The 141,197-nt window shown below is 37.3% G+C and overlaps 12 protein-coding genes, 1 long non-coding RNA gene and 1 pseudogene across 18 annotated transcripts; 4 read left to right on the top strand and 10 right to left on the bottom strand.

Annotated features, from left to right (window-relative positions):
- Window positions 1–5,713: 5,713 nt before the first annotated feature.
- On the bottom strand, window positions 5,714–25,780 carry usf2l (upstream transcription factor 2, c-fos interacting-like). 3 transcript variants are annotated; one of them, XM_014984794.2, is made up of 11 exons: window positions 25,388–25,779; window positions 24,859–24,899; window positions 23,362–23,468; window positions 20,673–20,792; window positions 18,378–18,531; window positions 15,772–15,859; window positions 13,752–13,790; window positions 11,493–11,551; window positions 11,053–11,147; window positions 10,816–10,944; window positions 5,714–7,929 (listed from the first exon to the last, which is right to left on the bottom strand). In XM_014984794.2, exons 1-11 carry the CDS (start codon window positions 25,420–25,422, stop codon window positions 7,840–7,842), a joined length of 957 nt encoding a protein of 318 aa, XP_014840280.1. In that variant the 5' UTR covers window positions 25,423–25,779; the 3' UTR covers window positions 5,714–7,839. The 3 variants fall into 3 exon arrangements, with proteins under 3 accessions (XP_014840280.1, XP_014840287.1, XP_014840296.1); XM_014984801.2 differs by lacking the exon at window positions 13,752–13,790 and having other exon boundaries at window positions 25,388–25,780; XM_014984810.2 differs by lacking the exons at window positions 23,362–23,468; window positions 24,859–24,899; window positions 25,388–25,779 and adding an exon at window positions 20,900–23,343.
- A 655-nt stretch (window positions 25,781–26,435) lies between these two features.
- etfb (electron transfer flavoprotein subunit beta) lies at window positions 26,436–31,080 on the top strand. The gene is made up of 7 exons (XM_014984781.2): window positions 26,436–26,596; window positions 27,578–27,736; window positions 28,817–28,975; window positions 29,085–29,147; window positions 29,752–29,910; window positions 30,213–30,420; window positions 30,505–31,080. The coding sequence occupies exons 1-6, from the start codon at window positions 26,543–26,545 to the stop codon at window positions 30,381–30,383; spliced, it is 765 nt and encodes a 254-aa protein (XP_014840267.1). The 5' UTR covers window positions 26,436–26,542; the 3' UTR covers window positions 30,384–30,420; window positions 30,505–31,080.
- Window positions 31,081–31,856: 776 nt separating this feature from the next.
- On the top strand, window positions 31,857–38,481 carry vsig10l (V-set and immunoglobulin domain containing 10 like). Its single transcript, XM_014984761.2, has 12 exons — window positions 31,857–32,377; window positions 32,575–32,901; window positions 33,435–33,707; window positions 33,795–34,061; window positions 34,232–34,474; window positions 34,595–34,876; window positions 36,006–36,098; window positions 36,484–36,708; window positions 36,792–36,911; window positions 37,268–37,308; window positions 37,871–37,957; window positions 38,051–38,481. The coding sequence occupies exons 1-12, from the start codon at window positions 32,305–32,307 to the stop codon at window positions 38,123–38,125; spliced, it is 2,106 nt and encodes a 701-aa protein (XP_014840247.2). The 5' UTR covers window positions 31,857–32,304; the 3' UTR covers window positions 38,126–38,481.
- Window positions 38,482–39,435: 954 nt separating this feature from the next.
- lim2.5 (lens intrinsic membrane protein 2.5) lies at window positions 39,436–44,518 on the top strand. The gene is made up of 5 exons (XM_014984746.2): window positions 39,436–39,980; window positions 41,954–42,166; window positions 43,231–43,380; window positions 43,586–43,720; window positions 44,344–44,518. Exons 2-5 carry the CDS (start codon window positions 41,989–41,991, stop codon window positions 44,403–44,405), a joined length of 525 nt encoding a protein of 174 aa, XP_014840232.2. The 5' UTR covers window positions 39,436–39,980; window positions 41,954–41,988; the 3' UTR covers window positions 44,406–44,518.
- A 639-nt stretch (window positions 44,519–45,157) lies between these two features.
- On the bottom strand, window positions 45,158–46,929 carry LOC148154981 (free fatty acid receptor 2-like). The gene has a single exon (XM_088013941.1). It carries the CDS (start codon window positions 46,927–46,929, stop codon window positions 45,958–45,960), a length of 972 nt encoding a protein of 323 aa, XP_087870067.1. The 3' UTR covers window positions 45,158–45,957.
- Window positions 46,930–48,947: 2,018 nt separating this feature from the next.
- Window positions 48,948–50,517, bottom strand: LOC106916416 (free fatty acid receptor 2-like). The gene has a single exon (XM_014984707.2). It carries the CDS (start codon window positions 50,515–50,517, stop codon window positions 49,606–49,608), a length of 912 nt encoding a protein of 303 aa, XP_014840193.2. The 3' UTR covers window positions 48,948–49,605.
- A 1,004-nt stretch (window positions 50,518–51,521) lies between these two features.
- Window positions 51,522–56,270, bottom strand: LOC148154982 (sialic acid-binding Ig-like lectin 14). The gene is made up of 9 exons (XM_088014151.1): window positions 56,196–56,270; window positions 55,401–55,745; window positions 53,977–54,276; window positions 53,437–53,700; window positions 52,513–52,794; window positions 52,344–52,437; window positions 52,137–52,193; window positions 51,783–51,972; window positions 51,522–51,634 (listed from the first exon to the last, which is right to left on the bottom strand). Exons 1-9 carry the CDS (start codon window positions 56,239–56,241, stop codon window positions 51,542–51,544), a joined length of 1,671 nt encoding a protein of 556 aa, XP_087870277.1. The 5' UTR covers window positions 56,242–56,270; the 3' UTR covers window positions 51,522–51,541.
- A 1,494-nt stretch (window positions 56,271–57,764) lies between these two features.
- LOC148154983 (BDNF/NT-3 growth factors receptor-like) lies at window positions 57,765–60,842 on the bottom strand. Its single transcript, XM_088013629.1, has 5 exons — window positions 60,653–60,842; window positions 60,209–60,520; window positions 59,287–59,668; window positions 59,016–59,094; window positions 57,765–58,927 (listed from the first exon to the last, which is right to left on the bottom strand). The coding sequence occupies exons 1-5, from the start codon at window positions 60,750–60,752 to the stop codon at window positions 58,835–58,837; spliced, it is 966 nt and encodes a 321-aa protein (XP_087869755.1). The 5' UTR covers window positions 60,753–60,842; the 3' UTR covers window positions 57,765–58,834.
- A 1,170-nt stretch (window positions 60,843–62,012) lies between these two features.
- Window positions 62,013–73,078, bottom strand: LOC106916411 (B-cell receptor CD22-like). 2 transcript variants are annotated; one of them, XM_088013627.1, is made up of 13 exons: window positions 72,797–73,078; window positions 72,472–72,699; window positions 71,830–71,901; window positions 70,870–71,205; window positions 70,439–70,750; window positions 67,629–67,892; window positions 67,188–67,451; window positions 66,765–67,028; window positions 66,333–66,596; window positions 64,757–65,065; window positions 64,591–64,669; window positions 64,407–64,482; window positions 62,013–64,200 (listed from the first exon to the last, which is right to left on the bottom strand). In XM_088013627.1, the coding sequence occupies exons 3-13, from the start codon at window positions 71,873–71,875 to the stop codon at window positions 63,595–63,597; spliced, it is 2,820 nt and encodes a 939-aa protein (XP_087869753.1). In that variant the 5' UTR covers window positions 71,876–71,901; window positions 72,472–72,699; window positions 72,797–73,078; the 3' UTR covers window positions 62,013–63,594. The 2 variants fall into 2 exon arrangements, with proteins under 2 accessions (XP_087869753.1, XP_087869754.1); XM_088013628.1 differs by lacking the exon at window positions 67,188–67,451 and having other exon boundaries at window positions 72,797–73,076.
- Window positions 73,079–76,857: 3,779 nt separating this feature from the next.
- On the bottom strand, window positions 76,858–97,989 carry LOC106913133 (uncharacterized; annotated as a pseudogene). Its single transcript, XR_015765629.1, has 17 exons — window positions 97,802–97,989; window positions 95,933–96,050; window positions 93,691–94,020; window positions 93,260–93,571; window positions 92,148–92,411; window positions 90,504–90,809; window positions 90,330–90,408; window positions 90,029–90,110; window positions 89,626–89,939; window positions 84,780–84,847; window positions 83,837–84,172; window positions 83,416–83,717; window positions 80,428–80,691; window positions 78,197–78,502; window positions 78,022–78,100; window positions 77,727–77,808; window positions 76,858–77,644 (listed from the first exon to the last, which is right to left on the bottom strand). The product of XR_015765629.1 is annotated as an uncharacterized LOC106913133 (transcript).
- A 4,552-nt stretch (window positions 97,990–102,541) lies between these two features.
- Window positions 102,542–116,535, bottom strand: LOC106917698 (uncharacterized). The gene is made up of 18 exons (XM_088014011.1): window positions 115,500–116,535; window positions 114,919–114,988; window positions 114,267–114,599; window positions 113,836–114,141; window positions 112,552–112,881; window positions 112,083–112,388; window positions 111,151–111,480; window positions 110,676–110,981; window positions 109,539–109,868; window positions 109,062–109,367; window positions 108,246–108,575; window positions 107,847–108,158; window positions 106,953–107,258; window positions 106,073–106,375; window positions 104,756–105,058; window positions 104,096–104,174; window positions 103,769–103,826; window positions 102,542–103,686 (listed from the first exon to the last, which is right to left on the bottom strand). The coding sequence occupies exons 2-18, from the start codon at window positions 114,962–114,964 to the stop codon at window positions 103,591–103,593; spliced, it is 4,380 nt and encodes a 1,459-aa protein (XP_087870137.1). The 5' UTR covers window positions 114,965–114,988; window positions 115,500–116,535; the 3' UTR covers window positions 102,542–103,590.
- A 1,974-nt stretch (window positions 116,536–118,509) lies between these two features.
- Window positions 118,510–130,344, bottom strand: LOC148154984 (myelin-associated glycoprotein-like). Its single transcript, XM_088014047.1, has 7 exons — window positions 130,296–130,344; window positions 127,854–128,177; window positions 127,416–127,727; window positions 120,098–120,400; window positions 119,506–119,584; window positions 119,323–119,380; window positions 118,510–119,237 (listed from the first exon to the last, which is right to left on the bottom strand). The coding sequence occupies exons 1-7, from the start codon at window positions 130,339–130,341 to the stop codon at window positions 119,178–119,180; spliced, it is 1,182 nt and encodes a 393-aa protein (XP_087870173.1). The 5' UTR covers window positions 130,342–130,344; the 3' UTR covers window positions 118,510–119,177.
- On the top strand, window positions 125,957–126,449 carry LOC148154985 (uncharacterized). Of its 2 annotated transcripts, none has more exons than XR_015765652.1 (3): window positions 125,957–126,009; window positions 126,081–126,284; window positions 126,352–126,449. It is a non-coding gene; the product is annotated as an uncharacterized LOC148154985 (long non-coding RNA). The 2 variants fall into 2 exon arrangements; XR_015765653.1 differs by having other exon boundaries at window positions 125,960–126,009; window positions 126,053–126,284.
- A 4,530-nt stretch (window positions 130,345–134,874) lies between the features above and the next one.
- LOC106917697 (NLR family CARD domain-containing protein 3-like) lies at window positions 134,875–140,586 on the bottom strand. Its single transcript, XM_014986857.2, has 7 exons — window positions 140,238–140,586; window positions 139,265–139,348; window positions 138,838–138,888; window positions 136,549–138,355; window positions 136,280–136,366; window positions 135,313–135,480; window positions 134,875–135,214 (listed from the first exon to the last, which is right to left on the bottom strand). The coding sequence occupies exons 1-7, from the start codon at window positions 140,563–140,565 to the stop codon at window positions 134,905–134,907; spliced, it is 2,835 nt and encodes a 944-aa protein (XP_014842343.2). The 5' UTR covers window positions 140,566–140,586; the 3' UTR covers window positions 134,875–134,904.
- Window positions 140,587–141,197: the final 611 nt, after the last annotated feature.

Here is a 141,197-nt window from a genome sequence, read left to right on the forward strand (position 1 = left end):
CTTTTACATTTCTACATATGATTATAAAGTTTAAATCCATCAATGGTTTGATGACTAATATTAAAAAGGTATTTATATCTCTCTCTTCCTCTCTCTCTCTTTTTCTTTCTTCCTTCCTTCCTTTTTTCAAGCTTGAAAGTACATCATAATTGCAGACTGCTGCCAATAAAACTCTGAATGACGTTTTCAAGATCTTTCAGCCTCATGAACAACCACAGCATGACATTATGTTAGAGTGGCGAGACCGCTGCTATTCTACTCAGCTTCTTGATGTATGATTTAACACTAGAATCCCTCTCTAATGCACCCTTTTAGCGTGTTAAAACATAAAATGCTTTACTTATATATTTTTTATTATTCCGGTCAGCTTTCATTTTATTCAAACTAGGCAGATGAATGTTATAATTTACTCCTTATGGAAAGGCATTTTGATTATACTGGTTCATGCAGAGGGTGCTACTTAGAGTTTTAACCCCCAAGGTAAATCATAACAATATAAAAAAACATTAGAAATGCTATTTTGTATCAGTAAGTATTCTAAAATTACAAACAACTTTCAAGCACTTTACGCTAAGTAATTAAAGAAAATAAAAAAAGCTTGTCTGGTGTGTTTTTAAGGCATTTGTCTTCATTTTCTCCAATTTTCCTTGTGCTTTAGACATTATTCATTTCCACATGTGAGATTGAGAAATGTGAGAAAGCTGAAAACATAGAAGAAGAAGTAGTGAAAGGGTGACAACGTCATGCCAGGAACTCTAAACTCCGGCATTACAACATGAACAGAAACAATAGTTTGGAGAACGTGTAAACTGGAACGTAACCCAGGGATTCAAAATCAGTTCATGTTTTACTCATGAATGGTTTGACAGCACAACAGTAATGAATCTGTTGGAATATGATTCAAAAGTCACCGTTGGTCTCAGTGCTCAAACTATATATCTGTCTAGATTTCCAACAGCAGCCAGCTCAAGTTAATGCTCCACATCAGGTGTGGAAGTGAAGTAAAAATATAGAGATGCAGTCAAATGGCTTCAGCAGACAAGCAGAGTCGCTGGTGCAGCTAATAATCAAGAATAACATGAAACAGAAATACTCTTACACATGGGTTAATAGATTGATTTACGGATTGCAAAAAAAAAGAAAAACATGATAAAACAAAAATTAACAAAAAAAACCCCAAACTTTTTATTACCTGGGGAACAATAAACAACATCCTCGGTTATCTTTACAGTTTGTCTGACCTTTTTCCTATAATATGCTTTTCTGCATAGAATATATTTGGATAAGGAAGATGACTCACTTCATCTGTTTCTGTGCTTCCAGTAAGGGGCTACCATTCTTATACCATTTTACTGTTAGATAGGTTTTTTTTTTTGTCAAGAAAACAATTGCATTTCCAGATAGCACATCATCTATATATAGTAGTTCAGCTACCGTTTTGTAGCAGTGTTCTCTTTTTCTTTACTTGCTGCATAGGCCTTTATGTTGATCATTATAGACACTAAATTAAAATATTCTGGTTTGTTCAAAATCAGAATTTAAGCTGAGATTTCTGCAGCCGCTGTGGAGATCACGAATTCCGATACACTTTGGCTCCATGACATTTTCAATTTTTATCCCTTTGATATGAGATCAAAAGGGTGAGATATAAATCGTATGTTCTTAAGCTTTGAATTGGAGTCAAACATGTCTTTTAACATGTGCTAACAGTTTACTCTGCCATTTTGATCAGGGCTCAAGATCAAACACAAGTCTCTGGTGGATCAGTAAAAAAAAAAAAAAAAATTAAACAGCTCTCGATTCTATCCGCAAGTCCTAACACAGCTGGAAAAAAAAATAGCTTTGGAGAAAAGTTAGAACAACTCTTACTGTTCTGTTTGATCACCAAATATCTTAACAGCTAGTGAAAATAGATTAAAACCAATAAACAAATGATGGTAAAACTAAGCTGGCACCAAGTTCCAGAAGGTTCCATAACTATTCTTAGTAGCAACAGTTTGAAGTCGTCTGGTTGACCTTGGTTCTTTTTTAAAGTCGTTTCTCTTATATTTGATGGTGTGCTGGGATCATTGGACTATTGACCCAATTTATTCCAGGCTTCAGCTGTCAGACAGATGGCCTCACTGTCTCTAGACTCCGGAATAATTCGGGATACAGATGAGTCCAAGGTCAGTTCAATGGCGACAAGGTACATCATGTCCTGCGGCTGCAAAGAAAGCTGAACTTATTGCTTTAAACTGTTAAGTAGGACACATTTGTGTGGATTTGCTATCTTTGGTTCCTTCCTAAGTCTCGGGTCTTATACACTGAGTTGCCCCTTTATTAGGTATTGAGGCAGTTCCATCAGAATTGCCTCAATTCTTAGTGCCATAGATTAATTAAGGTGAAAAGAGATTCTTCTGAGGTTTTTGGTCCAGGCTGGCATGATGCCTTTGCACAGTCACCTGCACATCCTGGATGAGAAAATCCTTCGTTGATCATATCCCATAGCTGTTCTAATGCAGCGTTGCTCAACCCTGTTTCTCAAGCCACATCTTTTAGTTGACTGCCTGCTTTAACAAGCTTTTGCTGCTGAACTGCAGTCATCTAAATCAGGTGTGTTAAAGTCAGGAAAAATCTAAACCATCCAGAGTGAATCAGAAATGTGTCCAGATCCCAGTTTAACATTAGTTTACAATGCAACCGAAAGTGGAGCAGATATCTTAATAGAAATTCAACAAACTCTATGCAGAATAAGTATGATGGGCCTGATGATTCACTTTTTATAGGTACCAGCGTATTATGGTGTTAAAGGGAATTAAATGACAGAAAGGGCTGCAAAGAGGCCACTGGAAACACATTAGCGGATTTAGTTATCGGCTTTAGTAAAAAAGAAATAGAAATTTTAATAAAACAGAACATGAATGAGAAATAGGAAAAGTAATGGGAAAAAGAAAGAAAAGCAGGTTGTTTCCATAAAATCCCCCACATCCCCCCCCCCCCCAAAAAAAAAAAATGGAGAAGCACAGTTATTTCTGGTCTCAGATTTAGGCATACTGGGCTAAGTAGCACTCTTTTTAATTTGGTGAGACATTGCAATGGTAAGTGTGAATACTGTGGAGTTGATGAGACAATAGAGCATGTTATGTTACACTGACAAAATTACAAGGGTAAGACTGAGTGAACCAGAGTCTAAGTTTCATGTACTTAGCTGATAAAAGTGGCACCCAGTGCGGCTTTCTGCTGCTGTAGTGCAGATGTTTCAGGGGTCAATCAGTTGTGTTTTTAGTCCAGGGATGTCCTGCATACCCCGATTGTAACAAGTGGTTATTCAAGCTTTTTTTTTTTTTTTTGCCATTCCATCAATTCAAACCGGTCTGGCCGTATTCTTCCACACAACTGGGTATTTTCTCTTTTTTGGAGATGGCTGACTTGGAAAATCCCAATGGATGAGCTTTTTTCTTAAATACTCATAGCAAACCCTCCGGCACCAAAAGTCAAAGTCAGTTAAATCTGCTTTCTTCTCCATTCACAGTTTAAACTTAAGCAAGTCTTTTTCACTTATATGGATGCCTGAATGCATCGGGCTGCTGCACTGTGATTGTGAAAGTCAAGCTAGGAACAAGTATTGCAGATTACTTTTGCAGCACTTTTTGAAGCTTGTATTCGTTTAACGCTCATCGCTATAATAGAAACTAATAAATGAACTTATTGGCAATTGAAGAGATAGGTATACCTAATACAGTGGCAACTAAGTTTGTCATTTCTGCTTTGTTCCTTTGTTGTTTGGACGTCGCTTTGGAAATCCTCTGGATCTGTTTTAACACCTTCTTTAAGTTTCTTGTTTTAGAGCAATGTTCTCTCACAGCAACACACTTTTACATTTGCTGCCTTTTTTGTGAGGCTACTGTGATTATCTTTAACATTTAGCTTCAAATCAGTAAACTTAAACAAACGAACAAAAAAAAAAAACATGTTAATGTAAAGATGATTTGAAATTCTTTTGATCAAAAGAATCGGTCTAATCAAAGGCCAGATTCTTTATTCTGAAGAATTCACATGGCTTGTGCACGTTGGCACATATTTTGTAAAATGTACATTGACATTTATTTAAAACCCTCAAAAAACTGAGGAGTTTTCACTTCCCATTTGTTTTTGCTGCTGATGCTAATGATATAAATTCAAGGTGAGGTAAAAAAGAAAATAAATGTATACAAGACTTGATTGAAAAGGATTTGTAGCCTTTTCCAGAAAAAAAATACTTTGGAGAGAAAGAAATGTGAACCGGTATGAGGCAGCAGTCAGTACGCCCCTCTCGACAGCACGCTCCTGTTGCTAAGGAAGCACAAAGGTAAGAAAAAAGCCCGCAGGGCATAAAATTGTGCCTTTTACAGTAGAATATTTTGGCCAGTGTGACTTCAATAGGAATCAGTCAACCATGCACTTGGAAAGATATGCTTTTATACAAACACATATAGACCTTCACAGAGCACTCGCTGCAACAGTTTTGGTTCCTTCTCCAGGCACATTATCACCACTGACCTCCGCATTAAATCCAATTAAAATTAATTTCAGCAATAACAATTCATAGCTCAAAGCTTTCCTCTTTCAATTAATATGTCAATTAATTGTAAGTGCATTATCAGAACCGAGGGGTGAAGGTCACATTCCCTAGTACTTGCCTCATATTATATTTGGGAAATGACGCTGTTCGCATGGCGTTTAATTTAACATTCCCAACCAAGTTTATTCAAAGTCGTCTTTTTTTTTTTTTGAGTTTGCGGTGAAAGACGAGAGTGAGCGAGACGGAGCGCATACGTGTCCCAATCAGGGAAGTACATAGGATCAGAGATCAACCACTTCAAACAGACCCGGCGACACACAGACGCCGGCCTGGTTGGCTGTGTATGTTTAAAGGTGGTGGAAAAAAAAGTCAAGAGCAGAAGAAAAAAAAGATGTACATTCAACAGTGGCTAACCCTAAAAAAAAAAAAAGTTTATAAAAAGGTCAAGCCACCGCTGCTCTCAATGAGAAACTGAAATGTTTCATAACTCAGTAGAATGGAGAAATCCCAGAAATCCCAGTAATTCTTATTTGTGTTTATAAAAGGTGATAAAGTTTGGTTATGAAAACATGTGCAAGAAACTGCAACCGAGCTTTGCAGAGGGTAGACTCGGTTTTTCAGTGGATGACCAATTACTCAGTCTATAAATTCTAATAGATTTTGGAGAAGTTACAGAACTGTTACAGCTGCAGTAAATGTCCCAGAGGCCATTAAGAAATCCCTGCGGTCTTTAAATTAGGGCTTAATATGAAAGCCATTGAGATCACATTTTTAAATGATCCCATTGATGGATAAAGTTTCACCTCGTGGGGAGATGGAAGACATAAAAGTGCATGAACAATTTTTTATTTTTTTTTTAACAGCTGATTTGTCGAAACAAATCAGAATACGGCTTTAAGTTCTTTTAATTATAATTCACTTTATTCAGCACCACCCTTGAAACTAAATTTGAATAAATTAAATTTCTAAAGACTTGCAGTTGCAGAGTTGTGAGAAAATTAATTAAATTATCTCCTAACCCACCCGAAATATAACACTTTTTCATCTCTGGTGCTAATTAACAGCCTGGCAACATAAGAAAGTCAACCTCAGATTCACAACAGAAATAACACATTATAATGCATCTCTCTAAAGGCTGAGCAAGGACAATGAACCACAGCCAATCAAGGCTATCAGCAAGTGAAAGTTTTATTTTCCACCATTTTATTTAGAAAAGACGTCTCTAACCTGAGAACAGTGAGGCTGCTACACAAAGGGAGCTTGCTTTCTTTTGCTATTTTTATTTCATGTCAAAGAAAAAAAAAAAAAAAAGAACGGCAAAGAAAAATCTAAAGAAATCGCACACAAATGACCTCTCATTTGTGAAGATCCACCTTCTAAAGCAAATATTTAGCTCTTTACATTCTCCGCTCTCCTCTGACTGAGGTGTAAAAATAAAAGACGTAAAAAATTTTAAATTCCTACTGCACATCCGTCACTCAACTTTGGCTGAGAGCCCCGCTTCTTAGATGAGCCACCTGCACCGGATCTATTGGATTTGAGTATAGTAGTTGTAGCAGAACAGCACTTTTAGATCACAAGCTGTTAACTTACAGAGTCTTGGATATTTAAATGTGGTAGCCTGCATGATTTTGCCAAAGGTTTCAGTATTGGTTTTGCATTGCTGGATCCTGAGATGTTGATAAAGGGGAGAAGCGACCGAGCTTTAATGAGCCGCTCCAACTCGTAGCTTTGTTCCCCCATTTTTATTCCTACTGCCGCAAGCAAGAAAAAAAAAAAAAAAAAACATCATGTAAATTCATTTAAAAAAAAAACAAACAAAAAAAAAAACCTTGTCAACAGTGTTAATATTGACTTGAATCACTGGTACAACCAGTTAGATTTTCCTACGGTTCAGAAAATGGGAGTTTCCATCTGAATTGTTCTCGTTTTTTTCCTGGAGAACAAATCGTGCTCGGCTAAAAAAGTGCAACACGATTTCTCTGCACGCTTTCTTCGTAGTAAGCAGAGTCTTTGAGCGCTGCTCTCCAGGGTGCTTCGCTCTCTGCACGTTGAGCTCCATCTGAAGAGCTGCATCACCAAAATAGGTGCAAACATCTTGCAATAAAGCAAATGGGGAAACATTCCTGCACATTCTGAGACGCAGCTTAATCATATGTGAACAAAAAGTAAAAATAAACCCTCGGTACCTGAATATGGTTTGGCAAAGGCTTGTACTGCATTGCTCTCCAGCTAACAGTCCAAAGTGCTCAGTTGGAAATAGTCTGCTTGTTCTGCTCTTGTACATTTTTTTTTTTACTTAAATACAATTTAAACAATCGGAACTTTACAAGTGATTTGTTTTGACTTTCTTCAATCAAGCAAATGCCCAACATTTCAAGTATACCCCGCTCTTTTTTTTTTAACCTCAAATCAAGCTTCAAGATTGCACACACTTCATGGTAATAAGTATGACGGAGGGCCAGCATGGAGTTAATGAGTTATTGATTGTTGACTCCCAGAAATAATCCGCTCTAACATTCTGTAACATCTGTATTAAAACATGAGAAGTCGTATTTTACATAAATCTGCCCGGAGGCATCGGCTCGCACGGCTCCTCGTTTGTCTTTGGATGTAGGTAAAATGTGTGTGCCACATTATTCTCGTCTTTCAGAATCCTGTTTTGCAAACTTTTGATGTTTTCTCGCTTTTAAAATTCAGCCCGCTCGTCTGGGGGGAGGAGGTGTGGGGGGGGGTCGTGCATGATTTTCACCGTAACTGGTCTCCGTCAAGTCTTCTGTCAGCAAGCAGACTAATAAATTATACGAGCTAAAAACAACTTATTAATACAGAACTCGAAACCACAAACAGGGTGAAAGCAGGAACTATGACAAAATTAAGAATGGCGAGAAACGGGAACTCACAAGAAACAAACTCAGATAACAAAACCCATAGTCCATTAGTGAGGCTACATAAATACTAATCACAGGATAAGTTCAGCAGAGGTTCTGTTTCATAGCTAGTGCTGGTGCAGCACTCCGACGGAGGAGAGAGGACATGTTTTCTTGGAGTACACTTCTACTGAGGTGCATCGGGTGGTTATCTCGAGAGAACTGGAACAGTCAAGTGCAGCCACAAATGGCTGGTGAAGGGTTCGTGACCCGGAAGCTGGAGAAGGAGGCAATCACTAAAGACAAAGTGATTCTCCAACGAGTCTTTTTCCAATCGTCGCGTCTGCTTTTTTCTCTCCCTCCCCTACAGCATCGGTGACATGTTTTAAGTGGTCGGTGCTCCTCCCCCCGTTGCGTTCGTCTCCGTTATTGCGGCGGCGTCTCTCCGACCGTCTCGATGCCGTGCTGCTGGAGCTGCGCCCGGAGCAACGCGTTCTCGTTCTTCAGCTCCTCGATCTTAAAAAAACAAACAAACAAACAAAACAAACAAAAAAACGGAGAACAGAGGAATTTAGATCGTCAACAAAACAACATAACGTTGTTGCAGTTTAGGAATTTGATTCAAACTGAAACTCGACAGGAAACGGATCCATTACACTCAGCGGCAAATCTTGAGTGTTTATTTCAGCTAATTTTGGTGACTCAACTCTAAACTCAGTATCTCTGAAACAAAGAATATTAAATTGAGCACATAAAAAAATGTCATAAAGATTATATTATGGGCAATGAAACCATAGGGAAAAAATCAGCACAGTCACTGTGCTCAGAAATATCAATGGAAGTTGAGCAAAACAAAAATCTGTTGTAGAAAAAAAAATGAAATGAAGGAGAGAGCAGCTATCAAGGGTTTGATTGAACATCACAAATCATGATCTGTGCCTGAAACGCTTAAAGGCTACAAGCTTGTGAACAGCCACACCTCAATCATCGACTTTACCAGAAGTGCAGCTGAAATAATTAACTGATGATTCCATTACTGAAAGAGTCATTAGCTAATTAATTAAGAGATGAATTGTTAATGTTTATTTTCTTATTTACAAAGGGAATTGAATTATTTGCTTGCTTATATCCTTTAATATATTTCTAATCAGAATGTGCCAAGCCCCCACACCCCTACTGACACAAAAAATTCTATCGATTGTGTTTTTTTTTTTTTTTTGGGGGGGGGGGGGGGGGTCAGAAAAATCGATAGAATATTTGACAACTAAAATAATCGCTGGTTGCACTCCTAATCAGAGCGGCTCTGCAGGAATAAGGAGAACAAAGCCTCTGGGTCTTGTTTAAAAAAATTCAGTTGAAAATATTTTTTTTCTATTTCATCTGGGAATCAAAGTCTCACAGCCTGGTGAGAAAGTGTAGAGGTATAAATTTTGCAATGTGAAGTTTCTACAGTCAGCGATGAATAAGGAAATCCATGTCATCTGCTGGTGTTGGTCCAGTTCTATCAAGTCCAAAGAACCGGACATTTAGAGCACTTCATTATGCTGCTAGCAAGCTTTATGGAGATGCTGGGTTCATTTTCCACCAGGATTTGACATCTGAACAGACTCCCAAAAGTACCAACACCAGGCTTAGTGACTGTGATGTCATTGCGCTTAATTGGTCAGTGAACTTGAACTGAGCAAAACGCAGTAGAGAATCTATGGAGCATTATGAAGAGCAGGGGTGTACAACCTACGGCTGTGGAGCCACAAGTGGCTCTTTGACCCCATATGGCTTCTTAATAACACAGGATAAAAATTAAAACTAACCAGTTGATAGTTTTACATTCAGATATAACAAATGCAGTTTTTAAACAGTTTTCCAGTACATTTCTACAGTAATATGTTTTTAGATCTGATTTTCTTGTTGTTAGGTTGGTATCTATGTGCTTTTTTATTTATTTATTTTTATTTTTAACATATTTATCTGTTCCACAAAATAAAAAAGAAGAACCGTCCTTTTTGCTAAATCCTGTTTATCTTTATTTTAAATTCTAAACAGAAATAAAATTGTGGTTCTTTTAAAATGACAAATTTTCTACAGTTATCTAAAGTTTTAGGTTATGCTTTTTTTTTTTTTTTTGTAAGTCATGTGACATTTGTGGCTCTAAATAAGTTTTAATTGGTTGAGCAGAGTAGAAATGTCTCTTTAGGTTGTAAAGGTTGCGGACACCGGGTCAAGAGGAAGATGAGAAGCACCGGGACCAGATAAGCTGAAGGGCAGTGAAAGCAAGCTGAGCTTCCTCCTGACCCCAGCAGAGCCACTGGCTGATCATGTCCACACGCCGCACTGATGGGAGTAATTCATACAAAAAAAGCCCAAAATATTGAGAGCATTTACTGCACAGAACATGAATCTAGTTTTCAGTGGGTTAAAGTTCTTTTGTTTTCTGAGAAACAAAATGTTGAATCTTCATGAGCTGCAAGTTGTAATAATCAAAATGAACTGAAATAACTACCTGGTATATTACACTTATTCAATATAGAAGCTTCACTTTTTCAATTGAACTACTGATATAAACTTCTTCATGCTAATCTACGTTACTGCGGCCCATCTGCAAATGTAGCTCGCAGTTTACAGCAGCTAACATTTTTGTTTTTTTTTCTATTTGCGGAGTTAAACTGGCTTATGCTAATGGGAGCGCAGCTTTGTGGAATACCTGGGATTAGGGGAAATTCATGCAGACCTTTTCAAAGACACCCCCCTGTCCAAAACCCGCCATTCTGACTCCGCAGCTTCCTCAGCACATGACTGAGCAGAGGATATGAGGCTTTGAGCACTGGAATAAAAATATATTGCCGAGCGCCTTGCAGGCCTCGGATTCAAGGGGAGACAGGCGGCAAAAAAAAAAAAAAAAAAAAAAAAGAAGAGAGCTCCAGAATTTCAGAATACTTTCAATGCATTAGGATGCACTTAGTTTTCTCACAGCCCCTGAGTATATCATCTCTACTGCCTCTGAAAGCACTGATGTCAGGTAACACTTCTCATTATAAGAGTGCAAACTCTTTGATCCTCTTTGTCAGACCGTGATGATTAGCTACACAGCCTGGAATCCCAGGGGGTTTGTTTTGGAGAAATGAAGATGCACATGGGGCTGGGCTGGATTTCATGCTTGAGACTTTCCTGCTGAATGCAGCACCAAACCAATCTATTCAGAGCGGCGGCAATCTTCACAGCCACATATGCAGCCCACTGCCGCTGACTATTTGTGCGCAGATTTTATTTATCTGCTACACCCCACCACCTCAAAAGAAGGTTTTGAATTATCATTCATAGGTCCTTTTTCGTGTATTCTTGAGCTCATTGAGACTTCGCTTGATGCCACGTTTGCCAGCTCGAAGGGAGGCCCGATATCAGTACCTGCTGCCTGCACAACTCATTGTCCACTTGTATCCTCTCCACTTCCTTCAGACTCTCCTGCAGTCGCTGGTTGCTTTGCCGCAGGTCACGGATGTAGTCACAAGCTTTTGAGAGGATGCCTCCTTTGCTCTGAGGGGGACACAACTGCAGTCAGTCACATGGCTGAAAGGCAGAAATTTAAAATGGCTGCAGGAAAAAAAAAAAAAAAAAAAAAAAGTCAAGAGAGAAACGGCTTACCGCTCCGGTCTTGGTGCTGTCCATAGTGCAGTCGGGTATCATCTTGGAAAGCGTGACGATCCAGTTATTGATTTTGTCTCGTCGTCGTCTTTCGACTAATTAAAGGGAACAGGGAGAACACAGCAGAAAATTTAAAAAGGCATAAGCTCCACATTTATTTTCTACTGAAGGTAGTTTTTGCCTGAGGAACCAGATTTTTCTTTTTTCTTGGATCTTTTAGATTTCAAGCAAACTGACCCAGTTCAACAGCTCAGCAGTACCCTCTAGTGGCCATTTAAAAAACATAAGTATGATATCTGCTCTTGTAATAACATATTATGACAGGGTTTGGTGAAGTTCTTTCAACAGAAAATGCTCCATTAGGCCCTTCGCCACCGTCAGCTGCATTGTGCTGGACCATCAGACGAAATCAAAAGCCACAATCATCGCTAATTACCCACCTTCATTATGTTGCGCTCGTCTTCTTTCATCTCGTGGCGTTCGGGGTCCGTCCATTTTCCTGCACATAAAATGGAAATAAAAACACTTTTCAAACGCTGCCGCATCCCTCATCTCCGAGCACCACACAATCAGGTAGAAATCCAACCCCATCCCCCAAATCCAGCTATGCCTTACCCTATTATATGCAGCATTCTTCAATGTTACCTTGCAATTCAAAACTAATGTAGGAGCTATTTTTACCAGGCCTCTGAAGTTGCTTTGTGGTTGGAAAAACTTCGGGATGCACGGCCATGTGAGGCTACGTGTGCAGCTGTGACGCACCCGCCCGTAGCCTCGAGCCACTTAACTGGAAAACTGAGACTGGGCCAAACTTCTGCTGCCTGTTCTGTTCCCAGGTGAGGCCCAAAGGGAGGACACTGATCTATTAGTGTTTAAAATGACTAAATGAGCTGCTTTCTGCTGAAGTTTGGGTGTTTGAAGACCAACATAACGGCCCCGTGTCTCTGTATCCTGCCTCGGGACTCTGCTTAACGAACTCACAGAGACTGCCACAGCTTTCCAATTTGCCGTTACGCTATAAAAGGGCCAAAAACAGACACACGTTATCATACGTGTTATTTTATAGTGTCTTTTCATTTGACTTGATGTTGGCCGCAGGCGATGGTTGGCTTTGCGTGTGGTGAGATTTTTCAGGCCTTAATTATACATTTAAGATCACTATTCTGTCAAAGATTTGAGAGAAAATCAGGCCCAGAGCGTTACGTATCCTCCACCATACTTTACAGTGGGGATAAAAGGGCTTTTTCACATAGTCACGTTTTAATTTACACCAATTCCGTATGGAGTTTTTGTCTTAAACAGATCAAACTGACCAAAGCACAACCCAATAATGTTTAGCAAACTTTATTTATATTTAAATAATTTTTATATTTGTGATGACAGGTCAGAAATGGCTTTTTCTGAAATGCCTCCAAACAACTGCTTAGAGTTATTGACCCAAAATGCCCTCTTTACTTATAATTTTCTGTACCCCTTTCAGCACCCTGCTTAATGTGTGTGACGCTGAGTTAAATATGGGTCTTCCCCAGTGGCTAAAAGAAATGAGCCTCTGTGTCGCATTATATTTATGCCCCAGAGAAACAGAAAGTTGTGAATGCACTCAAATTAGGTGGGAATTTTCTTCAAATTTCATTGCGAGTTTTGACTTCTGAATTTAAAGATGGATTGTTATCGGGGATGCCAACAAAATGGTTTCTGTTCTATATTAACAGGATTCAGCTGAAAACTGGATTTATCTCAATGGTTCATTTAAAACAATGGGGGGATAACTGTGTGAATAACTAAGTGTGCAGGCCCAGAGGAATAACGATTTCCCCCTTTTTTTATTTTCTACACTACAGAGCCACACACCATCTTAATATCCCTGATGTATTGTTTCCACACAAATAAAGACAATAAGAAGAAACACAGCCTCACTGCTGAATCAGTTTATCCAGATTATTAGTTAAAACAAGTTTGCACAGCTGTGCACATTGGTCAAGGAAATTCATTTTTAATTCTCCTGCACCACTGGTCCTCTCTTAACCAAGCAACGGCCTTGACAGTAAGACAATAAATCATAAAATGAGACCCTACGGACAGCAGCATGGACTTCTAATGATTGCAAAGGATGATTTAGGGGATCAGCTTTAAGCCCTTGGCGGTCACCAGTGGTCAGTGATATGTGAGGTATTGCAGAAATGCCAAATAATATATTTTACCTAACATAATTTATGAAACTAATACAGTCGGGTCAATGAAATACACTTTTTCCAACAGTGTTGAAGAAAGAAACGTCAAATACTCTCTATGTACTTCTCCCACCAACTTCAAAAACTAGGCTAAATGAGAACAAAACTGCACTACAACAAAGGAGCACTTAGAAACGACACTAAAATAGTGTGGATCGAGCATTTGTTTCCAGATGGAAAACAATGACCCACTTTCTAGGTCCTAATGGAAAAATTTATTTGCCACAAGCACAACTAGCAACAATGGATCAGGGTCGGCATCGAACAAATTATCTGTGTCTCGTACATCAAGAGCTCGGAGAATCACCGGGGACTTATGGATGAATGAAAGGGTGGGGAGGAGGGGGGGGCAGAGACTGAGAGACCTTGAGCTGCTTATTTCCTTGTGATCTTATTTGATTAGTTCATTTGCTGTTTAAAAAGAAGAAAAAAAAAGGAGTGCGGGAGAAATGTGGAAACTGTCCTCACCAGTTTAAACCTTCATGTTGCAGCAGCTCGTTTTCATCTCTGCGAACGGCAAATAGGGTGGGAGGTTTTCATTCACTTTGTTCACATGTCAATCATACTGTTGGTTAGTTAGCACAAATATATCTGTTACACGTTAAATGGGTTACAGTTATTACTTAGGAGGGAATAAATAGGAACATACATGTCACAAACAGGAATCTAAAGACGGAAATGAAATATTCTACAGTTTATTTACATAAACTCCAGCATGGTTTGTTCTTTAGTCTCGGCAGTAAAGCAGCGTGTCGACGCAGCAGCATAAAGCAGAGCTGCTGTCAGGTTAACAAACTGCTCGGCCCTTAAAGATGCCCAACAAAACATCTTTGAAACATCTAGAGTTCTTTGAAATGACTGAAACACATAAATATTTATTTTTATTCCATTACACACATACCAACAAGATACTTCTTACAGGAAATATATTCATACCCTTTGAGCTGGATTTGAGACCTCCGTGTATGAATTTTATGCAACAGACCAACATAAAGTACTATATAGGTAGGGAAAGAACACATATTTTTTAAACTGATCTAATTTCACTCAATTAATTTAAAAAATAAAAAGGAAAGATGGCCAAAGCCACATACAGGACAACGTTTGGGGAGGCGACCCCTTCCAGGATGCAAAAGACTGGAGGTGGGTGGAAGTTCCTTCAAGTTGGTCAAAAGCTCGAAACATACCACCAGTGGTATAATGGTTTGAATCAACACTCATGTGTTAGAATGGCCAAGTCAAAGTTCAGATCTAAAATCTAAATATGTGCAAAACTTGTAGAGACATACCCAAAAAGACTTGTAACTGCAAATGTGGTTGTAGTTACTTAAGGGGTTTAAACAAGGGGAAAAAATAAAAAAAGTGTGCATCCATTTGCTTCTACTTAACAACTGTGTGTTATTTTGTGTCTGACTATCATATAAAACCCCAATAAAATGTACTGAAGTTGATGGTTGTAGTGTGACTGCATGCCAAACAGTAAAGGGGTATGGATATTGTACTAGCGAACTGCAAATATTGGCAAAAGAAATCCTACATGAAACTCCTTTGGTTCTGATCTTCAAAACAACTAACCCAAATTGTAAATGTTGAAAGGTTAAAGTCGGCTAGAACATAACAAGAATATTCATTTAGCTCAAAGCAAACCCAGTTTGATAAAGAGTCATGTGTTCAGTCTGTGACCAAGAAAGCTAATGACTGAGTTGGCTTTTACCAAACAACAGAAAAATCAAGCTACTTGAGATTCAATAATCTTTCAATTCTCAGCACTTATTAACCAGTGCCAATGTGTTTTTGGCAGGAAGTGAAGCCTCGTCTTTTAAGTAAGCATCTAAATTAAGCCAGACGCAGCCTGGTGTCACTTAATTAACACGACAGACGCCGTTTGAGTGACCCTGCTTATAATCCTAGTGACTACAAATACCAGCGTGTGTCTAGCAGTGGAGGATCTTCTGAGATTAATCTCGTTTGATGCCTGATTATTGCAAAGTGCGTCGCTTTCAGAGACAGGCAGGCAGTATGGGCCAAAACAGAGAAAAGCAGATGAGGAACTCAGACTAAATCATGGCGTTTAGCAAAAATTAGGTAACAGAAGTCATAAAAGCGATGATCTAAGATTTAAACTTCTTGATAAACTCACATGAAAAAATACCTCTCTACAATCCATTACATCTCTGATGCTGGGAAATTTCAACTGTACCTCTACAGCCTCCTCCTGCATTAGGATTTGTGTTACTTTATTTATGCCTCTTTGTTTATTTGATGTGATCACATCCTTTGATGATATGCATCTTAGACTGATGGATAGAGGCTGTTGATTTACAAAGAAGCCTGAATCAAGGCCTGCAGATTCACCGTAGGGCTTAATGAAAACAGTCAAAAACTCAGACGGTTGAAGTCAAACTGAAGACTACTTTGATCAGGGCATTTCTTTAAAGGAGGAGAAAAAGTTCCGATGTGATATTACTGAATGAGAGGAGATACTTACGCAGGGTAAGGCTGCGTGCGTGGGGCGATGGTTCGTGGTGTGCCTGTCTGAATGACATCAGGGGGCGTCATCATCACATAAAACTGACCTGCAGGAGTTATACGAGGATGTTTTTTAAATGAGTAATCAGCTTCAAGTCAACATACGCTCTAGAATTTCTTGAAACGGGAAATTTTCTGTTAAAAACAAGAAGAACAAACCCAAGTCTTTCGTGCAAATTTAGACTTGTGGCACCAAATCTCATGACACTAAAAGATCGTATTTTCTAATCCAAATGAAAGCAGTGTGACAAAGCGCTTTCTAGTTGCCAACAGCTTGTTACTTGATCTAGTGAAGCAAATTCAAGCTGATATGAGAAACGCCGGAAATGAAGATGGATGCTTTCAGTCTGACAACCTGCTTTATTTGAGTGTGATTGATTTGAAGCAAGAATGTCAGTAGTTGTCGAGTTGTGCCTGTGTGTGGACAAAGTTTACTAATAAAGACAATAAAGACTGCTCCTCAGGATGGGTGATGACACCCACACACACCGGCATTAAGAGGGCTGTCTGTGGCACCGCTTTGGCACCCAGAGGAAGAAAAACGGAGTGATGTACAAGAGATAGAATCTTCAAGGCTGTAAGAAAATATGGCCATCCACTAAATCTGGATAACGAAAGTGAACTTGACATGACTTTACATTCTTAAAGGCACAAAACTAAAAGGGCCGTTTCAGTCTTTAAAGAATCTGGGCCACATTTGAAGATCTAAAATACTTAGATCAAAACGATACTTAGATTCTTTAGAAACACAGACTGAGATTTATACAGGCTTTACTCTAATGGTTAAAACATGAAAAGGGAGAACGTTTAATGTTTGTTTTCTTTTTTGCCATTTGGACCATGATGAAATTAGGCAAACATAAAACGTATTATAATCTGGATTATTCTACACAGGCTTTTTAAAACCCAGTTTTTGATTAACATGTTTTCTACTCTGAAAAAACAAAACAAAGATTCAGTTTTCTCAAAAGTATTCCTCTTCTGTTAAACCCCTGATAATACGCCAAGCTTAGTAAAAAAATTTCAAAACAGAAGATTGTTTTTCTTTCCCCAAGCTGTCTTCAAATTCTTCTCATTCTCACTCCAGCCAAAAGGCTGAACCTCTTGTGTAATAAACAGCTGAGGAACCTCGACTTGTATGGAACCGAGGTAGTTTGAGTTCTGGCTCTGTCGAATGATGCAACACACAGACTTTTTGTAAAAATAAAATAAAATCAGTTTATGGATGTGCTGCTGCATGACTTTGACACAACACATTATCAACTGCTTATGGGTAAAATGAATCAAATATGTTTAATGACTCAGGGCAAGTTTGAATATGATGCAACCTGTTAGAAAGTCAATTTTTTCAGTACTTCTATAGTTAAAACTCCAAACAGATGCACTTTGTTAGCATTACTGCATTAAACATCAATATAAAATATTGAAATCTTTATCAAGGTTATAAGTTAATTTAGTTAGCCCTACAGCATAGTGGTGGCAAAAACGTGCAATTCACAGGCTGAATTTACCAGAACTAATTCATCTATGTACATCTTACTATTCTGCTGTAGTGAGCAAAAAACACTGTCATTTAAAATACCTCTCAACTTAACCACAGCATATATTTCTCACTATCACAAACTGAAACTGGGCAGAATGCCTGGATTTATTAGGCACAAATCTTTTTGGAGCCCCGTTTGGGCGTTTTTAGAATAAAACAATCCATAGTCCAACGCATTCTAAACAAATAAGAATTTTCTGAATAAAACCAACAGAGTTACAATCACCATAAATGGTAAAAAAAAAAAAAAAAAAAAGTCAGTCCTTCCTCAATAACAGCCCACAGGATCTAAACCTGGCCGATTTGCACGCAATAAATAGATTTGTTGCACATAACGGAGCTGAATGTTTGGTCGCTCAGTTACTAATGTTCTGAACAGCTTCTAAGCAAAGAACAGGAACCCATATCAACAGATTTCCTCTTAAGAGTCATCAGCACAAGCACATTAAAACCACACAACGAGGTAATACAGCAGGACAACAACATGTGACCGTGTGGATGAGGCCGGATGGTAGCATGTGACAAACAAGCGGTGACTAAATTGCAATCGAGGCTTGCACATCTGAGGACACCGCTTGTGGTTTGTATATTGCCTTTATGTCCCCATTTATGAAATTATCTGATTCTAAAATGATGCGCCTCCTGGAGACACATGGGATCGCATTAAAGCTGGAGGAGCCGTGGCAGGACGCCTGAGCCTGACCAAAACAGGCTTTTCAAACACTCACTGAATAATGACAGATAAAGCATCTTTTCGATTCTCACCTTCACTGCAAATAAAGCTATAGCCACAGCATGCAACAAATGTGAGAGTAGAATTTGCATCTACAGCATCCTGCTGTATTTTAAATTAGCCAGAGCTTTAGAGATAATGGCTTATTTAGATCTACTAAGAGACAAGGATGTTATTCTGGCTTTAGGGTACTCATAACGAGCGGCTTTTGTAAAAATAATGGCTTAATTAGCCATGTAACTCTGATGTGCTTCGCCCCAGTGCAGACCGAGAGTGAGAAGTGACTCACCCCCCGCCTGTGTGAGGGTTGGGTCTGCAGCGGCCTGCACTGACACGGTCCCGTCGCTCACAGCGGTTGCGGGGAAGTAAGCGAAGCGGGTCTCCCCTCCCACTGCCTCTCCTGCTGGGCTTCCTCCATTACTGAAAGGGTTTTGGATCACAGCCTGTGACAGAAAAGAGAGGAACAGAGGGAAAGGCATGAGCGAGTGGCAATGGAGCAGTCACAGCAGGTAAACGCACACCTCGTTCTCTGTCAGACTCAATACCGGTGTCCCTCCTGCGAGCCCCCAAGGAAGACACAGAGCGGTGTGACGGCAGGGATAAAGAGCAGAAAGGAAGCGGCACAGATCTCGTTAGTGGCGATAACAACAAGGTCAGAGGAGCCGCTGGTGTACTGCAACTGAGATCAAGTTAGGTATATTCTGGTTGGAAAAGCCCCAATGACTGTTAGAAATTTCGCTGGGACTGGCATCTTATTCTGATTCTAACTTAAACTTCTGTCAAATAACAAGTGAATAATGTTCCATTAATCTCTTGAATATAAGAACAAATAGAAGAAACGATTGCAGTTGAAGCAATTAATCGTCATGAATTAATTACTGTAATTTTATTATTAAATAATTAACTAATTTAATGATTGATTAATTGTTAAAAAGTGCATACAGAGTAAGAATTACTAAAACAACACACCAAGAGCAGCAGTTAAGCCGAATCTGCACACAAAACATATAATTTTTTACATTTCAGATAAAGAAAAAAAAAAAAAGAAATCTATGCCACTTGAGTTCTCCACCCAGAACTCAAGTAAAACTCAAGTTTTAGCTTCACCTGGTTCAGGTTCTGATGAAATATCTTATTAGAAATCAACCCCACATTACCAATTTTTTTTATCCGGTTAATAGTCAGAATAATAGGTTACTAAAACAATCTTTAGTTGCAGCCCTAAGTAGAAAAAAAAAAGTTCACAATGATTATTGGTTCTGAATTATTGCTCTGATTATACTTATATGACTTAAAACTACATAGAGCTTTTCATTCGGAGAATTACTTGCCGATACCGATTTCTGATTTTCTTTAAAGTCGACCTATTTCACGTGTTTGTTTAAGCAAAGGAATAAAATACAAAAACAAAAATATCTCGCAGGTTTGTTGACGGAGACAGTAGCTTATGATTCCAACAGAAGATAAATTAAACACATGAATTAATCGGTAAAATTAAAGATAACATTGCTTCCTATTTTGTCAAGTTGCCTCTGTTTGTAGTTTGCTCGAAACAATAATTATTTGGCGAAACAAGCCCTGTTGTAATGTGTGAAGTGCACCAGCTGTGGATAAGCAGCGGTCAGCGGGTTAATTGAGGAGGGAATGGAAACCCCCTCGTTCTGCTACTCTACATGCAGCTCAGTCAACAGGTAGCAGACAGTCCCTGTACTGTAATGCCCACAGGTGGAAACTGCTGAACAAAAGCAAAGCAGGAACTGCTTTGAGCGACTTGGATAAAATCTGCTTTATTAAAGAAACTGCTTTCAGGTGAGTTCGACAGTCTACAGTGATGATTTAGATTAAGGGAATTCAATGCATTTTTTTCTGTATCTTCAAATATAATAAAGTCAGCAGTAAATGTGGAAAAGATATTTAAAAAGCCCTTTTTGAGACAGTCATCTAAGGTGTGCCATTACTAAATAAAATAAAATAAAATAAAAATTACAAGTTTCACTTTTCATTAACATCTCACAGTGGAGCTCTCAGAGCAGACCCAGAACTTGCTGGAAGGACTGCATATCCCTTGTAGCCCCAGAACACCTTGTGATTCCCAACATAAACAAGAGTGAGGCTACGAAAAGGGGCGTCTTTGTTTTCTTCCTGGACTTGTTACCGTAGCAACCCTATGATGACTAGACTGCAGGATGGATTCCCAATCACTCGTTTTTAATTCTGTGATAATTTTGAATATTTGTCACTGTCTCTGAATACATGACACAAACAGGATGTGAACATTTCAGAAGAAAACTGTCCAGTCTGAATATTAATACTTCCAGTCTTGGAGGTTTATTTCGCCAACCTTTTGTCAAAGATTTCTTTTATTATTTGCCTGATTCCAACAGGTCAGAGACTCCAACAACACACCGATAGCTTATACACAGACGAAATGAAGGGGAAGGATAGTTTTGCATTAGTTTTAGTCTCTTAATGAAATGCTAAAACAGAACATTTTTTATAATGAAGACAAAGGATACAGTATTTCTTTTAAAGCCCTACATATTACCAATTTCTTCTGTTCAGGAAAAAAAAATGGTTGTGTTACCTGAGCCACAGCCTGAGGAGCCCCAGCAAAAGCAGCTGTTGAAACGACGCTCACTGCTCCTCCTGCATCCTCTCTTCCATCAACGTGCTGGTCGGTCACCTGGACAACACGATACGTCACCTTTGGCACAGAGACACAAATTAGTGAAGTCGAGCAATCAGAGCAGAAATCTATCATACTATTTTTTTTGCATTTTAGGTGTTCTGAACACAGATAAGAAACCTCACCTGGCTCGCTGCTTTATTTATCATTTCTGTCTCTTTAGGTTAGCCAAAGCCAGTATCTGAAATCGCTGCTCAAACCTCAGCAGTCCACGGATCTCACCATCCCACACAATACGCTTACGCCTCAGAATGTGCCTGATTTAATTTTAAAGGAAGCTGTGAAGAAAATGAGCTCGTTTGTCTCAAGAATTGCTATTTGTATTCCTCCATCATGTGACTGTCCTGCTGACTGACATGTGACATCTCCCCCATGCCAATCCCAGACCAGACTGGAATCACATGACTGCTCACGCTAGACCTGTTTACGCCAAATGAGCCACATGGATGACTGACTTAATTCCCTCCAGTGGAAAAAAAAATAAAATAAAATACATACATATCACCATTTAATATGAAAAAGCCCTCTTCTATGTTATGGTACGTTTTTCAAAAACATATTCACCATTTCGAGATCCATCACTAACGAGTAAAGAGATGCAGATAAGTGGATAGGAAAAAAAAAAAAAAAAGATAATAGTCACATTGGACTTCTGGGAGCCAGTGAAAGAAAAACACATTTATCTTCGTTTCAGGCAAATTAGCCTACAACCCACCTGACTCAGAAATATGGGACATGAACAGCAGGTACTGGCTGATCTGACCAGCTTGTCATGAAACATTTTCATGATATTTCCAACCGTCCAGAAATTTCTTGGCGCAGTGGATGCTGCAACCAAAATGACATCTCTAGGAGTGAAATTACGCTTGGATAACCTTTAAATAGACAGCGCCTGGTTCCTTTTTTTAAGCTTGTGTAGCGATTCTTTAGCTTAAAGGGGTCTTTTGTTCTGTTTTTACACTAAAGGATGATTTGGAGTTAGGAGTCACGAGAATCCTCAGAAACTTCTCATGGTTTGGTGTTTCAAAGTTCCAACTTTAATGTAGCCATTAGTTAAAGCTCAATCAGTGAAGATTGATTTCATGGTAAACAGATATGAAGCAAATACATTTCTATTCTGTCCATTCATGTTTTCTCAAGCTCTGTAGTCATGAGGAGGTGAAAGGTTTTATCCAACAATAGGAATTTGTCAAGAATCTAAACTTCTCAACCATTGTGTTTTTAAAACATGTCTCTCTACTGATGGGTTTGGTGTTCTTAAAATGCTCCTCCGGGTTTTATCGCAGATTCTCTAATAAATTTAAGTCTTGGCTTTAACTAGGTCATTGTAACGCATTAATAAACCATTCCGTTTGAGAAGCTGCAGTATACTTTAGACTTGCTAATATGCTAGAAACTTCTGCTTCAACAATTTTTCTTCTAAGAATACAATGTGTGTTTTTAGCTCCATCTAACTTCCCATCAATTCTGACCCTGGAGATGAAAAATGTCCCCCAAGCACAATGTTGTCACCAGGATGTTTCAAGGTGAGAAGGGTGTGTTTGAGTCGATGTGCAGTTTTAGTTTTGCCACACATAGCGTTTTGCATGTAGGTCAGACAGTTTAATTTGGCTTCATCTGACCGAAGCACCTACATCCATGTGTTTCCTGTTACCCTTTATATCTTGTGACAAACTGCAAACGCAACTTTTAATGGCTCTCTTTCAACAATGGCTTTCTTCTTGTTGCTCTTCAGCAAACCTCTTCCACCAGATCTACAGAACTCTGACCTTTTTCTCAGAATAGCACTCTCCTTACCCAGCTAGCAAGATTACATGCAGAACCATGTCTTGGTAGGACTGCATCAGGAGTCTGCAACTCCAGTCCTCTAGGACCGGCGTCCTGCAACTCTTAGATGTGTCTCTGCTCAAATAATCAGGTGATTAGCAGGACTCTGGAGAACCTGACTCCATACAAAGGAGGTAATTTGATTGAGGTGCCAGGATACTGGCCCTTGAGGGCTGGAGTTGCAGACCGCTGACCTACATGATGCAGTTTGTCCACTAATGCTCTTTTGAAAATCTCTGAGACCGACATTAAATTACACAAAGCTGGAGTCAATTATAGACTACGCAACTTATAAAGACGGTTCCAATTAAATTTATTGAAGGGGAACAGAGTAAAGCAAAAACGACAAACTCACTCCACGCTTGCAATAAACTATGCATCGCTTTCCTAAAGCTTTACAATTTTCACAACTTTATATTTGTCCATCACATGAAATCCCAATAAAACACCTCAGGGTGGTAATGTGAACATTTTCTTAGCAGGTATGAATACGTTCACATTGCACTTTGTTTAGAACACAATGCTTCTGATCAAGTCCTTTCACCCACCTTCATCAATATGCTGCAAACCGCCTGGTCACCAGAGACAGACATGTGAAATTACTGGAGTCAAACTGTGCCCCTATCTGGAACAGAGGCTTTTTCTGCTCTTAAAACCAAGATGTGTTTGCCATCAAGAGCACTTTAAGACTTTCTGTAACTGCCACCGGAAGGCAGAAGTCACCTCAGTGTCACTGATTGATCCATAAGGTACCACCTACCTGCCCCCCTTCCGTGCGAAACTGATATTGGATGTTGTGGTCTCCAAATGCTGCAGCCTGCTGAACACTGGCTATTGTGACAGCCGTCTGCTCTTCCCCTGTTGCGTCTTGCAGTGAAAAAAGAAAACGCAAACAGCCAGTGGTTATTATAAGAAGAGCAATCAGAAGTACCAAGAGGTTAATGAAGCTGTAGAAAAGGTCCTCTGTCTTTTACATAAAGCAAAGAGATATACAGTTGAAACCAAATATTAAAGAAGACGCATAAACATTTTGTTTTTCACTCTCAAAAATAATATAAACTTTATTGTTTTATCCCAGCTGGGATTACCAAAATTACATCTACTTAATGAATACCAGAAAAATGAGAGACATATATTTTTAACAATATATATATATTTTTCAATTTAAAAGTTTACACATATTAAGATCAATAAGACTTTTATCAATTTAGTGAAGCCAAGACGATTTGTATGTTTCTGATAGGTTAATTAGAGAAGACATGCATCCTCAGTGAATGTATTTTAAGGCAACACCTCCAAAAACATCTTTTCTTGTGTGAAAGTGTAAGGGGAAAAAAACAAAACAAATCTGCCAAGATGTGAGGAAAAGAACTGTGGGCCTCCACAAGTCTGAGTCATCCTTGGTACCATTTTTCAGATTCCTCGATGTGCCACATTCATCCAAACAACTATATGCAAGTATAAACAGTATTAGAATATCCAGCATACTGTTCAGAAATATTTGTTCTGTGTTCCAGAGATGAATGTGCGTTGGTATGAGCGAGTCAAGCCCTGAAAGGGAGTGTCGTTTTCTAGAGTCAAACAGGTTCAGTGAAACAAACTGGGCTCAAAGTCCAAGCCTGAGAACACCATAACAACAGTGAAGTACAGGGATGGCAGCAGCATGTTGTGTGAGTGCTTAGCAGGAAGAAGGACGAGAGCACTTCACAAAACAGATGGAAATATTCCAGCAAAACATTTAGAGAACAGCCAGGAAGGTAAAGCTTGGGTACAAATGGTTTCCCAAATGGGCAGTGACCCTAAGCATAATAAGTACATTGTGATTACAAAAAGGCTGAAGGACAACAAAGTCTATGTTTTGGAGTGGCTATCAGAAACTCTTGATCTCAGTTTTATAGAAAATTAGTGGGCAAAGGTGAAAAAAGTGACAACTTACAAACTTGCCTAAGTTACATGAGTTCTGTTTGGAGGACTGAGCCAAACTATCTATTTTGAGTTGTCTGCGGAAAGATAAAATATTTGATCTAAGGAACTTTATGTAAACTTCTGAATTTGGAGCAAATAAAAACCAAAGTATTCCACAAATAAAAACAGCTTTAGTTATGACCTTAGTGTGTTTTACACCTTGAGGGAAAAAAATACAACTGGTTTCGAATTCGTAAGTAATAGTTTGGTCTAAAATGTACCATTATTCTTTATAAAATTGCTTTCATATTTGACACACATCACTGCCTCTGCAAGCCAAATAAAAGCTCACCCTCAGATGCCTGGACAACCTCTTCTTCTTGCTTTTCTTGGCTGCAAATCGAATGCAAACATAACTCATTTTTCAGAAATTACGAAGTGGTTAAAATGTTTCAACGATCAAATAAACATAGTATACCACCCTCAACTTCTCCTAATCCAAACCCATGCAACAGTCCCGCAAACCAACAATGTAATTTTGCAGAAAAATCGAACCTTGCTGTGGTTTCTGTTTCCCTTAACGGCTGGCAACAATATTCAGCGTTTTAGTTAGCTTAGGCTATCTTTCCTCCTGAAATGTTATTACCTAGTTATTATGTTTTCTTGTAATGCACCACTTGTATCTTTGAGCACCACATGTCAAATAATCTGCTTAGAAGGTCCTCCGTCTTAGTTGCTAACTTAAGAGCAGTTCTCACATTAAACTGTTTTTGACAGCAGTTTTTTAGGGTCAGGCCTTGCTAAGCGTCCTAAACTAGCTGTGTGTAATAGCATGTGGTTGCTAGCCTGTCTCTGTTAGCCATTTTGAGTGTCCCGCTTACCTTGCAGTGTCCAGACTCTGTTCGAGCATATCCATCAGGGTGAAAATAAAAAGTGATATTCGGTGTCACAGACGGAGATGGGAGTGCTGATCACGGGAACAAACACTCGGGTCATGTGAGAGAGACAGCCCAGGACACGTGAGGCACAACTCGGTGTCGGAGTTAAAATGGAGGCCGCTGCTGCTGCTGTGGGTGAGATCGAGCAGAGGTGACTCCGCCGGGCGGATATAAGCGGCTCTCTGAGTCAAAGCGTTTTAAGCGCTGCTTTTGTTTTCATTTATTGGTATTTTTCAAATGTTGGCCTGTATTGGTAAAAATATAAAACTATTAGGAATTAAATTTTAAAAAATTCCATTTTGTTATTAAAAAACTTTATCATAGTTAATACTTATATTTTATAATTCCAATATTTTTCATCAGTTCTAATCTCTTACAATTAAAGCCAGCTTTACCAAATTTTATGTCTTAATCAGAGATTTCATAAATGTATTCATACACTCTCCCATTAAAGGAGTTACAACACAAAATTGTTTTGATTTTGTATACTTTTTATCGACTCGTTTCCTTCTCGAAAATTTCGAATGAAGCACTCAGCAGACATTTCAAAATTAAAAGACAGATACATATCTGACTCATACACAGCTATTATTCAATAAGTAATTAAGTACGAACTGTGTCTATTTAGCTTGAATTACAGTAAAGTCAAACACCACTCTAAACCGTGAACTTTGCCCCACATAAACCGGAACCTTTCTTCTTTTGGTTTTCTATGCGACATTTGATATATGAGCACCACAATAAAACGTTCTGCTTAAAATAGTTACCGTGGTTTTAAAAGGTGGGGAACTCTGAGTATTAGTTTTATTACTTCTGAGGAGATTATGATTATCCACCACCCAAAGTGAAATAACTATTCTTTACCAGCCGAACACTGAAATCGTAACACTATCCCGATGAACTCAACAACACTACTAACCGTTTCTTAGCCAATCAGCACTCAGGAAGTTGTCAGAGAGTTGCGTATGATTGGCTGAAATGGTAGGCGGTTTTGATGTACGGTGGTTTCACCGTGAAATAATTCCGGTTTGTCCTCCTTGAGTGAAGGTGCACAGCGGTGACTCTGACGGTGGCTGATTGTTAATTGTTTTTTGCACAATGTCGGGCCGTGTTCTTGTTGGAGTAAAGCGTGTCATTGACTATGCAGTTAAGGTAAACAGCATTTTACTTTTCCAGCTGATATAATTTCCCTCTTAACAGTATTTTTAAGTGCTTTAGTCATTGACTCTGAAAGCTAATGTTAGCCTACCAATATCTATTAATTTTACTGTGTGTGTTTACTATGACCTGCCTCAAAGATTATATGCTCAAATTGCAAGACTGGAGAGCAGTTTACATTGATTATAGACGCAGCCATGCCCCCTGTCATGTTCATATCTTACAGTTGTGTAATCTGTACCTGACTGCATAGTTTGTCTTCCCAGGAAGCAATTTCTGGAGTATTATTATTATATTTTCATATGTTATTCTCTGGGAGTTGGAGCACAGTTGAACCAAAAAGCATGAACAGCTACATGAAGTCTATGCAACAGCAAGAACTCTCCTGTTCCAGCTGCCCCCAGCAGGATCTCTGCTGTGCAGTTGCAGCTCCCTCAGTACTGGATCTGTGCAGAAGATCACGCAACAGAAGCAGTTTAGAAAATGTACTTTAGTTCAACTTTGTGTTTTACAAAGTAATCCAATGAACTGCTAGATTACATCACTTAAAGTCACTGATATATTGATCTTTGATCATATAATGAAACTCTCATTCATGCTGTGAACTGACAAACGGGCAGAAAACTAACTGCCTGCAGTTTTGTTTTTGTGTCTTTGAAAGATTTTTCCTGTTTCAGGTCAGTCTGTTTCCAATCCTGTTTGATAGGACAGAACTTTACAAGTGAACATGAATTTCTGATCTTAGCAACATCACCTTAACAGGCTCTTCTTGACATGAAGGATCAGCAGCCCTACTTTGAGATCTTAAGATAGAGAGATCCACATCTCAACATGTTAATCTTTTTCACAAATGTGATTTCTTTTACTCTTTTTGTCTGAGAAAATGAAATTTGTGCTTTCTCTATCAGATTTGGTGGATTACTCCTACAGTGTGGAAGCTCTTCAACGTCTCTCTCCTGTTATGTTTCTCTTCAGATTCGTGTAAAGCCAGACAACACTGGCGTTGTGACGGATGGCGTGAAGCACTCAATGAACCCCTTCTGTGAGATCGCTGTGGAGGAGGCGGTCAAACTGAAGGAGAAGAAGCTTGTTAAGGAGGTTGTGGCTGTCAGCTGTGGGCCACAGCAATCACAGGTGGGAGAGATGTGGTTAGATTTTACGCCCTTGAATTTGGTGGGGGTTTATTTACTTACATTTTGGTCAAATTCTTTGTTTTTGTTCAAAAAATGTTCAATTTTACCAAGTTTAGGCCTTGTCTGGAAAAGAACTGCCATTATCGAATGTCAAATGGTGAAGATCCCCAACTTTTCACATTTCACCACATTACAACCCCACTGTATTTCTGTATTTCATTAGGATTTTAAACGATAGACCAACAGATAGAGGCGCACATTTGGGAAATCAAAGGGAAATGATGCACGACTTTTAAAGTGTTTTAAAAATAAAAAAAGTAAAAATACCTTTTTATTAAGTTCCCTTAGTAAAAACTTTGTAGAACCACATTTTGCTGCCATGAGAGGCACATGTGTTTTAGAGTTAGTTTAGAAAATGACATTTCTCCCCTGTTCTTTTTTGGCTCAGTCAGATTAAATGAAGAGCTTTTAATAACAATTTTTTCTTGCCTCGGGTCCTCAGTCTGATTAAGATCTGAACTTTGACTCGGCCATCTTAACACATGAATATGCTTTAATGAAGAAGTTTTTTTTTTGAAGCTCTGGCTTTATATGTAGGATTGTATCATCTTTCCATCAACTCTTACCCGTTTCAGTTAATGTCTGAAAGACATTTCCACAGAATGATCCTGCCATCACCATGCTTCACAATTAACATGTCGTGTGCATTGCTTTTTGTCTAGAACTTTGTATGCAGGTAAAAAAGTTTAATTTCGTTTCATCTCACCAGAGGACAAAGCAGAGATTCTAATGGCTTTCTTTCAATAATGGCAGTGATTTTTGTCATTTTTCCATAAAAGGTGGGATTTTTGCACAGTTCTCACTAATACTAGTGCTGTAGCACATGTAGATGTACATTTTTTTAGCTTGCTGAATCTAATTACTAAATCCCTGTGTTTTTGATCAAATGTGTTTAACAGGGGTTACTTGAAACTGGCAACATAGACTTTTAAGCTTGGATAGTAATAACAAGCAAATGTTAAGTCATCTGGGAGAAATTAGCATAGGCATATTGAAAAGTAATTATGTCTCCTTGGTACAGGAAACCATTCGTACTGCTCTTGCCATGGGAGCTGACCGGGGCATTCATGTGGAAGTGAGCGGGAAAGATTATGAAACCCTTGGACCTCTGCAGGTTTCTAAAATCATGGCTGCTTTGGCCAAGAAGGAGGACGCTCAAATCATCATCCTTGGAAAGCAGGTCAAAGTCGCAAATTGATCTCCTACATATATTTTTTTTAAATCACTTTTTTTTTTTTTTTTTTACCATGAATGGTTGGTTTGTTACTTATGTTATCGTTGTTTCTTAGGCCATTGATGACGACTGTAATCAGACTGGTCAGATGACAGCCGCCTTACTGGACTGGCCTCAGGCAAGTGGCAAATGAAATACATTTTTAACAAATCCGTCTCTTATTTTTATTTGTGAGATTAAAATAAATCAAGTGTGTTGTGTCAGTGCTGAGAAGCAGGTTGGCTGCTTGTTCACAGAACCTTATCAGGTTGAGCAGAGACTGGCTCTGGTCAGTTAGTGCTACAGTGTTCCTGCTCAGATCAACACAGCTGGTCAAAGGCTGATTAGGTCCAACTTTCAGTTTGTTGTCCAATGATGATTTCTTTTTTCTTAAAGCACAACTTGCTACCAAACGACTTTTATTACCATGGTGCTTTGACAGTAAACAAATCTGATGATTGGACAAGATTATTTACAGCTATGTAGAAATCTGTGTGTGGGAGTAAATGCTTATTTATTTTGTATCACTTTATAGTTTATGCCCCAAAGAGGAGATAAGTAGGTTTGTAAAAGTAGCATTGTAGTTCCACCTATGCACCAGCAGATGGTGTATAGTAACAACCAATTGGCTTCTTCAGTTTTCACAGCACCTTTGTGTTGAAAGGCAGGTGTTTCTGTTTTTTGATGGACTCATTTGTAGCAGGGTTGTTCCAGTGAATACGTGCCGTCTTCTCCTTCTCCAGGGTACCTTCGCATCAGAGGTTACACTGGATGGAGACAAAATTAAGGTGGTCAGAGAAATCGATGGTGGGCTAGAAACAATAAAAATCAACACACCAGCAGTGTTGACTGCAGACCTTCGACTCAACACCCCCAGATATGCCACCCTGCCTAATATTATGGTAGGTAGCAGGAAGTTATGTTCACAAAGACAGAAAAAATGCAAACATTGTGTCAGCCATTTTGAGTAAAGTTAGATAATGTTGCTGAATGTTCTCAGTATTTCATTTTACAGATCAGTTAAAGTAAAATATGATTATACAAAATACTCTCTCTGGAGAACTCGCACCACACTTTTCAGATTTTTATTTGTGAAAACCCTGTGTCAAATTGAGTATATAAATAGTTTTTAGTTTAAATCTTTTAATGCTAAGCATCACTTGTTTCTTACCTGTATTACGCAACTCTTATTTCTTTCTTTCAGAAAGCGAAGAAGAAGAAGATTGCTAATGTGAAGCCTGCAGACTTGGGTGTGAACCTCACATCAAAACTGGAGGTGCTGAGGGTTGAGGACCCCCCACAGAGGCAAGCAGGCATGAAGGTGGAGACAGTGGAAGACCTGGTGGGAAAACTAAAGGAATCAGGAAAGGTATAAAGGCTTCAAGAGGACAGGAGCACACATCCCAACAGTGGTAAGTTTTAGTCAGTTTTTTCAAAGCAACAAGAATTTGGTGAAATATTAATTGCTGTTTCTGTCTTCCTTATTCTCATTGCAGGACTCTGATGATTTAGGACTGTACCACATGCACAGGAACCGAATGAGTTTCTGTATCTGTCTTGTCCTTCTTGTTTGCAACTGTTGTTCCTGAGCATGTGCAGTTGGTACTAACAGGAGAAAATGAATACTGAGACTCACTGTCCTTCAGTCATACTATCCCGAAAATATATTTTTTATCTGCATTTTAGCAAAAATAAGAGGTAAAATTCTAAGGAAACAGACTTTATGCAATAAATTAAACTAGACTAAATGTAAGAACTGTAGGATGCATCTGAAAGCGACGCAACATTAGCTTTTCATCTTGTAATGTCGCCACACATGTTCAGAGGTGTAAATGGTATTTTGTAAATATGGACCCAAACATGTAGATGTCATTTTTTTCAAGATCATTCTCACTGCTGTCACTAATCTGTACAATTAATGTATCTATAACTTGTTGTGGGACTGACTGGACAGTGTGTGTCAGCATATTCAGGCGGAGATAATAAATCTGAATTTTTACCGTAAGCGCCTCAATTCTCTGTTGATTGTACAGAATATCTCCATGACAATAAAGCAGCCAGTTTTTTCATAATCAATGTGGTGTTTTTGTGGGGGGGGTTTTGCATTCATTTTTAGTTGGAAATCTAACAATGTTCAATCTTGTAACTTAATCCAATCACCATCTCAAATTTGATGTATTTTTTCCGTTTTTTTTTTTTTTTTTTACCAATATTATATCTTTGACCATGAAGCACATCACGTAGAAAAAAAAAGAATGCCAGAAAATGTTCAAAAGTTAAAAAGGATACATTTTTTATTATTTTTTTTAAAATTTGGATCTTAAACAGTGAGGTTCATTGAATTTGTACGTCAGATTTTGTTTTTGTGTTTACCACTAGAGGGCCTCGGCGAACCACTAGAGATTATTGTACAACAATTTAATAGCCCTTAACAAGATATGTAAGACACATAACGAAGAAACGCATTACTAAATCATTTTTTATATGAAACATATTCACAGTAGGTTTTATATAGCCTATTTGTGTGTGTGTATGTTAGCACTTGATAAAGCTTTTCCACTGACGATGTACCATTTACCTTTGTTTGCCCCCCAAGTGGCAGAACAGCCCCGGCAGATAAACACTGGAACAACAAAGCTAGCAAATAAACAAGCAATCTCACTTTAATATATGTTTCATGTATTTTGGCTGTTCTTTATGCATACAATTGAGTCTTCATAAATTTAAATTGAAAAGTTGTTTATTCCAGTAATTTCATCCAAAAAGTTAAACTCCCATATTGATTCACAGAAAGTGTTTATTTATGATCATTTTGATTTTTTTTTCCCTTGGCTGAATATGAGGAATAACGTCAATATAAGTTGGTCTGACTTTTTTCCATCCAGATGAGAAGAGAAACGCCGAGGTAGCTAACAGCTGATTTATAATATCCCATTCTGGTTAACTTTATAACGATTAAATACTCATGGCATCAGTCTTGAAGAAACATTCATAGAAGGCAAATTACAAAGAAATTGTAGCACAAACATACCCCTGTTATCCTGAAATAGAGAAAATAAGGCTCCCGTTCTTTTGCATTGAAGGGGCGTGGCCTCTTAACAATCAAGGCTTTGACTCTTCACAGGTGAATACCTCACGGCGCGCAGCTCGAGTTCTCAGGAACCCTCGCGCAAGTCAGTCTGAGGCCAAGGACGTTTTTTTTTTTTTTTTTTTTTCCCCATGTTGGATTTTACAGAAACGTAATTAATTTTTCTCCACTTTCTTGATGAGCTCCTAGATTCTTCTGTTTACCTGAGATGACGTGGTTGAAAGGGATTCAGAAACTGAGGCCAGTGCTTGTCTCTGTTTTGTTTATCCTAACATCTCAAGGTGAGCCTCGGTGTTTTTCAGTTTTTACAAGAGAAAATATTACTGTATACGTTGTTCTTTTTTTTTTTTTACTGAGGGTTTGTTGAGAGGCAATATTTAAAAAAAAATAAGAATAAAAAAAAAACTTGCAGGACCATCTATTGAGTTTAGAGACTGAAAAAATGTTTAAGTTTTGAACTCATCTCTCCTCCTGGCAGGTGGTAACTGCCTGGTCGTGTCTCCTGTTGTTCCCACCCTGGTGAATGCTTTAGCTGGCACCAACGTGACTCTGGCTGTGCCCTACATTGGTGCCTCTGATCCAGTGGTTACCTGGTTTAAAGGACCTCTGCCTGTGGGGACATGGACTATAAATGCCAGTTTTCCTCCAGATATAGCCAGTAACAGCTGGAGTGTGCTCAAAATTGAAAGGAATGGATCTCTTACCTTTATAGATGTGCCACTGCGCTTTACTGGAAGCTATACTGTTGAACTAACAAAGTCCGGGCAGGGAATAGCTTCAGCGACATTCACTCTGAATATTTATGGTGAGTTAAGGGAATGTGGGAGATGTTGTGCATTAAATATACAGACGATCTGACTACATGTGTAATATTTAGTGGAACTTTTCACATTAGTCATATAAAGTCAACTATTCTGAAGTTAAGTGTGCAGAGCTTCAAAAGGTTTCATAGGACTTGCATCTGTGGGTGGTGGCTCTTAAGGTGCTGACTCCATCTACAGTTGTGCCTCTCCCTAAAATCAAATCTGTGACTCTTCTTTGTGCATGCTGCTTCTTTTTTTTTCATCCTACTTTATTTTCCAGTAATATACCTGATATGACTCTCTGTGGAAAGCCATGACCTTTTGAGCGTTATTCAATGATTGAGAATCTGAATTTTTGGTTTAATTAATAATCAAAATGGAAGGAGATGAATGCTTGAAATGTGTAATGAAGCTATCTCACATGAACAACGGTTTTGATGTACCTTATTGAGATGCACCTGTAAATGGATAAGAGTTCTGATAATATGGATCCAGTTTGCAAAGTTGCTTTTATCCGTAACATTTTTGTTTACAGAAATTATCCAGAATGTGACTCTGATCACAGAGGCTGACTTTGCCCAAGAGGGAGCTGAGCGGTTCACATTACAATATAGCATGCTTCAAGGTGTTGTTGAACAAGAAATATGGCGCTTCAATGGAAGAGACCTGAAAAACAGCACACACTATTTGATAGAGGGAGCCAGCCTTGTAATTTTTGGACCTAACCGGACAGACAAGGGATCATACTCCGTGACATTGATGAACCCCTTCAGCAGCGTGACCACACATAAGAATGTGACTGTTCTATGTGAGATGAATCCTCTTCTGCTCTGAGTGTTTCTTAAAAGCTGTGTGCGCATCCTTCTATGTTTTGTTTAAATTTGCTTTGTTGTAGACGGGCCGGATGAGCCCATTGTCGAGCCACCGCCAATTCAACCTTTCTACAAAGCAGGGGACTCTCTGATTTTCTCCTGCCAAGCTGAAGGATTCCCACTGTCAATTCCTCAGTGGATCTTTGGGGGTCAAATTCTTCCGGATTTTCACCAAGGAGTCCTAAATCTGACAAACGTGCAGACCAGTCAAGGAGGCTCTTATACATGCTCAGTGGTCAATGAGCTGACTAAGGAGAAACGCGAGAAGAATGTGACTTTAAATGTCTACGGTATGCCAAAAACACTTCTAATTTTATGTTTAATTGTTTAAATTGGCTCTCTTAGCATTGGCTTGAAAGTATCTGAACATAGAGCATTTATATGAAGTGTGTACATGAAAATTTACCCCTGTTGTCTGATTAAGACTTGTAATCATTTAGGTATTTTTTTCTGGTAACAGATGTCCCGCTGGGTAGTCCAACATGCTCTGTGGTGTCTGTGAACAACGCTGACCTGCAGTATCAGTGCAAGTGGGCAGGAGGAACGCCAGAAGCCCAGTTGTCTTTCCCAGCGCTAAGTAATACAAGCAGCGGAGCTGGAACCTTCAGCCTCACTGTTACTTCCTCGGCTAACCTCACTGACAAAACTATCACTTGCTTAGCAGAGCATCCAATTGAACAAAACACCTGCAACATTACCGCAAGTAATATTTTATTGTTATCCCTCCTATGTCTTATTGAATTTATATGAACACCTGTCTTTCAATCAAAACGGTGCTTTGGCCTCAAGAACAACCCTTACCAAGATTCCATTTGCTACACAGAAAGTCCCAGAAATTTTATTCCCACTGTGGAAACCTCTGTTGACTCGGATGGAAAAATTGCAGTAACCATCCGCTGTGTCAGTGAGGCGTCCCCTCCTGCTGTGGTTTCATGGTCCCAGGGAAATGAGTCTGTCGTCACTGGGTCGACGTACCAGATCAGCAGTGACGCCACACAGCTGAAGATTCGCAGTTACAACATCAGCACTTTCCTGCTTGCGCCAAACTACACCTGTACATGTCGCAATCCACTGGGCAGTCAGAGAAAGCTGTTTCAGCTGCAAGGTACAGCTGAATACATACTAACCCTCTGTCTATCCCCAAAGCAGTGGTGGCTAGACTACGGTCATAACGTGAAAAAGGAGGACAGCAGCTGATGCACATGGACATTTTATTTACTTTTTTATTTATTTTTTTTACAAATTAAAACTTTTTTGATACAGAAAATGTTCATTGCTATGCAGTGTGTTGCTTAATAGCAGGACCTCTAAAATTAGACATGGATTCTACCATTTATTAAATTTGGCAAAACATATCAACTATTTTAAATGAAAGGACATTTAATCTGTTCTTGTTGCTTAACTTAGAAAAAAAGATTCTAGACCAAAGATAGAAAATGGTTGACCCTTCAAAATAAGCCAAAGAATTTAAAAGATGCTTTAGTAAAACAGTATATCAAACCTCTTTGGATCTACAATAACTTGCATATGACCTCAACATTTTATTTTTGTGTTTTTTTGTTGTTTTTTTTTTTAATGTAAAGCACTTTGAACAGCTTTGTTGCTGAAATGTTCCATGCAAATGAATTCCACAAAAACCCTGAAATATGTTTATTGGACATCAAAAACTAATTTTACCATTTTTAAATGTAATTATGATGTTTTATGTTGCAATAATAACTGGTAGGTCTATAATCAGTTCAAAATGGCCTGTAAACTTTTCATAGCTATGAATCGGCCTGAGATTGTTTAAATTGCACTTTACATTTTGAGGTGAACTGTTTGCTTTATGAGCTTTGGGCAATTTTAACATTTAAAGACACATATCAGAGAAAACGCAGGCGAGTAGGTGCAGCTAAAGAGACCGTACGTAACAGTAGCAGAAAAAGATCAAAATGGAAGCATTATATCCAACTTCCTAGAGTTGATTTGAGGCAGTTTTTAAAATTCCCGCACAAGATGATTTTTATTTCATGACCTTACAAACGGCCAATGCTTATGTTGACATGCAATGGTTTGAGGGATTCTGTTCCATGTGCCTTCTTGGACTTGATTTCTAGGACGAAAGCACACAATAGGCTCTTAGTTGGGAGCTAAGTAATGCCTGAGAGTGCTTTCTCCCTTTAAACAAAGCTCTCCAGTCTTTACATGCCATCAACTCCCCGTCTCTCTGCTTGTCCAAAATCTCTTCCCAGGACCGACTATCTCAGATTCCAGTTTGTTCCCTAATCAAGATGGAACCATCATCACATTGACCTGGGAGGTCCCACCTACATCCTTGGTTACAGGTAAAGCAGAAATGACTCAAGGAAAGCAACTGACTAAGCTCTAAGCTGATTTATCGTCACAGAAAGATCTCTTTGGAAAATATGGCTTCCCACCGTTCCTGTTCTTTGTTTGTCTACCTAAGCAGAAGTGTTCTTGGAAAAATGCTGACTAAATGTTGAATATAGCAACTTCTCACAAAATATAGGGGTGTAAACACTGAGCGACGTGTGAAGCTTTCAGCTGAGCAAGACTATATTTTTGGGAAAACATTTAAGAACAGAACTTCAAAGAAAAGCATGTCAGTTTGTTTACATTGTTAAAATTATCAACTAATTTAGCCAATTTAAAAAGAGCAATGATTGAAATATGGAGTTGAACAAAATGTAACTTTTTGTCTTCTCTAAGGTTTTGACATCCAAATGAAAGGACCCGATCTTCTGAGCCACAGTGGTGGCTATTCTGTTCCCAAGAGAAGTTCAAAAGAATACCGCATCATTCAGCAGAAACCTGGGTATGCTAGGAGTACAGATGTCTTTTTGCTTGATCCTGATATGACATACAGGTTTCGAATCATTCCCAAAGCTCGGCTAACAGATGGAGAGCCCTCTAAGGTTCACAGAATTGGCCCAGGTATGGCAATCTGTTTGGTCAAATAATTCAGATTTGTTTGTATCCTGACAACTGCTGACAGCTGCCTGACTTGCTGACTTTAGGTGATGGTTTGAGTGGGTCTGCCATTGCCGGCATTGCAGCTGGAATCCCATGCAGCATTCTTGTCCTCGTCCTACTAATTGGCATTATTTTCCTAATTTTCTACCACCACAAGAAAAAAAGTAAGTGAAGTTATGAAACATTCACATTTTTGTATCAATATTCTAGTGTTATATTTTACTTCCAAATGCAATCAAAGTTTGTACTTAAGTCACAAAAAGGGGATTTTCAGCCTCCCACTCCTCCAGTTGAACCACCTTATTTGTTTGTATATAGCAAACTGGGGTGATGAATAATTTTGTTCACATCAGGAACTGTCTCGCAATATAATTTACAGAACAAAGTGCATTGATTCATTTTTAGAGTACAACTAAATATAAATGATCTTTGCATGCAATTCTCTGGGAGGATTGGAGTTTTTGATGTCTTAAATATGTTTGAAAGATATTAATATTTTTGTTTGTTTTTGTTTGTCCAGGCAACAAGACACGATATCCAGTTTCCAGAGCAGTTGAGAAGGTTTGATTCATTTATTACATGCCTACATAAACCTTTGAATCAACAGATGAGAAAATATTCACGTATGCCAACACTTGGTGGGCTGTAAAATGGGCGGCACACCAAACTTATTTTTCTGAAAGTTTATCAATTTTCAGTATTCCAGATGCTTGTTAATTCAGGCTATAGGGCCTTTTAAACATTTGTTGTTCTTTTTATTTGCTGTAGTAAACATGGGCATCCCAAACTGACAATTGTTTAACAGTGTTTGTAGACGGTACCAAGTAAAAGATTTTCCTCACTATCCATTCGCAATTCTTCCTATAAATATAGCCTAATTGGCAAAGGGGGAACTAACCCTCCACTACCCTACAAATACAGAGCACATACACTAAATCCCTAGAAATCATAACTTGAAATGGTGTTATTGATTTTAGTAATTTTAAACGACTGCCTAGTTGAAGCCTTGAATTCAATGAGGCTGCAGCTTTATGGAAATAGTTTAGCCACCATAAGATAATTTTATCTAACTGTTCCCAGAGTTAAATATGTCTCAGAAGTTTTCATTATCTCTGCTTTCTAGGTGAAAACCATCCAGCCTAAGGCAGTTTCACACAACATTTTGAACAGAGGGCTTAGGCCTCCTCCTGACTACAACAGTTTGCACCAGGTAGTTTTTCTAATACAAAGGAAGCACATATTGAAAATTGCTAATCCTATTCAAATTAACTTTTTTTTTTTTCTATTGTATTCTTTATTCCAGATGCCGTCTGAAAGATCTGGGACTCTACCCATGTTTGTCCCACCTGCCCCAGTCAGAGTTGCAACGACAGTTTAAACGAGTAAATCGACGTGTATATTTTTGTAAAACTGACCTTTTATATATAAAAATGCAAATCCAGGCTACTGTTTTTTCAAGTGCTTGAAATTGCATTTAAAGGTAAACAGAAAATTATATATTATTTTAGTAATTTGTAAGTTTTTGTGCTGAAGTTGAATAATCTGTTAATCTTTGCACAACGTATATCAATCAGGAAATTCATCTTGCTTGCTGAAACATACATTGCTGCTGGTGTTCATACATTTGGCCAGCAGATGGTGCTGTGGAGTAATGAATGACATGAATTCATCTGAATGTCCAGTTAAACAGAACTGATACCTTCAATAAACATGAAGTGGTGATACTTGCCTTCATCAATGTGCTTTATATTCTTTTTTCTCTTGTTGAAAGGTCTTAAAAATCTAAAACATACAATATCTATCGGGCGTTGTTTTAGAAACCAATGACCATTAACTCTCAGTCAGTAAAATTGGGTAAATTACATGAACTAAATTCAGTTTTAGGTAAATAAGACGAGTTAATCTCAAATCCGACCAAATGGATAGCTTTTCTTTAATTTTCTAAACATTTTTCTGCATGTTTAAAAGTTAGCTCTTTTGAAAAAATAAAGACATATTACAAAGAGCAGCATTGGCAGGGGAGGAACAGCTATGCAGAACCAGGCCTAAGAGAAGATGACATTTTCTTTAGACCGTTCAGTGTGAGAGAATAGGACAGAAACGTGTACAGAAAAGCAAAATATTTTATCATCTCCACCAGTTTAGGAGATTACTTAGTCTATCATGAGACACAAATAAGGTCGACTGCATCTTAAAATATAAATATAACTTGCTATTATATGAGACAAGTTGACTGACATGTTGCTCACTTCCTGTGGAAACTAATATTGGGTGGGCCTCACTGTCAGAGATGGCTAAGAGAAAAGTGACTACCCTCCTTTTCCCAGAAGAGAAAGTCATGTTTACGAATTTGACTTTCTTTATTTCCTTTTTTCTAATCATTTATGATCAATACTAGAAGCTTTATACCCCCACCTGTCATGCTTCTGGTGCAACATCCTTACATGCTAAATGTAAAACTGTGCTGTCAGATCAGAGCTGAAATCCTGCACTGGGCCTTTATTTTTTTTCACTAAAACTGCCAGAAAAACTTCTGCCTTTACTGTTTTTTGCTAAATGGTCACTGGGTTGTATTTTTACATACAACTCCTCATGACATTTCTGCTAAGACAGTAAAGATGGATGAATAGTCCATAATTATTCTGCCTTCTTACTGTCAGTGCACAACATGTGCAACATCATTATAAAGTGTCAACATGTTTTAACACATTTCGCATGCAGTGTGTAATTTTATCAGCGAGTTGGTCATGCGTCTGTTGTAAGCGTGCATGTGTCTCTGTGACCACACCCCAGCTACACTAAAAGAAACCGTGCACTTCAGCATATTCCATTGACCACAGCAGTACTGCAAGCATTTGCACATCCACAGTTCCAGAATGACTGATAGAACAACAGACGAGGACTGTAGAGCAGTGGCCTCGTATCCCAGAGCCTCCCCCGTATCCACACCATCACCCCTCCCCGCCCCTCGTTCCCTCACCCCTCTCCCCAAAAGACTCCCATGTAGTTCAATGTGAATGTGTCACGTGGATTGTGGCCCACCAGCTCAAGTGCATTTGTTCTGTGCTGATTGTTTTAAAGGATTTTGCCTCCATCAACAGAAAGTTGGGGTGATAACCTTTTGGAATTCAGCCTACAGCTTCCTCTTTGACGACTTGCTCACTCCTGGTTTGCACTCTCTCCCTGAGGAAGGGCTGATACTTAAGAGGGTTCATATATCCTGAGGAATTCAGGTAGGTTGATGTGGAGTGGTCTTCCTTTTTGCAATGGCTGACTCCACTCAAGCCAGCAGGAGCATGCCTTACCTGTGGGCCCTAAAGGCCTTCAGAAGCTTTTAAGAGTTTAGCTGGAAGTCTTTGCATCTCCTCTGTCAGTTTTGTATAATGTGTTATTATATAATGCAGCACATGCATAGATAATGAGTGTATAATGAAAATATACATGTGTATCTAAATATTATGAAATGATGTCAACTCGGTGTGGAGCTTTGTGTGGTGTTAGAGATGAAACTCAGAAGTCAGCCTCATGTCTTTCCACTTCTGTCACATCTCAGGTAAAGACATGCATGTCCAGAATCGAGACTAAAGTCAGAACAACCAAGACCAGAATTAAAGTCCAAGTTCTAAACGTTGCTTTTGTTCTGCCTTTGGTTTTGGTTTTACCCATGAATAAAACAACTGACTTGCAGAACTGGGACAAATCTGTTTTGGAACTGACAAGTTTTTCAAGCCTTGAGTCAAATACCAAATAAAAGCATAAATTCCCAAGTTGAGTCCAGTCAAGGCATGCAAATCCAGGGTTATGTCCCGAATCCTACACTTAGTTTTTTTTATTCTTATACAAGTAAGTTAGCAAAATTTAAAATGTGAAGACAGTCTAACAAAATTGACCAAAAATAGATTATTATGCTTTTCTTGCACAAAATTTTGCATTTGAGTAACTTTCTTAAAATGTTATTTCCTTTTTGGTTTTTGCAGCAACTGTTAACATTTGCTACATTTCATTGTATTTTATTTTATTTTTCTTTGACAATTCTGAATAACGCTAAATCTTGTACCTCAAGTTAAAGTATCATTTTATTCAAGTTTTAGGGCACAAATGGATAACTGCGAGGACTTTTTTTTTTTTACTTTTTATAGGTTGTTGGTGTTTCAAACAACTTACTTCATGTCTATAATATCACTTCCTGGCCCCCATAATTTATTTTTAACCAAGAACATTTACTTAGCTGGAAAGCTGACATATATTAAATATTATTCCCTTAAACTGTAAAAACAGAGCATTTTTCAACACATGAAATATTTTCATGTTTGCATGTTCACCAATAGAAGAGAAGTAATCACATAATTACTTCTCTTCTATTGGCAAAGACTTCCCAAGAATTCTGCACCAGAATTTCTCACAAAGTACGAAACGTAATGACCAGAATAAACTTGTTCTGAATATGCATGAGTTCTTTGAATCTTATATTTTGATCATGCTGTTCTGTGTTTAATGACAAAAGGGAAATAACTCTTATGTGTTGGTTAATAGGGAACTCCAAAACTGATACAAGGTTTTGCTAGTCGCAGTGGTAACATAGACTGCTACCTATCTTGTGTGCCACTTTGTCTTCTTTCTACTGGTTGCCCAAAATGCTGTCTTAGAGAAAATGTACATGTTTTAAAGGCTTTTGAATTTGACATTTGACAGCCAGATCAAAAATGACAGAGATACCACTCAAGAATTACAATATTTCTTGCACAACAGTGGGTTTTAATGATTTAAAACAGGATGTCAAACCTAAAACACTTGGTTTCATATTGGGTGCATCATTTTAGCTTTCAGAAGACCCATTTCACTTCAAAAAGAACAATTGTGGTGTGTCAATTTTGTCAAATCCAGTGACTCATAATATTGCCTCTCTCCTAGTTGCCATTGCAAACCAACTGATGACTAACAAAGTTAATAGTTAATTCAGGAAATGTATAAACAGCCTTTGTTCAAAATAACATACTTTGTTTAGTCTGAGATACCGCCTGGGTTCCACTTAAACGATTTTCATATTCAAGTGAAATGATGAGTCACTGTACTAAGGTCCGAATCAACTTCCAAGTCTTATGATTTTATCAAGGTCTTTAAATAAGCGACTTGCATCTGACTTGAGTTCATACATTTGCTAGGTTCACTTTTACCAATAACTTCCATACTTTTGCTCTTTTTGCAGTGCACAAAGATTTTGCCAGCACCTTAGTGTCACTCATGATGTACAGCTTCATGGGAGGGGGCCTGTTTTGTGCCATTGTGGGAAACATCTTGCTGGTGGTCTCGACAGCAACAGACTACTGGATGCAGTACCGCCTGTCGGGCAGCTTTGCCCATCAGGGCCTGTGGAGGTACTGCATGTCTGGCAAATGCTACATGCAGACTGACAGCATTGGTGAGTTGGACGTTCTAAGCACATTCCCTGAAATGCTTGTACCCAGTGTCCTTTCTTTTAACGTGTGGTGCAATAATTTCCCAGCTGTCTTATAATAAGAATAACATTCTTCATGTTGTAAGAAAAATGGAACCTCAGAAGTGCATTGAGTAAGGACAGCCACATTCTTATCCAGTATATGTGACCTCTGCTTTCCTGTTGACATGTTATTTAACAAGCAGCTTCGATGAGTCACGTCACCAAGCCGTGCTTCGTCTGAATGTTATCTGTTTTCCATCCTATGAATGCAGTTTCAGAAAGAACATTTTTTAGGTTAAAAATCCAAAACATCTGCATAATGAGCATTAGAATATGTTTTTTTTTTTATAATTGTTTATTAGTTTGCACATTATATTAAAACAAAAAATAGTAAAATTGCAAGAAATTTTCATTTAAACCACACAATAGCTTTCATGACCTGATTGTGAAAATGCATATTCTCTTCTCAGAGATAAACATTTAAAAGGTCTTGATTTTGAAAAAAAAAAAAAAAAATTCCCAAGAGAGAAAGTCTAACTTTTCAAATCTTGAAAAGTTGACGGTTTGAAATACAAACTTGCTTTTGTTTACTAATTTGATACCAGGTTGACCAAAGTGGTCATAATTTTCAAGATGTTTTTCTTACACAAACCAGCAAATTCACAAAGCTAATCATTCGGAACACTGTTTCCACGCAAAAACACATCGCAGTCATTCATCAGTAATTAACTGAGCACACGCTATTTCAAAACTAGGATCAATTGAAATGTAGATGTGTTTGAAATGAAATTATTTTTGAAAAGTTCCTTGAGATGACCTTTGTTGTGAATTTACTCTATGCATATAAACTGAGTTGAACTGAGTCAATTTTAGATTTAGCTACTCTTAAAGATCTTACAAGAATAGGATTCATTAAAAAAGAATCACAGGGACTGGAAATAAAATAATTTATTTATACTGCATGTACTGCCTAGTCAAACTAATTAAAAACCTTTTTGAGCATAGCTTGCATGGACTCATTCTTAAGCCTGTCCTCTCCTTCTTAGCTTACTGGAATGCCACTCGAGCTTTCATGATCCTGTCCGCCATGACCTGCTTTGCTGGCATCATCGCAGGAATCCTCTCCTTTGCTCACTTCTCTGCTTTTGAGAGGTTCAACCGCTCATTTGCTGCAGGCATCATGTTCTTTGTTTCAAGTAAGTCATCGATGCAACAACAAAAATGCAACCCTCATCCTTTTTATGTTTGTTTGTTGCTACATTTATCAAAGGATTGCTTAGAATGGAAATCATGGAGAACATTGACATCTGTTTATCTAATAGTCGCCAGGTAACAGTCAAATGAAGAGACTGTTCATTTTAAGGATAGACGTCTTATGATGAATCTTTGTCTTCACAATAGCTCTCTTTGTCCTGCTTGCAATGGCCATTTACACGGGAGTGACGGTGAACTTCCTGGGCAAGCGTTTTGGTGACTGGCGTTTCTCTTGGTCCTACATACTTGGCTGGGTGGCTCTGCTCATGACCTTCTTTGCAGGTTGGTTAAAGCTTTCAAGATGCAAATTTTTGTTGAAATATTGTGTTTTACTGGTGATAAGCAGGCAATATTTCAAATTAAGCATGCAAATAACCTCCACACCATGTCTGTCAAGCAAGATGGGAATGGCAAGGAGTCAGAAATAACAAAATCCAATAATAAAAAAAAAGCTAAACCAATCCAAGCCAAAGCAAGAGAAAAGAAAACATTCATAACAGGACAAGAACTGTTGCCCCCAGCTATGCCCGCTGCTTTAGAGGGCTAAAGTGGAGACGGATATAGATTGAGAATACTGTGCCCGGGTGTTTCCAACACACAACTGTTGGCCCCTTCTCTTTTGATTTTTCCCTATGCAAGTGAACTCTTGTAAAAACGAAAGTAACAACTCAAACCAAATGACATCAAACCCAGAATGCCCAGCGTCACTTACTCAGAACTATGAAGGTCTGCCACCGGATCGCTTCCGTCTCACCTGAATGTTAAATCAAAGGACATTTCTGCACATACTGTTTCACTCTTGTTGTGAATGTTTTCTTTTCTCTTATCTTGACATGCATGTTTGTTATGAAAAGTGCCCAGTGTGGTTAATAATTCTGTCTTTACAACTCATGTTTGCTTTACAGGTATATTCTACATGTGTGCCTACAGAATGCATGAGTGCAGAAGAGTGGCAGGCCCACGTTGAAACAAGCAGGAAATGACACTTCAAAGCAAAAAGCAAGAAAGGAAACCCCCATTGATGTCATTAGAAAACTTTTTGAGGACAAATAAAATCAGGATGTTTGCAGATATCAGAAATATGTTGTGTTTTGTCAGAAACAAGTCAACAACACCTTAAGGTGGAATACACCATAAACCTGAGCATGCAAATGCAAACACCTAATCTGTTCTTTAGCCAACACTGGTAACATTTTGCTTTACACTTTATTAAATTGCTCTCTTATGTAAAGAACACAAAATTAAGAAAAAGGATCTTGAACTCCTACTTTCCAGCTGTCCAGTGGAATATTGCAGACATGCTAAGAAGCCCACTAGACTCTTCATTTAGGATTCTGGCCCAATAAAAAACTCAATAAACAAAATCATAAAGTCGGGTTACAGCTGCAACTAAGAAAATGTATCTAAGACTTTCAAGGTTGTCTCTACAGATACATACGTTTCATTTGGATCAAACAACTTTAAAATTTTGATTTTCAATGTTCATTCCTTATCTAAGACTTATACTAGAACTTCTGCGAGGTGGATGTGCTTGACTTTTGCCATAAATATCTCTGTATTTATAAAAAAGCTTAATTCAGATTTTAATGAGTTGCTCTGCCTACTGTAATGAAATGAGTTCACATTTCATTTTCTGTGCCTGACATTCAAATAAATTAAAATGTGAGAGAACATATTTTATGTCTAAAAGCACGGTCCAAATGTGAGTAGCTGGAGATGGTCAGTACATGTAAATGTGCTTATATATTATTAATTACATTTCAGAAGTATGACTTGGTGAAAGAAAAAACTGTTATTTTCAGATTTGATCTCACAAAGGTTTTGTTTGAAAGCAATATGACGTCAAGCTCCATAAGCAGTATCCAACATCTACATTGTATTTCTGTATGAATTACATTGTGCTGGTCCAATGATTTTACTAATGCAAAACAGGACAACATATATGTCTTTTTCTAAGCAACATTCAAATTAGGTGACCTTTAGTTTAAAGCAAGTAACTGTCATCATTCATCACTTTGCCTCCAAAGCAGTATGAGAGTTTGCAGATTAATAATAAAATAAATAATCTTACAACCACCAATTACTCAGGAATAAGTTATTACCACAGTTATAAAAGAGTAAAGTACTTTCTTCATTCTCATAGGATATATAAAAACCCTCGCATGCAGATGGTCGTTGTTTAAAGGATTTATTTACAAAAAAACAAAAAAACAAAAAAAAAAACACATTAATGTTAACAACAAACAAGCCACCTAGCATATACGAAAAAAAAAAACACATTTCTAATTTTGTCTTTGTATATATTTCCTGACAGGTTAATCATCACAGTTAACTTTTATTGTTTTACAAGTACTATCTTCATGTGTACTCAGAAGAAGCCGCTAGTTCATGGTAGCAAACAGGAAACATGTCAAAGCTGAGGAAGCTATCATCGACTTCAAGCCTGCCAGCTTCCTGATGACTAATAAAATGCCACTGCCAAATACATCATGTGGGAGGAAACGCACATTGATCTTGAATTAATGCCCTAAATTTGTCCCTCGTCTCCATTTACTACAGTGCTTTCTGAAAATTGATTTTTCGCTTGTGAAGTGAAAGATGGAGGAGGAAAAATAGAATATAATTGGATCAATACAGGTGTTCAACGTGCTGAGCAGCAAAGTGTAGTATCTCCACACTGGGCTTTGTCCCTGGAAGTAACCCAACAAAAAAGAGAAGTTGAACGGTCCAACACAAATGACGAACACAGCAAGAGTTCCTAAAGCCATGCCAATAGCCTTCCTCTTCTGCATCCAGGATATCCTGGGACGGCTGTACAGAATCAAAATTAAGCGCAGGTAGCAGAAACTAGTAATTAAAAGAGGCACAAGGCAGAACAGAAAGAAAAACTCCAAACGCACTGGTAAAAGAACCTCCAGCTGCTTCTCTGTGAAGTTTTCATAGCACATAGAGGAGTCTGAGCTGGACAAGGAGGGGTGGTGTTGGATGATGAATGTGATGCTGCAGTGTCCCATTGAGATCAGCCAAATAACAGCACTGATGATGATCGGGTACACAGGTTTCTTGAGGTGTTGGTAGATTACAGGAAATGCTGCTCCGACGTAGCGGACCACAGCGATTGCCATCAGCAGCAAGGAGCTGGTGTGGATTGTGGAGAAAAAGGTAAAGGAGGTGATGGAGCACATGAGGTCTGACAGAGTCCACTGCATCCCCGATGCTGCCTCATGCATCTTGAGAGGAAGGATGATCAAGAAGAGCAGGTCGGACACAGTCAGATTCAGAAGCAGGATGTCTGTTGGAAGAGGACTGTGGTGGATTTTGATGCTGAAAGCATACAGAGCCACCAGATTGGCAGGAAGGCCAATCAGGAAGGAAATTATGTAAACTGTCAGAATAATCTGACTTTTCACCAATGAATTCATCTTGATCCTGAAGGTAGAAAAATAAAAACTGTCAAAATGTATATTGTAGAGACAGTATATAGAAAACATTATTCATAAATACCAACTTTGTTGCTATAGTGTAATTTCCAAAAAATAAAACAAATGTATATTTTTTTGTAATTTAGTTGCCCTAAAATAAGGAAAATACTAATTAGAAATATATACAACATTTCCCAGTTTTAATTAGAAATCTAATTTATATATTCTGTCATAACCTCGTTGTCAATATCGTTTTGTTTCTGTAACTGATAATAAATTAACTTTATGAGAGAAATGGCTCTTGTATGGCACCAATTTGCCCAAGTCTAAACTGAAAATATTGAACTATAGAAGCAAAAAACAAAAACAAAACACATTTATTGATTTTCAAGATAAAGATATGTACTTGCCTAATGCAGCAGTCAACGTCCAGCGTTTTTACTGTCTTTAAAAGTAGAAAAAGATGAGAAAATGAGGTGCCTGTTGTCTTTAATGACGACTTGGTATTGAATGAACAGGAAACATCTCTTCACACTAAAGGCTTTAGTGACTCATACCTCACTCACTCCTTAACGCCTTCAGGTTGATATTTCTTTCAATTCAAAACTGTACTACCTGTTTAGGGTAGGGCATTTAAACCGAATGTTGGGTTGCTTTTTGTTTGTTGTTTGGACTTTTAGTAGGTACTTGGTCATTTATTGATGAGCTTTAGACTGCTTTTGTCTTCAGATTTTAAGCTTACTGTTTTTTAATTTAGTATGTTTGTATGATTTATATCTCTACTCACTTTTGTGCTTACTTTGGTTTTACTTAGTTGGTGTTTTCCTGTCCCCTCGTTTCCCCCTTGTGTTCATTCAGTCATTCTCTGTACCCAGCCTCCCTCGGTTGCTTCGATCCACTTTCCTCCAAGCTGCTTCTACTCAGTTTATAAGTCTCTCCTGTTTTCAATGATCATGTAAAAATCTGTCTTGATTTTCCTCTGATCCCTCTGGTGTGTGATGCTAGGTTTTGTTTCAGCACCACAATTTCTGACTAGGAAGGTCCTACTTTCACAAACACGGATGTGGTTGTGATTTCCTTTGGCAATCACTCGTAATGGAGTCTATCCAATCAGTTTATTATTTTTTCCTGTTGGTTTTTAAACTCTTCTGTTGTTACAAGTTTTTAGTTACCACTACTTGAGACATGGAATACACAATGGTAAACAAAACAAAAAAACCTAAAGCTCATAATTGCAGAAAGCATTTATTAAAGCTGTCTTATGGCTACATCTGCACTGAAATATGTAAGTTAAATAACGAGAACATAGAATTATCCTGATATTAAGGTTGCTTAACACATAAAAGAAATGTTTTTATGATATTACATATTACTGGAGGAATTTGTGCAGTTTGCTAAAATTCACGAGAATTTTAGCAAACTGTTATAAAATTCAACTTTATAACTTTAAATATTTCCACTGAGTCAGAAAAAGCCTTGCATGAGATCCGAAACTCTACTCACGTTTCAGATCTAAGACAAACAAACAGCAGTTGTGCCTTAACTCCAAATTACAGCTAACAATATAAATTTTAATCAGAATTTTCTTTGAGAAGAGAAACAAAGCTTTCTTACCTGATATAAAATGATGCAACCAGGCAATGCAATCGTCACACTGAAACATGACAGAGCCTTATTCTCCCTGTGCTGAGCAATGAGATTTCACCTCCCTGTTAATATTAACTAACATGCAAAATTTTATTTCCTTTAAACTTTGTATATTAAAAAGGACTTGCTTTCTTTTTGAGTGAACTTTTATTAAAGCTGTCTTATGGCTATATCTGCACTGAAATATGTAAGTTAAATAACGAGAACATAGAATTATCCTGATATTGTCCTTCTAGTCTTTCCGGCTGAATCTAGAATATTACATCAGTCCATTGTGATTGCATAAACTTCAGTGAGGGTGTAATCACCTTCAGCAGCCTCCATAACAGCTTTCTGCACAACGATGGCCAAATACAGTATGACAGTGAGTTTACTGCACAACTGTTTTAGTGTGTTCTAGTCATGTTTCTCTTTGTTCTACAAGGATTGGACAGCAACAATCGTTTCCTCTTTGAAGGTTGCTTAACACATAAAAGAAAGGTTTTTATGATATTACATATTACTGGAGGAATTTGTGCAGTTTGCCATTTTCATTCTGAAAAACGTCCCACATTTGCAGCTGTTTTGAGTTGGTATTTATAATTTTATTTCTTTAAATCAATACATTTTTAAAGCTCTTAGGATATTGAAACTAATTACACAATGATCTAGCTTCAAACCCAACCACATATTAAAATACATATTTTAATTACAGTGTATTTGTTTAACCCTTTTCCAAACATGTTACATTGTTCTTGATCTCTGTACAAATGAAGACAAATAAACTTCTTTTTACTTTTCATACTTTTACTTACAGATTAATTCTAAACATACATCTACTGAATGCACTGGTGCTGAGTATCTCACCTACTCTAAAGGATTAATTTATGTCAACCATGATAAATTAATCTACCAGATTAAAGTTGACAGCTTCCTGGTGACTAATAATATTGCAAAGCCTACACAGTACGTCTTTTAGTTTTCTTCTTAAAGGGTTAACCAAGGTTTTGGGTGAATATACATCTAATAAGAAACAGCACTAGATCATTTCAACACAACTGAGTTGAAAACAACTGAAAAAGAAACTTTAAAAGCAAATGGCAGGATTAAAATTCAGATTCAGCTTGAACATGTGCCCCCTACTTCCATATTTACATCAATAGCACGACGCTTTCTGAAAATAGATCTTTTGCTGGTGCAGTGGAAGATTGAGGAGGAAAAATAAAATATGATGGGATCGATGCAGGTGTTTAATGTGCTGAGCAGCAAAGTGTAGTACCTCCATTCAGGGCTCTTTCCCTGGAAGAAACCCAATAAATGAGAGAAATTGTATGGCAGAACACAAATGAGGAACACAGCAAGAGTCCCCAAGGCCATGCCGATAGCCTTCCTTTTTTGCATCCAGGATATCCTGGGACGGCTGTACAGAATCAAAATTAAGCGCAGGTAGCAGAAAATGGAAATTATAAGAGGTATAAGGCAGACCACGAAGAAAAACTCCAAACGCACTGGGAGGAGAACCTCCAGCTGCTTCTGTGTAAAATTCTCATAGCAGATAGAAGAGTTTTTGCTGGTGAGAGATGGATGGTGCTGGATGATGAAAGTGATGCTGCAGTGTCCCATTGAGATCAGCCAAATAACAGCACTGATGACGATCGGATAAACAGGTTTTTGCAATAGCTTATAGGTAATAGGAAAGGCCACTCCTACGTAGCGGACCACGGCGACGGCCATCAGCAGCAAGGAGCTGGTGTATATTGTGGAGAAAAAGGTAAAGGAGGTGATGGAGCACATGAAGTTGGGCAGATTCCACTGCATCCCCGATGCTGCCTCGTGCATCTTGAGAGGAAGGATGATCAAGAAGAGCAGGTCGGACACAGTCAGATTCAGAAGCAGGATGTCTGTTGGGAGTGGCTTGCAGTGGATCTTGACACTGAAGGCATAAAAAGCCACCAAATTGGCTGGAAGGCCAATCAGGAAGGAAATGATGTAAAACGTCAGAATAATCTCGCTTCTCACCACTGACGCCATTATGGACCTTAAAAAAAAGGAGATTAAAAAAAAAAAAAAAAACATTGACAATGCCTGTTAGAGTCAATGGCACTGGCCAATTTTATGAATGTATAACAATTATTTTGACTCCTAATAACAACAACAGAAGAAACTGCTGAATTTCTTCATTTTCTTCAATTTTGAACACCATGTCAATTATCTTGTGATTAAATAAAAAGAAAATGCACTGCTGTGTTTACAGGCAGAAATCCGCTGTTAAATATTTCCACTGAGTCAGAAAAAGCCTTGCATGAGATCCGAAACTCTACTCACGTTTCAGATCTAAGACAAACAAACAGCAGTTGTGCCTTAACTCCAAATTACAGCTAACAATATAAATTTTAATCAGAATTTTCTTTGAGAAGAGAAACAAAGCTTTCTTACCTGAGGGCCTGTGAAATGCTAATAAATCACAAGTCTTTTGGTGCTGGCTTCAGCTAAGTAAAGCTTTGTTCTATGTGCTCTCAGCTTAAAGCTGACTTGATATAAAATGATACAACCAGGAAACACCTACAATCGTCACACTGAAACACGACAGAGCCTTATTCTCCCTGTGCTGAGCAATGAGATGACACCTCCCTGTTAATATTAACTAACATGCAAAATTTAATTTCCTTTAAACTTTGTATATTAAAAAGGACTTGCTTTCTTTTTGAGTGAACTTTGAACTAAGCAAGAAATGGAGCTTTTCTGAGGCTGAATGCTGTGCCTCAACATTCGGCTCGTGAGAACCTCAGAGCCTTGGTGACTGTTTTAGAATATTTATATACCCAGAGTGGCAGCAGAATCTTCATTGGGGTTTTCACAGCTGAGTCCTTTTGAAATGCCTCATGCTTGCGTTTCCTTTTGGCCAAATATAATGATAGCAGTCTGTAAGCTAAACAAATACCACTTGATATTTTGAACAATGGCAGCACTCTAAATATCTACACACTTACATAGTTGTTTGTTTGCAAAAATAACTGTGCACAAGACAACATTGATACAAACAACTATGGCCGGTTTAAATATGTTTTGAAAGAAGAGGAGCTGCAATGAAACCTGTGTCACAACGGGTTTTCTCAACGCAGTCATCATCTATGTTGCCATATACAATCTGCAGAAATGAACAAATGACATAAATACTTTTAAGCATTCAGAGAAAATAAAGTTTTGAATAGTGTTCAAAGTGAGAATATGATCACTTTCCAGGGATTATCTTTTAATCTGCATGAAAACCAATAAGTTGTAAATCAATGATTTACCTGTCCATAAATAAGCTTTGAGTCTGGCTCTATCTCATGCTTTTTGTCACAAAATGTTTTTTTCTGTTGCTGCTGAAGTCCCATTGAAGTCCTCACGTCTTCCAAAAAGTCATTGTCATAAACACAAGACGAAGTGTTTTCCTCAAAGTTACTTTCAGGTGTCGGTTGGTTTGTGTCTGAGTCTTCTAATCTAATAAGATACAAAAGAGGAAAGTTAACACAGAACCAGAAATCAGGGTTAGACTGATACACTTTTTTTTAACAAGTTTTTCTTTCATGTGTTTCAGTTATTGTCTTAGGTTAAATTGTGGTTCATTGTTTGATTTTGTAAAACATAAAAGTAGTTATCTCTACCTTAGTGGTATGTAGTACCGTTCTTCCAGTTGGACAATTGCGGGAGACGGCTGGGCCCTTCAGAATAAAGCGAAAGTATAATTTTGATGTTGCAAATTAAATTAAAATTCTCATAGGAAAAAAAAACAAACAAAAAACCCCCATAAAAGGTTACAATCTAAGACCTGTCAATCAGTTGTAATGTAAAAATTTTCAAAGACAACCAACCTGCTCATGTTCAATTTTCGTTTAATACAAAATGTGAATCCCAGCATCAAAATACATCCCATAATTACCAGCCATAACCATGTAAGCGATGAAGCTGCAGAAAAGAAGACATAAGTTCAGATAGGACATAGACAAAAACAAAACAGTCATCACCAAGAAATTAACTTACATGTTTCTGACGTAATGTTTAAAATCAGCTGCTTGGTGTCATTGCCAAATTCATTCCAGGCTATGCACCTTACGCTGCCCTGGTTTAGTATTGGCAAATTAATTTCCCCAGACACTACATTTGGCTTGGTTGTGTAGTTGGTGGTGACTGATGAAAGATGAGAGTAATTTCCAGCAACATCCCAGGATATGGAAGCAAAAGGGAAGGCCTCCACGTGGCAAAAGCACCTCATAAGATCTTCCATCAGGCTGCATGAGGACTCGGGAAGTATGGCTGGAGCATCTAGAAAGACGGAGTAAATCATTGACATTTAATATAAACTGAAATCTCTTGACTTATACGTTTTAAAATGGTAGCAACAAACCATTGTTTTGGAGAGATCACTACGAAGGAGTGATTTCACTATTCTAGAAAATTTGTGGATAGAGCTGAAAATGTTTCCTATGAACAAAGGCAGCCTGTAGCTATAACACAGTTACACCAATTCTGTCAGGAGAAATGGGTCAAAATTCCAACAAACTATCATGTGGAAAAAGGGATACGTTATACTAAGGAAATTTATATCTATCCATGTCTAAATTTGAGCAAAGTAAAAAAAAAAGGTTGAGCATTATCTATCATTGATTATTCTGACATTTAGGAAAGACATCATAAGACCATCATCGTGTATTAGATAAAAAACCTGTTAAGAATGATTATATCTGGTCCATACTACATTGTCAGATTTTGCTGTAAAAATCTGTGATGCTTTTATCCAGTAATAATTACATAAAAAAACAAAACAAACAAAAAAAAAAAACATATATATATATATATATATATATATATATATATATATATATATATATATATATATATATATATATATATATATATATATATATATATATATATATATATATATGTATATATTTGTTTTCGTACACTGAACAAGGAGATCCATCCAGTCTGATTGTCCCACTCCAACGTCATTGTAAGCCATGCAGGACAGAGAAGTATTTCTAGTAATGTTGTGAAAGGACATTATTCTCTGAGTTGAATTTATTTCGCTGTTAATGCCCATCTGCCTTATGATCCATGAGTATGTGTGGGGTAGAGGGTAACTATTAGCAGCGCAATTTGCAGTAATACTGCCTCCTTCTATTATCATGGCTTTTTTCAGTTCTATCTTCACGTTGGCAGGTTGACCTGTAGATACAAAAGATAAACACAAATCTTTAATGATAAAATTCATAGATAAGGGGTGATGTGGTGGCGCAGGGGCAAAGCACTACCCATGTATTGAGGCCCTAGTCCTCATGCTTTTGGTCACAGGTTCGATTCCCAGCCTGGCAACATTTACCTCATGTCTTCCCCCTCTCTCATAACCCTCCTTCCTGTCAAACTACTTTCAAATAAAGGCCACTGGAGCCAACAAAACCTTTTAAAAAAATCATTTGAACTTACAATTTAACTTTCACTTACCAAAAACATTGAGGGTTGTTTGAGGACTAGTTGTGGTCAAGGTTCTGAACTGAGCAGAACATCCAATTTGGGTTTTATGCATGTTTAGAGTAGCTGTTCCCTGCAGTGTTTCTCTGTAGAGCCATAGGTTCCCTCTTTTTGAACTGAATGTCACTGAAGTGAAGTTCTGTAGAAAATGGCTTCTGTGCCACTGAATTGAAGGAGGGGAGTACGGGCAGGAGTGCTCTATGCTGCAGTCGACCTCGAAAATACTTCCTTCCAGGATTACACTCTGGACCGATATCATGGGGTTTCTTCTCTCTAAAAACCAAAATGAGAGAATAAATCAAATTGGAAAATGCATTGTATATTTTTTAAGATTAATTTGTTTGAAGGGTGACAAGTATTTTAATCTTTTGGGTACAGTTAGAGTAAACTACAGATTGATCAACAAAACAAAAAACTTTCCTGAGCAGTTTTTAATGGGAATCCTTGATGTGAAAATATTGCTCTCTTTTTTTTTAATAAACTGTGGAGTGTGGTTTATCACATCTTTTTGGTTCAGTTTTACCAGTCAACAAAATACCAGAGTATTGACTAGTCTGTCAATTCAAGTTACTTTGTAAATAGAACTTGTTTCACAACATGAGGCAGGTCAAAAAAACAATGCATTATGCCCTGAACTACAGAAATTCAACAACAAATTATAAACAAAGTTTTAGGATAATAAAGCCATTTCTTAGGTTTCAGAACTTCAGCGAACCACTCAGAGAAGCGTTGAAAAGCATTATCCACAAAGGGAGAAAACATGGAAAGGTGGTGAACCTTCCTATTTGTGGTTGCCTTAATGACCAAACACAACACTATCTTTTTAAAGTACTTTTTGCCACATAACTATGTCAAAACAAGCCCTACAGATAGTCTTAAATTCAAGGGAAAGAATAGCATGAAGCACAAGCCTCCCCCTAGCACTTACTCATGCACTGACTGTAGCAGAAATGTTAAACAGATCAACAGCCAGACCACACAGGATGGCCCCACTTGTCAGTGGTTATAAGTAAGTGAGTGTGTCTAATCACTTCTATCTTTATCGGAAACTATCTTATGTTCAAAGTCATTTTTCTCAATTTTGGAAACAGAACTGTGAGCTACAAATCAGACAACTTTGTCAAAGGTCATAAGACAAAAAATGATGGCATATTCACATTAAGATGTGATACTCTGGTACAGACAGCAATGAGGTATTTTGTATATTTATGCATGTGCATATCAGAGCAAACAAGAACATGTAAAAATGTGTATTAAAATCAGTATTTCTGGAATTGCATGCTGCATGGGGTAACACCTTCAATTTGTTTTGCAACTCTTAAACTCGGACAGTTCTTAACGTGGAATGTCACCTCAGACTCGAAAAACAAAATATGGATTTCAAAATATATACATACCAACAAAAATAATAACTGTTTGATCATGAAATTTCTGGGTTGCTTTAGAGTCGGGGTTGATCCACACATAAACTCTCAGGTTGTTGTCAGCCATCGTCACATCTTGGATCTTCAAGGTGCAGTTTCCCTCTGCAGCTTTACCCATCACAGAGGTCCTTCCTCTGAACGGGGCTTCCACTTGATTAAATTGTTGATCGTATACCACAGGGTAATTAATATTGTGGTACTTGTACCAAATGACACGTGCATGAGGCTGCGTATGGCACGGCACCACAGCGCAGCTTCCTTCGACTGCAGTGACTGTCATCGGCACATTGATGGTCCAACATCTGACCTGGTGGAGAACTGGCATGGAAGATGGATCCAATTTAGATTTTTGTGTTTTGATGATGTTTGTGAAGTAGAATTTATTTATTTATTTATTTTTTTAGCAAAGCTGGAAGCCTATTATGAATGGTAACCAGAAAACTGTTTTTAGCGGCATGTGAAGCATTTGCAGTAAGAAAATGACATAAAAATAAAAACCCAATTATTATGTTAGATATTTTATAAAATGATGACATTAACAATGCAATATTAAAAATAGTATTTAAAAATAACATCATTTTTTAAATTTTAATTGGAGAATTGGCATATATTAATGGAAAATATGGGTGTGTAAGTAAATTTCAGTTTCAATAACTGCAAATTGATTACAAGTTCTGTCAGTATAATGCAAATGAATCCAATACTTGCAAAAGAATCAATATGTCAAACATAAAATGGTTCTTCAGTACAAGATATAGGTTACGGTACCACCACTGATGAGGCAGAGCAGTCTAAGCAGACAAGCAGGTCCCATGAAGACAGTGGTCACTTTTAAATCCTCAAGATCCTAAAAACACGATAAATATAGAAATATTTCAGCAGATCATGTTGACTGGGTTCATAATCATTTTTGCCTAGATATCATCTTCTCATGCCACTGGAAATTTGTTAATGATAAAGTTCTGCAACAGATGTTAAATATTGGTTTAGAGGAGATGGTTTGTCATGTCAGACAATCGCATTTGTAGGATAAAACTGCAGGCTTTATACTACATACATGTACGAGAGCACTTACCTTGTCAGATGAGCTGCTGTGTGAATATGTGATGAACCACTGGTGTGTTGCTGCTTTTAAGTCCACCGGTTTTGACCACAGCCTAATTGCAAGCACTTTCCCTCACTTGTAGTCTTAGATAAGAAACCAATGACTGCGTCTAAAGAAGTTAACCAGAAGAACAAGACCACTTGACAATAAGCTTTCTTGGTTTACTGTTTTCAAAGCATTAGACAAACTACTTCAAAAACCTGTCTTGACCCATTATTAAAATGCAAAGTTTCCAAACAGGAGAACAATCTTTTCTTCCAGCTATATTAATATAAAGATCAACTGCTTTTTTTGAGGGCCTAGTACATTTTTTAAATATGTGTTTGAATGGGCATTTTCTAATAATTATAAATTAAATTGCACATCTATACCTGTATTATGTTTACTATTAAATTTTTTTCTAAACAAAATAACAAACTACAATGTTTTTTTTTGCTGGAATTTGCTGTATTCTCTGAAAGCAGTAAGTTTTCATCCTATCAGAATTCATTCTGATCTGTTGCTAGGCAGATAAACCACTGTGATAGTTTGGTGATTGGAAGTCTGAGTCTGGATCAAGCCTTTCCAGTTATTCTGAGAGGTTGGTTTTGTCTGTTTTCTTGTTGGTATTCATAAGCCAAAGTATTTAATACAACATTTACAGAGTTCTCATCTTTTAATGTCAGTTTTCTCTTAACTACATATAAAAGGTGATACACAGAGGATTTTGGTCTTGATCACAGAGCCATGTTTGGCAACTGATGAACTAAACTAAAGCTGGCTCCTGAAAAACTAACAAACCCACAATTGTAAGAAACTAATCCAACTTGTAAAGTCATTTTTATGTTCTACAGCAGTCCAAAAAATGGGATGTAAGAATGTATGACAATTTTAGATTCCTCCACCATGAATTCATAAAAGATAAGATAAAACGACATTCAGGGTTAACAAGGAAATCATCGAAGAAGGAAGAAAATAAATAAATCAAAATCTGACCTGCTGATAAAAGTCTCTCTAAAAATGTTTACATAAGTTTGGGAAATATCCAGGGCACCAATACAAGGAAACAAAATACCTGAAGCACACAAATCTGTGCCCGGAAGTCTACATAAATAATTATGATTGGCTTTTCATTTTTAGCAAAGAAAAAAAAAAAGAACTTAAAGGTTCAGCACTCAGACAGAAAATGCAGAAAATACCAGTAAATGGACTCATATAGCGAGTAAATAAGAATGAACACTTGCAACTCAATATGACATGAAGGATATTGATATTTTTATTAAACCAGACAAAATGACCAACCCAGCACGGTTTTTATAGAAAGCAAACATATGAAATCAACACAGCGCTTAACTGAATGACTAAAACATACACCGCAAAGCACTGAGATACAGCATCCTTCACAACTCCTGGCACCCCTTATGGGGATGTGGACAAAAGGATTAACATAAATATTTGCTCTTGAAATTTGGTAATCTGAAAAGGCAATTCTTTCATGCAGCTCGGAATATTATTTTACCCTTCTTAATTAGGTTCCTCGTGATATGCAGAGGCAAAATACACTTGGATCCTTTTCTTGCTTTTTAGACAGAGTTCCAGGTCTTTTAAACATTTAAATTATTACTCTGCCTGAGGATCTAGGCACAGACTTTTTTACAATCGACATATAACTGAAAGATGTGTTCTCTTTGTCATTTCCAGTGTCTAAGAAAAACGGCACACAGCGCGACATTATGTACATAGTCAGGGAACCAGGATTTCTACCTAAGATTTTATAGATATGCTGATAAACCTTCAAAAAGCACATTTTGATTTGGAAAAGACTCATTAACATTAGTTTGAAAAGAAATGTCATGTCATGGGTTAATTTTGCATGTGATTTTTTTTCTCTACTTAGTAAGCTAGATTAAATTTTCTCCAAATGAAAAGTTGTATTTTTTAAAAGTTTTGTTGGTGTTTATTTTATGGCTGTCACATGAAAGTCAGGATTAAAAAGTATGTTACTGAATATTCATAAGGAAACAGTAAGACTTTAATTAATCAATGAAAACTATTAAGACTTTGTTCTCTTGAGCAGAACATTTCTAGTCTTCTGCATACAAACTTCCCATTTCCAGAGCACAACTCAGAAAATACATGACCCCCTTCTCAAACTTCTCCTTGGAGCCACAAGAGGGATTCATGTTCACATCATGGTCTTTCTCCTTTGTTTTGTTCTATTTTTGACCTATTCACACTGGCATAAATCACATTTTCACATTTACTTCCTGTGACTTTACTGGATTCATCTTGATTCTCAGTGGTCACAGGACTGGTGCACATTTCATCTGCTCCAGGTAAAGGTTGGGGCGGGGCTCCTTGACCAACGAAATTCCTCAGAGTTAGCATAAATGGCATCCTCATTTGGATTTTGTTCCTAAAATTTGAAGGGAAACATTAACACTAGATGTGTTAAAAATAAAAAAAATAAGAGAACATTTTGAACACAGTAAGAGTCAGCCTACCTCGTTTTTCTGTTGACTTACAGCAACTGCATCCGTATCAACTGTGATCCTTTTATGTTTAAGATGAGTACTCTGAAACCTGAAAAATATGCAAGACATCTGTTGTTCTTTTCTTTCATTAGTCAAGAAGGCAACTGAAAAAGCAGAACTAAGTATTTACAGAGATAAAAGAGCGTCATTCTTTTCTGCTACATAGATAAATTACTGAACCAAAAAATTCTGACTGAAAAATAAACATTTTTCAAATTATACTCTGAGGAGCTTCACCTACCCGACAATAAACAGGAGGACGCATACTAGGAATAGAAAAGCACCAACTGTGGCAATGAAGACAGGCATTCGGATTAGATTTTCTCTGGAGCTCTCAATGCAGCCGACACCAAACTGTTTACTGGTTGGTCCAAAAGAGTTGGAGCTGAAGCAAAGCAGGGTGGACAGATCTCTGTCCTGGGGTTCATTCAGAGTGATGATGCTCCTCAGATGTGAGCCATTAAGAGGCTCATTTGTAACCACAACCTGGCTAGATTGATCAACAGGTTGCCCGTTCAAGTACCAATGTGTTGTTGGTAACGGGTTTCCCACCGTTTCACAGGAGCAGTTGAGCTGATTTGAAGTTTTTATGCAGTTAGATGAGTGAAAGATTTGTGAAATGTCTAGAATTAAAAAAGAAAAAATGTTTATTTGATCATTTGTAATCTAATTTCAGAACAACTCCCATCTAAACAAGGTTAAAACTTAGTGAATGTAAAAGAGGAAATAGGTCTTCAGATATATACTGAGTTCAAGAACAGTATTAAGTGCTAGAAAAGAATGGTCTCTGTTCTCAAGTTCTCTTGAAGTGTTATATCCTCCTGACTACCAGTAGTTCATTTTTGTCCTCTGTAGAGGACATTTCTAAACTTGAATATCTCCCACTCCCTGCATTCTACTGAATTAATTCCTTTTGGTATCTGGAGAGGACATTTAGGGCTTTTCAGTGATACCACATATGAAGGGGTGGGACTTTTGTTCATATCTTTTTCTAATACATAAAAATTGTGTTCATCAGTAATAACACATTCTATGGGACGAGACAAAGTAAGTGCATAAAACCTTTTATTACCTTACGAAGAATGTGGGATTTAAAAAAAATGGTGATTGGACAATATTTTTTTTCCTGGTAGTGAGGAGGATAAGAGAACAAATAAACTTACATAAGACATCCGACATTAAACTTGTGGTAAAAGAGCCATCTGGACTTCCATCTTGTTTCTTGTAGGCAGCAGTACAGGAAATCTTCTGCCCATGATGGCGTTGAGAAGCAGTGAAGTTCAGAACAGAGGTCTTAAACTTAGTTTTGTCTTGATTCTCCTGAATTGTTTCGTGAATGTCCCCCAGTATGGGAGTCCATGTCAGAGTTGGAGTGTGAGGGAGACATGGAGCCGGAGCAGAGCAGGTCAGACTCACTGACTCTCCCTCCTTTACCGTCAGTGTGGACGGAGTCAGAGTTGGAGAGGGAAAATCGTCTGGAAGTAAAGTTCAGAGTAGATGTTTATTAAATGTTCAATAATTTTTCAGCATTGTCTTCTGAAAGGTAAAGTGAGTTGCTTTAGCACAATTTATTGATTAAAATTCTGTGTGTGGATATGTAAGCCTACCTGTGACTTTGAATATCACTTTCTTATTTGTAAACGTGTATTTCAGATCATTCTTACACTCCAGTCTGAAATTATAAGCCTTGTTGTGATGAGGCTGCATATCATTGAAAGTTGTGGTGCAATTTTTCCTTGTTAGGATTCCCGTTACTGGATTTGTCTCAGTCAGTTGTGGGGTCAAACTTGGATTGAAAACCCATCTAGCTTCACATGTATCATTTAAGTTACCGTTATATTCACTCCTTATGTCAAAGGAGCAGGGAACGGTCACACAGGATCCTTTCTTAACTTGCACAGTCTGAGGCAAATTAACCTCAAACTTGTTACAATCATTGGCTGCGAAATAAAACAGAAATTAGAGGAAGACAGCGCATCAGGTTAGTGAACACTTTCCATATTAAGAAAATAACAATAAATAATTCATATTCGCTGAGGATCCTGTACTGACATGACACTTTTCTGATCATCTATTATTTAAAATTCTGAGACACATACAGGTCCTGATTGTCATTGTTTTAATGTTTACTGGCTAGCAATTTGTTGACTAAATGAGGATGTGGCAAGTGTAAATGTTGTAAAAGTATAATTTATGTTTGAATTGAATTTGCAAATTCATGCATTTTCTTGTTTTAGTTTATATGGCCAATGAAGTTGTAAACGACATGTTAAAATAGTAACATCAGAAAGATTAGTTGAGGGTATGCAGCTTTATTTGTCAGATTAATTATGAATGAAAAACACATTTTAAATAGTCAGCTTTTTAAAAATAACTTTGTCAATTCCCTTCCACATGGACATTGCAGCCCTCAAATGAAAATGTTCTTTCACTCCATAAAAAATCTTTATGCTTTTAATCTGCCTTTCTTTTGGGATTGTTTTACAGGCAATGAGACCTGGAAACTTTCAAACATGTATGTTTACAGTTAAAAATATTTCATTACATCTCAATTATATCAGTATAAACTCACCTTGCAGTACAGAGGTAATGAGAAGTAAAATCAGAGTTCCAGGCATCTTTTTTGCTGTGAATGTTGAGCAAACTAGAAACCGTCAATAGACAAGTAATCAATTATTATTATTATTATTTTTTTAATAATGTAAGGTTCATTTTATTGTGGTAACATTCACCAGACAAAGAGATGTGTTAGTTCACAATGTATGTTTTTGTAAAGTTGTTGATTAATTTAACAAACATAAGATATTATCATGTATTATCTTGATGTTGTAATTTGGTGGGATAATCAGCAGAAATCACATTTTTACTGAGAATCAAAGTAATCTGCAGGAAGTTGATCATATGACATAACCTAATCATAATGTCATCTAACATAGAATAAAACAAACAAAAAGAACTAGTGAAATGTACGATCTCTTCAGTCTTTTATTCAGTATGTTGGAAAAAATGTGGTTAGCATAAGTAAACAAACACAAGATCTACAAACATTTCATTAAACATTTAGCTGCATTTTTTTCTTTACATTTACAAAGGTAACCTTTTTAAGCAGGTTTGTAATTCATAATCTCCAAAAACAAGCTCAAAGTTCAACATTATAAGTGAACACGACTCACCTCATAACAAAGCTCTCACAGCTCCTTTCCCTTTACCTCCTTAAATTTTAACACTTGATTAAATATCTGTGCACTAATAGTCCCAGGACTCAAATGCTCAGTAGAGAAGCCGTCTTAGTGAGCTTACCATATTTTTCAGAAAATGTCTTAACAAGGGAGGAACTAATTTAAAAACTGTCAAGTACAAAAAAAAACATGTAAATGCAAAAAGTTGTGAACAGCCCTATTCTTATTTTCTCTCTGCGATCTCGACTTAACCATCAGTTATTTGCTGACAACATGCTGACTAAGCATGACAGCATTTTGTCAGTGTTACAATGATGAACCCCATAATACCCTAATTATCAGAGGTATTTATTATGTAATGTCATATTTAGAAAATATACATTTATTAGAACACTGCCATTGGAACTTATATTTCCAGTTACTGGAGCAGGCAAAGGACTGAAATTTGAATGTATCTTGGTGGCTCCATTTTCACTGTAGAGTTATCACTTTTTAGGGGGTGGAAGGTAAAAGCTTTGTGGACTTTAAACCTTAAATTCTGGAAAGAGAATTTAAGGTTTTTACTTTATAGTCAACTTATGACACATTGAGGGTTTCTCTCAAAACTGTTCAGTTAAAGTGTGATGAAGATGACACGACTAAATTCTCCTACGCTTCAGTCTCTGCATGGTAGTTGCTGATGTGTAGGTTTAGATTCATACACGTATTCTTCTGTTTGTTTTAGACAGCCTAGAGCTGAGAGCGACAGAACATGTTCTATGGAATGTCAGTCCATCACATAACCAACACAGACTAAAAACAAAACAGAATTACATGAGCTGTCTTTAGAAATCACCTAACATGGATGTTTTCAGACTGAAGAGAGAAGGTGAGAACAGAAAAGAAGACTCTGCAAGCAGTGGACATGCAAACCTCATGCATGAACATCCCAGCTCAGGTATGTTGATGTCAAGTTGTAAATTACTGTGATAATATTAGCCTCCAAAAAAACTCACAGGGCTTCACATGCTTTTCAGTGTCCAAGTGACCAAACAACTGGAACATCTCCGACATGACAGAGCTCATACCAAGCTCACATAAAGCATACTCCATGTTAACTTTACCTGCTTTCTGTATGATGTGCCATTACATTTTTATGTTTTTGTTTTTGTTGCATACTTAGGAAACATTTTAACAGAGAGTTTTATGATCTATGCACTATTATGCACACTTTAAGTCTAGATTTGTATGCTTGGGGTACTAATGGATGAATGAAATGAATAAGTGTAAGCCACTAGGATTTTGTTCTTTTTAAACCCTCCTTGATTTTCACTGTTAAACTTTTATTTCTCTTGAGTCTAATTTCACTATTATGTTGAGAGAATGATAATTTACTGAGACTCTGGGGTTTTGGTCTGAAATTTAACCTGAGCATATACAACCTCTGATTCCTTTCTTATGTTTTTAATCTTATCTTCAGCACGCATACTTTCTATTTCCTCTTTATTGCTCACAGAATGTTCTCCCCCATTCTCACACTTTTTCTCATTCAAACAGGAGCCATCGGACAGTTCAAGGTTCACGTAAATATCTTCCTCCTTCACTTTGGTATTTTCTCTCCATTTTAATTCCTCTTTTTTGCTCACAGAATGTTCTCCCCCATTCTCACACTTTTTCTCATTCAAACAGGAGCCATCGGACAGTTCAAGGTTCACGTAAATATCTTCCTCCTTCACTTTGGTATTTTCTCTCCATTTTAATTCCTCTTTTTTGCTCACAGAATGTTCTCCCCCATTCTCACACTTTTTCTCATTCAAACAGGAGCCATCGGACAGTTCAAGGTTCACGTAAATATCTTCCTCCTTCACTTTGGTATTTTCTCTCCATTTTAAACGAGCATACACCACATCTTCACTTTTGTCTGCTGAGCTTTTACTCATTTTTTCTGGATTGTTGCAGCTTAAATCAGTTCCAGTTGAAGGTTGGCTGTTGTCGGCCTGAAAGAAAGATCCACAGAACATGAATAACTTTTTAAAATTGTTTTTGGTTATTGAAATGGAAGAAAAACCTTGAAAAGCAAAAAATATTTTAGAAATGAAAAATAATAATAATAATAATAATAATAATAATAATAATAATAATAATAATAATAATAATAATAATAATAATAATAATAATTTGTAACAAAGCAATGTCAATTTACCTTGGTTTGCTCTTTGGCTTCTTGTTGACCTGAAGTAGCTGCGACACTTTTAGGTTTATAGTGAGTCTTCTGAAACCTACAAAATATGCAGAACATCTGACATAAATCTTGTCTTTTATTGGTGAACAGAAGAAGGCTGTGGAGACAGCAAAACAAACTTATAAAAAAATACTGCATATCCTACCAGACAACAACCAGCAAGGCGCATATTATAAGTAAAAAAGCCACAGCACTGCCAATCAAGACAGGCATCAGGATTTGACCTACAATACAAGTGGAAGATAAAGATTATGAAAATTACTCTGCTCCAGCATGAATTTCATTTGCAAATTTAAAGAGACAAGACATACTTTCATTTTCTTTTGAGTTGTCAAGGCATCTGACACAAAACCCTTTACTGGCCGACCCCAAAGAGTTGTAGCTGAAGCACTGCAAGGTGGACAGATCTCTGTCCTGTGGTTCAACAATAGTGATGATGCTCCTCAGATACGAGTTATTTAGAGACTCATGTGTAATCACCATCTGGCTAGGCTGAGTAATTGGTTTCCCGTGCAAGTTCCAGTGTGTTGTTGGAGACGGGTTTCCTGCTGTGTCACAGAAACAGCTGACCTGATTTGAAGTTTTCATGCATTTAGATGAAAATAAGATCCGTGCAGGAACTGAAAGGAAGAAAGAAAAGCATGAAGATGCTGTATATAAAAATAAATGCAATAATGCAAAGATCCGGTATCAAAAATAATTGTAAAAACTGAAACAAAACACGAAAATGTATTTTAAAATCTTGTTTGGCAAATATGTAAAATATCTTGATCAAGCTCTCTTAAAGTTAATAACATTGACAATTGGCCATCAAGCCGATGAAAGTCAATTTCCTGCTTGTAAAAACAAAACTATGATTTTGTCACAATTCTTAAGGAGCAAAATTGGATTTGTCTTTTTCTTGTTTTTTTTGTTTTGTTTTACATATCCTACCTGCATTCAGGGCAAACCAGATACCAGAGCTCAGTGTCTGCATATGCTAGAACATTGTTTGATGTACAAAAGGAAATATGGGTACAGTACCCTGATTGCGTGAAATGTGGCTTTGTCCCTGGCACCAAATAAAGTCGCATAAAGAAATATGAACCTGTGTTGGCATGACCTTTGGATTATACCTGTGTATGTCTGTGTGTGCGTTAAATATCTGGGTTAATTTATCACCTGGAAATACATGTTAACTGAAATTGCTGTGCAATGGTTTTTAGAAATTAAGATCTAGATCTTGTACACATAATTCAACTGAAGCATAATTGGCTATAGAATTATATTCTGAAAAAGAAGAAGTCAGTCCTGAGAATGTGCATTAACTAGTTACATTTGCTCCACTTCACCTATTTGAATAACCTTTTCAAAAGAGGAACTTCTAAGAGTGGTGTTAGTGCAACATAATTACTTCTGCTTGAGTAATATAATTTTCAACTAACACTTCTCTTTACCTGGTGCAATTTCACTGTTCTAGCCACGTCTAGTTGCTTCAGTGAGGAACAATAATGTTCTGACCAAAAATGCACCAGACACAATCACATAACATACAGTCTACGTCAACCAGAGACTTCCTGTTTCTACCTATGGCTCACTGCACAAATGTGACCATCTCAGCTCCAGATGGGGGACCATCACTGCTGAATCCAACCTGCTAAACCACAAGTTTCCCTAGTCTTTGTGAGATTCCCCTCTGATGGTGGCCTGCCTTTTCATCAAAATCATGAAAATGGATCTTAGTCTGAACCTTCACCTCTTGCCAATAGTGATATTCATCAGGAGGTGGAGCACCAAAGAAAACAGCTCCCAGAATTTAAACTTCTTTACAATGAAAGGAAAATGATCAGATGAAAGCAGTGAGAACAAAATATCAAACAGAAACATGTTCTCTAACTTCATACATACACAGAACATCAATGTGACGGAGGTTGGAACGTTCTTCTCCCACATCATTTTGAGCCTTGCAGAAAAAAATATCTTTGTCTGTAGATACTGTAGTGTTTAAAGTATTTCCAGTCCCGGTGACAATTTCCTGGGCTGCTTTGACTTCATACCAGGTGTAATTCTGCTCTGCTGGGTTGGCATCACTGCTGCATGTCAGAGTCACATTGCTGTTCTCTAGAACCGAACCAGAGGGACTGACTGAAACTGTGACATTTTTAGGGGAATCTAGAAATAAGAGACATGATACATTTTTAATATCACCACAAATCAAATATCTTTGCAAAGTTATAACAGTTGAAGGACATTGCCTGTATATTTTCCAATTTAGCTGAAACTGATATAAACCAATGCTTATAGTGAACTTTATGTTTGTGATCTGAATTGTATACATACACAGAACATCAATGTGAGTGATGTTTGAATGTTGTTCTCCAACATCATTTTCAGCCTTGCAGAAAAAACTCTTTTGGTTTGTAGACAATATAATATATAAAATCTTTCCAGTTCCAATGACAGTTTCCTGTCCTCCATCAGCTCTGTACCAGGTGTAATTCTGCTCTGCTGGGTTGGCATCACTGTTACATGTCAGAGACACATTGTTGTTCTCTAGAACCGAACCAGAGGGACTGACTGAAACTGTGACATTTTTAGGGGAATCTAAAAACATAAATATTATAACGTTAATATGAGCACAAATCAAATTAAAACAGTTGAAGGACATTGAGTGGATATTTTCCAATTTTACAAAACTGATTAAAACTGATGTTTGTTGTAAACTTTATAGATGGTTTTGATCTCATTAGATAGCATACATACAAAGAACATCAATGTGAGTGATGTTGGAATGTTGTTCTCCAACATCATTTTCAGCCTTGCAGAAAAAACTCTTTCTGTTCATAGATACTGTAATGTTTAAAATCTTTCCAGTTCCAAAGACAGTTTCCTGTCCTCCATCAGCTCTGTACCAGATATAATTCTGCTCTGCTGGGTTAGCATCACTGTTACATGTCAGAGTCACATTGCTGTTCTCTAGAATTGAACCAGAGGGACTGACTGAAACTGTGACATTCTTAGGGGAATCTAAAAAAAAAGTAATGATGCATTGTTAATATGGACACTAATCAAATGTCTTTAGAAAGTTGTGACAAATGAAGAACATTTATGATATTTTTCCCCACTTTTGTTAATACTGATGGAAACTTCTTATTTACTGTAATCATAATAGAACTGTATGATCTTATTAAGCCATATACATACACAAAACATCTATGTGAGTGATGTTTGAAGGTTGTTTTCCAATCTCATTTACAGCTTTGCAGAAAAACATCTTCGTGTCTGTTTTTACTTTCATTTTGAAAATCTTTCCAGTTCCAATGACAGTTTCCTGTCCTCCATCAGCTCCATACCAGGTGTAATTCTGCTCTGCTGGGTTGGCATCACTGTTGCATGTCAGAGTCACATTGCTGTTCTCTACAACCGAACCAGAGGGACTGACTGAAACTGTGACATTCTTAGGGGAATCTAAAAAAAAAAAAAGGCAAATGATACATTGTTAATATGGACATTAATAAAATATCTTTACAAAGCTGTGACAACTCAAGTACACTAATAGCATTTTGTTCCTGTTTTGCTAACACTTCCGGAAACTTCTTGTTCAATGCAAATATAATATGAATTGGTGATCTAATTAAGTCTTATACATACACAGAACATCTACGTGTCTGAGGTTGGAAGACTAATGTCCAATGTCACTTTCAGCTTTCTTTGCAGATAAAAGTTTTTGTGCTTCACAAACTCTGTTAAAATCTTATCCTCCAACATCTCTGTACCAGGTATAATTCTACAATGTTGGGTTGGCAATACTGCTGCAAGTCATTGTTACATCAGTTTTCTCTAGAACTGTGTCAAAGCGACCTAGTGAAACTTCTGTATCTTTAGGGAAATCCAAGAAGAGGTAAGCAAATTATTTGAACTCCATAATATATAGGAAGTTCATAGTAGGTAAAACAATAAGCTGCTATAAACAAAAACCAAACCTTTCACTGGGCTTCAAAATGGAGCAGTTGTGAACACTGTTCCCTTGCAGCAAGAATGTCTTTCCAAATCCAGTGTACATGTTATCCTTGCTTAATTCCTTTCCATGTACTACTGTACTTTTTCCACAATGCAAATACATGCCTGTTAGGCTAGTTGACATGCATGGGATGTTAACTAGATCAATTGGATTAAGTGTGCATTTGGGTTTATTTCTATATGTCTAATGAGTAACCCTATGATGGACTGATGACCTTTTCAGACTTTGCTCTGCCTCTTATTGAATGACTTCTAGAGAGATAAGTTCTATTTACTCTACCATGTTTAAATGCAGGTAATATATGAAATGTTGTCTTAGTTTCTCAATACATGTAACAACAAATATGTTGTCAATGGTATTTGTGACATCAACATTTTGGGGGGTTAAGACAGTCAGCAATGGATATTTGTGATTATTCATGGCTGAGTTATTGATGCTGTTTTGTATTAATTTTGGTCGACTAGCCGCTCCTGGGAAGGCTCACAATTGTATCACATTTCCTCTATTTTGGCATAAGAGCTTCGATTGTCATATGATTTTCAAAACCTTAGAAAAAAACCTTGTTTTCCAGATTAGTGGGTGTCAATTCCTTTGTTTTACACCTGTTGAATTTCTTTAGTAATGGATTTGATGTTTAGCCTTTTGAGATCTTGAGCCCATGTACTTCAACAAGAAATGTTCTATTTAAGGTATTTTATGTTTGTACAAATTGGTCAATATTCAGGTGATGAACTAAAAATTAACTGATCGGATATCCTAAGGCACTAATAAATGCCTTTGGAATGAAGTACAATGAATTTATATTTGATGTCTAATCGATTCTAACTTAAGCAGAACATGGTAATTTGAACATAAGCTACAACAACTCATCTTAGTTAGCTTCAGATTTACTTATTTATACATAACTGATCTGATTATTCTTTTTTATTTTTAATACTTCTTCTGACTGGTATTAAAATTTTACTAAGGTCTAATCTAAGTTGTTGACTTAAACTGAATACAAAATCTGTGAATGTAGCTGAAGTGGATTGGTGCCAAGTATGCTTTTCTACCTAAAAGACTTGGTGCTAATTAATACAGATAAAATAAAAACACCACGAGAAACAATTAGATTGTTGCACTGATTATGAGATTAGTATGAATAATTTTTGACATTCTACTTTTTATAAAAACAGATATTTTTTTTTTTTACACTTCCTCTACATTGTTCTATTGTATTTTACATTGTGCATAACTTTTTTATTATCAGGAATTACTTTCTTAGTTGAATGAAATCAATTCTGAATCGCAGCATTCTAGCAGCATTATTAACGTTGGGCTAAATAAAATAATTTTTTAAAAACCTAATGTTTTATTAAATCAGTTAATCATTCTCAGATATTAAAATCAGAGTGTTTATCTGAAACATGAAGGGTGGCAAACAATTTGTATGGGTAACTGTAAGTTTTATCTAAAGAGGTTTATTTCCTCGTTTATGTCCTCCGGTTTGAATGAAGAACAATAAATCTATGAAATTCTGTGAATTGTCCAGGCATACCTTTTATAATGATTCTTTTTTATATTATTGTTATTATTTATAAAATATTAATTATTAACCCAGTGCCTACTCAGGTCATCCAACAAGATAAATTCTCCCAAGTGGAAAGCTGACTGGTTAGTCCTTGAAATTGCTATGTGATTTGTGGATTTAACTTTTTTCTGAAGTACACTCTTGCAGCTTAACTTATAAGTTTTAGTTGTTTCTTTGTACTCTGATGAAGGTCAAACAACAGCATGTTAGAGAGATAAACATCCTGGCTTTAGTTTTCTCCACATTTAATTTTAAATGCATTTAACTATTAATCATGCAGTGTAATTAGCATTAGATTCCACCTTAAATTTTTAGAAACTAAATAAACTTCTTTAAATGTTGTGTTTGACATCTCTAAATCTAAAAGCTAGATGTAAACAAATACCCTGAGTTTCTATATTAAAAGAAGACAAAGAAACTTACAGAGAACATCTGGAATTAAGCTTGTGGTAAGAGCTGCATCAGAGCCTCCATCTTGTTTCTTGTACCCAGCAGTGCAGGAAATGTTCAGTTTATTGTAGAGGTGAGAAGCAGTGAAGTTCATAACTGAGGTCTTGAATTTAGTTTTGTCCTGATTCTCCTGCAGTGTTTCCTGAATGTCCCCCAGTTTTGGGGTCCAAATCAGAGTTGGAGGATGAGGCAGACATGGAGCCGGAGCAGAGCAGGTCAGACTCACTGACTCTCCCTCCTTTATCTTCAGTGTGGACGGAGTCAGAGTTGGTGAGGGAAAATTATCTGGTTGGAGAGTTCAGATGCTGTTCATTATCAGTGTGTCAGTAAAATACAATAAATTTAAAGTTAGCTGTTTTAACACAATTTATCCATCAAAATTCTGCATGTGTGTGTTAACCTACCTGTGACCTCAATTTTTACATATGTTGAGGAATAACTCCATAACAGAGGATTGTTACAGTCAATTCTGAAGTAATAATCCTTGGTGGGACCAGTCTGCATATTGCTGAAGGTTGTGGTGCAGTTTTTCTTTGTTAAGTCTCCTGTTTGTGGATTTCTGTCAGTTAGTTGTGCAACATTGCCTGTGCTTGTGGAACGCCATATAGCTGTACATTGTTTATTTAAGTTCTGTTCATATTTATCCTCTACATCAAAGGAGCAGGGGACGGTCACACATGATCCTGTCATAACTTGCACGATCTTTGGCAAATTAATCTGAAATACGTTACATTTACAGCCTGAAAAACAAAACAAATATTGAAATGAAAAAAATCCTGCAATTTTTTTACTTATTCGTTATCATGACTTAAAAACAGCAATAAGTTTAACATTGAGACTTTGCAGTTCATCTTTCATTCAAGAGGTTACAATCAAGAGGTTCTTGTCTGAAATAGTTTTTGGTTTGTCTCAGATTTTTGTTTTGCAACATGTTACATAAAAGTTTCCACTGTTCATGTGTGTAAAGATGGGTCATGTTTCACAGTAATTTGCAATTATGAAAATTTATGGTGATTTAAGTTCAAACAACCAATGAAGTTGGAATAAACAACACACTGAAGGAATGAAACTGATCAAATTGTCAGGAGTTTAAATGTTAAAGTTTTTGTTTTTCTAACTTCTGTTTATATGCTGCTAATAGAAATGCGGAATAGAGTGAGAGCAAACCATTATTTACAATTTGTAGATGTATATAAAGATGTATAATTTAAATTAGGACGTGCTCAGTATTTTTATAAAAATTCCATTATTTATTTAATCATTTAATTTGGATAATTTTAGAAACACTCTAATCTGGAATGATTTAAATACAACAATATATAAAACTTTCAGTAAAGTTTAAATGTAATCAATTAGAAACTCACCTTGTAGTAAAGAGCCAATGAGAAGAATCATCAGAGGTCCGGCCATGTTTGTTGAGCTGAAGTCAAATTACTCTGCAAAAAACAGAAACCATCTGTGATCATCTTATTTATATTAGACAGTCGACATATAGAACAAAATTAATTGAAGATCAATATGAACTTAGATTTATGTTGTGTCTCCTAGTATTTTGAGAACATAATTTGGCAAGAAGTGTCATTCAGTAGTTAAATAAATCAAAATTGTAAAGTATTAAATGGTAAAAAAAATAACATTTCACCGCTGCTTTTAAAACGATATGCATCATAGATATATTTATTGATTACTTTAATTTGTATTGTATCAACTGAGTGGCAAATAAGAGCCAACCCTAATATCTAATTTAATGTTTTATGAAATTATTACTATATAATAAAAAAAAACATTAGAAAAACATAGATAATCTTACATTTTTTCTTCCATATATTGAAAAAAAAAAAACACAGATTAAGGCAGACAGAATAACAGGAACTTTTTAACTACACTGTTAATTAACAACAACAAATAAATTGTATTTTAATCTTCCCTTCCAGGAATGTATCTGTCCAAAAGTACAAAAACTGACAAGTTGAAAGAATCAATATTTAGGAATTCAAATGTCTCACCTTGTAACTGAAATGCTTGTAACCTTGTAACTCTTTGTTTTTCTTATTTGTTTTACAAAATAATTGTATTCCAGTGAATCCAATTATTAATGAAGATCATATTAACCTGGTTCAAAAGTCTTTGCTTCCGGTGTGGAGTATCAAATAGACAAAGACTGTTTATGTTTAAGCAGCCAGTGGAAAAGTCATCTTCCTTAAAAGTGTGCACCTATTCAGAAGCTCCAGGAACTGAAAAAGAGGTAGCAAATCAAACATTCACTATATGACAATGAACTTCCCCAGAGAAATGTAAACAGTCCCATCAGATTTGACTCTGTAATCTCACCTGTACATCTAGCATCAGTTACTCATTAATTTAGTGTGAAAATGTTTCATCCCTGATGTAGATCTACTGCTGATAATGTATACACAATGTTGTAGCTGCACACCTCGCCTTTTTCTCTCTCGTTCTCCTTCTGAGAGGATGGAGTCGTGCTACCAGCTCTCCATCTTATGGGTAAATTGAGTTTCCTAAGTCTGCTGGGTATTACTATGTCCAGAATGAGGTAAACTCTCTTTAAGCTGGTCTGTCAAGGAAGGACTTCATCCAAGTGTCTCATCCTGCTTCCCCTCGTGAATTAGCCAGGTTCAGCAGCCTGCAGCTGACTAAGTTTCACAGAGCACGCCTGTTAATGGCCGCTCTTCCTCTTTGTTACAACGTTCACTTGTTTCTCAACCAGGTTATTTTTAGTGTCTCATGCAAATCCCAAGGGAGTTGTTTTACATTTAATTTATTGGGCTACGGCAAACTATTAAAACATTGTAAACCTTTTTCTTTCCAGAATTAAGCATCATTGCTATTTTACAATTGTCAAAGAACTTTGAGCAGACACATTAATTCAATCAATCAATCAATCAATCAATCAATCAATCAATCAATCAATCAATCAATCAATCAATCAATCAATCAATCAATCAATCAATCAATCAATCAATCAATCAATCAAATTTTATTTGTATAGCACATTTAAACAGCAAGGCATTTCAAAGTGCTTTACATAAAAAAGAAAACATCATATGACATTGAATAAACAGTAAGAAAGAGAAAGAGATTTTGAAAAAAAAAAGATTAAAAGAGATAAAAACATTAAAACCCGCACCCCTTTTCAACCAGGGGCATCGACATCTGCACCCCTATCCTTATCTGGGACTCAAACCCGATCTGGGACTTTAGTCAAAACGCCGTTTGACAAGGACTCCAACCTCTGGGACTTTAGTTAAACGCCGTTTAACTGGGATTAATTGAATGTCCACAACTTCTTTTAGATTTTCTTAATGCTAATTATTTTATTATTAAGGCATGCTTAAGAGGGTCAGTACAGCTTAATTTCAGTAGCAGAAGTAATCAAATAAAAATCCATCATCTTCTCTAACCTATCTTTCCCAAATGCTGACACTGAGAACTAAAAGGGAATCTAAAATCTCCTGCATGGAAATAATGGGATGATCTCAGGTTATCTTGACAATGAACATGGATTAAATATTAACCATGCAACACATAATGTGTGAAGCACACTTATTTCATCATGTTGTAAGTGAACAATATATATTTATCGAAAACAAACAGCTTTTTTGTCAATATCAGCGTCACTGGAGATTTAGCTCAAGAAATGAAGACAAAAAAAACACATGATCACACTCAGAGTCCTTATAAACTAAAACCACATACTACTATGAATACAAATTGCATTTATGCATTTACATTAAATATTTATTTGTACATATCAATATGAACATCATCTTGCTACATTTTTCTGCTTGACTCTCTTTCTTTGTCTGCTTGGTGCCTCATTTTAAATAGAGATTTTATGAATCTACATCCACTGATGACATGGACAGTCGTAACAGTCACTGAAATCTGGCTGCACCTGCTGGTCTATCTAGTTACAGCACAAACCTCCACAGAAAGGATAAACTTCACACAATCACTCTGTTATGGCCTCAACCATTTGTTACCACTGATGTAACTGATGGTGGATAATTTTACACTTGCTCATAAGTGAGTTTTTTCCTCACTTATGTTGTTTCAAGCAAATATTGCCTTTTGATTTCAGTTTGTATTAGCAATGTTGATGGGATATGTGCAAATGTTTTCTTGGGGTTAAGTTTTGCATTCAACACTAGCTGTTGAGTAATATATTTTAAACTTTTTGTAAGATATTTCACATTGTTTCTTTCTATAAAAGCGGGAAGGGAAGAAGGGCATTCAAATATCATGATGCCTCCACCATCTTGATGTCTCACTTTTTGTGTTTAACTAGTTTTTTATAGACACTCTTGTGAACATCACCTGTGACTCCATTCATATGAATATATCATTATCTGCGGCTCCTTCTTGCCAGAACCTGACCTCAGGTTCGTTGTGCAGATTCTACCACATCATGGCTGAGGATGTTTGATAATCGCTGCTCATGAGTTTCATCACTTAGTGTCATAATACCTACTGAGCTGATTTCTGAATGTGACAGTAAGGATAGCCGAGTCAACGTTTTCTTTACAACACCAATTATTCACAAACTCATTGTGTTTTATAGAAAAACATTAAGAAAGTAAATGAGAGAAAATAAATAAATTCTACCAAAGAACAAGATACACTGCATTGTGGCTGGAAACCCAACTTAAAAGTGTTGAAAATAACCTTATTTACATCAAAAAGAGTAAAGAGATTTTTCTCATGAATTGCTTCTTTCAGATCTAAATAATCAAGATGTTTTAAATTACATGATGCACTCAATGATACCAGCAGGACTGAGGTGGAACCAAATAATGTTTGTCTTAGCCTTAAATTCTCCATCATTGTGTCTCGTCCTGTCCTGCTTGGTGTTTTGCAAGTTGTTGCAGCAAAGCTTTTAAACTGAAGTAGCTTCTCTATAAGCTACTGAATTATTATTTTATTTTAGAAGCTGAATAGAGTTTTTATGTTTCCATTATAGAAAACCTTATTTTATGGTAATAGAGTAGATTGACACTAGATGGCAGTGTGCACACTGAAAGTGAGTGTGTTGATTTCTATTATCGAAAGTAACAAAAATAATAGGAAAACGTAAAACAAATTAATTTCCATATTCAAAATTAAGAGCCTTACTCCTCCAACATTTAATGTGATTGGCAGGAATTGTACATTAAGGCTTGTAAATTATGTTGGATATAACTATCTTGTTTGAGTTTAATTTTGATCATACTCAAACTACTTTATGTACTGAAGCAAACACTCATGGTCGGTGTGCCAAGACTGATCGTCATGCTTACAGAAGGATCCAGTTTCACCATGACTCAGTGACAAATTTTACTGCTGTGCTCTCTTCATGCAGGCTGCTTATGCATGATGTCTCAAATGGAGCTGACGTCTCCAGCCTGCCATGCAATAGTTTTGGTTAGCCTTTGTTTGCTTTTCGTTGTGAATTTGGCCTGGTGGGACCAGTTGTCCTGTTGTCGATCTTTTTTTTACAGTGCATTCTCTTTGCTTTTGTCTGGTATTAGTAGGGGCTTCAACCGCCCCGTATAGGGATGGCCCTCTGCTGTACCGTTTTGTTCTTTTTGATCGGCTCACTAGGTCCATCTTTCTGCTAATACTTTTGGGGTTTTGTATTTTCCTCTCTTTTGTGGAACATGGGGGACTGAGGGTATTTAATTCTCTCTCCTTTTTCTTCACAGAAAATCAAAGCAGCTGAACCAAAAGAAAATTTCAAGAGAGTTTTAAAATAAAATAATTTTTTAACCCTCATTCTTGCCTCCATGTCCTCAAATATGTCGTGCCCTTTTTGGACGTATAAATTAGTAAAACTGCATTAGTTGAGAAGACTTAGAAACTTAGACTCAGTTAAATTTGAAACATGTAAGGTTGTTCCACTTGTTGCTGAAAAACTCTTTCTGTTCCAGGGGCGTTTATTGGAGAAAATGTCCTTCAGGCACAATACAGGTTCTGTCCAGAAGAGGTCAGGATTGCTTGGTTATTGTTTCTATGTACAATTTGCTTTCCATTGTTTTCTTAGACAATCACAGTTCACTACTGCTGCCATTCCAGATGAGAGCAAAGTTCTCAGATCTCAGAAGTTTGACAGATGGCAACAGGAGATCTTTCCTGCCCACAGTCATCGCCATTTAAAATAACTCTAATTAAATGAATCACAACAATATTTCAATTCCATTTGGGATCAATTAAGTATTTTTGAATTTGAAGTTGAATGGTTTTCTAAAAGCAGCTAGTTTATCTTGCTAGTGGTGTAGTCTGGTCATACTTTGCCTTGATGTTTTCGGTTGGTAACATGGAGAGTTAAAGATATGATGTTTTAGTATAAAGTACTTTGGTGGTTTGGTTAAATAACAGATATTCAGGAACAACAGAAATTAAACAGTCAAGCTTTTTATTTAACCTTTTTCTAGTGTGCACTAGAGTTAACCAGTACTATTTATAAGGCAACGTATGCCCCCTTTCTACACAAATCAATTCAAAATGAATGACAGAAAACAATAGATAGGCTGAAAAAAAACAGTAAAATAAAAACTCTTAGCAAGACTCTTAACAAAGGCATTGTATTAAACTGCATTGCATTATATATAATTATTTACATAATAAAAAAGCTGCTAAAATATAAATTGATAAAATGTGGATAGCAAACAACTAGACAAATAAACATGTTTAAATAATAACAAATCAAATGTAGACCCGGTAGTACTGATATTAATATTGTACAAAGATACTCAGTTTTCAGGTATGTCCTTGAAGGCAATTTGATAATGCATTTGAGTGTAACTAGATAAAGTTTGATTATTTAATTGTTGCACAGTATTTAAATTTTAATAAATATCCGTTTTTAACCTGAGCATGTTCACTTTCTGCATACATTTCTAGTTTTAACTTCTGCATACAGACTTCCCAGTTTCAACAAAAAGCTCACACAATGCATATCACCCCTACTATGTTCTCCTCTTTGTAGTTTGTTTTGATATTTCTTGACTAATTCACACTGACATGAACCAGATGTTCAGTTTTCTTTCCTGAACACTCTCTGGTTTCTTCTACATTCTCAAGAGAGGAGTTGGTGCATTTTATGCCAGTTCCAGGTTGGTGGTTTTCTGCTTGAGTAAGTGCAGCAGAGTTTGCATAAAGGACGTCTTTGATTGAATTTGGTACCTAAGAATGAAAGAACAATTTCATTCACCTATTAGAAATGACAATAATGAAAGAATAAAAGAAAAAGTTGTAGTCAACAAACCTTATTTTTCTCTTTCATTTGATATGCATCTGTGTTGACATCACCTCCAATCCCTCTAGCTTTATGGTGAGTCTTATGAAACCTAAAAAAATATGCTGAAAATGTCATACTATTTTTTTTCTTTCACTGATCAACTTAATAAAGCCTCAGAAAAAGCAAAATGCTTATAGTTGCAGAGATAAAATAACATATTACTTTTTCATCTTCTCTATAAACAAGGGGGAATTGTTACAGAAGCTACAAAATAACAAATTAAGAAACTAAGCAAAACACAATTATTTTTCTCTTCACTTACCAGACCAAATACAGCACGGCAAATACAAGGAATACAAAACCAGTAACTCTGGTGATTAAGACAAGCGCTAGGATTAACCCTGCAATACAGATTGAAGATTATGAGAATTATTTTTGCTGCAGCATTATTTTGGTTCACAATTTGACAGGGAAACAAAAACCAACAAAAAACAGACCTTGGTTTTCTCTTGAGCTCTCAAGCCAGCTGACAAAAATCGTTTTACTGGCTGATCCCAAAGAGTTGGAGCTGAAGCACAGCAAGGTGGACAGATCTCTGTACTGTGGCTCATTCACAGTAATGATGCTCCTCAAATGTAAGCCATCTAGAAGCTCATTTGTAACCATCTGGCTAGATTGACTAACTGGTTGTCCATTCAAGAACCAATGAGTCATTGGAGTCGGGTTTCCCACCGTTTCACAAGAGCATTTGAGCTGATTTGCAGTTTTGGTGCAGTTTGATGAGAGCAGGATCTGTGGACGGACTGGAATGAAAGCGCAGAATATAATCAGCATATAAATCCTAAATAAATGTTGAAAAAAATATATTTTTAAAGTAATATTAAAATACACTAAATGAAATTTAACATGTAAATCTTGCTTAGATACATTGTGAACTCTTTAGTTGTCAATAGTTGTTTTATTTAAATAAATTTAACATTTTCAGCATGAGGAAATAAAATAAAGAACTGAATGAAGGAAGACAGTTGTGTGCCAACGGTGGAAATGTGGAAGTTTTAGAGGTTGTGTGAGCAGTAAGACATCATGAGAGAAAAGAGACATGATACTGCAGGTCTGGTGTTTCATCATGAAGCAACAAAAAGGAAACAGGAAAGATGATAAACAATCAACACAAACATCTTCAAAGGAGGACTTTCTTATGAAACTCATTTGGAACTAAAAATAACACGAGTCACTTATGTATAAGCTTACAGAGATAACTCTGGGCAACATTAACTAAGTATTTACAGGTCTCTTGTTTTGCAACAGGTCACTTCTTACATCCATTTAGTAGAGAGGAAAGGGGAGAGTCAGAATGATTGACAGCGCTAATCTCTACACAAGGTGATTTCAGACTCTAATACTCGGGATCTCAAACTTCCTGTCATGATCCATAGCTCCTGATCATAGGTGATGGTTAAAACTCAGACCAGTACAATGAGAGCTTCACTAGCACAGCTCTTTCTTCGCCACAACAGAGCAAAGCAAGGTTTGCATTTCTTTAGATGAGGCCAAAAGTCATTTAGCAATCTGCAGCTCCATCCTGCTTGTAAACTCCTCCACTTGCTCACTAACTAGAAAGGATCTGTCCATCTTCTTTTCAGTGTCTTCAGTGTTAGAGAAGCTGACTCTCAAGATCAAAGTCATATTTGCTCAATTTGAATCCAACATGTGCCATGATTGAGCCTCTCCCACTGAAGACATGGAACCTGGATTAAAAAGATCCTCAAAGGGCTCCATCCTCTGTGTCAACAATCACCACCAAAATGAAACACAACCTGAGATGCTAACAGTTGGTTTCCCTCAACAAACCTGACGCTTTCCTCTGAGACAGAAACCGATGACCTTCAGCAAATGTCTCCTGAAATCTGATTTTGCAATATAAATCTTAAACGTGGCATATTTACAGCCCCCGTCTCTCCTGGAACAGTTGGAAATTAAAGGTTTACCTAACAGGCTGAACCCGAGCTGCTAAGCATCAGATTCCCCTTGTCTTGGTGAGATTCCTCTGCCTTTTCCTCAAAATCATGAATCTGTTCTGATCCTGATCTAGCACACAGTCTGAACCACCACTTCTTGCCAAAGTATATAAGTAGAATCATCATTCAGGAAGTGAAGTGCCAAAGAACCCACACTGTCGGGATTTTAGGGATACTCAAACCTCTTCACTGTGCATGAAAGGAGTGTGAACAACTTATCAAACAGAAACATGTTCTCTAACGTCATACGTACACAGAACATCAATTTGACTGAGGTTGGAACGTTCTTATCCCACATCATTTTGAGCCTTGCAGAAAAAAATCTCTCTTTCTGTAGATACTGTAATGTTTAAAGTATTTCCAGTTCCAATGACAATTTCCTGAGCTCCATCAACCTCATACCAGGTGTAATTCTGCTCTGCTGGGTTGGCATCACTGCTGCATGTCAGAGTCACATTGCTGTTCTCTAGAACCGAACCAGAGGGACTGACTGAAACTGTTACCTTTTTAGGGGAATCTAAAAAAATATTAATATTACAATGTTAATATGGGCATAAATGTAAAAGATATGTACATTTAAATATGTAAATATCTTTACAAAGTTATAACAGTTGAAGGACATTGCCTGTATATTTTCCAATTTAGCTGAAACTGATATAAACCGATGCTAATAGTGAACTTTATGTTTGTGATCTGAATTGTATACATACACAGAACATCAATGTGAGTGATGTTTGAATGTTGTTCTCCAACTTCATTTTCAGCCTTGCAGACAAAACTCTTTCTGTTCATAGATACTGTAATGTTTAAAATCTTTCCAGTTCCAAAGACAGTTTCATGTCCTCCATCAGCTCCATACCAGGTGTAATTCTGCTCTGCTGGGTTGGCATCACTGTTACATGTCAGAGTCACATTGCTGTTCTCTAGAACCGAACCAGAGGGACTGACTGAAACTGTGACATTCTTAGGGGAATCTAAAGAAAAGGGCAAATGATACATTGTTAGTATGGACACTAATAAAATATCTTTACAAAGCTGTGACAACACAAGGACACTAATAGCATTTTTTTCCCAGTTTTTCTGACACTTCTGGAAACTTCTTGTGCGTATATAATAGAAATTATCGATCTAATTAAGTCTTATACATACACAGAACATCTATATTTCCAAGGTTGGAAGACTAATATCCAATGTCACTTTTAGCTTTGCAGAAAAATAGTATTTGTGCTGCACAAACTTTTAATGTTTAAAATCTTGTCCTCCAACATCTCTGTACCAGGTATAATTCTACAATGTTGGGTTGGCAACAAGTCATTGTTACATCAGTTTTCTCTAAAACTGTATCAAAGCCACTGAGTGAAACTTCTATGGTTTCAGGGAAATCCAAGAAGAGGTAAGCAAATTATTTGAACCCCATAATGTAAAGAAAGTTCATAGCAGGTATTTGTCAAAACAAATAAGCTAATATATTGTGAAACTAATCCAAGTGGGGCAAAAAAAAAAAAAAAAACCTTTCACTGGGCTTCAAAATGGAGCAGTTGGGAACACTGTTCCCTTGCAGCAAGAATGTCTTTCCAAATGCAGTGTACATGTTATCCTTGTTATCCTTATTCCTTTCCATGTACTCCTGTACTTTTTCCACAATGCAAATACATGCATGTTAGGCTAGTTGACATGCAAGGGATGTTAACTAGATCAATTGGATTAAGTGTGCATTTGGGTTTATTTCTATATGTCTAATGAGTAACCCTATGATGGACTGATGACCTTTTCAGACTTTGCTCTGCTTCTTATTGAATGACTTCTAGAGAGATAAGTTCTATTTACTCTACCATGTTTAAATGCAGGTAATATATGAAATGTTGTCTTAGTTTCTCACTACATGCAACAACAAATATGTTGTCAAAGGTATTTGTGACATCAACATTTTGGGGGGTTAAGACAGTCAGCAATGGATATTTGTGATTATTCATGGCTGAGTTATTGATGCTGTTTTGGATTAATTTTGGTCGACTAGCCGCTCCTGGGAAGGCTCACAATTGTATCACATTTTCTCTATTTTGGCATAAGAGCTTCGATTGTCATAAGATTTTCAAAACCTTAGAAAAAAACCTTGTTTTCCAGATTAGTGGGTGTCAATTCCTTTGTTTTACACCTGTTGAATTTCTTTAGTAATGGATTTAATGTTTAGCCTTTTGAGATCTTGAGCCCATGTACTTCAACAAGAAATGTTCTATTTGAGGTATTTTATGTTTGTACAAATTGGTCAATATTCAGGTGTGGTTAGTGATGAACTAAAAATTAAATGATCGGATATCCAAAGGCACAAATAAATGCCTTTGGAATGAAGTACAATGAATTTATATTTTGATGTCTAATCGATTCTAACTTAAGCAGAACATGGTAATTTGAACATAAGCTACAACAAATCTCCTTAGTTAGCTTCAAATTTACTTATTTATACATAACTGATCTGATTTTTATTTTTATTTTTTTATTTTTAATACTTCTTCTGACTGGTATTAAAATTTTACTACGGTCTAATCTAAGTTGTTGACTTAAACTGAATACAAAATCTGTGAATGTAGCTGAAGTGGATTGGAGCCAAGTATGCTTTTCTACCTAAAAGACTTGGTGCTAATTAATATAGATAAACTAAAAATACCAAGAGAAACAATTAGATTGTTGCACTGATTATGAGATTAGTATGAATAATTTTTGAGATTCCACTTTTTATAAAAACAGATTTTTTTACACTTCCTCTACATTGTTCTATTGTATTTTACATTGTGCATAACTTTTTTTATTATCAGGGATTACTTTCTTAGTTGAATGCAAACATTTCTGAATCGCAGCATTCTAGCAGCATTATTAACGTTGGGCTAAATAAAATAATTTTTTAAAAAACCTAATGTTTTATTAAATCAGTAAATCATTATCAGATATTAAAATCAGAGTGTTTATCTGAAACATGAAGGGTGACAAACAATTTGTATGGGTAACTGCAAGTTTTATTTAAAGAGGTTTATTTCCTCGTTTATGTCCTCCGGTTTGAATGAAGAACTATAAATCTAAGAAATTCTGTGAATTGTCCAGGCATACCTTTTATAATGATTCTTTTTAATATTATTGTTATTACTTATAAAATATTAATTTAAAAAAATATATCTTTTTGAACTTCATTTTTGTTGGTTCCCTTGTCTGATATCTGCAGTTCATGTTTCACGGCATTACAGTAAACTTCTTGAAGTAAGATAATTTTGATTCTGCAAAGTGATTCACTGATCAATTTGATAAATATTTAACATTTTTATCCCAGTGCCTACTCAGGTCATCCAACAAGATAAATTCTCCCAAGTGGAAAGCTTGAAATTGCTGTGTGATTTGTGGATTTAACTTTTTTCTGAAGTACACTCTTGCAGCTTAACTTATAAGTTTTAGTTGTTTCTTTGTACTCTGATGAAGGTCAAACAACAGCATGTTTGTGAGATAAACATCCTGGCTTTAGTTTTCTCCACATTTAATTTTAAATGCACTTAACTATCAATCATGCAGTGTAATTAGCATTAGATTCCACCTTAAGTTTTTAGAAACTAAATAAACTTCTTTAAATGTTGTGTTTGACATCTCTAAATCTAAAAGCTAGATGTAAACAAATACCCTGAGTTTCCATATTAAAAGAAGACAAAGAAACTTACAGAGAACATCTGGAATTAAGCTTGTGGTAAGAGCTGCATCAGAGCCTCCATCTTGTTTCTTGTACACAGCAGTGCAGGAAATTTTCAGTTTATTGTAGAGGTGAGAAGCAGTGAAGTTCATAACTGAGGTCTTGAATTTAGTTTTGTCCTGATTCTCCTGCAGTGTTTCCTGAATGTCCCCCAGTTTTGGGGTCCAAATGAGAGTTGGAGGATGAGGCAGACATGGAGCCGGAGCAGAGCAGGTCAGACTCACTGACTAATCTTCAGTGTGGACGGAGTCAGAGTTGGTGAGGGAAAATTATCTGGTTGGACAGTTCAGATGCTGTTTATTATCAGTGTGTCAGTAAAATACAATAAATTTAAAGTTAGCTGCCTCAACACAATTTATCCATCAAAATTCTGAAAGTGTATGTTAACCTACCTGTGACCTCAATTTTTACATAAGGTGGTTTAAAACTCCATATTAGAGGATTTTGACAGTCAATTCTGAAGTAATAATCCTTGGTGAGACCAGTCTGCATATTGCTGAAGGTTGTGGTGCAGTTTTTCTTTGTTAAGTCTCCTGTTTGTGGATTTCTGTCAGTTAGTTGTGCAACATCGCCTGTGCTTGTGGAACGCCATATAGCTGTACATTGTTTATTTAAGTTCTGTTCATATTTATCCTCTACATCAAAGGAGCAGGGGACGGTCACACATGATCCTGTCATAACTTGTACAGTCTCCGTCAAATTAGCCTGAAATACGTTGGAGTTGGAGCCTGAAAAACGAAATAAATATTGAAATGAAAAAAATCGTGCAATTTTTTATTTATTCGTTATCATGACTTAAAAACAACATTAAGTTTAACATTGAGACTTTTCAGTTCATCTTTCATTCAAGAGGTTACAATCAAGAGGTTCTTGTCTGAAATTGTTTTTGATTTGTCTCAGATTTTTGTTTTGCAACATGTTACATAAACGTTTCCACTGTTCATGTAAACACTGTGTAAAGATGGGTCATGTTTCACAGTAATTTGCAATTATGAAAATTTATGGTGATTTAAGTTCAAACAACCAATGAAGTTGGAATAAACAACACACTGAAGGAATGAAACTGATTAAATTGTCAGGAGTTTAAATGTTAATTTTTTTTTTCTAACTTCTGTTTATATGCTGCTAATAGAAATGCGGAATAGAGTGAGAGCAAACCATTATTTACAATTTGTAGATGTATATAAAGATGTATAATTTAAATTAGGACGTGCTCAGTATTTTTATGAAAATTCCATTATTTATTTAATCATTTAATTTGGATAATTTTAGAAACACTCTAATCTGGAATGATTTAAATACAAGAATATCTAATGTAATCAATTAGAAACTCACCTTGTAGTAAAGAGCCAATGAGAAGAATCATCAGAGGTCCGGCCATGTTTGTTGAGCTGAAGTCAAATTACTCTGCAAAAAACAGAAACCATCTGTGATCATCTTATTTATATTAGACAGTCGACATATAGAACAAAATTAATTGAAGATCAATATGAACTTAGATTCATGTTGTGTCTCCTAGTATTTTGAGAACATAATTTGGCAAGAAGTGTCATTCAGTAGTTAAATAAATCAAAATTGTAAAGTATTAAATGGTAAAAAATAACATTTCACCGCTGCTTTTAAAACGACATGCATCATAGATATATTTATTTTAGAGAACACTTTGATTTGTAGTGTATCAGATAAGTGGCAAATAAGAGCCAACCCTAATATTTGATTTAATGTTTTATGAAATTATTACTATGTAATAAAAAAAAACATTAGAAAAAAATAGATCATCTTACATTTTTTTCTTCAATATATTGAAAAAAACCCCCACAGATTAAGGCAGACAGAATAACAGGAACTTTTTAACTACACTGTTAATTAACAACAACAAATAAATTTGATTTTAATCTTACCTTCCAGGAATGTATTTGTCCAAAAGTACAAAAACTGACAAGTTGAAAGAATCAATATTTAGGAATTCAAATGTCTCACCTTGTAATTGAAATGGCAGAACTCTTTGTTTTTCTTATTTGTTTTACAAAATAATTGTATTCCTGTGAATCCAATTATTAATGAAGATCATATTAACCTGGTTCAAAACTCTTTGCTTCCAGTGTGGAGTATCAAATAGACAAAGACTGTTTATGTTTAAGCAGTCAGTGGAAAAGTCATCTTCCTTAAAAGTGTGCACCTATTCAGAAGCTCCAGGAACTGAAATAGATGTAGCAAATCAAACATTCACTATATGACAATGAACTTCCCCAGAGAAATGTAAAGAGTCACATCAGATTTGACTCTGTAATCTCACCTGTTAATGGCCGCTCTTCCTCTTTGTTACAATGTTCACTTGTTTCTCAACCAGGTTCTTTTTAGTGTCTCATGCAAATCCCAAGGGAGTTGTTTTACATTTAATTTATTGGGCTACGGCAAACTATTAAAACATTGTAAACCTTTTTCTCTCCAGAATTAAGCATCATTGCTATTTTACAACCGTCAAAGAACTTTGAGCAGACACATTAATCTATCTATCTATCTATCTATCTATCTATCTATCTATCTATCTATCTATCTATCTATCTATCTATCTATCTATCTATCTATCTATCTATCTATCTATCTATCTATCTATCTATCTATCTATCTATCTATCTATCTATCTATCTATCTATCTATCAAATTTTATTTGTATAGCACATTTCAACAGCAAGGCATTTCAAAGTGCTTTACATAATAAAAAAACATCATATGACATTGAATAAACAGTAAGAAAGAGAAAGAGATTTTGAAAAAAAAAACGATTAAAAGAGATAAAAACATTAAAACCCGCACCCCTTTTCAACCAGGGGCATCGACATCCGCACCCCTATCCTTATCTGGGACTCAAACCCGATCTGGGACTTTAGTGAAACGCCGTTTAACTGGGACTAATTGAATGTCCACAACTTCTTTTAGATGGAGATTTAGCTCAAGAACTGAAGACAAAAAAAAACACATGATCACACTCAGAGTCCTTATAAACTAAAACCACATACTACTATGAATACAAATTGCATTTATGCATTTACATTAAGTATTTATTTGTACATATCAATATGAACATCATTTTGCTACATTTTTCTGCTTGACTCTCTTTCTTTGGTGCCTCATTTTAAATAGAGATTTTATGAATCTACATCCACTGATGACATGGACAGTCGTAACAGTCACTGAAATCTGGCTGCACCTGCTGGTCTAACTAGTTACAGCACAAACCTCCACAGAAAGGATAAACTTCACACAATCACTCTGTTATGGCCTCAACCATTTGTTACCACTGATGTAACTGATGTAATAATAAACACGTTTTCACTGAGGCTCTATAAGAGCAATATGAATGAAATAAGTAATTATTGATATGACAGGAGCAGCGGCTTTGACACCTGGTGGTGGGCGTGTCGATGTGGGAGTGACGTCATCAAATATGAATGGGAAGGTGACGCTGCTGGCTCTGTGTGTGTATGAGGAAGTGGGTGAGCTGGGGGGTCAGTCCTCGCAAAGTTTGGAGCATGATAATAAAAATTAAAAAAATCGATAATTGTGACAGAACAAAGAAGAGGTTAGGAGTTGATTGATACACGGACAGATGAGATTCCCCGAGTTAATCCAGTGCGGCCGTCTACCACCATTAGTTTGCTGTGTTTTATAATAATAAAACGTGTTTATTATTATTAACGCTTTGGTGCAAAAAACTGATTGAAAATCGATTTATTTACTGCTTGTATATGTCTGTTAAGGCTCAGATGGAACGGCACAGAAAGCAGCCCTTTAAACCATTCAGACACGAACACAATGGAGACACAATCAGATGACTTATTACCCCGCGATAATAACTCAATAGTCCATGGAAAAACCTTATAAGCTTGTATTAAAGCAGAAAGTACGGCTTCCACCGTAAAAAAGGCTTACAGTATCAATTATGCCGCATGAACTGATCAGTAGATTATTGCGAGGGAACGCAAAAGAAAAAAAAATTCCCCATGTCTCCTGGGGGGCTCAAAAAAAATTCCCCATGCCCCCTGGGGGGCTCCGTAAAATTACACTCAATGATCCCAGCGGATAACATTGACACTAGATGGCAGTGTGCACATATTCTACTGAAAATGAGTATGTTGCTACCTCAAGTAACCAAATAAGACTTAACTCCCACAACATTTAATGTGAATGGCAGGACCTTAAATAAGGCTGGCAAATGATGTTGGATGTAAGCAATATATTAAATGAGAAAATATTTTATTCATAGTATTAATTCACTTAGTTTTAAGTTTAGCTAATTAACTGTCTGGTTAGAGTTTAAGTTTGAGTTATTCAAATCCAAACTACTTTACCCACCAAAACAAACTCATGGTCACAGGTTGAGTAGGACCAAAAAATGGCCCTGGCATTTTTAGCCATGGCAGCCACCATGACTACTTATATATGTGAAGGTACATGTCGATATACCGGATGGTGTATGCATATTTGTTTCAAAAATTTAAAGAACCCACAGCAGCCCACAAGGAAGAGATTAAGCATTCATAAAAAAAAATAAAAAAACTGGCATGTTCTTTCACTACACAGAGACTTTCATCTTGTGAGAAATTACTACAGTGTATTGCATGGATTAAATATAAACCAGATAATCAAGTCGATGTAAAGAAACACTGCTAGAGACGTCTTGTCAGTGTGCTATAAAATAAACTGTTTATGCCAAGAGTACAACCATATATTTATGTAAAAAATAAGCTCCACCTCAAAGACCTTAAAGTATGAAAAACAGAGAGAATTTCTTCTCTTCTCCTCACACCAATGATACACCATCTGTTTCTGCACAGCAGTGTTTCACTAGTGTTAATAGTTTTAACACCTGCAACCTTTAACTTTATGACAAAATAACACTAAGTTTGACACCAAGTCTTACACACACACAATTTGTGAACAAAACTGTAGCTTTGTACACAAATCACACCAAACTCCATAGGCTACAACTATTATGCATGATTTAAAATAAGCACATATTCAGGAACCACTGATACTGAAGCAAGCTTTTGATTTTAACTTTCTCCAGTGAGCATTTGAGATAACAAGTAGCATTTATAAAGGAATGTGTGCCCATTTCATACACAAGCCAAATCAAAGTGTGTTAGAGAATAAAGACACTTGGGCTCAGTTAAAACATAAAAATAATAAAAGAAAGACACTAAACAAAGATACTATATTAAATTGTATTGCACTATATCAAGATTATATGACAGAACAGTTGCTAAAATGCAAATTCGTAAAACATGGATAGCTCAAATAAACACTTTAAAACAATCACAAACCAAACGGAGACCATGCAATAGTGATATTAATACTGTAAAGTACTTGGTTTTAAAGCATGTGATTGAAGTGAATTTAATGAAGTTTCAAACTATAACTGGATAAAGTTTGACTCTTCAATTGCAACTTTAATAAATGTTTATAAATATGCAGCACAAAGCACTGAGATACAGCACCCTCCACTACGACTGGCATCACAATGAGGAGGGGAAGAAACATCTTAGAGAAACTTGGTACTATCACCATTGCTTTTTGACAGCTCATATAAAGCCAGAAGACTGCAGCTGTGGCGTTAGCAAATACAGATGGTTCTAAAATATTCTGTCAACTTCAAATTAAGTGAATATATCATATATTGACAAGTTGCATCAGCTAGCTAGAGTTAAAATGAGGCCTAAACATACAATGTGAGCACAGAACAATTTGTTCTTTTCTGCAAGAACAAAATGACATCATTTCTTAGCTTTGGGAATTCTTGCAGCTTGTTCTCGACATCACCTGAGCAGAAAGTTTTTTGTTGTGTGATGTTATTATTGTGTGAGTGGTGAGAAAATTGGATTAGTTATGGTTTCTATACTGACAAAAGCTGGAAATGGAGATGATCGTCATGACTTTCCAAGAGAAATGTTTTGGCCAAAAAGATCCTTGTTGGTACCTTGAGTAAAACAAATTCATAACAATATAACATATTGTTCTTAATTCAGTGTCAGCCAGTAGGAATATTTTTTTCAAAACCTTCTTGACCATGTACTAGGACTTTAGTTTTTCATCTTATCTTTAGAACCACGCCTGCCACAGAGTGATAATTTATTCTGTGTTGCACATTTGTTCCTGAATTTAAGCTGAGCATATTCACTTCCTTACATATCTAGGCTTAACTTCTGCATACAAACTTCCCATTTCCAGTGCAGAGCTCACAAAAAGCATGTCTCCCCTTTCAAATTTCTCCTCCACAAAGGAGTCGCCAGTGAGATTCATGATCGCATCATTCTCCGTCTTCTTTGTTTTGCTCTTTCTTGACCAATTCACACTGGCATAAACCAGATCTTCGCTTTTCTTTCTTGAACTTTCACTGATTTCATTGTCAGTTCCATTTGAAGGTTGGCCAATTCCTGCTTGACGAAGTTCAGCAGAGTTTGCATAAATTGCATCTTCAGTCGGATTTGGTACCTAAGAACGAAGGAAAAACTTCAGGAATAAAAGCCTTTCAGAAATAATAATGAAGAACAACATGACAATAGTATCGGTGGTTAACAAACCTGATTTTCCTCAGTCATTGGACATGCATTTGTGTCAATATCACCTCCAATCCCTCTAGGTTTGGGGTGTGTCTTTTGAAACCTGAAATATATGCTTGGCATTTAATATTCGTTTATCTTTCAATGATCGACTAAATGAGGCTTCAGAAAATGCAAGACCTTCTTCTATGGATAAAATAACATGCTACTTTCTCATCTACTATATGTAAACAAAGAAGAATTTATAATACAATCCAAAATTACAAAATGAAAAACTAAAGACAACAATTTGTCTGCAACATATTCAGCTCATTGAACCTACCAGATAAAAACCAGGAGGGCAAATACCACCAGTAACAAAGCACCAACTGTGGCAATGAAACCAGACAGTGGGATTTGACCTACAAGAAAACAGTATTATCAAAGTTACTCTGCTGCAGCTGCAGCATGAATTTGATTCACAAATTTAACCAATTAAAGAGAGAAAAAGTCAGACCTTGGTTTTCTCTTGAGCTCTCAACGAAACTGACAAAAAACTGTTTACTGGCTGATCCCAAGGAGTTGGAGCTGAAGCACAGCAAGGTGGACAGATCTCTGTACTGTGGTTCATTCACAGTGATGATGCTCCTCAAATGTGAGCCATCTAGAAGCTCATTTGTAACCATCTGGCTAGATGGACTAACAGGTTGTCCATTCAAGAACCAATGAGTCACTGGAGTCGGTTTTCCCTCCATTTCACAGGAGCAATTGAGCTGATTTGCAGTTTTGGTGCAGTTTGATGAGAGCAGGATCGGTGGAGGGACTGGAATGAAAGCAAAGAATGTAATCAGTAATAAATGCAAAATAAATTTATATACATATATGTATATATATAAAAACTGAATGAAAATCAACACTTATTTTAAAATCTTGCTAGGATACTTTGTGAAGCTTTTTAGTCATGATTAGTTGTTTTATTTTGGTAGATTTAATGACTTCAGCAGAGAAAATGAAAAAAAAAAACTCGATGATGAAAGACAGTTGTGTGCCAACATTAGAAGACCGGAGTGTTTTGGGGTTATGTGGGCAGTAACATGTTTCATCATCAAGCAGCAAAAAGGAAGTGGAAAAGCTGACTAATCAGCACACAATTCTTCAAAGGAGAACTATTGGATAAAAATCTTTGTGGAACTAAACATATCATAAAACTGACTCCCAAACTGGGGTGTCTAATTTTAAACCAGGATCCTCTTCATTGTGTTTTAAATGTAACATGACGTCAGCCTCACACACTGTCTTTGGTCATGCACTAAAACCCAGGTAGACTGGGAATCTATTCTGGTTGAAATCATAAAAATTATCGAAACTAACAGTGATCTCGTTTCAGTGTCTCTTCTCCTTGGTCTATCAACTAAACATATTAAAAACAAAAAAGAGTAAGATGTGCAATATCCTAAACTTTTGTGGTTGGAAGAATATTTTATTTCCAGTAAGTTCCCTAGTATTATTTTGGAATACATCCCACTTGACTTCCTAACATGCCTTGTCCACTTAAAACCTCTTTGCATGGAAACCCTTTTTGGACTACGCGATTAGACTTGGACTATAAAATGATGAAAATATGTATGGCTCCTAATTTTAGTTTTTTTCTTCTTTAAACTGCACTGCTGAACTTTTGCTTTTTGTTGTTGTGTTCTTAAAAACAAAAATTAATAGCATATTTTTGAAAAAAATAAATAAATAAATAAAACAACAAAACAAAAAACCAAAAGCAAATTATTTCAAATTTTACAGAGATAACTCTGGACATTGTTGACTAATTATTATTTTATTTACTTCTTGTATCCATGTAGTTTTAAAGGACTTTTACAAACGTTTCAGCAGGAGCTGTCATACTTTAAGGTTGAACTAACCAGACGTACATTTTATTTCTGTCTTAAGGTTTCAGGGATCTATGCAAGTCTGCATTATGTGTGACGCTGTCTTATTGTTGTAAAATAATTTATATCTACTTTGTTTGAAAAATCTTCTGTGTTTTCATCTATCATATAAACTGAATGTGAGGCCACACATCTGAAAACTTTACGTTTTACTGATAAAAACTTACTGTTTATTGTCAGCAATAAAAAAATGCAAAGATGTTATTAAGACTTATACATACACAGAACATCTATATGCCTGAGGTTGGAACGTCCTTCTCCAATCTCATTTACAGCTTTGCAGAACAAATTCCTCATGTCTGATGATACTTTAATGTTCAAAATCTTTCCATTTCCAAAGACAGTTTCCTGTCCTCCATCAGCTCCATACCAGGTGTAATTCTGCTCTGCTGGGTTGGCATCACTGCTGCATGTCAGAGTCACATTGCTGTTCTCTAGAACCGAACCATAGGGACTGACTGAAACTGTGACATTCTTAGGGGAATCTAAAAGAGGAAACATTTTAAATTGTTAATATCAACACAAATAAAATGGATTCATAAAGTTGATAGTTGAAGGACACCGACTACATTTTTGAAAGTTTTGCTACAACTGAGGGAAATATTTTGGTTACTGTAAGCATTACATTATTTTAAATGTGTGATCTTTTTAAATGTTATACATACACAAAACTTCTGTGTCTGAGGTATGAATGTCCTTCTCCAATCTCATTGACATATCTGCACAAAAATACCTTCTTCTCCCTTGATAACTTAATTTTTATAATCTTCCAATGTTAATAATTCAACTTTAATTTTATTAGTTATTGTAATATTTGAGCCCAAATCCTTCTCAGGAACATTGGACCAGGTAAACCCTACCTTTCAAAAGCTATTTGGTCAGTCAATTTATCTGGTATGTCATCGGTTGATATTTATTTTTTTTTATGTTGTACACTTCCATATTTAGTCATAAACTTTAACTGGTTGTTTTTTGTGACTGATGAAAGTAAAACACCACAACATGTTTGTGTGTTAACACTTTCTTAGTACAAGTGCCATTTTAGTTTTCTCCACACTTCATTTTAAATACATATATCACTTTATCATGTAATTTAACAAGCATTAGATTAGATCTTAAGGTTTTAGAAACTAAATAAACGTTTTAAAATTTGTGTGGAAGAAATAGCATAACATATTTTATACTGAAATAAAATGACTATATAGAAATATAGAGAAAACCTATGACAATAGGAAGGGTTATTTAGATAACTCAAATTGTTCCCTCCAAATAGAAATAAACAAATAACAAAAATAGGCTGAGTTGCCGTATAAAAGAAGTCAAAAGAACTTACATGAAACATCTGGCAATAAAGATTGGGTAAGAGCTACATCAGAGCCTCCATCTTGTTTCTTGTACCCAGCAGTGCAGGAAATGTTCAGTTTATTGTAGAGGTGAGAAGCAGTGAAGTTCATAACTGAGGTCTTGAATTTAGTTTTGTCCTGATTCTCCTGCAGTGTTTCCTGAATGTCCCCCAGTTTTGGGGTCCAAATCAGAGTTGGAGGATGAGGCAGACATGGAGCCGGAGCAGAGCAGGTCAGACTCACTGACTCTCCCTCCTTTATCTTCAGTGTGGACGGAGTCAGAGTTGGTGAGGGAAAATTATCTGGTTGGAAAGTTCAGATGCTGTTCATTATCAGTGTGTCAGTAAAATACAATAAATTTAAAGTTAGCTGCCTCAACATAATTTATCCATCAAAATTCTGCATGTGTATGTTAACCTACCTGTGACCTCAATTTTTACATATGTTGAGGAATAACTCCATATTAGAGGAGTTCCACAATCAAGTCTGAAGTAATAATCCTTGGTGAGACCAGTCTGCATATTGCTGAAGGTTGTGGTGCAGTTTTTCTTTGTTAAGTCTCCTGTTTGTGGATTTCTGTCAGTTAGTTGTCGAACATTATTTCGGGAACGCCATATAGCTTCACAATTGTCATTTAAGTTCTTTTCATATTCATCCTGCACATCAAAGGAGCAGGGGACGGTCACACATGATCCTGTCATAACTTTCACAGTCTGTGGCAAATTAACCTCGAAACTGTTACAGTTGGAGCCTGAAAAAGAAAACAGACATAGAAAGAAGAAAATGCTGCAGTAGTTTATTTCACTTTTAATTTGACTTCAAAAACAGCAAAAAGTTTATTGGGACTTTCCAGGATATCTTTCATTCAAGATGTTGTTACAGTCATGGGGTTCTTGTCTGAAGTAGATTTTGGTTTGTCTATGCTTTTTGTTTTGCAACATATTACCTAAAAGTTGATATTGTTCTTGAAAAGACTGTGTAAAGATGGGTCATGTATCTTAGTAAATTGTAATTCAAGTAAATTTATGATACTTTGAGTTCAAACAACAAGTGCAGTTTGATTAAACAACACACTGAAAGATTTAATTGAGTAAATATGCAACTGTTTAATGATTTTGACGTTGAGGTCTTTATTCTAATTTCTTGCATAATAGATGTAAAGACATTTAGCTTCATATCTGTCATTTAAGATGGGTTCATATTTGTGCTCTACGCAGAGGAGAAAGTATCTTGAAAGATTTGCCAATACTATGACAAAAATCATCAGTGCAAACCAAAACAAATGAAAACATATCAATATTTTTACTGTACTACAGGCTCCCTGTATGGACAAAACAAAAAGTAAAAGCTTTAGGCAATGTGTGCAGTTTGTCTATAATTTGAAAAATAAAAAAATATTTTGATTGTTCAGGTTCTGGCATAAATTATGGAAAGTTATTAGTTACATTTACTCATATTGCAGTAATTATAATTTGTCTACTTTGTACTTTTGCTTGTTCACAAAATCTGACTTTTTACTTAAATTTGTTTTAAATAAAGTACTTTTCTCAGTTGCATTCGAAATCATATCGATGAATAAGTAAAAGTAAAATATGAAAAAAACACTAGAAAAAAAAACAGCATTGGTCCTTCTGCTAAGTTTGTACTAAGATCTTATTGTGTTGCATCAAATGGAAGACAAAGGCAACAGCTTTATCATGTATTGTAAACTTCAATAATATTTAAAAACAACTGTAAATGTCAGTTTGGTGTGATTATAATTTATATTGACTAAAGCTGAAAGCAGAAAATCAGGGTATTAGCTTAGAGTCAGTTGTTTAAACTATTAGATAGGAGGGACAGAGGAAATATTGGATGAATAGTTTTCCTTTTCCAAAGAACTGCCAAGTTTTGAGGACGAGGACAAACACAGAGAAGCTCCATGTAGTGAAGATGCTGAGATGGGGGAGACGATCTGCTGTTCAGAACCATAAAGACAGCAGCTGACAGAAGATTATTGAAATGAATGTCCCATTAAAAATATTTTGTGTTGTCTGTCTATAAATTTGCTCCTTCAATTAAAAAACATTTTGAAACCAACCTGTTCTCATTTCCCTTGTGACGAGCAGAACATTTTGCTCATCACAAAGTAGCTAAAGTAAAATTTTAATGAGGTTCTTGTTACTTTTATTCCTAGTAACTTTAATTGTATTTAAATGCAAGTTTAATCAAATTCACTGTACATTTCCTTGAGTAGCCTATGTTAATTCTGTACTCTTTCCAGCTTTGCTGGCATAAACACTGATAATCAATTTTATGTTGTAGTGTCTGCAGTAACTTTTTCATCGTTGGCATTTCTGTATTTTCCTTTGAGCAAATTTGTTATTGTTCTCTGCACAGTTTGGATTTCGCTTGAATTAAAAATTCGCTGTACCACAGTGTTTTCCCAATTTATAAATGTTAAGTAACTTTGGCAAAAAATGACTATTTTTTTGGAAAGTGACATATTCATAAAGGGCGTGAAATTGAACTCAACCATGACAAATTAGAATGAACTGAAGAATAATTTATAGTTTACTGGATTCAACCATAATTAGAAATTATTTCATAGACATTGAAACCTGGAATGGATTTGTTGTTTAAAACATTTAAGCCAAACTAAATGTTACCAGTAAGAATCTTACCTTGGAGTACAGAGCCAATTAGAAGAAAAATCAGAGGTCCAGCCATCTTTGTTAGTTGGATCCTTTTCCCAACAAACCTTTGGCTGGAAGTGTGGTTCACTTTGGGATGACTGCTAGTCTATCACACAGAAATGGACATAAATGTCAAGTTACTATGCAAAGCCAGGGGTAATGTAGAAAAGCAAATTCACCTAGAATACATGATTTTGTCCTTTGGAAGGCAGCCATAGTACCCAGAGTAAACTCCATTCATAAAATCCTCAGCCAGGGATTCAAACTCTCTTCTTGCAGGAAAGTAACAGAGCTAACAACAGTACCGCCAACATGAATCTGGAGTTTATCATTTGTACTGTTTTTTAATTATAAAATATATTTTGTGTTATATAATATTCATCCTAATTATGGAGTACTAGCTCATATCTAGTAGAGCAACTGGCGACCTGTCCAGGGTGTCAAACGGCTTCTCACCCTTTGACAGCTGGAGATCAGCACCAGCATCCCTCCTGACCCCAATGGGATGAGGATGTAAGAAAATGGATGGATGGATGAATGGATTGATTGATTGATTGATTGATTGATTGATTGATTGATTGATTGATTGATTGATTGATTGATTGATTGATTGATTGATTGATTGATTGATTGATTGATTTAGTAGAGCAGTTTGCAGCCGAGTGTGCAGCCTCCAGAAAAATATCAGTACCTCCAAATCCGAGACCATGGTCTTGAGACAGAACACTCTGGTTCAGGGAAGTTTAAATACCTTGTGGTTTTGTTCAGCTGGAGATCAGCACCAGCAACCCTCCTGACCCCAATGGGATGAGGGTGTAAGAAAATGAATGGATGGATGGATGGATGGATGGATGGATGGATGGATGGATGGATGGATGGATGGATGGATGGATGGATGGATGGATGGATGGATGGATGGATGGATGGATGGATGGATCTAGTAGAGCAGTTTGCAGCCGAGTGTGAATCCTCTGAAATGAATGTCAGTACCTCCAAATCTGAGGCCATGGTCTTGAGGCGGTGAAGAGTAGAGTCCCTTCTCTGGTTTGGTTAAGTTTAAGTAGCTTGTTGTTTTGTTCAAGTCTGAAGGAAAATGAAGCAGGAGATCGATAGATAGATTGGTGCTGTGTCTGCAGTTAAGTGGGTACTGTACCTAAATTGGAGTTGCTGGCAAAAGTGACTGGGGAAAGGGAAGTCTGGGTCTCCCTACTTAGGCTGCTTTTTACTTTTTAAATAATTTATGTAAGGCTTTCACCAAAGCTTGCAGTCAGTCATGAATCTCTTAAATCTTGTTTCATATATCCTTTCCAGTAAACATAGTATTAGCATTGTTTTGTTTCCCTTTTATTAAATCTCACAATACATATCACGGTAGTACATTTTCAAATTATGTTTTATGAAGGAAAATAAAAGTTACTCAAACAAATCTGGCATTGGTGTCCAGTGGTAAAGTTATTTCTAAGGCTTTGGGACTTTAGCAAGTGTACTAGAAAAAAACATTTCTTTAAGCTGCTACTGTTTCTACGCTATCATTAAAAAGCTTGTGATAAAGTAAAAATAAAATGAAAGAACAAGGGAAGAAAAAAAGAAGCAAAAGCATCAACTTACACTTTCATGTCAACATGTCAGAAAAATGTGTGGCCAGATTTGAAAAAGAAACAGGAATTTTCTAACTGGATTGTTTAAAAATATTTGTTAAATATTTAATGCAGTATATTTAACTGGCAACTTTTTTCTTGTTTTACTTTATCTACATGCATAAGACATGTTTATTTCAATAATTAAAAAGACATATCCCCAATAACCCAATAGACAGATGGCATGAAAGTTTAACAATTTGAAATGTAAATGTCTCACCTTTTACCAGAACTTTTGCAGCTCCTTATCGGTCCATCAGAAGGTTTTACACAATCAATTCAGTCCATGTAGATGAAGTAAACACTGCTCATTTGTTTGAAACTGCATGCATTACCAAGAGACAAAACTTACTGTATGTCTTCTAACAGTCAGTAGAGCCTAGACTAGGTTTACATTTCTTGAAGCATTAGCAACTGACCTAAAACATGAGGAAGTAATTTAATAGTTGAGAAATACGACATAAACTTCCTCAGCAGTAGTTTTAAACACCACCATCTTCTTCCCCTGTGGTCTTTGCTTCACATACGTTTTTGAGGCTGAAAGAATCTTATACTTGGAAAATGCACATTTAACCAAAGAGAGCATTAATGTGGTGTCAAGGTTTGCTGGAGACTTAGAAAACATCCATCCATTTTCTTATACCCTTATCCCTTTGGGGTTACGAGCGGTGCTGGTGCGTACCTCCAGCTGTCAACATTCAAGATGCGGGGTACACCCTGGACAGGTCGCCAGTCCATCACAGGGCAACAAAATTGGACAAACAACCATGCACACACACACACACACACACGCACACACACATGCACACACACGCACACACACACACACACACGCACACACACACACACACACACACACACACACACACACACCTAAGGAAAATTTAGACAGAACCATCAGCGTAACAGTCATGTTTTTGAACTGTGTGTGGAAGCCGGAGTACCCGGAGAAAACCCAAGCATGAACAGGGAGAACATGCAAACTCCATGCAGAAAAACCCAAGACCAGGAAACAAACCCAGGACCCTGTTGCTGCAAAGCAACAGTTCTACAAACTGTGCCTCTGTGCACCCCATTTATTTAACATATTACTTGAAAAATAGAGTTGTATATTCTGATGCAGAATGATAGTTTACCAAATGAGAAGTAATTTCTAAACTCTTTATGGGATTAGTAAATTGCAATGACTATAAACCATACTGATGTAGCACAACTCATTCCTTAAAGCATGTATGAGGACTTAGCAACTTGTGATGCAAATATCCACAGGTTCAGATGCAATAGTCCATCTTACGACATTTTTACAAGTTCTGCTTTGACGAGGCTGCATAAGGCTGTGGTTCATGTTTTCTTTGTCTCTGGTAGTTTGTCACAGTTTGGATTAAAAAAACCAAACATTTAGCTTCACTTTTGTCATTTAAGTTATCTTCAAGTCTATTGTTTATGACAAAAAGGCAGAGGATGAAGTCCTACAAGTGCCTCACATAAGTTGTACAATCATCTGCAAATTTCAAAATGGTTTCTGTCGGTGTCTGAAAAACACAGAGGTTCTAAACGGAGGAAATTAAGCAATAGTGTAATCTGCAGTTACTATCACTACAAGTTTTGAGAACAAAACACATGAAATCCTGCTTTCAGACTGTGTGCTCTGGATTATGGCAGAAAAATTCCCCCATATTTTATTCAGTGTGATAACTAATTGCAAAAAAAACAAGTGCTAAGGAAAAGTATTTTGCAAGCATGTTCATTTTTCTAAGGTTAATTATTTAAGATAAAGTTTGCAGACTATTTTGTTTATTCCCAGAGTTAAAGAAAGACCAAGATTTAAGTGGTGAAGTCCTGAAACATTACAGTTTATTGAATTGTAGGGTTAGGGTAATTTACACTATGTCAGCATAGCAGTCTAATGTCTTATATATCCCATGTTTGATTGATATTAAAGCTCTATTGGTGTGAATGTGGTACAAGATACTACAGATTTGGATGTTATGAAAATGTTTATTTGAAGACACTGGAACGTGTGGATATTTTAAAGAACTCATCTTTCAGTTATTAGAGCTCAGGGAAATGTTTGTATAAAATAAGCTTTTGCAATATAAAGAGACCAGCTGGGTGACACAGAAACTGATCACCGTCACACCAATACCCACAACGCCCCCTGGCCCCCCAACCCTCCCAACCCCCTCTCCCACCTTTCCCAGTACTGCATAGTTGTCCACGGGGGAAGGTGGGAGGCGGGGTGCTGGAAAGATGGTTCGCCAAGAGCCGCCTCTGAAGGATGAACACAGTGGGAGGGTCCCATAAAAATTTCACAAGTCTTGTTCACAAGTGTATTTTCTAACCAGAAAGAACTTGAACTAGCTGCATTGGGCAGAAGAACAAATTTATTTTTTTCCCCCACAGAGTGTGTACAGTCCTTTAGAATGGGTTGTTCCTTTCATGCAGCGATTATTTGTTGTTGCTTCCTTTATGACCAGGTTTTGAAATATATGCTTTCTGTTTTTAGTTGGTAGGGGTCCTTGCCCTTGTGAGGGTGAATACGTGCCGGGTTGAGCAAAGAACCACTTATAACTGCTTGCTGTTCTAGTTTATCTTGTTTTTAAAAGATGTTCCCACAAACAGAGACGATATCCTCTCTTACTCTGCCTGCATTTTCTCAGCATAATGACGTGCAATCTGTGCACAGCGGTGTTGCAAAATGCAGCTGCCTTCGGAGGTGCATAATAATGACAATGTGCACAATTATGTGTTGATATGTCAAAAGTTTTTTTTGTGTCTCTATGGAGACAGGAGAAAGAGAGATTTTAACTGATGTCGGGTGTGGCCCATGTGAATGGCTGATGCAACCAGATGGGAGCCCGAACAGGACCATAAAGTGGGGGAAGTGGTCCTCTTAGCCCCCTACTTCTGGTATGACTGGGAATAAGTGACTCCATTTAATGATATATGGATGTTGATTGAATCTAGCTCTGCCTCTTTCAAGTCTATGGATGTCCAGAAAGCAGATTAACACCATTCCTAACATGCTGGTGTGTTTTTTGTGTTAGTTCTAAAAAGAGAGACTAAAGAGGAAGTGGAAAAAATGTGGCAGCAAAAAGCAGATCAATACTCTTAAAAAAGACTTGCTGGCACAGCTGATGCTTTTATTTGTTTTTTTGTTTTTGAGAAGTTTTAAAAAATACTACTATGAACGTAATAGTATCACTGTGTGGGAGGCCTAAACAGGCACTAGGCAAAAATTTAAACAACTGTGTCAGCACAGGCATCAAGTGATAAAATTGAAACACGAAATGGATTAGAATATAACACTGCAAAAACTCATGTCAGCACTTATCTAAGAATGCACACAAAAAAACAACAACCTTCAAATGGGCAGATGTACAAAGGTGGAACTACTTTCTAAAGAAAAAGCTCAAATAGTTTGGTACCTGTAAAATTAGTACAGCTCTTGATGTAAACAGAAATCAGAATGTAATATTAGATTAAACTGACTCATACATTGCCACCGCTTCTCAGTGAATGGCACCAAGAGGGAACTAAGGTTTCCTGTTCTGCCTTCCTGTAGCTGTATTTGTATTAAGTGAGTGAGATGTTTTTATTACACTCTAAAAAGAAAAAAGTTGAACCAACTTAATTGAATTGCTTCTGTAGGTAACAAGCAATTCAATTAAGTTTATCCAACTAAATTTATTAAGTTTAACCAATTCAATATATTATAATCATCCAACTCAATTTGTTAAGTCAGTCTTACTCAAATCATTTAGTTTACTTCAAAAATGGTAAATAAACTTAAATAACACTTTTGACCACTGAAAGCACATATTCACACATGTATTTAATGCTCAGATGCTAGGCAACTTGGCATTAAGTACCCAGGGGACACATTAACATATGGCAGGAGGAAGCTGGAATTGAACTGACAACCTTCCGATCACAAGGCAACTGCTCTATCCACAGAGCCACAGTCACTTACTGGGAATGTGTCCCTGTAAGCGTAAGAGTCATTGTGTCAGACATGGGACACAAACTGAATTATTTCAAGTAAAGTCAAAGTGAAAAAGGTTATTTAAGAAAAAGATTTGTGTATTTAGATGACACTGTAAAAAGATTATTAATTTAGTTTGGAACTTCTTAAAAGTTTGAGTTGACTTTCTGTAGAATTAAATCAAAGAGATTTTAAATGTTTATTAGAACAAAATAAATGATTTGAGTAAGAATGACTTAAATTTGTCATGTTAAACCCCCTTATGAATTAAGTTATAAAAACTTAGCAAATTGAGTTGGAAGAACTTAGTAAATTGAGTTGGAAGAACTTAGTAAATTGAGTTGGATGATCATAATAAATTGAGTTGGTCAGACTTAGGATACAAAACTGGCGTTGAACTCAATTGTTTTAAGTAAAGTCAAAGTGAAAAGTTCCTTCAGGTTAAAGATTTGTAAGTTTTGAGTTGAATGAACACAAAAAAGTAAGTTGTCATAGCAAAAGCAAAAGAATTAAGTTAAATTAATGTAAATAAGTCCATAAGATGAACTACAGCCCAAAAACACCTTTTAGAGTGTAGATCTGGTAAATGATATAGCTGGTAAATCGCCCACATCTGTTTTACTAAAATAATAACAACAGGAAATAGCCTGTGCAAGGACAGCGCCTTATCTAGCTTATCGAGCTCTCCAGCTCTTTTCACTACACTCAGTAATTAATGAATTAATTAATTCATTCATTCATTCACTCACACACTGATGGTAGTACGCTACACTGCAGTCAAGCTTGTCCTGGGGCAGACTGACAATCGGTAGCACTGGGCCCTTTGACCTCCACCAGCAGACAAAGCAGGTGGAGTGTTTTACCCAAGGACATAATGACAGAGCAGGAGTGCAGATTGGCAAACCCCACCCGTTACAGAAGGAACTCCTACATCCTGAGCCCCCTTTGCCCCAATAATAATTACTACACTCAAACTTCTACAAGAGTCACATGACTTTATTGGGACTTTTGTTATGTACAGCATAAATTTTGGGATTTGATACACAAGTTGCTTTAACTCACCTTTGTACAGACAAGATAAAATCAGAAGATTCAAAGATAACTGTGTAACAGGTGCTACCTTCAAAACAAGATCATTTTGTGTGATCAGATCTTACTATGAGAAGGAGAAAAAAAATAAGAAACTAAGTATAAAGGTATGAACTGATAGGGACTGAAGAACAAGGAGATAATCAAAATATAAACACAAAAGAAAATAAAATCTAGCATTGAAGGATTGTGGCATTAATTCTGAAAATAAAGTATACAATTATGTGGATTAGGCAGAAATAGAGGGGAAACCAATCATTATTTTACAATCTTTGAAGAAAAAACTCTGCAGCATTTTTGCACTGGTGGCAAAATGGTGAAACTGACCCTGAAATGGTCAAGTATGGTTCAAGCAAATGCATTTATGATGTAATTATTTGTTGTAGTGACACCAAAATCTAAACCTGGAAACAATTCTAGCAAGATGTAATATTCAGCAAGATTATTATTATTATTATTATTATTATTTTTTGGAAGAACAAAAATGTAAATGACAACAAGCTACAACAGCTAAGATTTAGAGCAAGAGTACAAATATAAATAAAGATGTGTTCCCAAATCCTGTAAAACTGCCATAAAACCACAATCATTGAATTTACATTTAAGCAGCAGAAGTCTGCAAGAATATTTACTTGTGTTTAGAGAGATAAAGAGGGATAATTAGAGTCTCACTTAAAAAAATCAGGACTGTTTATATAAATAAGAATACCAGCTTTATGTTGTTCATTGCCACTAAATCATGGTGATTAATTTTGATCTTGAGCCCCAACAATAACAATGAGTGGTGAATTATAATGTAATTATGAATCCCAATGGCAATTTACCTTTAGAAGGAAAAACTGCTGCTCTGTGACCACATAAGTAGAAAGTTCCTTTATCTATAAATGTTGGCAGATAATTCCTAATGCCAGACTTCTTTTTCTTCTGTATAAAAGCTACAACAAATCATCAACGTCATCATTTAGGCTTCCCATTTGCATAATGGACTCAATTGTCTGGATACTGATGTCATCTTCACTTGTGTTTTGTACCTAAAATTGAACACAAATATTTGAGCTAAAAATATGATGGGGGGAAAAAAGAAATGAAAGACAAAATCTAAAGACAATTTACCTTTGTCCTTTTGCCTCCAAATATATTGTATGGAGGGTCATGGTAAGTCTTCTGAAACCTGAAAAATTATATCTAATATCCATTGAGATGTTCAGAATTTGATAAAAAGAAGACAACAGAGGAGTCAAGTGTGTCTTTGCAGAAACAACAATCTGTAATCTGTAATGCTGAAAATATCAAATCTGAAAAATATTTTTTTGGTGGGTGTTGAGGAAGAGAACAAGAAGTGTTAGTGAACAGGATCTATGAGATGGCATGCAGCTGTCAGTCAGTGAGTATTACAAATGAAAAGAGGCTATTTTGATTTGATTTGAACTGCTCACCTACCTGATAACAAACAGCAAGACACACACTACAACGAGTAAGATGACAGTTGTGCTGATGAACACAGAAATCTGCCCTTTACCTGAAATGCAAGATGGGAAAATATAGATTAGCACCATTTCAAAGCCCTTTGTTTGTGTCATGATAACCAACAAATGATGGAAGTGTTAATATAAATCACTCACAAAGGGATATTTCCAGAGATTTTAAAAAGTGATCATTGATTCTAAAACATTTTTGATTGACCGAGGGCCTCTTGTGGCCTAAAACTGTGCTGCTGGGATTAGCATTGAGTGATTCGAGATCAACAGAGGGCATAAAAGAGATCCATTAATTATTTTCATAAAACTTTTTTCTAATCTTCAGACTATTTCAAATCAACTTCTGCCACAGGATCATTAAGCCGTACTGATGAGGTGTCACTAGATGGTATTAATTCAGCTGAAGAAAACAAAAATATTTTTTAAGGACAAGTATTCAGAGTTTGTATTTACTCTTTACAACCTACCTGAGTTTCTAATCACCTGCTGTTAAGGTGGACTTAGTTGAGTTGCATATTCACAACAGATCATGTATTAAATCAGCTCATAGATAATAATAATAATAATTATAGATAATAGCAACCAAAATTACATATTTATATATTAAGATGGACAAACGAACCTCGATTTTCTGCCAAAACTTGAGGTGATTTGATGAAAAGCTGTTTACTGTCTGATCCCAATGAATTGAAGCTAAAACAGACCAATGAGGACACGTTTCTCTCCTGCAGCTGATTCACAGTGATGGTGCTCCTCAGATATGTGCCATTCAAAGAGTCAGTGATGACAAAAACCTTGGATTGGCTGACTGGTTGCCCATTGAAAAGCCACTGCAAGATAGGAGGGTTTCCCACAGTTTCACAGGAACAGTTGATTTGATTTGTTGTTTTGATGCAGCTAGAAGAGGGCAGGATCCTTGGAGGAACTGTAAAAAAAAAAGAGGATCAAATTGTCACCTAAAAATAGAGGAAATATGGTTAAAATAAATGGAGACATGTTTAAATCAGCTCTCAAATCAAATTAGGAATCACTTTCTTTTAAAGAGTTACTTAAGCCTGGAACAAAAGTGATACTTGAATATTTGAAACTGCGCATCAAAGTTTTCATTTGATTCGATAAACTAAATAATCAATAAACGTTTGATCATTGCTCTTATGTATTCCTCTCTATAGTTTAAATTAAAAATGCAGCCGTCCATTGAAAATCATTTGTTGGCTATAAAATTTATATTTTCAAGAGGATACTTTGACAAATTTAGAAAGGAATATTTTGTTTAGAAAAAGTTGAAAATGACAAAATATTAGAATAATGAAAATATGTAAAGTATCAATTAAGAACAAAATGCGCAAAAGGTGGTTGTGAATCACAGATTACATAAATCTCATCTGTAATAGGGTCATATGATATCTTTTTCATGTAGCAAGATCCATCCATCCATCCATTTTCTGTAACTTTCTCCAGCTGAACAGAAATAAAACTGAAGTTATTATTTTTGGACCTAAAGAGGAGCGATCTAGAACCAATGCATAGCTTCAGTTATTACAACTAAAACAAAGCGATCAGGCCCAAAACCTGGGAGTAGTGATGGAGTCTGACCTGAACCTTCAGAGCCACATAAAATCAGTTACAAAGTTGGCCTTCTATCACCTGAAGAACATTCCCAGGATTAGAGGACTTGTCTCAACGAGACCTAGAGAAACTCATCCATGTGTTTATCTTTAGTCGCATAGATTACTGCAACAGCGTCTTCACAGGTCTGACTAACAAATCAATCAAACAGCTGCAGCTGTTCCAGAACATGACATGATTACTGGACATGTCCAGTAACCATGTCCTTTGTGGTTTTTCATTTTTGAAATGCCTTTTTGCCATAAAATCAAGTGTCATGTTTTTGATTTGTGAATGATAAACAACATTCATTACAGGAATGGAGACAAACCTCGATTTTCTGCTATAATCTGAGGCGAGTTGATAAAAAGTTGTTTACTGTCTGATCCCAAAGAATTGAAGCTGAAGCAGAATAAGGAGGACAAGTTTCTCTCCTGTGGTTGATTCACACTGATGGTGCTCCTCAGATATGTGCCATTCAAAGAGTCAGTGATGACAAAATTCTCAGATTGGTTTACAGGCTTCCCATTGAAAAACCACTGTAACATGGGAGGGTTTCCCACAATTTCACAGGAACAGTTGATTTGGTTTGTGGTTTGAATGCAACTAGAAGAGGGCAGGATCCTTGGAGGAACTGCAAAAAGGGAGAGCAAATTGTCACCTGAAAATATGGTAAATTTACGGTTTCCAAAATGAATGAACACATTTAAATCACCCGTGAAAACATTTGTGATGAATCATATTTCATAAATTTTCTTAAACCGTCAAAAAAGATACATAAATAAATAACAACTTGGTTTGTGATTGTTCTCATGTATTCTTGTCAGTAGCTATTTGAATTATAAATACAGCAATCTGTGTAAAAAAAGACAAACAAAAAAACACATTTATTATAAAATACAAATTTTCGTTAAGATCATCTAACATTAATGGTATAACTTTGTGAGACTTTAGAAAAATCATAGAACGTGGAATAAGAGAAAAACTTGTATGGGCCATGAATTACTCTCTGTATCATGTTGTGACCACTGGGTGTCACTGTGGTTCAACAAAAATATGGCGGACCTTTGTACAGAAGCGAGGCTGCTAGCAGGGAGAGCTAACAATTTGTTATTATGTAAGGACTGGTTATTTAATTATTTATTTAGCTTTATTTTACAAGGATACAAAAGCCTATTGAAATTAAAAAGCTTATTTGAAGATGAACAAACCTTGATTGTCTGCTGAAATCTGAGGCGAGTTGATAAAAAGCTGTTTACTGTCTGATCCCAATGAATTGATGCTGAAGCAGAGCAATGACGACAAGTTGCTGTCCTGCAGCTGATTCACGGTGATGATGCTCCTCAGATACGTGTCATTTAGAGAGTCACTGATAGTGTAAACCTTCCCAGATTGGTTGACAGGTTGCTCATTGAAAAACCACTGCAAGATCGGAGGGTTTCCCACAATTTCACAGGAACAGTTGATTTGACTTGTTGTTTTGATGCAACTAGAAGAGGGCAGGATCCTTGGACGAACTGTTAAAGTGTAGAGCAAATTGTTAACTTTAAATATGGCAAATAGGGTTTTCAAAGCATGTTTGAAGTAACAAATGCATGGCCTGTTTTTTCAGCATCACTCCTGCAGGAAATATGTAATCTTGGCACTAGGAGGTGAAAGAGGGAATCCTTAAAATGTGCCTAACATGATATTTAAATGACTTGCATGTAGAAATCTGGCTTTCATTTATACCCCTCAAAACCATACAAGAAAACACTTTGTACATTATTTATACGAAAAACCAACATGTTATTGGATAAAATAAATCAAAATATATGAGCTACGTGTAAGATTATTTTAGGTTAAATGATTTAGCACATACATGCAATATCAGCTATGGCTCTCACTTTTCTGGTCATATTTGCTGCATTTGAACTCTTATCTCCTCATAGCTCTTTTTTTTCTCCCGTTGTCTCTAAACCACTTTCCCACTTCCTTCCCTTTTTTGTCTCCTGTCAGATTTACCGCAGTTTCCGCTAGTGTGCTTTCTCTGGGATGACGTTTAAAGTTAACTGAACCAAAATGTAGATATAGCATTTAAAATTTGAACAAAGAAACTAACTTACACAAAATCTCGTTTTTCAAACTTGTAGTAAGTGATGAGTCAGGGTTTCCATTCCACATCTTGTAAGTAGCAGTACAGGAGATGTTCTGTCTGTGATGGAGATTGGTAGCAATGAAACTCAGGACAGAGGTCTTAGCTGTAGATTTATTTGGGCTCATCTGCATTGTCTCCATAATATCCCCCATTTTGGGGGTCCATGTCAGAGTTGGGGGATGAGTCAGGCATGGAGATGGAGCAGAGCACGTCAAATTCACCCAGTCTCCCTCCTTCCCCTCCAGTATGGACACAGTCAGAGTTGGTGGGGGAAAATGTTCTTGGAGGAAGGTTTCATTGTATCATTTAGTAGGCAAAAATGCAAACATAGATTAATAAATACAATAACTCAAATCTAGAAACCTACCTTTGACTTCAATTTTTACACTTGCTGTCGTAAAAGTGTATTTGAGACCATTACAATCCAGTCTAAGGTTATAGGTGTTGGTATGGCGACTCTGCATGTTGCTGAAGGTGGTGGTGCAGTTTTTCTCTGTTAAGTTTCCTGTTACTGGGTTTGTATCTGTTAGTCTTGGGTCACTGCTACTTGTGTAAACCCACAGAGCTCTGCATCCTCCATTTAAATATTGTTCATATTTTCTCTTTAGGTCAAAGGAGCAGGGGACGGTGACACAGGATCCTCTCAGGACTTGTACAGTCTGTGGTAGAGAGATTTCAAACTGGCCACAGCTTCTGCCTGAAGAACAAAAAAGGTTCAGGAAAAAGTAGTGAGATAATAAATTGGGTTTTTGTCAGCCTACTCTTGCAACATTTTAACTGAAACTGTAATATGTTGTTATATAGTTTTTAGACTTCTTGTTTGATCAGATATTTGAGCACAAGCTCACATTATTAATGTTTTAATTTCTATCAGAAGCTTTATCTAGTAACACCTGTCAGTTATCTTCTTGTCATTATTTTCTCAATTTATTATATAAGCAAATTTATTTGCATTACACTATAAAATAAATTAAAATCTTCAACACCACAAAGAGTCAGAAAGTTGCTGTTGTTTTAGAATAGGAGAGTTTACCAGCTTGCTTCAGTCACCTTCTACAAAAGCTGCTGACATGGGAGGACGAGTTACTGCAGTTAAGTTTTTACCCTACCATTTCAGTATGACTAGGGCACAGTGTTGATCAAATTCTTATTTTAACATTTTTTAAAGAAACTACAAACTTACACGAAACAGTTGTTGTTGAGGTCAAAGTTGCATCAGAGTTTCCATCTTGTTTCTTGTAGACAGCGTTGCAGCGAATTTTCTCTCCATCATGAAGGTAAGAAGCATTAAAGGTCAGAACAGAGACCTTGACCAGAGTTTTGTCCTGATTCTCCTGGAGTGTCTCCTCACTCTCCCCCAGTGTGGGGGTCCATGTCAGATTTGGAGGACGAGACAGACAGGGAACCGGAGCAGAACAGGTCAGACTCACTGAGTCTCCATCATTCACCTCCAATGTGGAAGGAGTCAGAGTTGGTGGAGGAAAATTATCTGGGAGGAAGGGTCAATGACATCATTCAGTGAGTACAAATCTGAGTTCCTTGCTTATTTTAAATTGCAGAATATAGAATGAAAATTATAATAAAAAGGAAAGATAGAAATGAAGTAAGATGAATATAGTTAGTTAATACAATTATTGTTGATAAAAACATTTAAACCTACCTCTGACTTCAATTTTTACACTTGCTGTTGTAAAAGTGTATTTGAGACCATTACAATCCAGCCTAAGGTTATAGGTGTTGGTATGGCGACTCTGCATGTTGCTGAAGGTGGTGGTGCAGTTTTTCTCTGTTAAGTTTCCTGTCACTGGGTTTGTATCTGTTAGTCTTGGGTCACTGCTACTTGTGTAAACCCACAGAGCTCTGCATCCTCCATTTAAATATTGTTCATATTTTCTCTTTAGGTCAAAGGAGCAGGGGACGGTGACACAGGATCCTCTCAGAACTTGTACAGTCTGTGGTAGAGAGATTTCAAACTGGCCACAGCTTCTGCCTGAAGAACAAAAGAGGTTTTGGACAAATGAAGTGAAATACTGATATGTTTAGGGCGTCTTCTAAAATGATGACATATTTCATGATTTCAGCTTTTGATATAATTTTTTACAATAATTATATTGTAAAAAATTACAATATTTTTTACAATATATTGTAAAATATATTGTACGGTCAGACTGTCAGACTGTGACCTGTGACGGTCACAGTCTGACCGTCACAGGTCAGACTGTGACCTGTGACGGTCACAGTCTGACCGTCACAGGTCAGACTGTGACGGTTGTTTCTGACCGTCACACCTATTCTTGTAGCATTTTAACAAAAAATCTAACTTTGATGTTATTTGCTATAGGAGTAGCAATAGTATTTTTTAGAGTATACTTTGAAAAATAAACCTTTTGGTGCTTTTTGTACTGAATTTGCAACATTATTTTTTTGTAGTTCAGATATAGTGACACAACACTTTACATTGTTTCTGTTCAGTCAGAAGCTTTACCTAATAACACCTGTCAGTTATCAATTCCTGTAATTATTTTCTTCACTTTATTCTATAATCAAACTTCTTGGCATTGTATTACAAAGTAAACTCAAATCTTCAACACCGCAAAGACTCAGAAAGTTGCTGTTGTTTTAGACTAGGAGAGGTTACCAGCTTACTTCAGTCACCTTCTACAAAACTGTTGACATGGGAGGACGAGTTACTGCAGCCAAGTTTTTACAGTGCTAATTGACTATCATTTCAACATGATTAATACATAGTGTTATGCAAGTTATTATTTTAGCTTCTTAAAAGAAACTACAAACTCACATGAAATAGTTGTTGTTGAGGTCAAAGTTGTATCACAGTTTCCATCTTGTTTCTTGTAGACAGCGTTGCAGTGGATTTTCTCTCCATCATGAAGGTAAGAAGCATTAAAGGTCAGAACAGAGACCTTGACCAGAGTTTTGTCCTGATTCTCCTGGAGTGTCTCTTCACTCTGCCCCAGTGTGGGGGTCCATGTCAGATTTGGAGGACGAGACAGAGAGGAAACCGGAGTAGAGCAGGTCAGACTCACTGAGTCTCCATCATTCACCTCCAATGTGGAAGGAGTCAGAGTTGGTGGGGGAAGATCATCTGGGAGGAAGAGTCAATGACATCATTCAGTGAGTACAAATCTGAGTTGCTCGCCCATTTTTAATTGCAGCATGTAGAAGGAAAATGATAATAAAAAGGAAAGATAGAAATTATGTAAGAAAAATAATTAGTTAATACAGTTGCTATTGATAAAAGCATTTAAACCTACCTTTGACTTCAATTGTTACACTTGCTGTTGTAAAAGTGTATTTGAGACCATTACAATCCAGCCTAAGGTTATAGGTGTTGGCATGGTGACGCTGCATGTTGCTGAAGGTGGTGGTGCAGTTTTTCTCTGTTAAGTTTCCTGTTACTGGGTTTGTATCTGTTAGTCTTGGGTCCCTGCTATCTCGGTAAACCCACAGAGCTCTGCATCCTCCATTTAAATATTGTTCATATTTTCTCTTTAGGTCAAATGAGCAGGGGACGGTGACACAGGATCCTCTCAGAACTTGTACAGTCTGTGGTAGAGAGATTTCAAACTGGCCACAGCTTCTGCCTGAAGAACAAAAGAGGTTCAGGAAAAAGAAGTGAGACAATTGAGTGGATTTTCACTCACCCTCTCAGTCTATACTTGTAGCATTTTAACAAATATTTAATATGTTGCTGTTATTAGCTGTTCTCGTAGCAGTAGTATGTTTTAGAGTACAAAAATAATCTATTCAGTTTTTTTGTACAGAATTTGCAAGGTTAGTTTTGTTGTTCAGAAAGTAAGTTGGAATAGTTCTTATAGACTTCTTCAATTAGGTATTTGAACACAAGTTCACGTTAATAATGTTTTAAGTTATGTCAGAAGCTTTATCTAATAATATCTGCCAGTTATCATTTCCTGTAGTTATTTTCTCAATTTATATTTAAAGCAAATTATTTGTATTCAATTAGAAAATGAATTGTAATCTTTAATACCACAAATCTCAGAAGCTTTTTGTCATTTTAGAATAGGAGAGGTTACCAGCTTGTAATTATCCCAAGCTGTTTGCATGGGATAATGACTTATTGCAGTCAAGTTTTTACAGTGCTAATTTACTATCATTTCATTATGATTAGGCCACGGTGTTAATCTAGTTGTTTTAACATTTTTTGAAGAAACTACAAACTTACACGAAATAGTTGTTGTTGAGGTCAAAGTTGCATCAGAGTTTCCATCTTGTTTCTTGTAGACAGCGTTGCAGCGAATTTTCTCTCCATCATGAAGGTAAGAAGCATTAAAGTTCAGAACAGAGACCTTGACCAGAGTTTTGTCCTGATTCTCCTGGAGTGTCTCCTCACTCTGCCCCAGTGTGGGGGTCCATGTCAGATTTGGAGGACGAGACAGACAGGAGACCGGAGTAGAACAGGTCAGACTCACTGAGTCTCCATCATTCACCTCCAATGTGGAAGGAGTCAGAGTTGGTGGAGGAAAATTATCTGGGAGGAAGGGTCAATGACATCACGCATTGAGCAAGAATATGAGTTACTTGCTTATTTTAAATTGCAGAAAATAGAATGAAAATTATAATAAAAAGGAAAGATAGAAATGAAGAAAAATATAGTTAATACAATTATTGTTGATAAAAACATTTAAACCTACCTTTGACTTCAATTTTTACACTTGCTGTTTTAAAAGTGTATTTGAGACCATTACAATCCAGCCTAAGGTTATAGGTGTTGGTATGAACAGGCTGCATGTTGCTGAAGGTGGTGGTGCAGTTTTTCTCTGTTAAGTTTCCTGTCACGGGGTTTGTATCTGTTAGTCTTGGGTCACTGCTACTTGTGTAAACCCACAGAGCTCTGCATCCTCCATTTAAATATTGTTCATATTTTCTCTTCATGCCAAAAGAGCAGGGGACGGTGACACAGGATCCTCTCAGAACTTGTACAGTCTGTGGTAGAGAGATTTCAAACTGGCCACAGCTTCTGCCTGAAGAACAAAAAAGTTTTAGGAAAAGTAGTGAAATATTTATATTTTTGAGGGTCTTCTAAAATGATTGCATTTTCCATGATTTCAGCTTTAATTATAATTATTACCAAAAAAATGTATTTAAAAATACGATTGTGCTGAAGTAAGTTCTTGATCATCTTGACTCCGATAGGAGTCCTGCAGGAAGACTGTTGTTCAGATTTTCCAATTTCTCTTTGTTATTTTATGTCACTAAGTAAATTGTTTTATGCATATGATGTGTGTAAATACAGATCGTGTATAAGTTGAGAAGCTATGTATTAATAATAAAGTTTGTTAGAGAATCAAGTTTGTGGCCAGATAACTGTTGCACAGTTTTAAATAAAACATTATGTTTGAGACCGTTTCAGACAACAACGTTTGATAACGGTCCTGCAAACATTTAAAATGACACCTGCAGCTTAGGCATATCTGGTTCTAAAAGGAAGAACTGCCCCTGATTCTATTTGGCAGTTGGAGCTAAATTCCTGTGAGCCCAATGACAGAGAGTCTGGAGCGACACAGTTTTGATCAAACAAAGCTGAAAATTGTGCCACAGTGAACAGATTGACGAAACATTGCTGCTGCACAGCAGATACTCTTTCACACAACTGCTGGGATAATCAGTGTGTAATAACATTTGATCAGAAAGTACTACACCAAAGACCATCTTGTTTGAAACAGATACATCATTAGTTAGGAGAAGTTTCCGCATATGAGCACAACCATGTAGATCCATACACCAGGGTGAGAAATTAAAAATCTCAATTTGACTTTAAAGGTCCTTAACCAATGATTTGTGAGAATAGCATGCATCTTAAAATCTTCGATAATAAGGAATTGATCATATTTTGGCATGTTTTCTACCAAAAACATGTAGACCACAATATTAATCAATGCATAATATTCAACATTTTAGAAAAATAATTATCTTACACAAAATATTTGCTGTTGTGGAAAATGAGGCATCAGCACTTCCATCTTGTTTCTTGTACACAGATGTGCAGGAAATGCTCTCTCCATCATGGAGGTAGGAAGCATTGAAGTTCAGGACAGAGGTCTTAACAAGCGTTTTGTCCTGGTTTTCTTGCAGTGTCTCCTGACTGTAACCCAGTGTGGGGGTCCATGTCAGATTTGGAGGATGAGACGGACAGGGAACCGGAGCAGAGCAGGTCAGATTCACCGAGTCTCCATCATTCACCTCCAGTGTGGATGGAGTCAGAGTTGGTGACGGAAGATCATCTGAGAAGAAGGTTCAGTAGTATAATTTATCGAATTGTATTATTGAAAACATGCAATAAATTAAAAAAGCATCCCCTGCATACATAAATGTTCTTCTAGCTAGCCATATCAACAATAACACATACCTGTGACTGTGAGAGTCACAGCAGCCGTGGTAAATGTTTCTCTTAGAGAACTGCTGCAATCCAGTTTGAAGTAGTAAGTATTACTATGATCAGGTTGCATGTTGCTAAAAGTGGTGGTACAGTTTTTCTTTGTTAGGTCTCCTGTCACTGCATTTGTATCTGTCAATTGTGGATTCCTTTTATCCTCGTCAACCCATTTTGCTTCACATTGTTCATTTAGGTTGCCTTCATATTTGCTCGGTATGTCAAAGGAGCAGGGGACAGTCACACAGGATCCTCTCAAAACCCGTACAGTTTGCACCAGGGACACCTGAAACGTACTGCACAGGACACCTGAAAAACGACACATATCATTTAAAGAGGAAAAGGACCTTTGTATTGTATGTTAGGTTTAATATTTTAAAGTAAAGAATTAAAGCTTTGATGCCATACATATTTGGAAAATACCCTACACAAAGCAACATTAATATGCAGTTTGGTCACTAGCAAATATCAATATGTGTCAAAAACATCTACTAATAAAATCACTAATTTCACCCACAAATGAGAAACTAATAACTAGATACTAGCTTAACTATTCTTGCATGACTGTTGCTAATTCAAATTACAGTACATTACAGGTAAAACCACACATAATTGAGAACCAACTCACCATGCAGTGACGAGCCAATGAGAAGAAAAATCACAAGTCCAACCATCTTTGAATAATGAAAGTTTAGAGCCTACAAATCACATGTAAAACAGTTACTATGATTGCTTTATAAAAATACTTTAAATTTTAAATAATATAAAATCGACAATTTTAATATATTAGTCTTAAATTACTTGCATGAATAATAAGTAAAATGACTCAAAATGTTCCATCTGTATTCTGACAATACAATCTGCTAGGCTATTGAGTTTTATGATGAGGAAGTGGAAAAAACAATTCATAAATAAATAGATTAAAACATTTTTTAAGATTTACATAGCATTTAAGTGATTACAAAAGGAACAGCAAATACCAGTGATCCTTTGCTGATCGCATAATATTTAAATGCAAAATGAAACAAATTAAAAGAGAGATAGAGTTCAAGCAGGACATTCAACAGGAACTTTGCAACTAATGCCTTTGAAGCAAATCTACAAACATTCAATGTATTTATCTGTATTATCTTAATGGATAAAGTTCACATTTAAGTGAAAAATCAGTGGACTGACAAGTTTGAAAATTTAGAAAGGAAAATATCTCACCTCTTATCAAAGACATCCACAACTTTTTTCCTCAGTAGTTATTTCTGTGACGTTTCATAAATCAGTTGCAGAAGCCATATTATGGTTGCTTAAAATTTTATGGCTCACATCTACAGTAGTGCAGACAGAATGTGGAACTAAAAACTGAAAAAGGAGAAACTAACCAAAAAGCTGACAGATGCAAAATGAAATATGACCTTAGGAATGGCATGCATGAGGCTTCTTGAATTTAGTAAAAAAAAAAAAGTCCCAGTAGAAAAAAAAATTAAAAGGCATGTGACCGAATCCCCAAGGACACACTGTTGATAAAGTTAAGAATTATATATTTACAATTCCTTTATGTTACAATTTAAAAACTGTTCTGATAAATACGTTGAGCCCCAGTTTGGGATTCCTAGGGGTTGTTGTCGCATACACTATTGTTGTGTTCCAAAATGAAAATTCAGTTTTCTTTTTTCTGGGTAGTTTCCTGACCGCATGGAGAATTACATACTAGATGAATAAAAACGGAGGTTGTGCACAAAAGAGAAGATTACAGGTTCTGATAACAGTAATGTTTGGGAGGACAGGTGTGATTAGAACAGCAAGTCAATGAGAAAATAATTAAGGAGAATGAGGTTACATTAGGATTGGAGGCTGGCATTGAGGATGGGATGTTATTCAGGTAATGGTGTAGTGGGAGATGAAGTTTTCCAAGGACTTGTACCTCAGGACGGTCTTTGCAGTTGAGAAACTGATTGTGAGATGGAGATAGTAATGAACAGAGGATGTTGGAGAAGGGACAGGCAGATGGCAGCTGTAGATGATGGAGCAGCAAACATCAGAAGATCACTGACTGGTTTCTGGTGGACAGATCCAGAGTTTGGTGATGAAACTCAGCAGTGATTTCTTCTTGAAAAGTGAAGATAAGCACAGGGAGTAAAACAAACCTAGGCAAGTCAGAAGAAACTTCCTCAAAAAGATACTCAAGGAGCTCAAATTCAGGGTTATTCAACCAGAAAGATTGACTATCAAGCAAAGTCAGGTCAACTGCTCCATAAAGACCCCAAAATCAGGTGAAATAACTTCAGCAGGAAAACACCTATACACCAGGAACCTGACATTAGCAAACTTCAAGTCTCCCCATAATTCCCAGCCTGAATGGGGGGATTCTTAAGTTTTTAGCATCAGAATATCTTAATCTTGTGTTCAGATGTTTTCAGACAGAATCTAGTTCCATCTGCAGTAGTGCTTTTTACACAGATTTTAAACGGTTGTCCTGATGCAGTTGTGCAGGTTGCAACACTGCTGCAACAGGAAGAACTTTTGAAGTACATTCAGTTGTATTTTTCATGAAACAGGAACAAGACATCAGCAGAAAGTAAGAAAGACAAACTGACAGCAAGTAAATAGTTGACCGAGTGAAAATGAAATTTAGACAGGACTTCCTCATCTATTTAGCATTTCTCCATATTTACAATTGTGGCATAGCACCTAGAATAAAGATTAAATAAAAAAGCTTTTCATTGTATGCTGTGTTAAATACCAAGAGCAGATTTTAACCCTGATCAACAAAAAGTATAAAATATTCATAAGATTTGTTTTACAAGCCATCATTGTAAATATTGAGTAGTTCTAATAATTTGTGAGTTTGCAAAATTAACATATTCTTTAACAATTTATTGTCCATTTATTTAAAATGAGGAATACTATAAAGAAGACAATACAGGTTTTAAGGTTTACTCACAGATGTCAAAACAATGAAACATAAAAACATGAGTGTGGAAGGGAGTTCACTTTTCAGGATCAGGATTCAGCTACGTCTGGAGGGTAAGTGGTAATCTGTGTGTCTTTGAAGGTGTCTGATGATAAACAAATTGTTTACAGAGATGGTGGCTACTAAATGGTAAATGGCTTGTACTTGAAGTCCAGAGGACTCCAAAGAACTTCACACTTCATTCAGGCATTCACTCATTCACGCTCTATACATTCTGAAATAGTGACATCTAGTGGTTGTTCTATTGCATTGCAGTTGATGTGAATAAAATTGATAACTTCTTTCAAATATGTTTCATGCATACTATTTTCATTAAAGCTCATGTTCTCCAAAGCAACCTGTGTTTTAATAGTTTATATAAAGTTGGAATGAGGATGTTACAATAAGCATGACCTTTTTTAACAATAGTGACACCTTATCCTTTTGGACTGTAAATAATTATTATTCTATGAATTATCATTTTCATTTTATTACTATCTGAGAACTTATAACTTTTTGTGTTGATGTCATTATAGTGATTCATATGAGAAGAGGCTTTGAGTAACATTCAAAGATTTTTTATTCAAGAAAACCATCATTTCCACTGTTTTCATTTTCTGCTCCTCTTCTGGCTCACTAACCCTCCAGCTTTAGAGAAGACCCGCTGGCAGGGCACAGATGAAACTCAAACTCTCACAAAAGTTTTTTAATGCACTCAAAATCACACACAACCACTCAACCTGTCTAAAGTGTCTAAACTCAGATTCTCACGGACTCAAATCCTTACACACAACTAAAGTTCAGACTCTAACTATATCTCGCAATTTCTAACATATGCAAATACATGTCCGTCTTTCCAAAAATTCACAGTTTGGGAGCAAATTCAGTTTCATTTTAAAGCCTAAAATGAGACTACAAGACCCGCCCATTCAGGATTCCTGCAAATCAGCATATGACGAGCTGCTTGTCACAAGCAGTCTGAGACACCGGAAAAAATCGAGGCTTCTTTTAGGAGTGGTCACATAACTTTTGGTGTGTTGACGCAGCGTTCCAAACACTGCATAACGATGCTACCGCTTCATTTGGCTCCAATCTGTGTTGAGCAGGAGGTGTCGAGCAACACATCACTAATCATATGAACTACTTCTCAGTGCAAAGCTCCTAAGAAAGGTTGTAAATGCCACAACGGAGTAGCGTCGTAGTGATGATGTGCTGAAGATGTAGTGGTGAAAAGAGTAGAAGCTTCTTAAAGAGACAGAGCCCAAATTCAAGGCATCAGATTGCAAAGTCAAATTTATTTTAAGTTGTATTTTATATATATTTGCAGCATTTTTACATCTGAAAGTAACAGTTACTTGACTGCTGGACTAATATGCCTAGAAAACGCATAATAGTCCCCTTTTAACAAACTGTTTTAGTTTGGAAGTCCATTACACAAATCAGATATGTAAAACAGTAATGCAATGTTATTTACTTTGAGCTGTGTACCTTAAAAACCCATGGATTACAAATATCACAAAATTGTAGAGAGGATTAAAAAAAATGTCTTTATAATATATGGCAAAATAATTTAAATCATGAGGCAGCTATTTGATGATCAAATTTCTATAAGTATAAATTCATTTACAATGTAGCATATTTTGTCACAGCCAATAAAAGCAAACCCAGTAAAATAAAATAAAAAATACTTAAATTAGCATGCAGCATCTTGAACATCTTTAGATATGACCAGTTAATACTCCAATTACAACAGACAGACAGGGCTAAAGTCAAAGAAATCATTTTAAAAACTCGTCCTATTACAAACTTTTAAGTTGTTGTTGTTATGTGGGTGTGTTTACAAGTGCTCTTCCTAATTTTGACTTTGTTTGATTAAAGGCAGGAAAACATCAGAGCTGAATTTTTTTCCACAGCAATTAAAAAGCAGGTTATTATCATCTATCTCATTTTTCCTGCCTCAGCTTCCTTGTGTTGACATAAATGGGATCTTCAGTGTGTGGTATCTAAAGTTAAAGAAGAAATATGAACAAAACAAATTATTTAAAAAACTACAAATTTTACAAAAAGCATGATCATTTGCTAATATACCTTTTTCTTGTCCTTTGCAACACTCTCCTTTAGATTGTTTTGCTGAATCTTCAGATACCTGGAATAAGACATTGAAAAATGTTGTCAATTTTAATGTTTTGCTGCACACCTATATATAATCATAAAAAAGACGTAAAACAGAAAGGGGAAACTGAACAGGCTTCCTCTGAACTGCTCACTTACCGGATAGCAAACAGCAAGACACAGACTAGAGTTAGTAAGACGACAGTAGTAGCAATGAACACAAACATCAGCTTTTTATCTGAAATACAAATTTGAAAAATAAAGATCAAGATATAACTCTGACAGAGCTTATTAAATACACTTTATACAGAGAAATATATTTTCACACCTTTGTCAAAGAAGTAATAGGGAATGATGAAACTGCAAAACACTGAAAAAATGTTTATCAAGGGTAGTTTTTACACTAAAGATCATGGACACGTATAGACAGAAGCAATGTTGGTTATAAGCTGTAAAAGTAAATCATATCATGAGATTCTACACCAGCTGCCTGATACTAATTTTAAATATGGGACTAAGTTTAGTTTCATTGAGCATATCCAGTATTACAATCTAAATCTGCCACCAGTCTTCAAATTCAGTAAATTGATGCTGAATAAATTATACGTTTTATCACATTTAATTTGAAAATTAGAACCTTTTCTCACGGTTGTGTTGCAAAAAACTGTTAGGTAAATACTCAGAGGTACTCTATACCTGCATTTATTTTAACAAACACACTGTACAGACATCATAGACACCCTGTGATTACCTGCTATGTTTTCAATTGTGCAGCAGTCAGCACAAAACTGTTTCCTGGCTGATCTCACAGAGTTGAAGCTAAAGCAGAGCAACGATGACAGATTTCTGTCCTGTGCTCCATTGACAGTGATGACACTCTTCAGATGTGTACTATTCAGAGTGTCAGTGGAGATAGAAATCTTGTTAGATTGGATAACCTGCTGTCCATCCACAACCCACTGCAACATGAGACTGCTTCCAACAGTTTCACAGGAACATCTGACTTGATTTGCAGTTCTGGTGCAAATAGATGAGTCCAGGATCACTGGAGGAACTGTAAACCAGGAGACAAAGCTAACTTGAAAATAAGGTAAATAAAAACAGCAAAACTCCTGCAAAAAGGGTTATAGGATGCATAAAAACGTGTGAAAATAATCACACAGAATATTTGATTAATACTGGGGATCTCAATAAATTATAGTACCATTGAAGAAATCTTTTATTTTATTAATTTAATTTGGAAGGTGAAACTCATGTTACATTAATCAAACACACCATAATATATATAAAAAAAACAGTCTTACAGCTCTTAAAAAACTCAAACTGGACACATAAATGTGATAGAAAAATGTGCACAGATGACAGGATGACTGAAACCTTGAGGAGAATGTGAAACGAAATCTTTTTTTATGGGTTATGGTAGTTTCACAAAGTGCTGAGAGTGTCTTGAGTAAATGCTTCAAGAGCCACTAACATAGAGGTATGGCTGTTAGGATCTGGGGAAGGCTGGTTGGGGGTCTCTAGTTTCTCCACCAGGGGGCATCCTGGGACCTTCTGGAGGGCGTGAACCTGGAGCTGCACACCTGCTGCCACTTACCATCATTTGGAGGGGTTTATCAGGACGGAGCCGCCGACACTCCGGTGCCAGAGTGTTAGCCTGTGATGGTAAATCATAGATAGCTCACCTCCGACCAACCTGTTCTCCTAGTGATCTCCTTCTGTGCTGACTCTCCTAGGTCATCTTCCGTGAAATCCTGAGTTCATTGAACCTCCGCGAACCTCGGCAGCTCCCCGGTCTAGCGGCTCCCTCCCGGCTCCTATTCTGACGTCTCCCTCCAACTCACCTGTCCGCCCTCTCGAGAAGCTCCGGCCCTCTGTCCAGCCTGCAGTCTCGGATCCCTGCGGTACTCCTTCCCGAGCTCAGACGTAATCCTCAACAAGTAGGTCTCTACTGAACTGAAATTCCCACGACCCCTGAACGCCTCTTACCTGTGTTATCTTCACCAGAGAACCTGAACCACCGAGGACGAGCACCAGTTCCAGACCATCTAGTGTATACAAATATATCTGTTCTCACTGTATTCAATAAATCGACTTAAACCTTACCGGTTCTCCTGAGTGCGTTCTGCGCATGTGGGTTCGTCAAATTAACCTCAACATGACAGAACACTCTGGCCAACAACAAACCCCAGCAGACGCGCTCCGAAGAAGCATACAGGAACAACATTCCCTCATTCAAAGCCACGATGTTGCCTTACGAGAGCTAAATAAACGTCAGATAGAGGCTAACAACCGTCTCGACGAAATCGCGGGCTTCTTACAGTCCTCCCGTCAGCAGGCTCCAGCTCCTCAACCGGCTCCCGCACCCAGTCCCAGTACCGCAACAGGCGTAGTTCATTCCACGTCTTCTGAGTGTCGACCACCAAACCCAGAAAGGTTCTCAGGTGACGTGAGTAAGTTCCGGGGATTTCTTTTCCAGTGCACCATATTATTTAATCACTCCCCGCACTGTTTCTCTCATGATGGAGCCAAGATCTCATTCATAATCTCCCACCTATCAGGTCAGGCGTTAGATTGGGCAGAATCAAGATTTTCTTCATCCACTACTTATGATTGCACCTTTGAGGAGTTCCTGAAGGAGTTTAAGCAAGCATTTAACCAAGATTTGGACAAAACGTTAAATTCCCGGGATTTGCTAGAAATTAAACAGGGTCAGCGGACTGTGGCTGAGTTAGCCATTGACTTCCGCATTAAAGCGGCGGCGTCGGGGTGGAACCCACCTGCACTCAAAAGTGCTTTTTACAACGCCCTCCATGATGATTTAAAGGATTTACTAGCTACTTTAGACGAGCCCAAGACCCTGGAGGAGTTGATTAGTTTGGCTATCCGTTTGGATAACAGAACCCGCGCTCGGGCAAAAGATAAAAGGAGTCCCCCTGTGAGAGTGGCTGTGGAGGGCGTGTCACCTTACCGTCCTGCTGCTGTTCCTCCACCAACGGCAGAACCAGAGCCTATGCAGATAGGGCACACTCGCCTCTCCCTCGAAGAAAGGCAGAGACGTATGAATGCCAAACTCTGTCTGTATTGCGGCGTAGCGGGCCATTTCATCGCTTCCTGTCCAACGAAGGCAAAAGCCAGGGTCCGCTGGTAGATGCGAGGAGACTGGCGGACCATCAAATTAAAGAAGAATCTCCTCGTTTGCTTTTACCTGTCACTCTTTCCGTTCACGATCAGTCCATAACGTTTTCGGCTTTGGTTGATTCCGGCTGTGAGCGTAATTTAATGGATTCCTGCCTCGCACAACAACTGTCTATCGAAACTGTGCCTTTAAAGGTCCCCCTGAAGGTTTCGGCTCTGGACGGCAGAGCACTCCATCAGATAACCCACCAAACTGTTCCGCTGAATCTCCTGATCTCAGGTAATCACCATGAAAAGATTTCATTCTTTATTTTTCCCGCTGCCAGTTCCGCAATCATCCTGGGTTTCGACTGGTTGGCGTGTCATAATCCCCACATCGACTGGTCTGAACGACACATAATTTCCTGGTCCATTAGCTGTCACTCGTCCTGTCTCCGCTCAGCCTTGCCGCCAGGTCCGTCACCGGTGGGCCAGCAGGAGGCAGACCCACCCGATCTTTCAGCTATTCCGGTGGAGTATCACGATTTAGCTGCAGTATTCAGTAAGGTAAAAGCACTGTCACTTCCTCCGCACCGGCCGTACGATTGTGCAATAGACCTGTTACCCGGAGCTCCCCTACCTAGCAGTCGTTTGTTCAATATTTCTAGGACGGAGAGAGAGACCATGGAAAAATACATTAAGGACTCCCTTGATGCTGGGATAATCCGCTCCTCGTCTTCTCCGTTAGGGGCGGGGTTTTTCTTTGTTGAAAAGAAAGATGGTTCTCTCAGACCATGTATTGATTACCGAGGTCTCAATCAAATCACAGTTAAAAATAAATATCCATTACCCCTCCTTTCATCTGCGTTTGAGCCTGTTCAAGGAGCCACCATCTTTACTAAGCTGGATTTAAGAAATGCTTATCACCTCCTACGCATACGGGATGGGGATGAGTGGAAAACTGCATTTAAAACCCCATTAGGCCATTTCGAGTATTTGGTCATGCCATTTGGTTTATCAAATGCCCCAGCCTGTTTTCAAGCCCTAATAAACGATGTCCTGAGGGATTTTCTGAACATTTTCGTTTTTGTCTACCTTGATGACATTCTAATTTATTCTAAAAGTCTTCCAGAACACCAGAAACATGTCCGCCTTGTTCTCCAGCGGTTACTGGAGAACCGGCTGTTCGTCAAAGCTGAGAAATGTGAGTTTCATCAACCATCTGTTACATTTCTTGGTTATGTCTTAGAGGGCGGACAGGTCAGACCATCTGAGGACAAGATCAGAGCAGTTCTGGAGTGGCCTGTTCCTGAAACCAGGAAACAGCTCCAAAGGTTCCTCGGGTTTGCAAATTTCTATAGGCGGTTTATCAGAAATTACAGTCAAACCGCCCTGCCACTAACTGCTCTAACTTCACTCAAGACCACCTTCTCCTGGACTCCCGAAGCAGACGCCGCCTTTTCGAAGCTGAAATCGTTATTTGCTAATGCTCCCATACTCGTCCAACCTGACCCCACCAAACAGTTTGTTCTCGAGGTGGACGCCTCAGATTCTGGTGTAGGAGCCGTCCTTTCACAGTTTTCGGACTCTGACCATAAGACTCATCCCTGTGCCTTTTACTCCCGCAGATTGTCTCCAGCTGAAAGAAACTATGATGTGGGAGACCGTGAGCTGCTCGCCATCAAACTGGCTCTTGAAGAGTGGAGACATTGGCTGGAGGGCACAACGCACCCTGTACTGGTTTGGACCGATCACAAAAATCTTGCCTATTTGAAAACTGCTAGGCGTCTTAACCCCCGACAGTCACGATGGTCGTTATTTTTCTCCCGGTTTAACCTGTCCATTTCTTATCGCCCAGGCTCCCGAAATACTAAACCAGATGCGCTTTCCCGGTTGTACTCCCCTGATGACTCTGACAGGTCTCCGGCCCCCATTCTGCCCCCCAATTGCTCCATCGCTTCAGTCACTTGGGAGGTTGAAGATCTAATAAAACAGGCCCAATTATCTGAACCCGATCCTGGTACCGGTCCGCCCAACAAGGTTTATGTACCCACCTCTGTCAGACCCAGACTCATCAACTGGATGCACTCCACCAAGTTCTCTGCCCACCCAGGGGTCAGTAGAACTATTTCGCTCATATCCCGTCGATTCTGGTGGCCGTCGAGCTACAAGGACATTAAGGAGTATGTGTTAGCCTGCCCCGTCTGTGCTCGTAATAAACCATCCCATCAACTTCCGGCTGGTCAGCTCCAGCCGCTTCCTACCCCTAAACGACCCTGGTCTCACATTGCTCTGGATTTCGTTACAGGACTACCCGTCTCGGGGGGTATGACCACCATCCTCACAGTTATTGACCGGTTCTCCAAGGCTTGCCATCTGGTCTCTTTAAAGAAACTTCCTTCTGCCTTTCAGACGGCTCAGCTCCTGGTCAAGCACGTTTTTCGACTACATGGCATCCCGCAGGAGATACTGTCTGACCGGGGACCTCAGTTCGTAGCGCGGGTATGGAAACATTTTTGTGCAGCCTTGGGGGCTAAAGTTTCCTTGTCCTCTGGTTATCATCCACAGAGTAATGGCCAAACTGAACGCATGAACCAGGAGCTGGAAGCCATGCTCAGATGCCTCACATCGACCAACCCCACCGACTGGAACAAGTACCTTTCGTGGGTCGAGTATGCTCACAATTCTCACATCTCCTCCGCTACTGGTCTCTCCCCTTTTGAAATCTCATTAGGGTACCAACCTCCGTTGTTTCCTTCAGAAGAGAAGGTCATTGCTGTCACCTCGGTGCAACACCACATCCGCCGCTGCAGGGCTGTCTGGAAGACTGCAGTGTCCGCCCTTAATCGCACCCTGGAACAGAACCGCCGATTTGCTGACCGCAGACGGAAACCTGCACCTGTCTATACTCCGGGTCAACAGGTTTGGCTCTCAACCAAGGATATACCGCTAAAATCCATGTCTAAGAAGCTGTCCCCCCGTTTTATTGGGCCGTACAAAGTCGAATCAGTTATCAGTCCATCAGCGGTCCGTCTGCAGCTACCCTCTTCACTCAGAGTTCATCCCACCTTTCACGTTTCCCAAATCAAGCCCGTTGTTTCCAGTTCCTTGCACCCGCCACCAGAACCCCCTCCGCCCGCCCGAGAGTTTGAAGGGGGCCCCGTTTACTCTGTCCGCCAGATTGTCGATTCCCGCAGGCGGGGTAGGGGTTGGCAATACTTAGTAGATTGGGAGGGTTACGGCCCTGAGCACCGTCAATGGGTTCCCGCCTCTTATATTGTTGACCCGTCTCTTATTGCGGACTACCGCTCCTCTCTCCCTTCGGGGTCTGCGGGACCGCCAGGTGGCGGTCATTGAGGGGGGGGTACTGTTAGGATCTGGGGAAGGCTGGTTGGGGGTCTCTAGTTTCTCCACCAGGGGGCATCCTGGGACCTTCTGGAGGGCGTGAACCTGGAGCTGCACACCTGCTGCCACTTACCATCATTTGGAGGGATTTATCAGGACGGAGCCGCCGACACTCCGGTGCCAGAGTGTTAGCCTGTGATGGTAAATCATAGATAGCTCACCTCCGACCAACCTGTTCTCCTAGTGATCTCCTTCTGTGCTGACTCTCCTAGGTCATCTTCCGTGAAATCCTGAGTTCATTGAACCTCCGCGAACCTCGGCAGCTCCCCGGTCTAGCGGCTCCCTCCCGGCTCCTATTCTGACGTCTCCCTCCAACTCACCTGTCCGCCCTCTCGAGAAGCTCCGGCCCTCTGTCCAGCCTGCAGTCTCGGATCCCTGCGGTACTCCTTCCCGAGCTCAGACGTAATCCTCAACAAGTAGGTCTCTACTGAACTGAAATTCCCACGACCCCTGAACGCCTCTTACCTGTGTTATCTTCACCAGAGAACCTGAACCACCGAGGACGAGCACCAGTTCCAGACCATCTAGTGTATACAAATATATCTGTTCTCACTGTATTCAATAAATCGACTTAAACCTTACCGGTTCTCCTGAGTGCGTTCTGCGCATGTGGGTTCGTCAAATTAACCTCAACATGACAATGGCGGATTTGCTCTATTACTGTAGAAATGCTTGTTTTGACCTCTGAACCAGTGACAACATCAGCAGCATCTTGCATGGACTAAACTTTGTCATTTTATTTGATGTTTTATTTAAAACACACACACAACACACACACACACACACACACACACACACACACATACACACACAAAAACGATTCCAGTGCTGATGCCCAGCACTTATTTCAGTGGTAGCTGATGTGAAATGATACAAAAAGCTATAATCTATATAAATATCCAAGAATACAATTGTGTTTTGACATTCTTGATATGTTTTCAGAGACTGAAGTCACCAGTAGAGAAAGCTTTGCTCTCATGCTTGAGTAGCTTGCTTGAACAGTAGCAACATATTTCAAATTAGCTCACATTAGCACCTACATTAGGCTATTTTCAAAGGTGGTTTGAGTTAAAATTGGAAAGCGTTGTTTTAGTGAAGGTAAAACAATCAGTGATGTAACTAAAGTGTAAAAACATGACATACGTTTAGTAATACTGATGTTATTAGTTTCAAGACATGGACTACATCATTTGTGTAGATATGACTTTATATGGCACACTTCTACTCTTATTCTGTTTAATCATTTGTGTTTCTGTTGTGCACATGTAAATTATCTCCAGTTGCTAAAGTTTCTTCTCAGTTTGTATTGTTTTTTTTGTGTGTGTGTGTGTCTATGAGATAATTGGATAACTTGTTGGATCCAAAATGAATAGCCCTTCTACAATTTTTTTTTTCTTTCAATGTTTAACTGCTGTTAAGCACATTAATGATTTTAATAAAATCAGTAATGATTACAATAAAACATAAAGAAGTAAATTCATGGGGCAAATATTTTTGTCCTCAACAGTATGTAAAATGTTACAATGTGGGAAAGGAAATTGACTTACCCAAAATCCTTGCTGTTAAATCTGCGGTAACAGATACACTGGGGCTTCCATCTTGTTTATTGTAGACAGCTGTGCAGGAGATTTTCTTACTATCATGGCTATGTGAGGCAACGAAGGTTAAAATGGAGGTCTGAAACTGAGTTTTGTCCTGATTCTCTCGCAGTTTCACCTGACTCTCCCCCAGTTTGGGAGACCATGTCAAAGCTGGAGGATGAGACGGGCAAGGAACTGGAGCAGAACATGTCAGACTCACAGAGGCTCCCTCTTTCACCTCCAGAGTGGACGGAGTCAGAGTTGGGGAGGGGGGATTATCTGGGAGGAAGGTTGAGTGCTTTGGTTTAGTGGTTGAGCATGACATTTAATACCTCATTATTTAGACAACAATATGGGTTTGTCAAACATATTTGATCCATAAGATCTTTGCATTTCAAAACATACCTGTGACATTAATTTTGACAGAATCATTTGCATAGGTCCATATGAGCCGACTGGGACATTCCAGTCTGAAGTAATAGGTTTTGCTATGATCAGGCTGCATATTGTTGAGGGTGGTAGTACAGTCTTTCTTTGGTAGGTTTTCTGTTGCATTGTTTACTAGTTGTGTTTCTTGTCCGTAAATGACCCACTTTGCTTTACATGTGCTATTCAAAAGGCCCTCAAATTCATTTTGGATGTCAAAAGAGCAGGGAATAGTCATGCAGGATCCTTTCAAAACTTGTACATAATGTGGCAAAGAAATCTCAAACTTGTTGCACTTGATACCTGAAAAAGACAAAAAAGGAGAAAACTATTAGTCTTTCCTCTTTGCAAAGCATACTTGCCTCAAGTAAAAATTATAACGGGTTGAACTACAAATAATTGACATTCATCAAGGGTGTAACTTTGTGTTTCAAATTGGTGGGGATGCATTGTGAGGAACAGCTGGGGAGGGGAGGTAGTGTTGCTTTGTCTCTCCTCAAGATTTTCAGTGGGACTTTTTTGGGGCTATAGGCAGTTGGGTTGTCAAGATGCAATAGAGAGGACTGAGTAAAATTCTCTTTTATAATGGCCAATAATTTAATTTTACCTAATTGCTGCTGTAGGAGCCATGGTTTAAAATTGAGCAAACTTTGAGCCATATGCTTTATAACATATTTCATTCTATTTGATGATTGCTTTAAATAGCGCCAAATGATGCAATTGGTCCAGGGACATAGAAACCCAGGAGGAGAACAACTTAAAACCAGTTGTATTCTTTTTCCTTCCCATTCTGTAACATCACACACTCCAGGAGTCGAAAGAACAAAGATTACATAAAAATCATAAAGAAATACAAAAAACAAAACAAAAAAAATCCTACACAAAAACAGAAGATTCAGTCCGTTACAGTTTTATGTTTTTTTTTTGGTTTTATTTTCAGGCTAGATGTTTATTTTGCGATCATTAAGAAGTAATCGCATGAATACTTGCAGTGGCTGATTAGCTAACTTAAACACCTGCTCCACTGAAAATCTGTCACAAAGTAGATTTTTGTGCTAAATGAACAGGAACACTCCAAACTGTGCAGCACTAGGACATGTTAAGGTTGCCAAAGTTAAGCTACAGCTGACCTACTCCCGACTTTATTAATTTTTTCAAAGAACGTGGCCTTATAACGTCTTACTGATCTGTGAAATGTGATTCCCTTGGACCTTGTTTCTAGCATTTTCAAACAATAGCAAGACATTGCGTCCCTTTTACAGATTCTTTGCCTGATTGTGTCATTTCCCCGACCACCAATATTCCTGACTCAATACAAAGCAATAGCGCTTGTGGCGCACTGCTGCGCACAGAAAGTCACGTCACGTCCAATCCATTAGATCACTGAGTAGACATTTTGCAAAGAAATTTTAAATAGTAGTCGTCCGCTAGCTGTTAATGCTTTGAACACAGTGCTAGGCCGCTATCGAGTTACTGTCTGCAAATAGATGCAGGCACATAAGGGAAAAAAGATGTAAGAAATATTGGTAGCCTGAAACAACTCTGGCCTGAAACCCTGTCAGGCCAGAGTTAGAGGGGACATGCCCACATCAGTCCTTCAGGAAGTCACACCTATGTCATGCACTGACTAGCACATCACTTTTTGCGTGCAGGAGGGTGGAGACACCGAAAAAAATCAGACTTGTGAAAAATTTTTATAATATATTTTAACTGTCATGCAGTGGTCATAGCAGCTGAGCTGTGCGCCACCACAAAGCGTTTGTGTCTAGGGGACCATAATGACTTTCAACAGCCCTGCTGACCTGCAGTATCATTCTAACAAATTAATGAGGCACACAACACTGTGTTACATTTTTGTATGTAAAAATGTCACTGTGGCACAGGAATAGATCATCACCATCCACTCAATTTTGTTTGCAGAGCTTCCTATGTTACTGGTGTATCCTCTGTTACAACCAAGATGATATACGCATCATATTGGTTGTATGCCTGATATACATGACTAAAAGCTAATTTATTTGCTGAGTGAATGATGCAGAAATGACAGCGCAACAGAAACAAATGATGTGCAGTCTGGAACCTGCAACTTGTCAATGCCATGTCCCTCATCTGAGAACAGCCGGGCTGAGCCGCGCCGGATTTGCAAATAAAAAATGAATCTGGTTGAAATCTGGTTGAGATGGACTGAGACCATACTGGTTAGAGAGGAAAGTGTCATTTTTAAAGAACTCACAATAAGAGAAACCATAACAATAAGTTTGTCTTTTTAACCTATATTAGACATTGTAGATGTCACATTAAGAGTGGAACAAGTCGTAATATTTAGCAGTTCTTTTTACTTCACAAATACAGTCTGTGCTTTTGAACGCCTTCGTAGCATTAAATAATACTAATCACAAACAAATTTTGGTTATGACTCACCATGGAGGAGACAGCCAACGAGAAGAAAAATCAGATGTCCAGCCATTTTTCTAGACTAGAAATCGCAGATAAAACAGTGTTCATGTTTGTTTTGCATACTTTCTTCAATAGGTTAGTATAAAATATGACTGATGTATTCTTTATCTTGAGCATATACAAAGTAGATTTGAGTCCTGGAAAAATCAGCAGGAATGCACAGTAAGCATGCTTGCAAGGCCAAAATACCAAAATTATTCTCAATACCATGTCCCTCACTTATAAATTGGATGACCTGCAGCTTTAGATTTTAATGGATAAGATATTCAGAGACTTGGTAGAAAGTGGCCTCATTCATTCATCCCTGTTGAAACTGGTGAACTACACAGTGTATATTCAACTATACGTGTGAATATAGAAAAAGTGTCCAGTCAAATAGAAAACAATGCAGTCATATGTAACAAAATAGGTATAGCCTACTACACCATCAGCGTTCAACAGAGGATGCATTTAAGGATGTTTAGATTACAGCTGCAGTTAATTAAATGTTGTCCTCAATAAATCGTAAAATAACAAGGCTATAAAGTTTAGCCACCACCTCGTTTCATCTAGTCTGAGCAGCTTTGCTCTTGATCTGAAGTCCCATCATGAAAGAGGCTCTAACTATGTCAAAGACTTTTAAAATGTCTTGCAGGCACCTCTGACCAGCTCCGTCATAGGAACAGCTGGGAAGTCTTTGAACAACAAAGTCATATAGGGCTATGTAAATGTCTCCTTAGAAAGTATTGCTGCGAAAAAATGGTATGGCTTCTGGCTTGTTCCAATCTCAGCATACAAATAAAGATCCAAAATCTACTGCAGAAAAGTAACATCTCACACAAATCTGGTGATGGTGATCAGTACAGCGCTGCAAGAGACAGCCTAGGGAGAGGCATCCAGGAGGGCTAGGGCAACTTGCAAAGGGAGAGTAGAAGATCACTAACGCAGTAATAACTCCAGTAATAACTTGTGTAGTGGCTGCAGCTTGTGACTGACTATAAATTCAGCAGGAGCAGACAGAGCACAAGTGTACATGTTTAGTTTTCCAAAATTATTTCAGCCACGATTTAATTTGATAAGTTACAAAGCCTGGCAATGTAGTAGTTGTACTCAGTTGTTACAATTAGTTAATGTAATGAGGACTTAACTTTTTTAATAGCGTTTCATTTAGAACCATATTTCAGACAGATTAATTTTTTAAAAAGTTACATATTTTACACCACTGTGAATCAAACTTTCTCCCTTGTTCTATTTATTCTTAATGTGCTTTTTTTCCATCACAGCAAACCAAAATCAGTCAACAAAATGCCTATCATAGGTCAAAATGACTTACTGTGCTTGTTCATGAGGTCTGCAGAGAAGGAGTCATTCTCTATAAGTAACTCAAATATACGGAGGCACTGACTTTTAAAGAGGAAGTAAAACCAACATGACAAAAACAGTTACTGCCACCACCTTTACTTAGATATCTGATGTCATCCATCCAACCAATATGATCACAAAACCTTTTGTTGTTTCTACAGCAAGGAGCAAACAACTCAAATCTTAAAATAAAACATACATTACACAAGGTTGAAATAAATAATTAATTTCAGTCTATGGAGGCTTTGCACTAAAACACAAATAAACCGTGTGGGAATTGTCCTTCACAGTCACCAGGGAAGGGGTCTTTTTTGACGGCAGGAGCCACCTTTTGATCCACACAGGGACTATTAGTTTGGTTGGTTGTTGTGTCCTTGGGAACGACACTTCACCCACCTTGCCTGCTAGTGGTGGTCAAAGGACCAGTACATGGTAGCACCAGTGCTCCTGTCTGTGTGCTGCTACCCAGTAGCTTGACACCGTCAGTATGTGAATAAGTGTGTGAAAGGGTGTAGTGTGAAGCACTTTGGGTCTTTTGCAGTTGATAAAGCGCTATACAAGTAAAAGCTATGCCTATGATAGTAGCTCTAGTCTACTCTAGATTTCTAGGGATCTTGTATCTTCAGTCTCTAGTTGCCTTGTTTCCTGTGTTCCAGGTTTACCTGAAGCTCTTGTGTTTTCTCCGATCCACCTAAGGGAGAACTTACTGTATTTGTGTACTGCCAACAGCAGCCTGACATTCTCAGCTCCTTCACCACCATCAAGCTCTCATCAGGATTAAACCCGGGCAGCAGGTCAAAAGCAAATGGTTTTGTTTTAGTTTTTGGAAGTTATCACAGAGTTTCCTCTTCTTCCTGGTGCTGGGAACAGAGTGAACGCATTCTCTAGTTAAAGCATTAGTTATCATACCAGCTTTAAATGTGTTTCATTCTCTCATGGCTGGATGTCTAACACCAGTTCGACACCAGTTTGACTCAACTAGACAGCCATTTGTAATCCATAGGGGGGGCCCAGAAAAAGTTTGGGAACCACTGCTGTAAGGCAACAATGTTACCAACTTTGCCACCATATCTGCTATAAAGTCTGTAAAACGGGCTCGAACAGGAACAAGATTTTGACTTGCTGTAAAAGCTGGCCATAAAGTGTGAACATGTTGCCAGAAATATTATTGAGAGTAACATCTTTTCTTTGGCAATGATCTCAGCTAAAAAAATCTCACACCCATTTCAGAACACTTCTTTTTCTCAGTACTGATTGACATGATGCAGAAAATTCTGGTTTATTTCTTCACTACAAGAATAATTTTAGAGTTGCAATAATGCAGACAGAGGACTGGCTACTGCAGCTTTCACAGAAGTTGGGTCAAAACTTGCGTGTCCTTCTACAAGCATGCATCTCACAATATTGCACTTTCGGTCTATTACTCTTTCCAACCTGTCCTTTAAATTGATTGATTGCCTGTTTGGAGGCTACATATGCCACTTTTAACAAGTGAAGACAACATAATGAAAACTAAAAAAGTGAAAATATAAATAAATATTTTTATGTTCATATTACCACACTAATATAGTTCATTTTACTGACAGGTTCAAACAACCTACAACATTCAAACATCATGCAAAAAGAAGAAAGACGAGAGAGTTTTAGATTTACTTGCGAGGAGAACGGACAGAGACGTACTTCAGTTACAATCTCCTACCATTCTGAAGCACGTTCTGCGGTACCCTCTCTTTTTATTTCCTTATTGCGGTCCCTAGTTACATAGCTTATTCGGTTACCTTGAGTTAATTACATAGCGTTACTGTTTCTTCTGTTGTTTTATCTTGAGTCACAGCCTTGTTGCACCTCCGAGCTGAGTAGTGCAGAGTGTGAGTGCAGAGTGCAGCTCCTGTTTGTTTCCTCCTGTAGCTGCAATGCAGGGACTGATTTACTCACAGAACAATGGTGATATACAGCACGATTAAATCAACTACACACATCAAAAACAGTAAACATAAGATAAAATATTAACTATTTCTAACATTTACCTATTTACTTTGTTGAAGAAACAGAGGGATCCTTATACTAAAAATATTTCTAACACCAAAGCAAAGGGAATAATTTCAGAATATTGTTTCAATGCTGAAGAATTGCTTTAAAAATCAGCTTAATCTAGAATTAAAGTAATTTGACCGTTTTGGGGGTTGTTTTACCTGCCAGCTGGCCATGATATTACATCAGTATTTATATTTTTGGTTTCATGTTTTAACAACCTGGCAAAACTAAAAGTATATATTATAACTTTTAGAAGAAGTCAGTGACCATTGTCCACAGGTAATCTGTTAATTTTACCATGAATAAAAACTTTTTTAAGATCTTGAAACATTGTGAGCCCAATTCAAATATCTTAATTTTTATGGGAGGAACTGATTCATAACAAATGTTATCTTTTTCTGTTACACAGATTCCCTCTTAAGATTCTAAAGTCTTGTCAAAATATTGAAATCCTCTATCTTTATGCCCCTTTTTTGGTGTAAAAGAGACACAGCTATAAAATAATTAATTTCCAGCTTTTTTCATATGCTTTTGTTGTACTGTTAAACACAACACATTTTGGCTTTAACTCTTGTATGTTGCAACTTTACCAAACTTTTAAACACAAATATCTAATTCTATTACAGATTATTTCTGACCCGTCAGCTTGACTGCTATCGCACATTGTGTCGTTCAGAAAATACATTTCTCCCCTGTTGTCATACTATTATTATTAAGAATCCAAGGATAGTATCATTTTTTAAAATAAAAGTATTTCAGTTTCATTTTGAATATTTTTTATTATTATTTTACATATCAATTCATGTATTCCTTTATTTATTTTTAGTTCTTTTTCAGGCGCCAAACATTAAGGCACAAAGCACACAATATAGCACACAATAATTTTTCTGTTTCAGTGAATTATGGACTAGGACATTTTAATTTTCTATGTTTGACGTCTGCAATAATAGTGGTTCATGATCTAAAAAAGGTAGAAATTCTGCTAAAGAAAAATATGTTTGATTATATCTACATTTACAGAACCACCTGAACTTACCCGTGATTTCTAGAGCTTCTTTTGAAAAAACAGAATAACACATGCCACATAAAATTCAGAGAAGGTTCAAAGCCTGCTTTAACAGACTGAACTCATTATGTCAGTTAAAAATGTCTTTGATTATTCCAACAGAATATGAAACAAAAGTTGTGTTCACCTCCCTCAAATCAGATGTGATTTTAGCAACTCCTCAATCTTTATCTGGAGCTCCATAGCTTTATCTGCATTCTCTCCTTTCTCCATTTCCCCTCCACTGTTCTGCAGGCCTCGCAGCACTGACTGCAGAGCATCCACGTTCTTCACCGAGTCCATCTGGTCCCTGTCGGCACGGATCTCCTCCACCCAGCCCAGGTAGGCCTGGAGCAACCCCAGGTCGTCCACGAAGTTTGCAATAATCCTTAAATCTGGTCTCAATTTCTGCAGTTCTCTGAGCCTTTTTCTGCCCACCTCTCCAATGTCATTTCCAACAATTCTAAAGAAAAGGGAATAAAACAGTGGTTGTATACTCATCCTCCACTAGATGGCAGTTGTGGACACCACATAGAAACAGGTTAAATGTGTCTGTCTTACGTCAGAATCTTAAGGGAAGTGTTTTTGCTGAGACAGTTAACAATGTTTTCCGTCCCTTTCTCTGTGATACCAGTGATGTCCAGATAGAGCTCTTCAACAGTGGTGTTGTTCTCCAGGGCGGTCCACAGCTCATTAACCCCTTCTGGACCCAGGTTGTTTCCACACATACTATAAGAGTGGTTTGACAAAAATTTATTAAATACGTTAGTAGATTGTATTTGCTTATTTCTGACATGTAAAGGTTTCTTTTTCTTCCTTAGATTTTTCAAAGGCTGCAGAAACAGAAATAATCTTAACCCCTTCAGATAAAACACATCCTGTGCTGTGAAAAAGTATTTGCTTTTCATCAAACTTAGAAACTTAAGATCTTCAAATGCTTTAATTGATGGAACTATAAATTCTGTTCTCCACCAGAAAATTATGTACAACATTATTTGGGTAAGACTTCATGATTTGAAGCTCAAGTCATGAGGGTTATTGAGACTACGTCTGTAAGGTTCAGAGTCTGAGTCTAAATCTGGTTGAGATGCTGTTGTGTGGCCGTAAATTAGCCAGTCATGTTAAAAAATCCTCCAGTGTGGGTCCTGCCAGTTACCTCAAACACTTGATGTTAGCTGTTGCTGCCAAGGGATAAACAATCTTTTACAAGATTACTTTTTCAAGCAGGATTACGCTGGTTAGCTTTTTTTTCTCTCTTAATGAACTCATCAACTTCACTGAATGAAAACTGCATTTTCTATTTACTCATCTGTACTAATATTTTTCTATTATAAAATCTATTTGATGATGTGAAACACATAAGTGTGGCAAAAAGCAGAAAAGGAAGTGATCTGTCATCAGCAAATAATTTTTCAAAGCACTGAATGTGCTTTATAATAAGGAGTTAAGGTCCCGTAGTTTATTTGAAAATTCAAAACTTCTTAAAATTAATTATTTCAGTTGCATTTAAGATTCTGAGAAGACTCACAAGAGTTTCCTGACTTGGCATTCGTTTGATTTCAGAACTGCAGATTCTAATATCGCTGCTTGCCAATCCAGACAGTTGTATCTCAAACTGAAACAGAGGAGAAAAACATCTGTGCACTTGCTTTTTGTTATTTGCTGGGGATCAGACTTGTTACATGCCAGGATGTATTTGAAAGAGATCACTGGATAAGTTCAGATCAGACAGCTAACACAGACAGTTAGTTTGTATTATTCAAATGTTGACATGTGAATATAAATTGCAGGACTCACTAGAGAGATTCACAGCGATGGAGGATTGGCCTCAGTCGGTTGAGTCCTCTGTTTCCAATGTTTGAGTAACCCAGGTTGAGTTCCTGAAGCGTGTGTGGAGAAACCTTCAGCACATAGTGCATTGCTGCACAGTCCACAATATTCAACTTCATTTTAAACAAGTTAAGCTTCTTAATCTCTGGTGCTGCGATGGTGGTGGTCTCGTTCGTGTGAAACTCCATCAAACAATGCAAAAGATTCAATGCAGTTTCGTTTTTCATCTCCCTGTTTTTAAATTGGTCTTGGAACCATAAACCCAAACCATTGGGGATTCCATTCTCCTCCTGCTGGGACGGGTCAACAAGGCCATCTAGCTGTTTTTCTAACCTCGTTCGGAGAAGACCCATAAAGAATCTTGTGAACATTTGGAGACTATCCAGCATGTCCATGTTGAGATCTATTTGTTTTAGCAGTGTAGAAGAGGCAGATGGTGGATGTAACCCAAAGCACCAGAGGTTTAAAGCTTGAGTTATATCCTCCTGACTGAAGAGGTTGAGGGCACAGTAGAGAGCTGCCAAATGTTCCTGAACAGTCAAGTGGAAGAAGGAAAACATCTCTACTGCCTCTTCTTTAACAGGATGAAGGATTTGACAAAGAAAGGTGCTTTGGATATTAGCTGGTGTTACACTATAATTCTCCAGGTCTTTTCTGCTGAACATGATCTTCCTCTGCAAGAGATTTTCGTAGGCCAGTTTTCCCAGGTTTGTCAGCTGTTGCTTTGCTTGGGAGAGAACTTCCGATCTTGAAGTTGATCTTTCTCCACTTGCCCTCAGTCCATGGTGTTTTACTGTTGTTAACAGATAGCAGAAGTAAACCTCACTCACTGTTCTGGGCGGGCTTAACTCCAGAGATTTAAAGTCACCAACATCCTGAGATCCCAAGAAGAACTCCAGCATAGCAGTACAGATGATGTAACAATAAAGTGGGATAAAGGACAACACAAAAATGCTATCATTGTTCGAGATGTAATCGTAGACTTTTTCTGCGACTTTCCTGTCCTTGTAGAACTTGGTGGTATACTCTTTGACCTGGTTTTCCTCAAAGCCCAGCACCACACAGCATCTCTGAAAGAAACGCTTTGGAGCTTCTGTAGATGGCCTTGTTGTGAGAATGATGGATGCCTCTGGGAGAAGATTTCCTTTAATCAAAGCAACTATCAGCTCAGACACTGGCAACTTTGACTTCAAACCAATGTTTTTATCCCGACTTTTCCAGTCTAAAGAGAATCTAAACTCATCTAAGCCATCGAGGATGAAGAGCAGAGATCCTGGTGCAGCGAACAGATCAGGAAGAGCATCCTTTAAGTGCCGGAACCTCTCTCCAAGTAGCTCCAACAAACTAATAGGAGCTTCAATTAGATTGAGCTCTCTGAAAGATAAATCAAAGATGCAGGTGAATTCACGCATGCTCTTTCCGATCGCCCATTCATAGACGAGCCTCTGGACCGCTACACTCTTTCCAATACCAGCAATACCCTTCACTTTAACCCTTTTAGGTGGCTGTCCTGTTGTCTCTTGAGGACTCAGTAATTGGCTTGGCCTAATGCGCTGGCATGATTGGTGGACATAGATACGGGCTCGTCTGCTTGCTAAGTCAAAGTACTCATGTTGACTGCTGTCAGTGAAGTCGTTGTCCTCTGTGACGAAGAGGTCAGTGTAGCGAATCTCAATGTGAAAAGTTGAGTTTGAAGTTTCTCCACTGCCCTCTGAGTAACATTTCAGCTCCTCCATGCGCGTCAGTAAGGTTGTTTTGTGGATAGAAATTTGAGCTGGAATAGAACATAATATGTTAATTTTCTGAAATTTTGTTGATAAATTACATTTCTCTGATCTTTCTTTTCAATATGGTTTTTCGTCATTGTATTTTCAATGTTAGACCAACGCTTCTTTTAAAGATGCTAATTATCTTTAAAATATTTTTTCCACAGCCATTGATGTACCTTGAAGCCATGTCCATATATCACCTAAAAAGTCTCTGCGACTAGTTCTGATCAGCCCTAAATTAATCTCTAAAACGTTGTAGAAAACTGTAGTTTAAGGAGATCGTTTATCAACATAAATTACAGCATTTGTCAAACTATCTTTGCAAACTGATGTTTTAATTCACTTTTGTTGGTTGTTAGTCTTCTCAAATGTGCCTCCAGCACAGAAAACTCTGGCTGTTTTGTGCTGAAGCTGGTGCATGTAGCACTGGATAAACTCTGCATTTTATTTTTATATGAAAAATCTTTTTGTATTGTTTTGTACTTACCTTTGAGGTTGGCCACCCTTTGGCTCCTTGTTGGTTTTAGATCTTTCTTACCTAAATGATGATATATATAAATATAGTTGTCGTATCAATACAACATTGGTGTCAACATACCAATGGTTTAAAAAGTAAGTTTCAAAACCGCTTAATTGCTTTGTTGTACGATTCCTGAATTATAATAGTATTAACACCAATATTCAGCAATGACATCAAAGGGAGCAAGTAGTCTTTGTTGCTAAATGCCAGTGTGACCAGAGTTTATTCTAATTTTATGAGGTTTTATGGTGGTGACTCAATGTCATCTACTACAATAGTTACTTGCCTAAATAAGAAATTATTTTATACTGGTATTTTCTCATACCCTGCCATACATGCCAAAAAAGTATTTTGGTAGTACTTTAGTTCTTGTTAAATAGAATGTTATTCATACCTCTAACCTCCGGTGTTATGGAGAATCCTTTGTTCTTCCTTTTGAATAGTTTAGCAATGGGTCCTTTTGGTTTCTGGCGCTTATCTGTCACAGAATCAATGTAATTAGACATATGACATATAGAATGAGTTGACTGTTGACATTTAGGCCTGAATAGTTTCACATTTCCCTGCTTGCTTCACCTGAAAATCCACAATATCTGTAGTTCCAAATTAATTTCATCGATATTGGTACGTCAAAAAAAGTGAAGTGAGTCACTGTTGGCTCTGGATGAAAAGTTAACATAGTGCTGCAGTGTTGAAATGTTTCACACAGAATCAACCTCAAAGTTTATTAGCATACCACATTTAAAATCATCAAATTACGAAAGTGCACAAGTCATATTATCAGTATAGTAAACAGCTAAATTAAGGTTAGAATGAAACAAGAGGACACAACCAAGTAAAATTAGTAAAAATAGATTTTTTTTTTAAGTATGGAAGCAATAACAGAAAAGGCTAGGATATTCAGTTCAACAAGAGCTCAAAGCTCACGTATAGAAGTAGGTTAGTAAGGAGCAATAAAATGATTATCTGTGTTGTTCAGATGAGCAATGGATTGAACCTACAAATGAGCAGTGACTTACCCACAAGTTAAAACAAAGCCAGATTTTTACAAATGGACTGAAAGAACTCCTGTTTCTCAAAAAAGATTTAAATTAGTTTAACCCTGTGCCTTTAATAACACAAGAGTTAGAGGTATAGTTTACTGTGATGTTTCCTATGCGTTGTCTTTGTGTGATTGTGAAAGTCATCAAAGTCTTTGCAGAGCATCAAAGTTCTGCCAATTTTGATGTCGCTGACCAGTAAACAGCATAATCTACCTGCGCAAATATGACCACAACAATTTGCAATCATCATTCACCTCTACTCTCTGCATTGATGTAGTTTGAAAACACAACACAGTTATGAGTAGCATTCCAAACCACCCTCACCTTCAGCTTCTACCACTTCAGACGGTGGTTGTTTGTTTGCAAAAGGTCTACAGTGTCTATCAACCCAAATGTGCAGATCCTTGCAGTAATAATCTTGCACTTCTCTCAGCACCTGCAGGAACCGTTGACTGCTCTCCTCTGAGGCACATGCTGTCTCCAGAGCCTGAGCCACAGCATCAGAAGGTGATTTTTCTAGTAAAGATGGGTAGGAGCTGGGAGAGAGCACCTCATCGTCATAGAGCCAACGCAACAGGGGAGCTGGATGGTCGCAAGTCCAGTTCAGCAACAGTTCCCTCTGAGATCGAAGCAGCTCCCGAGCCGAGGTCATGTTTTCAGAGAATACTGCCAAAATGTTGAGATTCAATTCAGATTAAAACTTACACATTAAAGTTCTCTTACAAAGCTGAAATAGTCAGACTTTTACTTTTAAATGATTCTCCTAAAACCTTACCATAAAGTGAAAAATAGATCTTCCTGTGGTGCCTCGGTTGTTATTATCTCCTCAGTCAGGTGAGTGTTGCTCCTCCTGCAACACTCCCCTTTTTCTGCTGAGTGTCGCAGCAACAGCAGTTAGCCTTTGTCTTAAGTAGTAGTTGAAGGCGGCAACTCTCCAAAAGTTCAATGTTCAGGGTTTTGCACCTGACTTTGTCAGTTTCTTTTAGTTTAAGTATGTGGAACAATGCTCTCATTTTCACCCTCAAAACATGAGACACACTAAACATTCAGAATGTTTCTTGAACAGTCTTAGAGGACAGGTTTCCTGTTAAAATACTCAAATAATAATAATGTCTTTTTCTGCTGTGCTTTCCTTTCAGCAGTGACCTACTTGCATCTCTGTATGTTGCCAGATGGCAAAACATTTATTGTCAGACAGGTTAACTATTAATCATTTTTTATATTGTTTTATAGTCCTATTGTTGTGGAGAGTTTTCTACAACCTTTTATCATCAACATTGGAGG

Source organism: Poecilia mexicana, unplaced genomic scaffold (assembly GCF_051168715.1).
Source record: "Poecilia mexicana isolate PSO_F unplaced genomic scaffold, ASM5116871v1 scaffold_16, whole genome shotgun sequence".
Classification (NCBI taxonomy): Eukaryota; Metazoa; Chordata; class Actinopteri; order Cyprinodontiformes; family Poeciliidae; genus Poecilia; species Poecilia mexicana.

Coding starts and splice junctions, on each gene's coding strand:
- usf2l (XM_014984794.2), bottom strand. CDS start 25,422: ATGGATATGCTCGAACAGAGTCTGGACACTGCAAG. Junction 15,860..18,377: donor AACCCTCACACAGGCGGGGG/GTGAGTCACTTC, acceptor TAACTCCTGCAG/GTCAGTTTTATGTGATGATG. Junction 7,930..10,815: donor ATGAGTTGTGCAGGCAGCAG/GTACTGATATCG, acceptor TGTTTTTTTAAG/ATCGAGGAGCTGAAGAACGA.
- etfb (XM_014984781.2), top strand. CDS start 26,543: ATGTCGGGCCGTGTTCTTGTTGGAGTAAAGCGTGTCATTGACTATGCA. Junction 26,597..27,577: donor TCATTGACTATGCAGTTAAG/GTAAACAGCATT, acceptor GTTTCTCTTCAG/ATTCGTGTAAAGCCAGACAA. Junction 29,148..29,751: donor CCTTACTGGACTGGCCTCAG/GCAAGTGGCAAA, acceptor CTCCTTCTCCAG/GGTACCTTCGCATCAGAGGT.
- vsig10l (XM_014984761.2), top strand. CDS start 32,305: ATGACGTGGTTGAAAGGGATTCAGAAACTGAGGCCAGTGCTTGTCTCT. Junction 34,062..34,231: donor TGTGACTTTAAATGTCTACG/GTATGCCAAAAA, acceptor TTCTGGTAACAG/ATGTCCCGCTGGGTAGTCCA. Junction 37,958..38,050: donor ACTACAACAGTTTGCACCAG/GTAGTTTTTCTA, acceptor TCTTTATTCCAG/ATGCCGTCTGAAAGATCTGG.
- lim2.5 (XM_014984746.2), top strand. CDS start 41,989: ATGATGTACAGCTTCATGGGAGGGGGCCTGTTTTGTGCCATTGTGGGA. Junction 42,167..43,230: donor CATGCAGACTGACAGCATTG/GTGAGTTGGACG, acceptor TCTCCTTCTTAG/CTTACTGGAATGCCACTCGA. Junction 43,721..44,343: donor GCTCATGACCTTCTTTGCAG/GTTGGTTAAAGC, acceptor TTTGCTTTACAG/GTATATTCTACATGTGTGCC.
- LOC148154981 (XM_088013941.1), bottom strand. CDS start 46,929: ATGTTTTCTATATACTGTCTCTACAATATACATTTTGACAGTTTTTAT.
- LOC106916416 (XM_014984707.2), bottom strand. CDS start 50,517: ATGGCGTCAGTGGTGAGAAGCGAGATTATTCTGACGTTTTACATCATT.
- LOC148154982 (XM_088014151.1), bottom strand. CDS start 56,241: ATGGGACCTGCTTGTCTGCTTAGACTGCTCTGCCTCATCAGTGGTG. Junction 55,746..56,195: donor GCTCTGCCTCATCAGTGGTG/GTACCGTAACCT, acceptor CTTCCATGCCAG/TTCTCCACCAGGTCAGATGT. Junction 51,973..52,136: donor CGGTACTACATACCACTAAG/GTAGAGATAACT, acceptor GTATCTTATTAG/ATTAGAAGACTCAGACACAA.
- LOC148154983 (XM_088013629.1), bottom strand. CDS start 60,752: ATGCAGCCTCATCACAACAAGGCTTATAATTTCAGACTGGAGTGTAAG. Junction 59,669..60,208: donor TTTAATGTCGGATGTCTTAT/GTAAGTTTATTT, acceptor TTTTAATTCTAG/ACATTTCACAAATCTTTCAC. Junction 59,095..59,286: donor GTCCTCCTGTTTATTGTCGG/GTAGGTGAAGCT, acceptor CATATTTTTCAG/GTTTCAGAGTACTCATCTTA.
- LOC106916411 (XM_088013627.1), bottom strand. CDS start 71,875: ATGGCCGGACCTCTGATGATTCTTCTCATTGGCTCTTTACTACAAG. Junction 66,597..66,764: donor CACTCACATTGATGTTCTGT/GTATGTATACAA, acceptor TCTTATTTCTAG/ATTCCCCTAAAAATGTCACA. Junction 64,201..64,406: donor AAGCCAAAGAGCAAACCAAG/GTAAATTGACAT, acceptor TCTTTCTTTCAG/GCCGACAACAGCCAACCTTC.
- LOC106917698 (XM_088014011.1), bottom strand. CDS start 114,964: ATGGTTGGACTTGTGATTTTTCTTCTCATTGGCTCGTCACTGCATG. Junction 114,142..114,266: donor TGTGACTCTCACAGTCACAG/GTATGTGTTATT, acceptor CCTTCTTCTCAG/ATGATCTTCCGTCACCAACT. Junction 108,159..108,245: donor TGTAAAAATTGAAGTCAAAG/GTAGGTTTCTAG, acceptor CCTTCCTCCAAG/AACATTTTCCCCCACCAACT.
- LOC148154984 (XM_088014047.1), bottom strand. CDS start 130,341: ATGGCTGGACATCTGATTTTTCTTCTCGTTGGCTGTCTCCTCCATG. Junction 120,401..127,415: donor TTTAACAGCAAGGATTTTGG/GTAAGTCAATTT, acceptor CCTGGTTTACAG/TTCCTCCAGTGATCCTGGAC. Junction 119,585..120,097: donor CACAATTGAAAACATAGCAG/GTAATCACAGGG, acceptor TTTGTATTTCAG/ATAAAAAGCTGATGTTTGTG.
- LOC106917697 (XM_014986857.2), bottom strand. CDS start 140,565: ATGACCTCGGCTCGGGAGCTGCTTCGATCTCAGAGGGAACTGTTGCTG. Junction 136,367..136,548: donor CATCGCTGTGAATCTCTCTA/GTGAGTCCTGCA, acceptor CCTCTGTTTCAG/TTTGAGATACAACTGTCTGG. Junction 135,481..136,279: donor TGCCAAGTCAGGAAACTCTT/GTGAGTCTTCTC, acceptor CCACTCTTATAG/TATGTGTGGAAACAACCTGG.